The sequence below is a fragment of the Benincasa hispida genome, chromosome 9, assembly GCF_027475165.1.
Source record: "Benincasa hispida cultivar pf3 chromosome 9, pf3_genome.v1.1, whole genome shotgun sequence".
Classification (NCBI taxonomy): Eukaryota; Viridiplantae; Streptophyta; class Magnoliopsida; order Cucurbitales; family Cucurbitaceae; genus Benincasa; species Benincasa hispida.
This window is the reverse complement of record NC_143486.1, coordinates 45,416,873-45,561,051: the sequence shown is the minus strand read 5'-3', so window position 1 is coordinate 45,561,051 and position 144,179 is coordinate 45,416,873. Positions and strand designations below refer to the sequence as shown.

Sequence of the window (144,179 nt, the reverse complement as noted above, 5' to 3'; positions counted from 1 at the left end):
TAACATAAAAACATTAGACACATATTAGAACATGCATATATACCAACTGATAAGAAAATGAGAATATGTGAAAATTAATAACACTTACACAAACTTGCCATGAAAATGAATACCAACTTGTTTAATAAAATAAAAAAGAAAACTTAAACAAAGCCAGTAACCCATTAAATTAACAATGTAAAAATGAAACTCTTCATTAGCTACCATAACTACAGGATAGCCATATAATAAGAATCAACAACGTGCCTAAAGAAAATTATGTGCTTAAAGACTTAACCACTTTTAAACTATTCAAAATTACCACCTTTGTGGGCCAAAGTAGTGTATACTAGATTAGGAGACAATTTGTAACCTAACACTTTGGATGTACATTGGAGACTTAAGCATTGAAATTTGAGAACCACTTCACTCTTTCAAAATTAAGATTCGTTCATTTACCAGCATCTTGATCTACGAAATACTACTTAAATCAAAAGGAAAAAGAGAAAGAATAAAAAAAATGTTCAAATAAAAAATCTAAATTCCACAACACAAACTAATAAACAAACTTATTAAAATTAAAGAGGAAGTGAATAAGGCACACAAAAGATTTAAAATACCAATACATAAGATAAGAGAACGTTGTGTCTATTTATATGAATAAACATACTTTTTCTTCTCTACAAGTGACTTTTACAAAAATGATGGGTAACTCTCTTGCTATGAATGGCTAACACAAAGTATTTTATAACTGTTATGTTCCATAAACTCATTATTACTACAATTAATTACCTCTTGAATTTATATGTTATCTTAGAACATTCTTACACGATAAATTCTTAATGCAAATTTTCTTGATAGGCATCAATAATAAGGTAGACATTACATTAACGTATATAAAAGATAATAAACCTTGTGAACTTATTTATATATACCTCCTTATTAGAGATGTTTACTTTCAAAAGCTCCTAAATTTCATCTATCTAAAACTAAAACTAAAACTTTCTTCTTTTTTTTTTCTTGTATGGGTGTCAGTGTAAAACATCTTGACATGTGTGAAGGACCCTCCAAGATAATTTTGTTGTTGTTTTATTATTATTATCATTATTAAAAATAATTGAGAAAGAGGGAGCTCAAAATAAAAAGAAAGCTACAAGGGGGAGAGTACATTGGTAGGATTATCTTAAAATCGGTTGAAGAACAAACTCATGATGTTCCTTGGACAACTAGGAAAACAAACTTTGGAAATAAATTAAGAAGTCGGTTATAGAAGAGGGAATTTGGAGCTTCTTTTTGGTATTTATATGTAGCATATCATTACACATCTCATATGTGTTATTCGACATTTAGTAGCATTAACCCACAAACCAATAAACAAACCTCTAAGGTTATCTTTTGTAGCTTAAACATGTATATAGAGAGTTGAGACATACAGGTGGATCATATTTAAGTGATAACTTAAAAGGTCTATAGTAGACGGATAAGGTTGGGTACCTTATCCTGGTGCCTGGTGACACTACGAATACAGTCCGTTTTGTAGATGTTACAATTGTTGTAAAGTGTTACAAATGATCTGATCTTGATCATTCATCTGGAGACATGTGAGTGGGGTATAAAAGGATTTGTATAAGATCGGACCACGAAATAACTAGTCTCATTATATAACATTGTTCATAATAGACTTACATTTTACCAAGATGATCATAGGTGACATGACCTGAATCCTAAGTGAATTGTGAACTTTTACCTATGAAGGTTGTCCTTTGATTTGTATGGTAAGAGTGGCCAGATCACTGACTCAATAAGCCTACCATTTTGGGGATTCTTCTGAGTGGAGAGCTGGGAACACAGTTACACAAAATGAAATTTACTCATTCCCTAACGTCTAGGTAAGTAGATAAATTGCTCCATTAAGAGCTGATTCTGGGGTTGAACAATATGGTGCTACACATTCTCTTAGCCCGAGAGGGGTTTGGTCATAATTGGACTATGACTTATTGTTCATTAGAGGTGTTCATTAGAGGGATCAGTGGTAATTAAGGAGTTAGATATAACTATAGGGGCAAAATGGTAATTTTGGCCTAGTTGTACTTACGAACAATTTGTGAAGAGTCATCGCACCGTTGACTGGTTATATCCAATGGACACAAAAGTAGTACGAAGAGTGCAGCTACCGGCTTTTAGTAGAGTGACCACAGCTAATGGTTGTTGAATAATTTAATTAAAGGAATTTAATTAATTGTTTAAGTATCATTGGAGTTTCAATGTACAAGTCCATAAGGTCCTCTGTAACTCAACTGGAATTATTGAGAATTAATTTTGGATTAATTTGAATTATTTAAATTAATCGAGGGAATTAATTATATGTGATATAATTAATTTAAATTAATTATAAGTGATATAAATAATATAATGTATTTGGTATATTATAATATATAAATTTATTTGAGAGGAAATAAATATTTGAATATGATTCAAATATTAATTATATGGATGAAATTCATATAATTAAATTTAGTACAAATGTGATTTATTTAAATATCACAAATGATTAAGAGAGTTAAAACTATAGATTATATTGTATTTGATACAATATAAAAACTATAAGTTATGTGTTATATATGATATAATATATAATTTAATATATATTGTATGATAAAATAGTTATTATATATATATATATATATATTAAATAATTCATTTTTATTTTTATATTATTATATTTTTTTTAAAAAAAATTAATATGGGAGGGAGTTGTAACTCATTCTCAACTCCCTCCCCCTCTTTTCTCTCTCAATATTACGTGGGTGGTTTTTTTTTCTTGAGTAAACCTATCATCTTCTGCACATAGAAGATTTTAGAAAAATCGATCGCATTAACCAAGATTCACACAAAAGAAAATTTTCCCTCTCAAATTCTCTCCCTCTCCCACAATATCAGAGCCACACACTCCTGATATTCTCACCCTACCCTAAGGAGAATAGAGAGGAAACTCTTGTGGTGGTGGCCTTTTTTATTTGTTGCATTTTTTTTGGAGATCATGTTTCCAAGAAGGTTCATGACTAGTTCGGGGGAATCCGTGAAGAAATTGTTCGTCAAGAGTAAGCACTTCCATTTCCCTAAATTCTTTTTTTAAATGTATGCAGTAATTTTTGTTTTGATACGTAATTTATGTACTTTAAGTTTTGATTTCTGTGAAAATAAAATTCGGGATCGATCTCGCTTCTGCTATGGAACTTAGGGTTCATTCACGTATGACTATGTTTCTCTGCTATTTACCTTGAGATTACTTGATAAGTAGTATGACTACATTTGCTCTATTATGCAACTGGAGCTTGCTCGATGTACAGTTTGACCATGTTTCTCTGCTATATACATTGAGTTCTTCCTTATATAGTATGGTCACGTTTGGGACAGGTTTAGTGAAGCTTTATACAAGTTCATATTCATGTTTGATAGAGAATGCTCATGATTTTAATAATGTGATAGTTTTCAAGTTTTTAAATTATTCATATTTTACATCGATTAATAGTTTAGGTTTACGCTTGCGAGAGTATGTTAATGATATTCTATATATGATAATTCTCTTAAGTTTTCAAACTACTTATGTTTTAAATAAATTTACAGAACTTCTATTTCTATTTAATATAATTATGATTTTCTCAAATTATTTTCTATAACCTCACCATTCATGGTGTATTTTCAGCTTAACATTTTCAAATTATTTTTTCCCCACCAGGTTGCTTTTGAGTTTCAACAGAAGTTAACAAAGTTGCCACCCAAATCATTAGTTTATTAGGACAGGGAGTCAAGCATAGAAATTGTGTAAGTAGTATTTAATCCAGTTTAAGTTTAATTTTAAGTTCAAGACAAGTTTGACGGTAGGGTTTCACCACACACTCGGGGTCTCCTGTCATCATAGTCTGCTATAAGTTCAGATAGGCTAATCTGGGATGGGGTGTGACAGGTAATAATAAATGTGAAAGATTCATAATTTTAAGTTGGACTTTCTACAATAATAGCCTAATTAAATAGGTCAAATTATAAAAATGTTTCATTCACCATTTTTTCCATAAACGACCTAATTGATTACAATATTACATAAAAAATCAAGCCTAAAAGTCCATAATACCCCATTAATTTCAGGTCATTTAAAAAAAAAAAATATATATATATATATACAAATATGGAAGTCATGTGCATTATATCGGTTTTTCTAAAAATTGTTTATTTTTCTCACTCCTTACTTCATTTTTTTTCTTTCCCTCAACCACCACCTACAACACCTTCCCCATCTTTTCTACATTTTTTTCAGTTTCAAATATTACATGAGTTAATTTCAAACCATAGTTTATGTTATAATTTATCATGTTACTATTATTATTATATAATATATATTTACAAAATAACTAAATATATATATATATGTTGAGAATATATATCTCAACAGAAACGAGATTAAAATTAAAATATGAATATATATTAGTACTTATTCTAAATACATTTAGAATAACCTCATATATATACATAAAAAACGAAACACAAATGAAAACAAAGATTTGTGACAATAATTCTGCATTAAATGTAGTCTACAAAAATTGGGAATTCTAAATTTTAAGTCAAAATCTGAAATTTGTAAAAGATGAAAAAATAAATATTTGCAAAAATAACTAAATATACATCTCAAGTTGAAATATATACGTGAATATACATGATAAAGTATGTGAAATATATATATTAATAGAAACAAGATTAAAATTAAAATATGTAATGTATAGTATATAATAATGTTAAATTTGTATTAGTTCTATAAAATATTTGGAATAAACTTCGTACATATATCTCAAATAAACATTGTATGTATACACTAGAAACAAAACATAGATGAAAATGAATATTTATAACAATAATTTTATCGTAAATATAATCATCGAAATTAGGGATTTTGAATATTTTATCAAAATTCAAAATATGTAAGAGAAAAATTTGTGACAAATTTATAACCAATTGGAAAAAATTATCCTTCAAAAGAAAAAACTCTTAAAATCTCAAATATTGTATTAATGTAATACAAACCAAATTTAACAAATATTAAATTCGGTTTGAATTTTTAAAATACTTTAATTATAAAATAATATAAAAATTTAATATGAGAGAGAATGTATTACAAAATGATACAAACATTTTCTTAAAACTAAGGGATATATACCATATTTGTTAATGACTATAATAAAAAAAAATCATTAAACGAAGATATACAATTAATGATGACATAATTAATTAATTTTTCTTAAAGAAGAAATCTCTAAATAATTATTACTAAAAAGGTTTTGAATTATTTTTAATATTTTAATTACAAAATAATACAAACATTTAATGGAAAAGAGAATGTACAACAAGGTTAATCCCAAAAAAATTAAAAATTTAGTTATGAAATATAATTAAAGTTTAGGACATTTGTAAAATATTGCTCGTGAAGTAGGTCAATTTTATAAGTCTTTCTTCTAAGTAAATGTGATACAAAACAATTTCATTACATTTATAATTGTGACCCATCACGATTAGACCAGAGTGGTAAATGTGACCTAAGTATATAACAACATTTTAAATAATTACAAATATAGCAAAACCTATCAGTGATAGACTCTATTGGTGATAGACTTGTATTAGCGATATGATCTATCACTGATCAACTTTTAAAGCTATATCTAAATTTTGCTACATTTGCAAATTATTTACATTGTGCTATATCTACTATCTTTCGCTATCTTTTCAGTTGCCCCTTTGATTTGTGAATTTTCATAATAGAATTAATTTAGACCCTTAACCTTTAAGATTCATCCAGTTTTACAAAATGGACGATTAGTTGCATTGATGATTCTCAAAAGAAATCATAACTAAGAGTCTAAATTAATACACTAATACAGTTATGAAAGTTTAGAGGTTTAATCGATACAATTATAACTCTCACACAATGTTTTCCCAAATAAAATGTAATGGAAAGTAAAAATTAATATTTTCTTTTATAAATATTCGTAGTTTAAATTGATATAATTATTAGTATATAGTTTTAATTGATACCACTCTCAAAATTTAAGTTTTAGGGATAAATTTTTATTTCCCATGATTTCTTTTTGTTCATTTTTTAATATATATTTTTATTTTATTTTGCTGAACTCAAATTATTGGCAAAACAAAAACACATATGAAACAATGGATAAAATGTGAATGTAAATTATTTCCGTATGGGACGCGTGAAAATTTGTAATTTTCTTTTAAGAACATAAAAAACTTTATAAAGTAGCCAACTTGATTACGTTGATGATTAAAATATCATTTTGGTCTTTATATTTTAAAATTTATTTAATTTAGGTCCTAACCATTTAGTTTTTAGTTTTTAGTTTTTATCATTAAGCTTATATCATCTACATTTCTTAAAATGATTTGCATTTTTCTTAAGTACAATGATTGAATTTGTAGCTAAATTTCAAAAACAAAATCAATTTTTTGAAAGCTAAACAAAAATCAAAATGGTTGTCGAGACTTTAGTGGTTGTACTTTCAATGTCCAATTTTGGTCGATGTATTTTTCAAGAAATCTTAAATTTAATCCTTATTTATTGTTGATTTTTTCAGAAACCTTGTATAATTGTTTTTAGCATTTCTCTAAATTTTGAGAATTTACTTGCATATTATATTTTCTTGTATGAAAAATACTATTATTGTTGTTATTTAGCAAATTTTGATATTCTCCGTTTTGTCTTAGTCTTCCCTTTATGTTCATGCTTATTGTCCCATTGATAAAAAAACGCTATCATGCATAATTAATTCGATAATTATAAGAATTGATTGCAATGCTTTGTTATAATCAATAGCTTTAGGGAATTAAACTTATCCCGACTTGTTTGAACAAGTGCTTGGATACATGCTTGATTGATTTGATTTTGTAAGCTTGAGATTAACATTACAATTGGATGACATTACCTTGACTTAAATACCTTTTTAAGATTTGATTTATTTCTTTATTTATCTTTAATTTATTTTTCTCTGTTTTTACAATCCAAACCCCCAATTTATTGGTGTTGTGAATTCAACTTTGAGAAATTGATTATGATGGTTCCTTGGGAGTTCGACTTATTCGATCTAATTGTACCACATAATCCTGAAATATATGTTGGTGAACAAGATTTGGCCAACAAATCCAAGTTGAAGGATATTTCCATTTACCAGAAAAACAAGTAACCTCATGAAGCAAAGAGTCTTGGAATGGCAAAGTCATAGCAATAACCTCAAATAATTCTAGTAAAAGAAATAACAAAGCATCTGCCTTTTTTGGGGAGAGATCTACTTAACCAAAAAACAAAACAATCAAGAGCAAAATCCCACCTTTCATCATGACTACACTTACACGTCTTATGCGGTGACTGCGGCTTGGCTTGCCAACCTCTTCCTGGCTTCTTCGATGATGGATAATTTAATACCCTTGCCCTTGGGTAAGGACACCCATGGCTTAGTTCCCTTGCCAATTGTGAACACATTGCCCAGCCGAGTTGCAAATTCGTGCCCGGTTGCATCCTGAATGTGGATTGTCTCAAAGCTTCCCTTATGCTTCTCCCTATTCTTTATCACTCCAACCCTGCCCCTGTTTCTTCCACCAGTCACCATCACAACATTTCCTACATCAAACTTGATGAAATCAGCGATCTTGTTGGACTCAAGATCCAGCTTGATGGTGTCATTCGCCTTTATCAGAGGGTCAGGATAACGGATTGTGCGTCCATCATAAGTGTTCAGATAAGGGATGCCCTTTTGCCCAAACTGCACTGACCGTACTTTGCACAGCTTATACTGCAAAAAATAATATGAAAGTCAACCTTCAACCGTCCAATTATATGATGGACAACAAACAAAAAAAGCAGCTAACTTGAAGTAATCGAACTGAAAAATGCAGAATCATTTTAGAATACAATATTTTTAAAACTCAAGGACATAGTTGTACCACCTATAGAACAGATCCTGTTCAAGTATGGCCAAATTTTAGAATTCGATATTCCTACCACACAAATGCTAAACCTCTCCCCTATGCTTTATGAACTGTTGATAACAGACTCTTTGTAATTAAATCTATTTTCCTTTGAAACTAGTACAATTTATAAAACAAGATTGTAACAAATAGAAGGTCAAGGGCAGTAGCTAACCTTAGCCTCTTCATCCCTGACTGAGTGTAAACGGAATCGGCCTTTTGTGTCATAAAGAAGCCGGAAATTCTCGTTTGTCTTGGGAATTGACACAACGTCTAAAGAGGGGGGGAGAGACAAAAATTAGTGTTGTGCTTAACATGTATATACAAAAGTAATAAACAGAATGAACATCTTCCACTGAGAACAATGGGAAGAAAATGCTAAAACAAAATAATGGTAGAACTAACACTCACGCCACCAGAAAGACATAATATACAATTTACAGTAAGGACCCCACCAGCCATTAGTAATAGCCTAAAGCGTAGGGGAAGCACTAGAACCAAAGGAAGACAATGTCGATATGCAAGGATTGAAATGATGAGCTGACACTCCATTACTTTCATAATTCAGTTCATAAAATCAACGGCCAATTCCAAAAAATAAAAAATTAATTTAGCAAGCTATTCTAATAACTCCTATGGTGGTAATTATGTGAAAGGGTGGTCAATTAAATATGGGAACTCAAACAGTAGTATAGTTACAAAGTTTAAGATGACCATACCCATGAAACCAGCAGGGAAAGTCTTGTCTGTTCTGACCTTCCCATCGACCAAAACATGTCTTTGCATTAAAATTGCAATTACCTCACGGTATGTGAGAGCATATTTCAGTCTGTTCCTCAATATAAGAATCAAAGGAAGGCATTCCCTGGACTTATGAGGTCCAGATGAAGGTTTGGGGGCCTACAAACAGATTTGAGAGGTAGAACTAAATGTCAGAAATAAGTGTGATGCATAAACTCTAGAGAAAACGTAAAATAAATGAAACTACAAATTTGACTCACAAATGCACCACCAAGTTTGTCAAGCATCCAATGCTTTGGAGCATTGAGTCTCTTCAAATGTTTCTTCAGTCCTCTTGCCTGTCATAGCCATAGGCATTAATTTCAATGAGAAAAGAATATCTACTCTACTTAGAATACCAAAACACAAGCATTTACACAGAAATCCAGAGATCAAAAGGAAAAAGAAAGGATAGCAGACAAAAATGTGCTGATGAATACAGTCCCATACAAGGGCACATACATCCAATAATCATTGTGCTCCTAGAAACAAATTCCTAGCCATTTTATCATCACAACCTCACTAGGGTTTTCTATAAATTAATAAGGTCGTAAGCAGAACGGTCTTTTTTTAATAGAAAACATAGCTTTCATATAGAGAAAATGAAGGAATACAAAGGCATAAAAAACCAAGCACACAGAAAAAAAACCCTAAAAAAAATGGAGTCCAACTAACTAAAACATTGCCTAAAGAATAGTTACAATAGGTCTTCGAAATTGAAACTGAAAGGGAGACATAAAACTTCACAGAAGACCAAACAACATTAGGATCCCTCTCCAATCCTCTAAACACTCTATCATTTCTCTCTCCCCATTACACACAAAATAGTGCACACCCCCACCTCCCAAGGAAAACAACCCTTCTCCCTGAAAGGCGGATGGAGGAACTCCTCAACTGAAACACTGACACACCAATCTTAAATAGCCAACTTAAATTACATGATGGTGCAAGCAGAACACAACTCAACCACGAGCATTAGGACACATAAACCAGGATAAGTAACTTGTGTAAGCCGTGGGTAGACATCTGTACCCAACAGAAACAATTTAATTCCTCTACAGAGAACAGATATCGTCCAAAAGAATTAAACAAGAACAACGCAACTCAGTTATTGTGTATTCAATACGTTTCCAAAGTGAAAATTGTCGTCGAAATAATTCCATGCTCTAAAACCCCAGAGAGAAAAGAAAGAAAAGACAATAACCCTTCGACTTCAAAGAGGAAACAGTAAACAATTTAACATTAAGAACGTAAAACTAGTGAAACCCAGTTGAATAGAAGAATCAATGTGCCACACAAAGGAATTAGCTAAATCCTTCGCTACTAAATTGTAATTAAAAAAGGGGGGGTCAGTTGAAAACGAAATCAAAGAAACCAATCAAACTTCTATAGAATGAATCCGTTGGTAAAAATTTAGACATTATTGTCCCGAACAAATTGTCTCAGAAGAATAACCAAATGAAGGCGTAATCACATCACAAAGTGATCCATCTGCAGACGAAGGAGTGACCCAAAACAGATAAAGAAGTCTAAAATTCCACGAGGATAGAAAGAAGAATAGAATGGAGAAATGAATCAAAGGAAGAAACGGGTTAAAAAAGAGATCACTGACCATATCTTCAGGGAGCTAAAATGGAATCGGCGCCGGCGTCTGTGGGGGAGAGCTAGGGTTTTCTGTAAGTGTGAGAACGAAATATAAACGGCTTGGAGGGAGAGAGGAATTTAATTTCTTATTTTTAAAATCCTTTTTTTTTTTTTTAATAAAACCTTTTAATTCTATAAACTACCAAGGTCAACGTAAATGTTGATGTTTAATGTTATAAAAATGTTGCTAGAAATATAGATAAAATTTTATAAATATTTTTTTAAAAAGTTATAAAAATAAAAAATGAAAAACAAATACTTAATTTAGTAGATAAATATTTTATGCTTTTTAGGTTGTGGTACTGTTATTTATCACATTTGGCAAGAGTGAAATCTTTGCGTTCATGGTGCTACTGTGTATCTTCCTAAATTGGTCAATTAGATTGTTCGGTCTGAAGTTTTTCTTTGTTGTTTGCAGTGGCATGATGTCTCATTCGTGACATTTTATTATTTATATTGTTAATAGGTTTATTATTTATATTGTATTTATCTTAGTGACATTTTATTGTTCATTTATTATGTTTGATCATTTTTTTTAACAATATAATGAAAAAGTTGATTCATTTCTCATGTCAATGTCAAACTCTTGAAAAATGCGAAACTATTGTTTAAAATGTCGACACATCAGAAATTTAATATCATGTTTATTCTTCAACTTTCATCATCAATTTAATTACTAAACATTGATATGTAACCATTTAATCTTTAATCTTAAAAAATGGAATAATTTAATTTTATAACAAGTTAGTTAATAAAACATTAGCATCTAACAAGTTAAGATTTATAACGATTTAATTAAAGAAAAATTGTAATGAGTAGGAAAAAAAAACAAATTTGTAAATATTGCAATAGTTCTCTAAATTTGTAAATATAACAAAAAAAAAAAAAAATTAATTTCTATATTTTTTATTATTCCAATTTCTACCTTGATTTGAGATATCAACGAGTATATATAATATAATTTACATTTGATATATCAATCAACTGATATAATTTGTATTCGATATATTAGTCAACCGATACTAAAAATAAAGTATATTCAAATGATATACCATGACTTTGATTGTGTTAGGGTGGATGTTATTTATTTGATTATGGTGAATATTCTTTTATTAATTTTTATTTTGTTATGTTATAAAAATGTTTTCATTCTATTAGTTCGTTTTCAAATATCAGATTTAGGTTTTGGCATAAGTTGTATTAGTTCATTTTCAAAGATCAGAATTAGTTTATTAATTTAATTTTTAATTGTGTAACATTAATTTAATCTATTAACTAAAAAAATCCAAGGTTATCATATGTAGTCTTCAACGATATGTAGTTGACATACAAGGTGGATCATGTTCAAGAGATAACTTAAAAAGTCTATAGTATATAGATAAGGTTAAGTGTCTTATCCCGGTGACACTACGGATACGACCCACTCTGTAATAGTTACAAATTATTTGATCCAAACCGTTCATGTGGAGACATGTGAGTGAAGACCGAACTGTGAAATATTTAATCTCTCTTTGTAAATCTATTCATTGATGAGATTAACACTTCATATGATGATCATGTGCGACTCGATCTTAATCTTGAGTGATTTATGAACTCCTGTTTGTGAGGTCAATCTTTTGATAAATAGTTCCCTTAAGCGCTGGTTCTAGGTCTTGAACAAGGGTCATACACTCTCATTGGCCCGAGATGGACTTAATTTATGGTTAGACCATAAACAAATTGTTTATTAGAGGAATCAATGGTATTTAAGGAAAAAAATGTAAATATAGGGGTAAAACAGACATTTAACCCAACAGTAATTATGAACAACTCGTGAAGGATCGATTTGCTTATATTGATTATATTAATGGACACAACTTGTTTTATAGTGCATAAGAGTTCAACTATGGGTCTATAGTGGTTTGCCCTATAGTTAATGAATGAAACTTAATTAAAAAGTTTAATTAATTAATTAATCTTGAATCATTGGAGCTCGTAATCTATAGGTCCAAAGGTCTATTTGCTAGCTCACTGTGGATCAACAAAGATCAAATATAAAAGAAATTTTGAAATGTTCAAATTTATAAGAGAAAACATTAGTTGAATTAGATGCAATTAAAACATGATTTATTAGAAAGCTTATTTCAATTGGATTCAAATTAAAACTTTATAATATGGAGAACTAATTGATTTGAATATGATTCAAATAATTCATTATTTATTTGGATAAGATCCATATAAATAAATAAATTATTTAATTTGAATAAGATTCAAAATAAACAGATAATGAGAAAATTAGTTTTATTTGAATATGATTCAAATAATTAATTAATTAATTTTGAGATTCGAACTAAAAGAAAATTTGCAGAAGATTAATATTTAAATATAATTTAAATATTTTAAACTTTGTAATATGAGATATTAAATAAAAAGATAATTTTATTAGATATTAGTGAAAATTTAATTTTAAATATATGTAGAAGGATTAGGAGTGACCCAGTAGAGATTTATAAATAGAGCCTTAGGGAGCCTTCATGAAATACACTTTCGATACTCTACAAAATAATATCTACGCAGAGATTTCTCTCCCAGGAAAATTCTCCCAATTTTTAGAGAATGGTTATCTAAAAATTATTTGTTGGATCCTTGCTAGAGTCATAGCAAGGAAGATCTCGTGGAAAATGAAGACTACAAGGAGAAGATTACCTGTTAAGGAGAAGATTTTGCTACATTTGTGAATCGATAAAAGTATGTTGCTTAATATTTTCTTGATTGTATGTATTTTTAATTCATTCAAGAAATAAAAAATGTGATCACACGTTTCCGCTAGGATTCAATTCCTTTCAACTTTTGAAACCAAACATGGTAATTCAAAATTAATTTTAAATATATGAAAAATACTTTTAGTGAGGTATATGTTCGAGAGTGATTTTGGTTTTTAACCTTAGTAAAAAATTTCAAAATCACTTCAAGTGATTCTCTAGTTAGGAGGTGATTTTCAAGTAATTTTTGTTAGGTAATTATGAATTCGTGGAGTGATTTTTTTTAAACCACTTTTACTGTATTTCTTTCTAATTTTTACTCTCCCCTAATTTTCTCTCTATAAAAGTTTTATAATGTTTATCTGTGATTTTATTCTTCTTCTTTTTTTTTTTTTGTTTTTTTTTTTTTTTTGTTTAAAAAACTAGTTTGAGACTATGTACGTGTAGCGCATGTGTTTTGTAAAGTTTAAAGTATAACTTAATTAAAAAAGTCTAAAAGTATATTTTATGTATAATAGTAGTTAAATTAAACTAATGGAAGATAATAACTTTAGATTAAATTTTAGGTTATAAGTAAATAATTAATTAATTATAATGGTAAATTAACTATTTAATAGTTAAAATGTATTATATGTTGTGAAATTGAGAAGCACAATGAAACACAATGGATATGGAGAAAACATAATATATAAATAAATATAATAATAATAAAATAATATAATATAATTAAACTTATAAATAACTAAATTAAAAATAACTAAAATTATAATTTTATGAAAATAGAAATAACAGAAATAGAAAATATGATTTTATGGAAATAGGAAATATATGAAAATTTCTTTTTATTCTCACAAATGTGAATAATTTTGAGATCTACAAAATGCCACTATTTATAGGTAAAGTGGCAAGTAAGATATGAACTTACATGGATACCAAGCATGAAATATTACAAGACATATAACAATATGAAAAATGACACATGGCTTTTAGGACACTAAAGCACTTGAGCATCTATTTTTATGATATTTATAATACTTCCCCTTAGATGCCTATATATATATATATATGAAATATGCTTTGTCTTACTAAGAAAAACCCAATGGAAAAAAAAAACCCTAGTGAAGGAAAAAAGTACATATTTCATATAATACATACTCCTAAAAGTATACAATATATTTACTCCCCTCACGAAAACATCACTTAAGATCTCTGCGTCGCCGCATTCTAATGTTTTGCACCAATTTTTCAAAAGTTGCGGTCGGTAATACCTTTGTAAATAAGTCTGTCAGGTTATCCTTCGAACAAATTTGTTGTATAGTGATGTCGCCATTTTTTTTAAGATCATGAGTATAGAAAAGCTTCAGTGAAATATGCTTTATTTTATCTCCTTTAATATATCCTTCTTTGATTTGGGTTATGCAAGCTGTTTCATCTTCGTATAATATTGTTGGGAGATTTTTATTATAAGGCAAGCTACATGTTTCATAAATATGTTGAGTCATTAACCTTAGCCATACACGTTCTTGACTAGCCTCGTGAATTGCAAGAATTTTAGCATGATTTGAGGAAGTGGCTGTTATGGTCTATTTCACCGATCATCATGATATAATAGTTCCTCCACATGTGAACAGATAACCTGTTTGAAATCTAGCTTTGTGTGGATCAGATAAATATCCAAAATCTGCATAACCAACTAGATCAAAATTTGATTTATTTGAATAAAACAAACCCATCTCGATTGTTCCTCGGAGATAACGGAGTATATGCTTAATTCTGTTCTAATGTCTTTTTGTAGGAGAGTGACTATATCTATCTAATAAATTTACTGAAAATGCAATATCTGGTTTTGTATTGTGAATAAGATACATAAGTGCACCAATTGTACTAAGATATGGTACTTCAATACTAAGAAGTTCTTCATTATCTTCTCAAGGTCGAAATATATCTTTCTTTATATCAAGTGAACGGACTTCCATTGGAATATTTAGTGGATTTGCTTTGTCCATATAAAATCTTTTAAAAAAATTTCCTGTATAAATTGACTAATGAATAAATATTCCATCTGCTAAGCTCAATTTGCAAACCAAGGCAAAATTTATTTTTTCGAGATCTTTCATCTCAAATTCTTTCTTAAGATATTCTATTGTCTTTGTAAGCTCTTTAGAAGTTCCAATTATATTCAAGTAATCAACATATACAGTTATAATAGCAAATCCTGATTGTGATTTCTTTATAAAAACATGTGGACATATTGGATTATTTTGATATCCTTCTTTAAATAAACATTCACTTAGGCAATTGTACCACATCCATCCTGATTGTTTCAATCCATATAGTTATCTTCATAACTTTATTGAATACCATTCTCGAAAATTTGATGTATATGTTTCAGGTATCTTAAATCATTCTAGGATTCTCATATAAATATCATTATCAAGAGATCCATATAAATATGTTGTGACTACATCCATAAGATACATATCCAGACTTTCGTACATAGTCAAGTCAATTAAATATCTTAGTGTAATTGCATCCACCACTGGAGAATATGTCTCCTCATAATCAATACCAAATCTTTGCGCCTTGTGCAACTAGTCATGCTTTGTATCTTGTGACCTCATTATTTTCATTTATTTTTCTCACAAATACCCATTTGTATCCCACAAGTTTGACACCTTTCAGTGTTCGAACTACTAGTCCAGAAACCTGCCATTTTGAAAGTGAGTTTAATTCTGTCTCGATTACTTCTTTCCACTAAAGCCAATCTTTTCTATGTCGACATTCTTCAACAGATTTTGGTTCAGGATCCTCATTTTCAGATATAATATCAAGAGCAACACTATACGCAATAATGTTGTCAATAATTACATTAGTTCGATTCCATCTTTTTCCTGTCATGATATAGTTTATTGAAATCTCATTATTATCTTTAGGTATATTACCTTCCTCACTAGTCATGTCGAGGATTTCTTCATGGGTATTTACATCATCAACCAAGTATTTTTCATTATTAATTATTTTTCGTTTTCGAGGATTTTTATCTTTGGAATTCACTGGTCCACCACGCTTCTGGCGTGTTCCAAACTCATTAATGACAACTTGTTGTGTTGGAAAATCAATTTTTGATGGAACATTTGCAGCTGGTATATGTAACTTAGTTACTTTATTTGCATCTATAAATGCATCTGGTAATTGATTTGTTATATTTTGCAAATAAATTATTTTCTGAACTTCAAGTTCACATTGATTTGTACGAGGATCTAAATGAGACAATAACAATGCATTCCATGTAATTTCTTTTTCCAATTTCTTAATCCATCCTCCTAATGTTGGAAAAATTGTCTCATTAAAATGAAAATCAGCAAATCGTGTAGTAAATACATCACTCGTCAAGGGTTTAAGATATTTAATAATTGATGGAGAATCATATCCAACAAATATTCCTAACCTCCTTTGAGGACCCATTTTAGTGCATTGGGTGGAGCAATTGGAACATATACTGCACACCCAAAAATTCTCAAATGAAAAATATTTGGCTCATGACCACAAGTTAATCGTAATGGTGAGTACTTATGATAAGCTACTAGCCCAATGCATACAACTGACACTGCATGCAAAATAGCATGTTCCCATACAAATGAAGGAAGTTTAGCTCTCATAAGTAATGATCTTGCAATTAATTGCAAACGTTTTGTAAAATGATTTTACTAAACCATTTTATGTATGAACATGAGCTATAGAAAGCTTAGCTCTCATAAGTAATGGTCTTACAATTAATTGCAAACGTTTTATAAATTGATTCTACTAAACCATTTTGTGTATGAACATGAGCTACAGGATATTCAACATTCATTCTAATTGACATACAATAATTATCAAAAGCTTGGATGTAAATTCCACAGTATTATCAAGACGAATGGTCTTAATTGTATAATAAGGAAATATTGATCTTAACTTAATTATTTGAGCAAGTAATCTTGCAAATGCAAGATTTCGACTTGATAATAAGCACACGTGTGACCATCTACTAGATGCATCTATTAACACCATAAAATATCTAAATGGTCCACTTGGTGGGTTAATAGGTCCACATATATCACCATGAATTCGTTTTAAAAATACAGGTGATTCAGTCCCCACTTTAGCTAGTGATGGTTTAATTATTAATTTGCCTTGAGAGAAAGTATCACATGATAATTCATTAGATTGAATAACCTTCTAGTTCTTCAATGGGTGTCCATTTGAGATCACAATAATTCTCATCATTATAGATCCTGGATGATCTAATCGGTCATGCCAAATTATAAATATATCTGTATTTATGAACTTCAGATTCATTGTTGCATATGTTTCAATTACTCGTATATAAGTATAATACAATCCAAAAGATAAAGCGGACAATTTTCCAATACATTTTTCATTTGAGACAGTAAAGATAATATATAGATATTCCACATTATTCTTACTATCATTCTCAATATGATAACCATTGTAACGTATATTTTTAAAACTTAGAAGATTTCTCTTTGATTGACTAGAGAACAATGCATTGTCAATTATAAATTTTGTTCCTCTAGGTAAAATAATATTTGCTTTTCCAAAACCTTCAATCAAGTTTGTAGAACCTGATATTGTATTTACTTTACTTTAAGCATTGTCAATTTGGAAAAATATTTTTTATTTGTAAGTATTATGTGTGTAGTTGTACTGTCTGCCAGACATAAATCTTCTTTGCTTATTTTTGAAACACGCAACATATTCGCTGCTAGTCATATCTGTATCTTCTCTCATAAAACAAGTTCCTGGAGACAATTAACAGAAGGCGAAGAAACCTTTAAAGTAGGGATTAGGGAGGTTGTTTCAGCTAAAATAGTGGGAAACGTGAAGTTATCTATAAGAGATAGATAATTTTACTATGTTTATTACATTCCTTCTATGAAAAGAAATTTAATATCTATCTCATATTTACGGGAACAAAATTACAAAATTTCTTTTGAAAATAATGAAGTGTTCATTACTTCAAAAAATATCAAAATTTGTTTCACAAAACTAGAAAATAACTTGTACATGTTAAAATTGACTGAGGTAAAAGCCGTTTTGAACATAGAGATGTTTAAAATAGTTGAGACCCAAAATAAGAAACGAAAAATTTCCCATTAATCTCAACAGGAGACTTGGTCTTTGACACTTGAGACTTGGTCACATCAATCTCAACAGGATTGAGAGATTGGTTAAGAACGGTCATCTAAAAAGTTAGAAGACAGTTCATTACTACCATGTGAATCTTGTCCTGAGGGTAGAATAACTGAAAGATCTTTTTCTCGAAAAGGTTTTAGAGCCAAAAAACCCTTGGAGCTAGTTCATTTAGATATTTGTGGTCCAATAAATGTTAAAAAAAAAGGAGGGTATGAATATTTCATCAGTTTTATCAATGATTATTCAAGATATGGCTACATTTACCTAATGCATCATAAGTCCGACACACTTGAAAAGTTCAAGGAATATAAAGCAGAGGTTGAGAACCAATTAGGTAAAAGGATTAAAAAACTTCGACCTGATCGAGGTGGTGAGTACACGGACTTAAAATTCCAAAACTATCTGAAAGAACACAAAATTTAGTCACAACTCATAGCACCTGGAATACCTCAACAAACTGGTGTTGCAGAAAGGAGAATTAGAACCCTGTTGGACATGGTTCTTTCTAGGATGAGTTATGCTCAGTTGCCAAGTTCTTTATGGGGTCACACAGTAGAGACTGTGGTGTATATATTGAATTTGGATCCCTCGAAAAGTGTTTCAGAAACACCTTACGAGTTATGGAGATGACGTAAATGTAGTTTACGTCACTTCAGAATTTAGGGATGTTCAGCTCAGATTTTGGTGCATCCAAAGAGGCTGGAACGTTGTTCAAAGGTATGTTTATTTGTAGGCTATCTCAAAGAGACAAAAGGTGGTTTCTTTTATGATCCTCAGGAAGATAAAGTATTTGTGTCGACAAATACAACTTTCCTAGAGGAAGATCACATTAAAAATCATCAACCTCGCAGTAGGTTAGTAATAGATGAAATGACCAGAGAAACGACAATTGCATCAACAAGGGTTGTTGATCGAGCGGGTCCATCAACAAGAGTTGTTGATGAAATTGGTACTTCACATCCTTCTCAAGAGTTAAGAGTGTCTCGATGTAGTGGGAGGGTTGTACAATAGCCTGACCGGTACATGGGTTTAACTGAAACTTAAGTCATCATACCAGATGATGGCTTAGAGGTCCATTAACTTTCAAATAAGCAATGGAAGATGTGGATAAGGACCAGTGGATTAAAGTCATGGACCTTGAAATGGAGTTAGTATACTTCAATTCACTCTGGAATCTTGTAGATCAAACAAAAGGGGTAAAACCCATCGGTTGCAAGTGGATCTACAAGAGAAAACGAGACCAAACTGGTAAGGTACAGACCTATAAGGCTAAAATTGTGGCAAAAGTGTTTACCCAAAGGGAAGGGATAAACTATGAAGAAACCTTCTCTCCGGTTGCCAAGATAAAGTCTTTTAGAATACTCTTGTCCATAACTGCATTTATGATTATGAAATCTGAAAAATGGATGTTAAGACAACCTTTCTAAATGGCTATCTTGAAGAGAGTATCTATATGTCTCAATCAGAAGGGTTTATAGAACAGGGTCAAGAGCGAAAAGTTTGCAAGTTTAATAGATTCATTTACGGGTTGAAACAAGCATCTCGATCCTGGAATATGAGATTTGATACTATGATCAAATCTTATGGTTTTGAACAAAATGTTGACGAACCTTGTGTTTACAAGAAAATCGTCAACAGTACTGTCGCTTTTCTAGTTCTGTATATTGATGATATTCTACTCATAGGAAATGAGGTAAAATTTCTGGCTGACGTCAAGAGATGGCTTGCTACATAATTCCAAATAAAATATTTGGGAGAAACGCAGTATGTTATTGGGATCCAAATAGTTCGGAACCGCAAAAATAAAACTTTAGCATTATCTCAGACATCTTATATAGACAAAATGTTGTCTAGATATAAAATACAAAATTATAATAAAGAAATGTTACCTTTCAAACATGGAATTCATTTGTCTAAAAAACAAAGTCCTAAGACACCTCAAGAGGTTGAGGTTATGAAACGAATTCCATATGCATCAGCAGTAGGGAGCTTGATGTATGCAATGTTATGTACTCGTCCTTACATATACTATGCAGTTGGAATTTTCAGCTGATTTCAGTCCAATCCAAGATATGATCATTGGACTGCCGTTAAGAACATCCTCAAGTATCTTTAGAGAATGAAGAATTATGTGCTCATCTATGAAGCTAAGGATCTGATCCTTACAAGATACATTGATTCTGACTTCTAGACCGTTATTGATTCAAGAAAATCAACTTCGAGGTCAGTATTCACTCTAAATGGAGGAGCAGTAGTATGGAGGATTATCAAGCAAAGTCGTATTGCTAACTCCACAATAGAAACTGAGTATGTAGCTACAAGTGAAGCAGCAAAAAAGGCAATATAGCTCAGAAAGTTCTTGATTGATTTGGAAGTAGTTCCAAATATGCATTTGTTGATCATCCTATATTGTGATATAGTGGAGCGGTTGTAAACTCAAAGGAACCTAGAAGCCATAAATGTGGAAAGTACATCGAGCGAAAGTACCATCTCATCAGGGAGATTGTACATAGAGGAGACGTGATTCAAATAGATAGCCTCATAAGACAACTTAGCTTATCCTTTTACAAAAGCTCTCTCTGCTAAAGTGTTCGAGGGTCACCTAGTAGGACTAGGACTACGAGATACTTAGAACTAGGGCAAGTTGGAGAATTAATGGGTATCTGATGCCCTAGTTTATTGTATTTATTCTCTCTTTGAACTCAACATTGTATATATTTATATATATATTTATCCACTAGAGTTTTAGTCCAAGTGGAAGTTTGTTGGGTGAATGTCCTAAAACTGGTAGTTTGTAAAGTTAAACATTCGATTTCCGTTCAATAAAGTTGTTATTGAATTTTGTAAATTGTATTTGTAAAGACTAAATCCAATAAACTAAAATCCATGACTATTATATGAATACTTGAACTTTATGTGGAGATATAAAGATGGATCAAGTCCAAGTAAATAGCCAAAAATGGTCTATTGTATATGAATAAGGTTGGGTGCCTTATTTTGGTAACACTATCGGATGTGGGCCACTCTGTAGTTATTACAAGAAGTTGTAAAGTGTTACAAACGAAGTGATCCTGGTTCATTCATGTGGTGACATGAAGAGTGGGGGTGTCCTATGCAATGAGCTTATATAATATCGGACCAAAAAATAAGTCACTCTTACTTTATAACGTTGTTTACTGTTTAAGACTAACTATTTAAAGTGATGACCTAGGTAACTTAACCTTTATCCTGAGCTAACTATGAACTCCTGTTTATTTAGGATTATCCTTAGATTTGCATAGGTGAGGGTTGGCTCAACAGCACCGGCTTAATAAACCTCCCATTTCAGGGGTAAGACTAGGCAGATAGCTGGGGAAATAGGGTGCAAGAAAGAATTCACTCCTACTCGCTTTCAAGAATAGTAGAAAGGTTGTTCCCTTAAGTGCTGACTCTCGATCTTGAACAATGGAACCTACCCTCTCGATGGTCCAAGAGGGACTCGATTTGATGATTGGATCATAAATCAATTGTTCATTGGAGGATCAGGGCGGCTTAAGGAACAAGAGGTAATCTCGAGGGTAAAACAACTATTTGACCCAACCGTTATTACGATCAACCTGTGAAGGGTTAACTTACTAATCATGGTTATATCGAGTGGACACAATATATTTACAATGAGAGGAGCGCAACTATTGGACTTTAGTGGAGTGACCCAGTTGTTAACGAATGAGGGTTAATTTGATGTAAAGAGTTTAGTCAATTAATCTCGGATCGTTGAAGCCTATGATCTATAAGTCCATTAGGTTTCCCTACTAGCTCACAAATGGAATAAGCCTTAAAACAACGTGATAAGTTTAATTGAAACTTTTAAATTAGAATTAAGGGAATTAGTAATTATATGTGATATAATTACACGTTTAATTTTAAAATTAAACAAAATTGAAGAATCGATTAATATTTAAATATTACTTTCATGAATGGGGAATCATGATGATGGAATTTGCAACAAATTAATTTAATATTTGATATTAAATTAATAGAATGAATTAAATTGTTTAATTAATTATTAATTATAAATTATAAATTTTATTAGAAAATTAATTATTGAAATAATCTTTGTAAAATTAATAAAATTTCAGTTTTAATTAAAAGAACTAAAATCGAAAAGTATTTTGATTTTGAAAAATAAATTCAAAATAAAAGGAAATTGGAAATTTGTAAAAACCATTGGATTTTTCCACTTAGTTTTTCAAGCACCTTACTCATACCTCACTACATTCCACTCAAAATTCTCAAGCTGGAGCTGGCCAATTTTGATGTAATGAGAATGCATGTTGTGGTTGGTTAGAAGAGAAAGGGATTGAGCTGAAAACATTCATACAACTTCTGATTTTTTTTTTTACTGAAATCAAAAGGTTGAAAAAGGTGTTTTTCAACAAGTGAAAACCAGAAAAACAGTCTCCCTCTCTTCTCAATTCCCAAAATTCAATCTAAGACTCCTAGAGGATAGTAGGGAAGCTCTAGTGGTGGTCCATGGCCTGAATTGGAAAAGATTGCAGTTGAATTTTGATTTTGAAGTAGATCTTCAAAAGGTATGTGTGAAACCCTCTTAACATCTCATGAACATGCTTAATTCAAAGCTAAAATTGATGAATTAGAATGCTTAATGATCCAGTTTTCTTCCATTGCATGTTTTTAGAAACTAACACAAAATTGGTAAATTGAACACACGTATTTAATTTCTAGACATTACTTATCCTGCATATCCAAATACAAACATTAATTATCCTAGACATTTAAAACCCAAACATTCAAATCTCAGATATTTAATATCTATACCCATGAAACAATGTCTGCAATCCAAATAGGCCCTTTAAATTATTACTTAAACATTTTCTACCTGGATGTCAACTGCATACTATTCAAGTCTCATGAAATAATCTTGGACTTTTACTATAATGGCTAATTCATTATTACATATTTAAAATAGTCAACTATCATGTCGAATAACTAATTAACTATGAGGGTTTAGGACATAAATCCTAACATTTTGACCGTCAACAAAGACCAAAATTATTTAGAGTCATAGGATGGGTATGTATGACATGAGCATTATGCATGATTTGGGTATTATCCTTGAATTATGTTTGATATTTACCATGCATATTGAGCATGTGTAGATTATGTACAATAAACATGAAGATGTGGTGTACTTTGTATGTTGTTTGGCGGCTTTTTAAGTGTGAGCTACTCACTAGCTACTAGTATATGTTGTGTATTGACTCGACCAGGTTTTGTACGTATGGATAAGTTATCATTGCAACCTTAGTGATTTTGATAAAAAAAAAACATGAGAAATGTGGAGATTTAATTAGTTGTACTCTTTTTAGTAGTTGCTCCCATTTATGCTTACTCTTGTTGATTTATTTTTTATAATTAGATTGAAAATTTAGTGTTGTAGTGTTGTTGTTGTTATGAATCTGAGTTGTTCTTGGTTTAATTAAATTGAATGTTTCATTTGAGTTAAGTTTTGTTCATATTGGTCATTTCAAGTAGTTTGTTTTTAATGTTGTAAGCCTTGAAACAAGGCTTTTTCAGTATTTTTGAGCTAAGTTTACAATAGATTCTTATTCATTTTATTTGTTTTGTTTTAGTTTCTCACCTACATGATGAGACTTTATCACAAATACAAAATAAAAGTTGGATTTATTTATGTCTTCAAAAGTTTAGTTGGACTAAATCAATGATCTATTAATAAACAATAGTAGTTTACTAGATCTACGATTTTACATTTCAATAAAAATGAAGTATTTTCTTTCGCTCCTTTTTAATTTTTATTAAATTTGTTTGTACTTATTTACTTGTTATATTAAACAATATTTGGATGAATCTTCTAAAATATTTATCACTTTACTTTTAAATTGTGATCAACAAAATATCAAGATTAATATATATATATATATTTATTTAGGAAGAAGAAGACTAAAACGTACATCCCACTCCTACACATTGTGGAGAGAATAAGGGGGAGTGAGTTACAACTCCCTCCCTAAATTTTTTTTAAATATAAAATTAATTTTAATAATAAATCTTAATGTATATGTGTATATATATATATGATAACTACTTTATCATAGAATATATATTAGTTATCATATATATATATATATATATATATATTAAATTCTATGTTATATCAAATATAACATATAACCTATAGTTCAATATTGTATCCAATACAACATAACCTATAGTATAATTCTCTCAATAAAAATATTTAATATAAATCTCATTTATATTAAATTTAATTATATGAATCCAATTCACATAATTAATATTTGAATCATATTCAAATATTTAATTTCTCCCAAATAAATACTAAATATTATAATGTATCAAATATATTATAGTTATTATATCATATATAATTAATTCCCTCAATTAATTTGAAAGTCCAAATTAATCCAAAAATTGATTCTCATAAAATCTTGTTGAACTACCGAGGGGACCTCATGGATCTGTAGCTTGAAGCTTCAACAGTATGTGAATAATTAATTAAATTATTCACCATCCGTTAACTATCGGACACTCCACTAAAGACCGACAACTGCACTGTATATATATTTCTGTGTCCATTGGATATATCCAATCAACGGTACAATGACTCTTCACAAGTTGCTCGTAAGTACAGCTGGGCTAAAATTACCGTTTTGTCCCTATAGTTACATCTAATTCCTTAAGTACCACTGATCCCTCTAATGAACAATAAATCATAGTCTAACTATGACCAAACCCTGGGTACATTGTTCAAGCCCTAGAATTAGCCCTTAATGGAACAATTTATCTACTTGCCCCGACATAGGAGAAGGAGTGAATTCTTTCTTGTGTAGCTATGTTCTCAGCTCCCTAATCAGACGAATCCTCAAAATGGTAGGCTTGTTGAGTCGGCAATCTAGTCACTCTCACCCATACAAATCAAAAGACCACGTTCAAAGGCAGAAGTTCACAACTCACTCAAGATCAGGTCATGTTACCTATGGTCATCCTGGTGAAATGTAAGTATCCATTATGAATGGCGTTATATAATGAGACTAAACATTTCGTGGTCTGATCTTATACAAACTCCTTTGCATATAATATTTTTGCTTACATGTCTCACATAAATGATCAGGATCAAATCATTTTTAGTATTTGACAACAATTGTAACGTCTACAAAGCGGGTCATACTCGTAGTGTTACCAGGATAAGATATCCATCCTTATCCATCTGCTATAGACCATTTAGGTTATCAATGATCCACCTGTATGTCCCTACATACATGTTTAAGTTACAAGATAACCTCAGATGTTAGTTTATTGGTTTGTGGTTAATGCAACTAATTTTGAAATAAAACATCATATATTTTATTACATAAATAAAATGTTTGTACAATACAATTACAAACTATAGGACCCTAAGAGATTTAGGGCATCAACACTTTCAATTATGTCATGTGTGATTATGAGACTATAGGTAGAAGATAATTTTCTAAACCATATTGATGAAGAAACTCATGCACGGACTGTGTGGAACAAGCTTGAGTTGCTATGTGCCTGTAAAACTAGTAATAATAAAATGTTTCTGATCAAATAAATGATGTATCAAGATGGAACACCTATGTTAGGTCACTTGAATACATGCCAAGGTATCATTAATCAGTTATCTAGGATGAATAATAAGTTTGAGGATGAGATACATGGGTTATGGATCTTTGATACATTTTCCAACTCGCGGGAAATATTTAGAACTTCCTTATCAAACTCAACCCCAAATGGTGTACTAAGTATGGATTTAGTAAAAAATAGTGTATTGAACGAGGAGATGATAAGAAAGTCATAGGGCTCTTCTTCACAATAAGATGTTCTTGTTATTAAAAGAAGGGGGAAGAGTAAGAGCAAAAGTCCGATGGATAAAGATGGAAACCAAAGTAAGAGTGACCAATTTGCAAATGTTGAGTGTCATTTTTGTCATGTGAAAGAGCATATAAAAAAGCATTGTCGGAAATTTAAAAGGGACAATAAAACTGATAAAGGCAAGGAAAAGAAGAATGATGATGATGGCGATGCAAACACAATTACTGTAGCCACCAAAGATTTTTACATCGTATTTGACGATGATGTTATAAATCTTGCTACATAACAAAGTAATTGGGTGATTGACAGTGGTGCCTTAGTTCATGCTACATCAAAGAGGGATTTCTTTGCATCCTATACACCTGATGATTTCGACGGTGTTAGGATGGGTAATGATGGATTAACAAAATCAGTTGGCATCAGAGATGTACACTTAGAGAACGAGAATGGTTCTAAGCTAATTTTGAAGAATGTGAAGCACATCCCTAATATTTGCATGAATTTGATTTCTACAGGTAAGCTTAATGATGAAGGTTACTGTAATACCTTTTATGATGGTGAATGGAAGCTTACTAAAGACTCTATAGTGGTAGCTAAAGAAGAGAAATATCCCTCATTGTATTATATGAAGGCTAAAATCACTGATTTTGATATAAATACAATGAATGATGAAGCGAGTGTTAAGCTTTGGCATAAAAGACTCAATCACTTGAATGAAATGGGTTTGAAGATATTAGCCAAGAAAAATCATCTTCCTAATATAAAGAGTGCACCCTTAAAAAGGTATCCTCTTAGTTTGGCAGGAAAGTAGGCTAGAGTTACTTTTAAGTCATCTCAGCATTCAAGGAAATCAAATGTACTAGATTTAGTACATTCTGATGTTTGTGGTCCTATAAAAATAAAAACACTTGGAGGTGCGTCATATTTTGTGATGTTTATTGATGATCATTCAAGGAAAATGCGGGTCTATACCTTAAAGACTAAAGATATGTTTCAAATGTTTAAATATTTTCATGTCCTCGTTGAGAGAGAAACTGATAGAGAGTTGAAACATATTAGGACTAATAATGGAGGTCAGTATTGTGGACCTTTTGATGAGTATTGCAGAAATCATGGTATTTAACATCAAAAGACACCTCCTGAGACTCCTCACTTAAATGGGATAGCTAAGAGAATGAACAGAATGAACATCTGTTAAGAGAATGAGATGCTTGCTTTTGTTCATATTCCTAAAGATGAGAGATCGAAACTTAATGCAAAGACTAGACCATGTGTTTTCTTGGCTATGGCCAAGATGAGTTCGGTTATAAATTATATGATCTAGTACAGAAGAAGCTCATAAGAAGTCGAGATGTTGTGTTTGTTTAAGACCAAACGATACTAAACATTAAAAAAACAGATAAAACAGAGTCTGAGCACAATGATGATCTGATTGATTTGAGTTTAGTTTTTTTTTTAACACAACCTTCTATACATATAGAAAATGAGGTTCAAAATGATCAATTTGTTGATACAAACGAGGATTCTGAATAGGTTGAGTCAGATAACAACGTTCAGGAACAGTTGTCAGAAATAGAAGCTCCTATAGATGTTTCACTCAAGAGATCTGTTAGAAATCGACATCCGTCAACAAGATATTCAGCTAATGAATATTTATTATTAACTGATGGGGGAGAGCCTGAGAGTTAGGAAGTGTCCATAGAAGATGAGCATAAAAGAGAGTGGATTGATGCCATGAAAAATGAGATGAAGTCTTTACATGAAAACTACACTTTTGAGCTTGTGAAATCGCCTAAAGGAAAAACTACACTAAAAAATAAGTGGGTTTATAGAGTGAAACAGGAAGAACATACCTCAAATCTGCGTTACGAAGAGAGATTGGTTGTCAAAGAGTTCAATTAGAAGAAAGGTATCGACTTTGATGAAATTTTTGCTCAAGTTGTCAAGATGTCTTCTATACGTGTAGTTCTGGGTTTGGCAACTAGTCTTGACTTAGAGGTTGAGCAGATGGATGTTAAGACTGCATTTCTTCATAGGGACTTAGATAAAGAAATCTACATGGAACAACCAGAGGGTTTGAGCAGAAAGACAAAGAGCATCTAGTGTGTAAATTGGGTGAAAAGTCTTTATGGGTTGAAACAGGCACTGAGGCAATGGTACAAGAAGTTTGAGCCAATTATGGGGGAGCAAGGCTACTAAAAGGATACTTTTGATCATTGTATTTTTGTCTAGAAATTTTTTGATGATGATTTTATTGTATTATTGCTTTATGTTGATGACATTTTGATTGTTGGCAAGTATGTTTTGAGAATTGACAAGTTAAAGAAATAATTGAGCAAATCCTTTGCCATGAAGGATTTGGGGCCAGCAAAGAAAATTCTTGGAATTAGAATAGTTTGAGACACCAAGAATTTATATATGTCACATGAGCAGTACATAGAGAAGTGAAGGGATCGAATCCTGCAGCGGAAGTGTTTTGTGAGCGTCTTGCATCCCACAATTTGATTTTTACATAAACAAATTCAGTATACTAAAGCAGAATATAAACATATAATATAGCATACTTTAAGGAAAAAGATTAGAACCATTCTTACATTTGTAGATTCTCATGCTTCATGAACAATCCTCTTTAAGTTCTAACGAACGGCTCCTCCAACGATCTTGATCATGAACGATTTCTTGAACAATCTCGAATACTACCACGAGAGTAACCTCGTTATTCTCTAGGATTCCAATTGAGGAATAGGTGGTATCCAACTATTGGGAGAGGGAGAGAAGAAAAGGTTTTGGAAAGTAGAGAGGATTCTCTTTGTGGCTTAGGAAAAATTTTGCACAATAACACATGTGTGTTGTATATTATCAGTCTCTATAACAGTGTCCCCCAAAGTGGTCATAGGGAGGTTTTTATATAGAGAAGGGTCAAGCCCTTTTCCAAATCCTTTTCCTATTTCCCTTTTCCACAATTAATTAATTAAATAACACTTATTTAATTAATTAGTCCAATTAAATAACACTATTTTAATTTAATTTTCACATTATAAATAACTATTTATACATTAATCTAATTTAATGTATATATATTTAATTATTATAAACATCGTATATATATGTGCAATACCTCTCTATTAATTAATTTTTTGTGAATCTAATTCACTTGAATTAATTATTTGAATCTTATTCAAATATTACTTTCCAATTTAATTTTAATTATAAATCATATCCATAATCAATTATATATTAATCACATTAATATATAGTTTCCTTAAATTTATTTGAACAATTCAAATCATCTCTCTTAAATATCATTTACTGAACTAACAAGGGGACCTAGTGAACCTGTAGATCAGAAGCTCCAACGATATAAGATTAATTGGTTAAACTCATTAACCAAGTTAATCAATATTCGTTAACTATGAGTACACTTCACTAAAGACCCACAACAACACTCTTCTCACTACATATATATTTCTATCTATGGATATAGAATAATAACAGCAAGTTAGTCCTTCGTGAGTGTCTGTAACTTCAACTGGATCAAATTACTATTTTACTCTTGGGTTACCTTTGATTCCTTAAGTACCAATGTTTCTCTAATGAACAATCTATTTATGGTCCAACCAATACAGAAACTACTCTTGGGTCAATGAGAGGGTAGTGTCCTTTGTTCCTTAAGGGAACACTCATCTACTTACCCCTAAGGCAGGAAGGATTGAATTTCATCTTGTATTATTATGTTCCCAACTCCCTATTCGGTCTTGTCCATAAAATAGTAAGCATATTGGGTCGACGAACTAGTCACCCTTACCCATACAAATCAAAGTACAATTCCTCATGAACAGGAGTTCATAATATACTTAGGATTAAGACTAAGTTGTCTAGATCATCCTATTGAAATACGAACCTAACTAGTTAACGGCATTACATCTAGTGGTTACTATTTTGCGGCCCAGTCCTATGTAAACTCATTGCATAGGATACCCCTACTCGCATATCAACTACAGAATGTGTTGGATCATTACATTTGTATCAAATACAAAGTGGATTGTATCCATAGTGTTACCAGAATAAGGTACCCAACCTTATCTCTATATTATAGACCCTTTAAGCTATATCTTGAACATTGAACCCTGTATGTCTCTACATACAGTTCAAGACTCATAAGGCAACCTTGAATGTTAGTTTATTTGATTTAGGGTTATTAAGAAAAAACAAATAAACAACACAAACAATAAAAATTATGAATTAACACCTATAACTCTTTATTGATGACGATCAAATAATAACATTTACTATTTACGATTTTTATGGCAAAAAACCCAACAAGAAAGTGTTTGAGCATTTCAACATGAGTAAAGTGAAACTGGTCAGTTCTCCTTTATCTAGTCACTTCAAACTAAGTAGTAAACAGAGTCCTTCTACAGATAAAGAGAAGGAAGATATGAGCAAGATCCCTTATGCTTTAGTAGTTGGAAGCTTGATGTATGCCATGGTATGTACTAGACTTGATATTGCTCACGTTATTGGTGTTGTTAGCCATTTTCTGTTCAATCCAGAAAATAGCATTGGTAGGAGTCAAGTGCGTCATGAGATATTTGGGAGGCACTTCTAGTTTGAAGCTCACAATTGGAGGTGGAAAGCCAGTACTCGCTGAATACACTAATTCAGATATGGCAGGAGATCTAGACAACAAAAAGTCTACTTCTGGTTGCTTGATGACATTTGTAGGTGGTGCAGCATCTTGGCAATCAACGTTGCAAAAGTGTGTTGCACTGTCTACAACTGAATCAGATTATATTGCAGCAACAGAGGCTTGCAAAGAGATGTGGATGAATCCACCCATGAAGGATTATCTTCAAGCCAAATTAACGAGGAACGACATCGTCGGACATGAGAGACAAGCTCATGAGCCACAACATTACAATGACGCTTAACAAAGGAGAATCCCTCAATGATACCTCAATGTGTAAATCTACACAAAGAATCCACGAAAAATTGAATCTCATTTGTATATCGAGTAGAGGTCGTCAGAAGGCTCCCATAAAATCAGCAAATCTATCTCGGCCTATAGAGCTTTAGATACCTTGGAGATAGCCTCATGGAGAACCAAAGCTTTGACAAACTCTACAGAACCACTGAAAGGATGAAACTTTTTCATGATAATTAGAGTCTCACCATCAAAATCACGAATAACAGCTCCAAAACCCACCTCACTACTTCTATCAGAATTCACCTTAAAAGACCCTGAAGGTGGGGTCGTCCAAGTAGCTTCCTCAATTGAAGGATGGTCCTCAGAAACCTGCCCTATAGTCAAGGATCTAGCCTAGCTATCAAATGACTCAACCATAGAAAACGCCCAAAAGCAACAAGATCCTGAGAGAATGAAGAATCACCATCAAAGAAACACCAGTGAATTGCGGCGATGCCAAATAGAGGACGAGGTAAGTGAGAAAATCCGTAGATCTTGAGAGTTGAGAGTCACAATAGCCCTACAAAAATAAAGAGGCATAATCCGTGTAGAAACCATCAATATTAATCTAATATACATAGTGGACCAAATCTATTTCTTTGCTTCATAATTCATGTTGATTCCAATGAATCTGAAATGAAATAATCGAAAGGCTACTAATCTTTTTAATTGATTGAGCAATTGACAGATGATCCAGGAGAGACAAACTAGAAAATCAAGAAGACCAAATATTCCACCTTGAACTTTAGGAGCAGTCATGTGCTTCCAACTAACAGAATGAATCTTGAAGTCACTATCTTCAATGGGTTCAATTTAACCTCTCTCATACATAAGTTGTTATTTAAAACTTTTGCAATTGAGTTATTATAAACTTTACGAAACATTGCATTTGATAACAAACTAGTATTATTTATAATATTTTAAACATGGTAAAGTATTTTAATTTAAAATTCTTAACCGTGACTTAGAAATTATGTTATTGTTTCTTTTCCTCTAATTTAATATCATAATCTGATTTTAGAAATCTAAAAAATGAATTTATTACTTGATGAATTAACTAATTATGGATATACATTGAATCTTTATTTATAAGTTTTTTTAAAGTGCTCAAGTAGTTCTAAATCTCAATAAATAAAAAAAAATAAGATTAAAAACTGTGAATAATTTTCCTAAAATTAGTAGGAGAAGTAATAAGTCAAAAACAAACAAAAGAATCGTAACAAATTTCCTAATCCTATTGGAAATCGGCGTTTATCCAAATTCCCTTCTTCTTTCTGTTTTGTAATTTCTCTATAAGTTGTTGAGTCTCAGAGTTTAGATTTCACAAATCACTTCCCAATCTTCTTCTTCATCATCACATCAATTCTCTAATTCCTTTTTGTTGCTATGGATGTTGATTTGACTCCTCAATTGCCGAAGAAGATCTATGGCGGTGATGGAGGTTCCTACTATGCTTGGTCTCCCAAGGAGCTTCCCATGCTCCGTGAAGGAAACATTGGTGCTTCCAAGCTTGCCCTCGAGAAGAATGGCTTCGCTCTCCCTCGCTACTCTGATTCCGCCAAGGTCGCTTATGTTCTTCAAGGTATTTTTATCAATCTTGTGATGATCTTCAACTAGATTTAGTTTTATGTGAAATTCAAATTCATTTAGATCTATTTTTAGTGTTTATTGAATTTTCATGTGGAAAATGTTTTAGGTAATGGAGTAGCTGGAATTATTCTGCCGGAAAAGGAGGAGAAGGTGATCGCAATCAAGAAAGGTGATGCGATCGCTCTTCCGTTTGGCGTCGTGACGTGGTGGTTCAACAAAGAAGCCATCGATTTGGTGGTTTTGTTCTTAGGTGACACATCGAAGGCTCACAAATCAGGTGAGTTTACCGACTTCTTCCTTACCGGTGCCAATGGAATCTTCACCGGCTTCTCCACGGAGTTCGTCGGGCGAGCCTGGGATATGGATGAGGCATCGGTGAAAACTTTGGTGAAAAACCAAACCGGAACCGGAATCGTGAAGTTGAAGGAAGGAACGAAGATGCCAGAGCCGAAGCAAGAGCACCGAAACGGAATGGCATTGAATTGCGAGGAGGCGCCGCTGGATGTGGATGTGAAGAACGGAGGACGAGTTGTGGTTCTGAACACGAAGAATCTGCCGCTGGTAGGGGAGGTTGGATTGGGAGCAGATCTGGTTCGATTGGATGGAAGTGCAATGTGCTCGCCTGGATTCTCATGTGATTCGGCATTCCAGGTGACATACATCGTGAAAGGAAGCGGAAGAGCGGAGGTTGTAGGAGTGGATGGGAAGAAGGTTCTTGAAACAAGAGTGAAAGCTGGAAATCTGTTCATTGTACCGAGGTTCTTCGTGGTATCGAAGATTGGAGATCCGGAAGGAATGGAGTGGTTCTCCATTATCAGCACTCCCAACCCTGTTTTCACTCACTTGGCTGGCAGCATCGGCGTCTGGAAATCTCTGTCGCCGGAAGTTATTCAGGCAGCCTTCAACGTCGATGCTGATTTGGTGAAGAACTTCTCTTCCAAGAGGGCTTCCGATGCCATCTTCTTCCCTCCTAATTAGATTCATCTTCATCTTCTTCAATAAAGTCTCTGTTTTTTTTCTGTAGATTTTCCTGTTCTGTTTCTCTTCTGCTTCTATAATCTTCAAAGTTTGAAGTACATTAATAATATGATTTCTTTCTTTCTTTCTTTCCTTTTTTATTCAAATTTGTTTGGATAATGGAGTTTATGTTTTTGAATGTTCAAAGTATCAACAACTCAGTGTCATCAACTTCAAAATTGCAATTTAATTGTACAAATTCTAATAATTATTTCATATCATACAGTTAAATGGATCTTTAAACCTCTAAAACTCAAGTTACTGAACACCCCTGAATGATTATCATTATACCATGATTAAAAGTAATTTTGAAAAATGATAAAAAGTAATTCTAACAATTTAAGAAATTAGACCTAACAATGGCCTAAGATTATCTGGGTTGGATGGTGAAAATCACTCTCAATCACACCTATAATTGCATTTTTCATATTATTAGAATTGATTTTGAAGGAATCAAAAGTTTTGTAATCATTTTGTTTTTTGTTTTTGTTTTTTAAAATTAAGCCTATGACACATTTCAATCAAGTGGCTTTCAAAAAGTTGTTTAGATGAAATAGTAATTGTCAAAAATAAAACTTGGTTACCAAACGGGTCTAGGTGATTATAATTAATGAAAATTTTAGTAGATGTTTTTTATCATTGAGAAAATTGGTGAAAATTAAATCCATGGTAAAAGTTGTGTGTTACATGGTAACTTAGGGATAAATTTGCTCCTTCTCTCCATTTTTAGTTATTTATATTATGAAAAGTTATATCGATAAATATCTTTAAAAAAAAAATTCCGATAATTTAATTGTTTTTAAAAGGTAGTTAAAGGGTTGAATTTGAAAAGAAAAAATGGGTGATAGATATGAGGGTGGAGGAATCATATGGAAAAAGAAAAACAAGTAAAAAGTTAGGTCCAAATGTCATATTATTTCTATGATGAAAGGAATATTTTTTTGTATAGGAAACAAAGTTTGGAAATGTAATACCTTTTTAGGTGTCCAATGAAGTTGAGAATTTGATTCTTTTCATTAATGATAATTTGAATCCAATTCCCAACGGTAGGTGAAAATAAAAACTGACCTAATTTTTTTTGCCTGTGCCTCCAACTTTTTTAGTTTTAAGTTGGGTCTAGAGTGTACAATTAAAATATTTAATTCTTAATAAAGAATTTGGTTGTGAGAAATATACTAGATAAATGATAAATTTAAATTCTAAGAGTTTAAAGGAGTGATATTTGATTCTACATGGTTGGAGGCGTATACGAGATTCTACTAGATTAGATTTTCCTTTCAAGTTGTTGACGTAGACGAGAAGCTTAAAATGACCAAAAAAAAAAAATGTTTTTTTTTTCAAGAACTACCACTTTCAAATGGTGTGCTTTTAGTGATTCTTTGTATGCCATTCCACTCCTCTAAAGAAAAACAAAATTTGGAATCTTTATCGGGTGACTACTTGCAAACATGCAAACAAGGGGGGGAAAAGTTGAAACACACAAAAATGGTAGAAATAAAATATAACTCTCTTTTTTTTTTTTTTTGATAAATTATTATATTTTAGATTCTTATTTTTTAAATCACCAACCAAACTCAACTCAACTCATATCCAAGAACCATACAAATCTCAATGCTCTAACCTCACATGTACTCAAGCAAAGAGACATCCCCCAAATCCTTTCCAAGGGTTAATAATTTGTAGCCTTACCACACTCATGTTCATAAGGACAGGGTCAGGACAGTTGAGCAAGAAGGTTTGGGGCGAAATGGGAAAAATACATTACAAAACTGATGTGAAGAAGTTATTTGATTGAGATAATAGCAATAACAATCAAATAAAGGCATACAAATACAAAAAAATTTAAATTTTAAGGGGGAAGGAAAATTTCCCAAGCTGCATTTTGAGAGAAGGGGAAGGGGCAAAAGTATTGAGTAATTGGTGAGGTTTATGGCAGGAGGGGAAAGCATTGTCAGAGCTACCTAATTTCGTGCATGCAAATAAGGTTATTTATGTTAAGAACCTCATTACTGCCCAAAATCAAAGGACAAAACTTCCTCCGACACATCCAAAATCTCTTCGACTTCAACCTCTTTGGCTTCGTATTCCTCTTCTTCGTCGCTGGCTTCGCCATCCCGCAGCTTCTGCCGCAACAACTTCTCTTCTTCGTGCAATCTCTTCCATTCATTCACCCACTTGTCCCACTCATCCTTCAACATTCTCCGTTTCTCACGCTCCTGCTCGCTAAGTAGCATAGATACATCCTGATCTTCAGCCTCGTACTTCTTGCTGTACTTCTTCAAATTCTTTGCTATCTCTTCCTCTTTTTCTGGACCCAAGAAGGATGGTGGCCTTGGCCGCCATGCAAACTGTCACAAGCCATTTGAAAACCAGGGCATTTAATGATAATTCCAAAGACTTTGTCATGATCAATAAACTAAATTGATCTAATTTTTGCAAACATACACGTTCGTGAACGACCAATAAAGTATACTATGGATGTATTTGGACTGCATTTTTAAATGTTTAATTTAAAAAATAAATCATTTTGGAAGAAAAAATTGGTATGTTTAGCAATTATTCAAAATAGCTTTCGAAGTGTATTTTCAATCATTTTGATCAAAAGTGTTTAAATAAAAATGAGTTTTTGAAAAACACTTTTTTCTCAAGTCAATCCAAACGGGCCCTATAAACCTTCCGTACAGCAAGATTACAATATACAACCCAAATAATTAGTAAGTCTTCCAACTGAGTTACATAGACCCAAATAATTAGTAAGTCTTCCAACTGAGTTACATAGACGGTGTCTTCTAACTTAATATCAGATTCTCAGTCATTTTTAATAATAAAAACATAAGATTTGCAGAATATAATGGATAAGTTACCTGAAAGAAATGATCCTTCAAGATTCGATAGAGTAGTTTTCCATTGAAGGACCATATGTTGAAACCATTTTCCATCTCATGGACTGAAGTTACAGCAGTTGCAACATACCTGTACAGATGCAAACAACAAGACCATCTCAGCTGCCAAGGCAAAACATTCGGATCCAATCTCATAACAACATGGAAATAAGGATGCCCTCAAAATTACCTTCCGGTAGGATCCCATTCAATATCAGTAGCCATGAAATGCTCTGCGGTCGCCATCGTCTCCAGCTCATCAACATTGTAGAATTCCAACTGTCCGTTGAAACCTTTCAAACCAGCAAGAATAATGAATCGTCCAGCAGGTGACCAGAAAAGAGCATTGGCCTGCTTGCCTTTGAGAGTTGTAAGTTTTGACACTCGGCCACTGTTGTGAGTGCTGCTTCGCATAGAGTAAAAGCTAATATCTGGCCTTGGGTTGTCACCATGAATAACTGCAAACCTGTGCCCCTTTGGCTCCCAGGCAAAGGCAATGATCTTGTCATTCTTATTCTCAAGCTCCAGCACTTCAATGGGAATATCCCGCTCTTTTATGCGGAAAAGCTCAAACCCTGTGTATGTGCTTTTCTTCGTCTTTGTATATCTATCAACCTTGACAGCAAGATAATCCCCATTGCTTTGCCAGTACATTTTACAATCGCTAACGCTGAAAAGATTTTTCTGCCTCAACTCCTCCTTGCTGGGGATTTGGACAAGACTCACCTAGGAAACAAAAGAAGACGATTGAAAATTTTTTAATTCAAAGATCAAAAGAATAGTGACATAAGCCGCAAGGGAGTACTCACCCTAGCCGGTTGGTTCCCACCACCTAGCTCAGGAACAAACAGTGCAATAATGGGATCTGTAGGGGACCAGCAGAAATCCATTACATTTTCAACCTTCAAAGACTTTTTGTCAATAAGGGAGAAAGTCTCTGTTTCATAGACTGAAATCACATTCTTCCCAATCCTGGCAAAGTATTTATCATCTTTTCCACCACCCCACCTGCATAAACAACAATTACATATATACCATCAGCAAGAAAAAAAAACATTCTGACCAATATGACAAGCCGGAAAGGAACTTAGATAGAAAGGCATATCCAAAGCAGACGTAAATACCTAAAAACAGGCCAAGATACCCCAGCAACACCACCAGTTCCTCCAATGGCAAAATCATCAGGACTTCCCTTAAAATCTCTCATTACTTTTCCAGTTCTTACATCAAAAATATTGATCACAATCCTCTAAAAGAACATGTAATCAGCAATGATAGAAAGTTAAGAACACCCTTCAATCGAAATAGAAACTACGATAGGAAAAAAAAAATGCTCACATTTGCATCACGGGGATTGCTGGGCTCATGACTGCTGTACGTCACCAAATATTTCTCACCAGGAGAAAAATCAATTAACTTAACCTACATTTTATATATTAAAAGCTTAAGGCCTTTGGGACGTTAGCAAGCACTGTCAGAAGGTCTGGAGCGAAAAACAATAACAAACCTGTTGATGGGCAAAGCGCATCAGACGGTTAAAGGTACCTGCTCCACCCCAAACTGCAGCACCCTGTCGGTGAATTGTTGCTAGGTAAGTCCCCAATGAGGACCACTGAACAAAACTCTCGGTCCAGAACTGTAAAAGAAAATTATTGAATTAAAATAGGGTTAACAGCCCAAGAGCAAAGATGTCTAAATTGTATTAATATTATATTGATATCCCAACATCAACCAAAACAATCTAACCAGGAGATAGTATCAACTTTAGATATAAAAATAAGTTCAATACTCAAGACAGGCTAAAGGATACTCACTTGACGCTTGTAAACAGGCTCAGGCTTCAAATGTCTAGCATCATTCCAGAAAACCTCAGTATCGGAACCAGATCGGATAACAAACTGATCCCGTGCTTTTTCATCAGTTAGCCACTGTTGAAGATTCTCCTGAAATGTTCAGAAGTAAATAGCAATTAGCATCATACTTCCATGACAGCACAATTTGATCCATAAAATCACATATTCTCCCATGGTTCTTTTTCCCCATAGAAAATATTCAGCTAAGCACAGCTCCCAGATAACCTTCACATGATCCATAAAACCCCCACCTTTCCTCAAGAAAACATACCACAAGAAGCAGTGAAGAAGGAAAATCAAGTAACGTTGCAGATAGTTTACCCCAGGAGTATATGGGCTAATTTCAGGAGGGGCCCACTCATCTGGGACTTTCATAAATCTGTCGAAGTCCTCAAACATGTTAACAGTGAAAATATGTGCTCTATCCAACTTGTACCCATCAGTTTTCTCTTTAGCAAGCTCAGCCTCCTACAATATGACTGAAATTAAATGAGATGCTCAATTCATGGATCAGAACTGCAGTATTACACCCAAGACAAATGAGATTACACACACACACAAAAAAAAAAAAGGACATACAACAAAAAGCCTGGAAGCACAGCCGAGTGCAAAAACAACTATAGTAACAAAACGTATAGGAACAGAATTCCATGAAGGTAAACATACTCTTGAATGAAACGCATGTCTAGTGGTAATTCAAAATATCAAATTATCATATAGTGCACACTTTCTGAATGCTAGAAAGTTTCCATTTCAAGACCATTCTAACAAGGAATATTTATGATTTACCACTAATGCTATGCCAATATATTACTGGTATGCAAAAACAATGAGAGATTAGGAAATAATCATAACAAGTTAAGTCAAACAAGTCATTAATTCATGAACATCAAACTACCTCTATAGTATTTATATTCCACCTCTAAATGGAAGATAGAGTGATGGTAAACGAGAGGTGTAAGGCACCATTACAATGGATGGACTGTGGAGGTTGAAAGTAGTCCCACCCAAAGGGACTAGAGTTAAGTACCAGCTAAGCTAAAAAGTAAGATGAGATTGCAAGTTTCTGTCACTCTATTGAACTTCATCAAATGCCAACAAGAACCAAAAGTGGCAAAGATAGGAAACTTTCATTTTATCTTAAACAAGATTTATACTATAGAACATTATTTCTTCATAATACTATTTAAAATACATTTTGATTTGATAAATATATGAAGTTTCAGAGAAAAGTTAGCAGAAACAACACAAGAGTGCGTGAGATGATGAGAAAGTACCTGTGGGGTGCCGTACTCAATAAAGCAGTAACCTAAAGTTTTCTGTGTAGTAGGGTCAACAGGCATCCACAAACCATCATCCTTAATTACTCCAATCTGTCCAAAAATTTTACGAACAACACCTTCGAGCTTCTCAAACTTCTCCGGAGGAACAACCGGAAGATTGTCAACAACTATAATGTTTCCAAACCCAGAATCAAACTCTAGACTCTCCTCTTGTAGAACCTCTTCATCATCACTATACATAATTGCAGAAAAATGAAGGAATATGAGCCACGAAATGGAAAAACGAAAATAAACGAATAAACCCATCATGTTTCAAAGGAGAGCTCAGAAAATGCAAATTAAGATACAAAATCAAACGATGAAAGTATAAAGCTTTGACCTAATGATTCCGAAATCCTCGCCAGGAGGGAGACGAATAGCGTCAAAATCAACTTGGGAGAGATCTATCCCAAGCCGACCAGCCGTTTCCTCAATCTCCTTCATCAGCATCACGTCCGCCATGACGAACTAACTAGCTCTGTCGGCGGCAAGATTTGAATGAGCAGTAGATCTTCCACTGCAAGGATTTATTTAACGTAACCTAAGATCATTTTCGTAAGAAAGAAACAAAATGTCTCAAAATATATTGAGGAAGGGAGGGAAAAGAACGGACGATTATGAGAAGAGTATAGAGATGCCAGCGTTAAATGGAGAAACCAATCGGCGACGGCCAGATGCAGGATGCTGCACCGAGAGGGTCGGCTGATATTTCGACAGCTGAGGGTGCAGCGTGCGGCGGCAGTCGATCAAATGGTGTCGAGCAGGAACGGCGAGCGGCGGGGCGAGGTGCAGTGGCTGGTAATGGGAGGGAGGAGGTGGCTGATGGGGAAAATAGGGTTTAGAAAAGGGATAGATAGGGAAGAATGGCTAAAAAAAAATTAGAAAACTAAAATAAATAACAAAAAAAAAAAGGTTTAGATACCATTTCGCTCGAGGTACTTTTTTTTTTCTAATATCCTTTTTAGTTCTTAGGTTTTATATCTATTTTTTTTTATTTGATAATTACGTTTCAAAATATTATATTTAATTATTAAATTTTGAGTTTAATTTCCATTTAATCTCTTAAGTTTCAAAATATTACAATTTTTATCTTTGAAATTTGAGTTTTGTTTCAACTTGATCATTGAATTTTAAGATTTTACATTTTTAACGTCAGCTTTTTATTAAATACTCACTTTCAATTATTGAAGCCTAAGCCTCTTAATTAAATTAAATAATTATGAAGTAAATTTTAAATTTAATTTTAAAAGTGATGAAAAATAGTGAAACTTAATTCATTATAATTATTTTAAATTTATTAACATACATTAATAATAAAGACCGAAAGTGAATATTTAGTGAAAAATCAATATAAAAAGTGTAAATCTTGAAATCTAATGACCAACTTGAAACAAAACTCAAATGTAAATGGTAAAGTTGTAACATGAAACCTAGGGACTAAATTGAAACTAAATTCAAAACTTGGATTAAATGTGTAACATTTTGAAATTTATGGCCTAAATAGAAACTAAACCCATAACCTAAGGATAAAAAAAAATAACTTTGATCTTTATGTTTTAAAGTGTTCATTTTGGTTTTTATATTTTTAATTTTGATTCATTTTACTCTTTATACTCTTGAATATTCATTTTGATATTTGTACTCTCAACTTTTGCATAGTTTGGTCCTTAAACTTAAAAAGAATACTATTTTGGTCACTTAAAAATGAAATTGAAGGACCAAAATCGTCACTCTTTAAAAGCACAGGAATCAAAATACACATTTTGATAGAATATGGATCAAAATGAACTAAAGATAATGGGTATATTACTTCTTTATGGTTGGACATTTGGCCCTATTTGGTAACATTTATGTTTGTTGTTTCATGTTTCCTACATATTGTTTTTATTTTATGTTTTTGTTTTTTTAAATAACTAGAAACATGAATACGTTATATCATTATTTATGTTTTTTTATTTCTTGAAATAAAGAAAGAAAAACATAAACTTGTTTAATAACGATTTCTTGTTATTTATTTATTTTTTAAAACTTTATATAGTTTAAATATAATTTAGAAATACATAATATGCATCAAAGCATATTAAAAAATTATCAAAAACTTACATTATTTAATACAAATAAGTTTTGATGTAAAATTAAGAATAATAATAAAAGATATCGGCTCAAATATCGCTCATACTTGATTTGCAATATTCTCTCTCACTTGAATCATTTACCTTAAACGATATCGACTCAATCGAACTTAATTATATTGTTCTAGAAATAACGTGGTAGACAATATTGAAGTAAACAAATTGCAGGTCTTAAATTCAAAATTAAAAGTCTAAACGATAATAACTTGACATAAAGTTTGGACGATAGACCAACAGATGAGATGTTTGATTCTTATTTTCCACATAATAATAAAAATATCAAAATTAAAATTATATATCAAATTTTCAATTTTAAATATTCTATAATTATTTGGGGCTCTTGCTCGACGTGTCCAATAAGTTGCTTTTCGAACTAGTTGGTTGAATGAGCGAATTGGTTGCAGGCATTGGATGATAAGTGTTCTTTGGTCGATTGGCAATCAAGTAAACTCATTCTATTAAGCTAGATTATTAATGTCATTATTCCTCATGGTCGGACTATATCTTTAATTTTCTTTCTTTTATCCTCCCCACTCTTTTCTTTCTCTTTATAACCCCCTCCCCCTATTATCGTCTTAACTCGAAAATTAACTTATGTGAAACTATCTTTAAGTTTTCCTACGATTTGATCTAGTCTCCTACTATTTAAGTGTTCTATAAATTTTATTTGATCATGAAATGCCTCAACGACCTTCTTCACTACAAATTTTTAAAAAATAATTTGGTTTAAATTATCCAACAATCATTTTTACAAAACAATAAAAACAATTAAAATTTCTACATAATCACATTTCGATTTTCCATAGAAGTAGGGAATGTATGTCACATTCCATGATTTTTCTTTTTTAGTTTTTAGGCATTTTTTAAAAAATTAGAGTGTGTTAGTACTTTCTTTTTTTTTTTTTTTCTCTGGCCAACAAGAGGAGCGGCTAAATTTAGATATTCCAACCCAAAAATGGCTAAATGCATTTGATTTTGAAAAGAAAAATACTTTTTATAAGAATCTTCAAATTGGGATGAGATGGAAATATTCTTAAGAAGATTTGTTTTTTTTTCACTTTTTAACTCAAACTAAAATAAAAGGCTCACAAAATGGAGCTTATTAGGGAAGATTGAAGTGAAACTAAAAATAATAATAATAATAACAAAATCACAATTTCTAAAATTAATTCAAACTAATTTTCTTCCCAACGATTATCAATGACTAAAAATGTGCATGAAAACTTATAAAATTGGTGGAATCAAGAGTGGTGGCTTTCAGATGAGCACACCGATATAGATGAGGCTCTATAATCTCTTATTCATCCATTATAATGTTTTCACCTTCATTCACTTCCATTTGTTCATTATCTTGCACATTTTGGAATCTGGACATATTAAATCTTAAAGATGTATTAGGAATAATTGAAGACATGATATACTTTGTTCACTGTCATTTCTTCTTCAAGTGTCTCTATTACAATGTCAGGTTGAAGAGTATAAGGTAGAACTCTTCCTTCCTTCTCATCATTCAATTATATGTATAAGTAACATTATATCAATATTTTGTATTGAACTAAAATAACAATATAATGAAATATACCTGTGAAGATTTATCATACGAGACTATTTGCGTCTCTAATGGTTCGGACTCGTCTTCTTCGACATATTGTGGCATCACAATACGTATAGGAACAAACTCTTTACAAATGTTCTTGAATAACATCTATAGAATGGATCTATAGTCTGCACCCCTAATTCTGAAGTTTTATTGATAGCTCTCAAAATGAGTTACTGGCCTAAATCAGGCTTGTTCTTGTGAATTTTAATGTTTTAATGTATTCTTATGCAGAAAATCGAGCAAATGAGACTCTCGGAACATTCGGGTGCAACACGAGTTAAAACAAAGCAGCTAGTATCAAAAGAGGGCAAAAGGATCAAGCTACCCTCTAGGAAGGCAATGCTTCATTGTCGCATGGTGTCAACGTGCTATTAGACAGAAGGTTGTCAAGGCCTTCAGTTGATTAAATAATATTCATATTATCGATCAAGAACTTCAACTAACAAGTAATATCAGTAGCAAGACCGGGTCGAACCACAGGAAGTCTAAAATCAAATCTCACAAAGCTAAATTAGTCTTTGAAAAGTAGTAAAAGTAGGGGGAGGGGAGTTGGTTTGGGTTTTGGTTTTGACAGAATAAGCAGTAAAAAATGTGATGCTTAAAAGAATGGTACCACAAATATATGTTAAAACATATTCGTATTAAGTGTAAAAAAATACCCCAGGAGAATAAATAATTCTAAACAAAAATGATATATTTAAAAAAAAAAAAAACAAAAAAGGAAGGAGAAGGAAGTACTAATTTGGTTGTCATAACTTATAGTGCAGAGAAATGTAGACTAGCACTTGCAAAATCTATTATTGTTGAAGAGATGTCATTTAGGATGGCTGAGTCCGAAGGATTTCACGAGTATTCTATTGTGTTACAACCTAAATTTGTTATGTCATCACAATGGACAGTTACAAGAGATTATCTACAACTTTACATGGATGGAAAAAAAAAACTAAAAGCATTTATGGGGAAGAAAGATTTGAAGGTTAGTTTAACAAAGGACACGCAAACCTCGCTTAGTTTAACGAAGGACACGCAGACCTCGATTCAAAACTTTAGTTATATGGTTTTCACAACACACTTTATTGATGATAATTGGAATTTGCAAAAAATAATTTAAATTTTTGCTTGATTCCAAATCATAAAAGCGAAACCATTGGAAAAATGAGAAATGTTTGTTGGATTGGAGGATAGATAATGTTTGAAGTGTGATGGTAGATAATGCTAGCTTCAATGATGTGGCCCTTAATTATTTGAGAAGAAAACTAAGAAATTGGAATGGGATCATTTTGGATGGTGAGTATTTGCATGTGAGATATTGTGCAATCTCATTGTTGGGGATGCTCTGAAAGAACTCAATGATTCAATTGTAAAATTTGACATGCAATTGGATACGTAAGATCTTCACCATCTAAACTAGCCACTTTTCAAAATTGCATGAGAAATGAGAAAATAGCTAGTGAGAATTCACTTTGTTTGGATGTTCCTACTAGATGGAATTCCATATATATTATGTTAGACATTGTTTAAAAGTTTCAAAAAGAATTTGAAAGATTAGAAGTGGAGGATTATCAATATGCTTTGGAGTTTTTGGAAAACGACAAGAAAAAAGGAAATGATTCTATTATAAGTGAAGATTGCGATAGTGCACGTGTTTTAATCAAGTTCTTGAAATTATTTCATGATGTTATTGTGTGAATTTCTGCTTCATTATATGTTTTCTCAGACCTATTCTTCCATGAAATTTGTTTAATTCAACAAAAAATTCAATATCATACAAAGTATGATAATCCTTTATTGCCTGTAATGGCAAGAAGAATGGAGGAAAATTTGACAAATATTGGAAGAACAATGATAAGGTAAACCTTCTTGTGTATGTTGTTGTTTTAGACCCTCGTTATAAGTTGGAATTTGTGCTATTTATGATTACAAATTTATATGATGGAAAGATTGCAAATGAAATTGGGAAGAAGCTTGAAAATCTGATTGGAAGAATGTATAGCAAGTATAAAAATGTTGATGATGAGGAGGATAGAGCAACGAATAAAAGACAGATATTGGGGGATCTGATGGAGAAGAACAATGATGATAAATCTTGAGCTGCTCTCAATTAGATTAAGTTTGCTCAACACTTAGTAAAAAAGATAGCCAGGGGAATAAGTTTGAGTTCGATAAGTATATCATTGAGCCATGTGAAAAATCTAGTGTAGGAAAAGTAACAGTATATCCCATCATAGATAGTCAATTTGACATTTTAGCATGGTAGAAGGGAAATTCCGGAAAGTACATGATTATAGCAAAAATGGCTAAGGATATATTTTTCAATCCTATATCAACAGTAGCTTTAGAGTCGGTTTTTAGCATAAAAGGTCGAGTTTTGGATTTATATCAAAGTATGTTATCTTAAAAAACGATTGAAGCTCTTGTTTGAACACAAAATTGGATGTGTTCTACACCAATTATACATAGAGATGAGACAACTGAGATAACAACATATCGTATTAAAAAGATTGAGTCAAGTAATTTTTCTTCAATCTAAGTATACTTTTTTTAATATCTTTATTTATATTTCATAAACTAATTTGTTTTTTTCCTTTGTGTAGAAATCATTAGTGGAAGAGACGAAACATCCACGGTAGTTAATTTAGGTGATTGAGGAATGGAGTTAGAGGAACTTTGTGCTTGCTTTCACTGTAATTCAATTTTATTGTGTTTGGACTTCAAACTTTGTAATTTGTATCCTTTAATTTCATTTTATGTTGTATATTGAACTTTGGATGGATTGTATTTTTATGTTTGAACTTGATTGGGACTTTGAAATTTAGATGAATTGCGTTAAATTTGGATGAACTTTGATTGAGACTTTAAATGAAATTGATTGAATATTAGATTTTTTTTAGAAGTTTGATTAAAGATTTTGGTGATTATTTATAGTTTTTGATACTTAGAAAGAGTAAAAATGAGCTGGACAGAAGACAAAAGGCACTAGTGGCAACGGTGAAGGGGCTTAGAAAAAATATATATTTTGAACCAAATCGAACCGACCTGAACCGAATCAGGTTGGTTCGGTTCAAAAACCAAAATCGAGGAAACTCAATTTTCGATGATTCTTTTTTTATGCAAACCGATGACGTGGGTTCGATCTTTGGTTTGGCCTAAAATCAGACCGAATCGACTGTGCACACCTTTTTCTAGTAAAGCACAAAGAAGCCTTGAAAAGCCTAGAGGGGGCTCAGACGGAGCCATAGAGAGAGCCTAGAAGGGCTTAGAGAGACCCATGGGGATAGTCTAGAAGGGCTCGGAGGAGAGCCTATGAGAGCTCAAATGGGCCTAAGAAAGCATGAGAGAGCTTAAAAAGCCTATAAAAGCCTAAGATAGCATAAATGAGCTTAGTTGGACTCATGGAAGAGCCTAAATAAGCTTAGGGTACCTGGAGAGAGCCTAAAAGAGCCTAGAGAAGCCTAAGATGATCCATGGGAGAGCTTAGAGGAGTTTAGAGGGCCCATATGGAGAGCTTAGAGGACCTATGGGAGAGCTTAAACAAATAAGCTCAAAGAACCCATGGAATGAGTCTAGTGGAGCTTAGAGAAACCATAGGATGAGCCTAGAGAGAGCTTAGAGTAACCATAGGGAGAGCTTATGAGAGTTTGGAGGACTCATGGGAAGAGTGAAACACACCTAAATTGTGCATTCTTTACCTTGGATTTAGAGTAGTTTTTATATGATTTTGTTAGATTCGATGTCATTTGTTAGTGATTTCCTAAGTTATGTTTGAGATCGAATTCAATGTCAAAAAAGACCTAAATATGCCCAAACAGTTCAAAACTAAGCCAAACATCAAAATGAGGGAAGAAAAAAAGAGAAAGACCAAAGCGGCACAGAACAGGGCAGCGTCGCAACATGAGGTCATTTCTAGAAGCATTAGTTGTGAAGTATAGATAGCATCGTGTGTAGCGAATGTAACAATGTCATGATGCTCTGCTGCATTTTAAGGGAAAATCCAATTTTGGAAAGTTTTCTTTTATATATTTCTTAAGGTTTTGGCTTGTCGGATTAAGGAATTAGACCACAAAATTCTAGAGCCTTAGAGAGTGTTTTAGCCTAAAATTAAAGAGAGAGATTGAGAGGTTCGTTTGGAGGCCATTTGAGATCCTAAGGTGTGAATCAAGGCGAGATTGACAGACTTCAACAGCAGGGATTGCTTTGGCAATAGTTTTCCTTATTCTCTTTACTTTTTTGTGGTTGTTATAATGTATGAGAATATGTTTGTCGCTATTGGGTTGTATGCTAAAAAACTCACAATTTGTAATATTAAACATATTCTATTTGCAATAAAGAGGTTATTGAAGTTTATTCAATAAATATATTATTGAATATGTAAATTGCACTTGTAAAACCTAAATCCAATAAACTAAGATCCATGGCTGTTACATGAGTACTTAGATTTTATGTGGAGACATAAGAGTGGATCAAGTTTGAGTTGATAGCCAAAATGGTTTATAGTATACGAATAAGATTAGGTACCTTATTCTGGTAACACTATCAAACGCGGTCCACTTTGTATTTAGTACAAACGACGTATCCTAAATTATTCATGTGAAGACATGCAAGTGGGGACGTCCTATACAATGAGTTTGTATAAGACCAGACCAGGAAACAAGTCACTCTTACTTTATAACGTTGTTTACTGTTTACGACTAATTATTTCAAAGCGATGACCTAGGTAACTAAACTTTAATCCTGAGCTAATTATGAACTCATGTTTATTCGAGATTATCATTAGATTTGCATAGGTGAGGGTTGGCTCAACAGCGCCAGCTCAATAAGCCTCCCATTTCAGGGGTAAGACCGGGTAGATAGCTGGGGACATAGGATACAACAAGGAATTCGCTCCTACCCGCTTTTAAGGATAGTAGAGAGGTTGTTCTTTTAAGTATTGATTCCAAGTCTTGAACAAGGGACCTAACCCTCTCATTGACCTGAGAGGGACTTAGTTTGATGATTGAATCACAAACCAATTGTTCATTAGAGGATCAGTAAGACTTTAGGAACAAGATGTAATGTTAGGGGTAAAATAACTTTTGACCTAGTCGTTATTACGAACAACCTATGAAGGGTCGACTTACTAATTATGGTTAAATCAAGTGGACAAAAGTATATCCACAGTGAGGGGAATACAACTAATGGGTTTTAGTGGAGTGACCCAGTAGTTAACGAATGTTGATTAATTCGATTAAAGAGTTTATCCAATTAATCTCGGATCGTTGGATTCCATGATTTGTAGGTTCTTAGGTCCCTTACTAGCTCACAAACAAATTAAAATCTTAGAATAGAGTGATGAGTTTAATTTGAAACATTCAAATTCTGGGAATTAGTAATTATATACGATATAATTACATGTTTAATTATCGAATTAAATGAAATTTAAGGATTGGATAATATTTAAATTTAATTTAAATATTAATTACATTAATACAAATTCATGATAATGGAATTGGTGGTTGAACAATTTGATACTTGATATCATTTTTTTAATTAATTGAAATAGTTTAAATAAAACTAGTTTTATTCAAAATTAATTATTAAAATTAATTTTGGTTAAAAATAAAATAAAATTGAATTACTTTAGAATTTGAAATTTAATTTCAAATTAAAATTGATTTTAAAATTAATTTTGATTAAAAATTAAATTAAATTGAATTACTTTAGAATTTGAAATTTAATTTCAAATTAAAATTGATTTTATATTCAATTTAAATCAAAATTGGAAGAAAACGGGGTTTCCCCACTTTTTCCAATTTGTCTTCCACCCCCTTCTTACTTCCAATTTATTCAATTTGAGGTGTCAAATTTAGATGCAAAAGAGTTGCATGCTGAAATTGATTAAAATCAATAATATTGAGCTGGAAAAAAAAAACCCATGCAATTTTGAATACGCTGAGATTTTTGTTGGTTTGAAGAAGAAGTGTTCTTCACCTAAAATACCAAAAACCAGTCCTCTCCTATAAAATTCCCTAAATCCCAGCTCATTTTGGATTCCACCACCCAATCTAAGGTCCTAGAGAATAGTAGGAAAGATTAAGTGGTGGTTTACAACACATTGGAGTGGAAATTCAAGCTCGATTTGAAGATAGAAGAATTCTACGAAGGTATGTTTCAGAAACTCTCTTTTTTTCTTATGGACTTGCTTACTTAGATGTTAAAATTGATGAATTAGAGTGCTTAATGATCCTGATTTCTTCCACTAATTGCATGTTAACTCCATCAATTGGTATTAAAGCATGATTTAAGCACTCAATTCGTGTTAATTTTAGCTTGGTGGGTGATTTTCATAGGTTGTTTAAAAATGGTAGCTGATATGGATAATTTCAGTTGTGACATTTAAATTCTCTTCAATTAAGTGTTAATTATTGTAACTGACTCTTTGTTTATGGGCCTTAATGTGTGATTAAGAGTCTGTAAATTTGTTAGAGTCAATAGAGTTGTAATTAGGCTGTAATTGAAGAAAGAAGTAAGAGAGGTCAGTTGAAGAAAACCTGCTGTGAAGCTACTGCTAGGCAGCGCAACGCTGCTCATTAGATTGCCCTGAATTGAAGAGTTCAACTCGTGGCATTGCAACACTGGGATGAAGCGTTGCGACGCTGTTCATCCCAATCCAGAAAGAATGCGCGCGACCTGACTGACGGTTCAAGTGAACTAGTTCGGCCGGTTCGGGTCTTGGAGGTCTGGTTCAACCCATTTTGAGGCCTTGGAGGTCCGATTCGAGCGGTTCGGGTCACATTTGGGTCGGTTCATGAAGAAGCTCTTTAAAGTCGGTTTTGATTATTATTGTAATAATTTAGGCTATTTATTTTCTTGGAATGCCAAAATTAGTCCATATCAGTGTGTGTGTTAATTATTTATGCATTATGAATGTATGTTATAATTAAATAAATCTTGTATGTACTTATAGTATGCCATGTAGATTTAAAATTCCACCATAGGAAGCACGTCGCATGCATTGAAAGTATGTTATAGAGAGTTGTAATATATAGCATGCACGTTTAGGGTTTCAAGTTTTTAATATAAGGTGTTATATTGAATTCTGAAATGTTTGATGTATGTTATGGATCAAAAGCATGTCTATAGTTTTATAAGTTGTTATAAAATTGGATTAGGCATTTAAAATCGATAACAAAGATAAGATGCATGCTCACCTAAGTTAACAAATAACAACTTGTTTTAATAGTTAAAATAGGTTGTTGTCTTGTAAAATTGTGGTTACAAACTCAACCAGTCTATAATTTTAAGGTTGGAGCTATTTAAGTTAACGGTTTACGAAACACCTCCTACCTGATGATTATAACCAAATAATTGAGCATTGTTAACCCGATTTTATGAGCATGCGTGAGTGGTATAAGGTTTTAAAACTGGTTTATAACCTAGGCATCATAGGTTAAAACCAAATAGAAAAGTTATATTTGGAAGATCACATAGACTTAGGTTGTTTTTAGCTGGAATAAACCTGAGTAAATATTTACCCAAGAAAAATAAAACAATTCAGTGGGAGATTAATAACATATATGATATGTTATTTTTAACTCTCACGTTCCTGAGAGTTTGAGATCCATACTCGTCTTCGTGTCAATTACACCTCGATTGCTCCATTAAGAAAGTATTTGCATGGGTCAATAACAAGGTGGATAGGGGAAGTAGTTCATAGTAAGTGGATGCAGGATGTGTCAACACATCCTGCGGTCTATTCCATTAGTTTGTACCGTGAGATTCCTATGTTGCACCTACTTGTCGTTTTTATGCGGTATAAGCTAGTCGTTTTAAGGTGGTTATCCCCTTGGAGGATTGTAACTTGGGATTCGGAATAATTCAAACTCCATAAATGGATAAGATTTCTTAGGTCCATTCCCAACTTTGGCTTTCCAATTCAGTAGCATTGTTCGGACCGACCTTTAAAATCTGAAAATGGAGGGTAACACTTACAAGAGTTTCTAAGTGTTAGTAAGTCTTGACCAAAAACAATAATTAAATAACTATAGGAATAAGAGTTATTCTAGATGTATTTGATTGCTTCAGTGAAGGAGTATTTGACTGCTCCTCGGTAGCATCTATTCTTATTCACTAAAGTATCGTTGCAAATAAATAATAAAATTTAGGTACATTATTACTTTTGCTAAAAGTTAAATTAGATTTAAAAGCAATTTATTAATTAGAATTTGTTTATATTTTTAGCATGTTGAATTCTTCAAAATCACTCGCTTCCAACAAGTTTAATGTTTTTAATTATTCAACATGGAAATCGAACACATACATAATACTAGCAGATGTTGATAAAAAATTTGTCTTTGTTGGGTTTTATGTCCTAAAACTCGCAGTTTGTAAAATGATAAATATTTTCTATTATCAATATACTTATTATTGATCTCATAAATTGTACGAAAGTCTAAATCCAATAAACTAAGACCCATGACTATTGTATGAGTACTTGAACTTTATGTGGAGACATAAGAGTGGATCGGGTTCGAGTAAATAGTCAAAATGATCTATGGTACATGAATGAGATTGGGTATCTTATTCTGGTAACACTATTGGATGCGGCCTACTCTGTAGTTGTTACAAAGAGTTGTAAAGTACTATATACGATGTGATCCTAATTCGTACATGTTATGACATGAGGAGTGGGGGCGTCCTATGTAATGAGTTTGCATAAGATCCAGACCAAGAAATAAGCCACTCTTACTTTATAACATTGTTTACTGTTTAAGACTAACTATTTCACTTTGATGACTGATGCGTTATTTTATGCGATGAAATAATGGAAAGGATTACGTTGGTGGAAAATGCATTGTGCAACAAGTTTTCTCAGCAGGACCCAAGTATAAATCCTACCGAGTTTTCTGGTAAGCCCCGAGTCGAACTCAGGGACTAAGAAAAACTATATGCGGTGTTAATTTTTAAGATCACCTTGCGGTAATAAATAAATTAATGGTTTGGTTGGTTTGTTGTATGAAGTATAAAAAGTATGCGACAGATTTGAGAAAAGATTGATTATGTGACAGATACACTGAGTATGCGGAGGAACGGGTTGAGAAGGTCTTTGGCTAGCGTTTCCCGAGAATGCGTTCAAACTATTCGATCATGCTACACTCATTCAACATCAAATCATTTTCCAATGCAAATGTGGTGGCTCCTAATTTTAGGATGCATGCGATGAATGCGATAGTCTCTATAGAGCTTATTTCTAAGTCTTTACTTTTTGCCTATGCGATGATGCAAGATGCACACAAGGACAAGGTGACCGTATACAATCATAACCTATCTCTAGGATGCATGTGATGCGTTAATAGCAAACATCGCTTATTCCTAAGCTCCTATCTCTTGATTATACGTTTCTAATCTGACTCTTCCGAGCCTAGATTCTAACCTGACTTTTCCAAGCTTAGATTCTATCCTTAGACTACCCTCATGAGTATCTCTAATGGACGAATGATGCATACATAATACTAGATAACCGCATAGAATGAAGATCCTAAGTTATGCTAGCTAAGTACTTCTCAATCCATTCGACAGATTTAGCTACTCATTCGTAATACAGAGAGTGCACATATATAAAGGTGAAGTTTCCATTTCTATAAATCAATTTAGAGTACAAAATGACAATGGAAGATAAGGATAGAGAGCCTGGTAGCAATTCCTTGCTTCCTAAGGCTTTTACATTGTTATCTCTATTATTCTTAAAAGATGTTCTTGCTTTCGCAAGAGTTGGCCCTCTCTCTGATCTTGACGCTTCTGGCACTCTCCAAGTTCACTGGAACGATCTCTCAGTAGAATCTCCTTTCACTCGCTTCCACCTTTTAAGTAAAAGAAAACTATGAACAAGGCTACTTCTATCTATAGGGAAAATTATCTAACTGAACGAACTCCTTCACTGAAGGTGGCCTTTGGTATTTATAGAGCTTCGGGATGAAAGGCTTCTTCTCTCTTATAATTGCATTGATGGGATGACATTAATTCTCTATCTGATGCGCCGAATATTTGTCACCGAAAAGTTGAATGTACTTGCTACAGTAGATCGTTAACGGCTTGTCAACTTAATTCAGAATCGACAGTCATCAGCTTTCTGTCCCATCGTGATTTATTACGCTTTTCACCCAGATGCGCCCACCATGATGCACCGGCTCTATGCGACAACCTTCTTGAGCAGATATTCGCGAGCGCAAATGATCGCATAGCCTTGCATCAACGCAATCTCTTAATGTGCTTGACCGTTGATTTCTCTGGATCGTATTTTCCGCCTTGCGTCAACGCATATTCTGCACAAAAATACAAAAGTTAACTGTTTTAATGCGATGGATGCATGCGATCGCAATATTGTGAACTTAATGCTTTTGGACGTAATATTGTATATTTTTATCATCGCAATCCTGCATTGTTTTATAACTTAGCACTGTAATAACGTGCATTTCCGCCCGTTATCACACCCCCAAATTTAAACAATGTTTGTCCTCAAGCATAAGCTAAAGATTCTCTTTAGAAAGTTAACCGCCTTCTTTTTCCTAGATTTCTCAAGGATGCCTTATTCGAATCCTATGCACCAAAATCTCCTCAATTTTTATCCAGGTCTCTTCTTAAAATATTTCTAAAATTTAGGGACCGCAAGTTTAACCTTCAAAAAGACCTTACCAGATTCCAGAGCATTTCATAATTTATTTCATAAAAACTTTTTCACTGGGTATTTTCAAATGATTTTATTTTAGACATATATATATATTTTTTTTTTCTATGACCTTGCGCTGATCCGAGTGCCTAGCCTTCGTTTTAGCTTGCCCCCACGTGTGTCATGCGGACATCCAACTACGAGCAAGACATTATTTCTCAGTCTAAACTCATGCTCGTTCGGCAACAAAGTTGCGATCATTTTATTTATGCGTTGATCACTATTCCTACCTTCAATATTCATAGGAGACAATCACGACTGTAAAGTGGTTGGAATAGGCTCAGTGATGCTTAAACTCCAAGACAATAGAGACATAGTCCTCAAAGAAGCAAGACATATTCCACAACTTAGACGGAATCTGATTTCCATGGGAATATTTGATGACCAAGGCTGTGTGCTCATTGGGAAGAATGGAAGCCTGGAGATTTCAAAGGATGAAAGACCTATCTTTAATAGAGTGAAGTCTAATGAGCTGTACTTTGTGAGAAATGTTTCATTACCGGCTCAAACAATTATAGCACAGAAGCTTAAAGAGGGTGAGATTGATTTGTGGCATAGAAGACTCTAACATATAAGTGAGAGGGGAATTCAAGTGCTACAAAAACAGGGGTTGATCAAGTCAAAAGGTACTAAGAGGCTAAATTTTTGTGAAAATGTATTTATAGGAAGTCTATGAGACAGAAGTTTGTGAAGAGGACTCACACAACCACTGAAATTCTAAGCTACATACATGCTGACCTGTGCGGACCTACAAAGATTCCTTTATGGAGTGGTTCAAAGTATTTTCTTTCTCTAATAAATGATTACTCAAGGAAAGTTTGGGTGTTTTTGCTAAAATCCAAAGACCAAACATTTTACAAATTTAAAAATTGGAAATCTATTTTTGAGAATCAATCTAGTAAGAAAATAAAATACTTAAGGACAGACAATGGTTTAGAATTCCTAGACAATGACATTAATAGTTTTGTGCTGAGAATGAAATTATAAGGCATAGAACAGTAGCCTACACTCCACAACAAAATGGAGTAGTTGAGAGGATGAATAGAACTATCTTAGAGAGAGTAAGATGCATGATTTCAGAACTAAAGTGGAAGAGTCTTTTTGGGCAAAGCCAGTGGCTGCAGCTTGTTTTACTACCCAATAGGAGTCCTTACATAACTATTGATTTTAAAACACCTAAGGAAGTTTGGTCAAGGCATCCTCCTAACTTCTCTTTCTTAAAACCTTTTGGTTGTGTGGGATATATTCATGTCAAAGAGGGGAAGATTCAACCTAGAGCTATGAAGTGTATGTTCATTGGCTATCTAAAATGAACTAAAGGGTTCAAGTTGTGGGATTTTAGATTTAATTGAAGCATAATTAGTAGAGATGTTGTATTCGGAGAAGAAGTACTCTATATGGACTCTAAAAATTCTAAACCAGTTGAAATTGGTAATCGAACAGTGACTCGAGACCCCTCCGAGATGGAATTATCTAATATTCCTCAAACTCCTTTCAATCCTATTCATACTAATCACCCTGATCAACCTAAAGAAGAACAGACAGGGATAGAGGTAGAAATCCAAGTAGAAACCCAAGAACCTCAACCTTAGAACTTAACAGACTACACTCTAACAAGAGACAAAACTATAAGGGAAAGAAGGCCATCACAAAGGTACAGAGAGGATGGTCATGTTGCTTTTGCTAACATTTTTTATGATCTAAATGATGATGAACCTAAAAGCTATGAAGAAGCAGTTAACAGCAAGGAAAGAAAACAGTGGGTGAAGACAATGAATAGTGAAATGAGCTCTTTGTATAAAAATGAGACATGGACTTTGACTACTCTGCCTCCTAAACAGAAAGTTATGTCCTAGAAGTGGTTATTTAAGAAAAAGTTGGGGAAGGCAGATGAAGGTGAAGTGAGATACAAGGCTAGACTAGTAGCTAGGGGGTACACTCAAAGAGAAGGACTAGATTACAATGACATCTTCTTCCCTTTGGTGAAGCATACTACTATAAGAATTCTCCTAGTTGTTGTAGCTTGCAAAAACTTAGAGCTAGAATAGCTAGATGTGACCACAACTTTCCTACATGAAAAGCTAGAAGAAACTATATATATATCTCTTAGCCTAAAGGTTACAAGAAAAATGGGTTAGAAGATCTAGTTTGTTTGCTGAATAAGTCCCCATATGGGCTTAAAAAGTCTCCAAGGTGTTGGTATAAGTGTTTTTATGAGTTTATATCGAGCCTACAGTTTAGTAGAAGCAACTATGATTTTGTTGTCTACATAAGGAAGTGTGAGAATAAGGAAGAAGTCTATCTTCTACTATATGTAGATGATATGTTATTGGCAGGAAGTAATATGGGTGAATTATATGAAATTAAAGCTCAAATGAGCAAAGAGTTTGATATGAAAGACTTAGGGGCTGGAAGGAAAATTCTAGGGATGGAGATATACAGAAACATAAATAAGGGAGATTGTTCCTATGTCAGTCAGACTATGCAACTAAAGTATTAAAGAGGTTCAACATGGCAAATGCCATGGTTGTTTGCACCTCTCTAGCTCAACACTTTAAACTATCTGTTAAGGACTCTCCATCCACTAACGAACAGAAGAAAGTAATGGAGATAATTCCCTATTCAAGTACCATAGGTAGCTAATGTACTTGATGGTGTGCACAAGACTTGATCTAGCTCACTGTTCCAGCTTATTAAGCAAGTATATGGGAAATCCAACTGAAGGGTGAAACTACAAAACAAAGTCAAGGTATGAGTAATTTTTAGCTCAAGGTAAAGAGTTGTAAAAGAAACTAAGCTAAACAATTACTTTTAAACTTCAAAGTTGAAGTTACAATTCATCTGTATTTATTACAAGAAAACAGAAAGTTGTTACTATTTGTTGAAATAACAAATAATCTGTAAAAAGTTGCTTTTTAGCTTACCTGTTTTGTAACCTCCTTACAATCTAGAAGGAAAAATATAGATGACATAAGAAATCTGTAAAGATCTAAAACACCTTAAAAAATCTCTTGAATAAAAGAAGAAACTCATACCTTTGACAGTGGATGTAGGTCTATTAGACCGAACCACTATAATCCTTGTGCAGATCTTCTTCTTCTCTCTTCATCTCATAAGTTGCATGCTCATTTTCTTCAAATTCTATTAAAGAAGGCCTATTTGATTTTACAAGAAAAATAGAGGCAACCACATGACTAGCTCTCCCTATTCTAAAAGTATGCAGACCAAAATGAAAATGAAAATGAAAATAATGAATATGATTTGGATTTGAGTGTCAACAAAAATTAGATTTACATAAAATAGGTCAAGTAGGTTGATATTAAGTGTTGATGATACCATCTTTGGTCTAAGCACGTTTTGTAACTATTTGACTTGGTTTTTAGTTTGTTTTTTTTTTTTTTTAAATAAGCCTAAACACACTTCTTTCACATTTAAATTTATGAAGTTGTTCACTACTTTTTTTCCCATGTTCTAAAAATCATGCCAACTTCTAAAAACTAAAACTAAAAACAAAAATAAAAATTGTAAAACGTAGTTTTTGTTTATTTAATTATTTTTTTGAATTGTGGCTAAGAACTCAACTTTTTATTAAAAAAATGTAAATGGTAAGAAATTGAAAAATAAGCTTAATTTAAAAAAAACCAAAAATGAAATATGTTTTGCAAGTTTTTCTAACAAAGAGAATTTGATAATCTGGTTGGCTCAAAATTTTTATTTAGGATTGAACTTTTTACTTTTGAAGGTTAACAAGTAAATGTAATAATTAGTTGGTCCAATATTTTTATTTAAGATTCAAATATATTAAGTAGTAAATATATACATATTTTAAAAAAAACAATAATTTACAATCAAATTTTGAACTTAGACATGATAATCCCACAGCCAATCTTATACACAAGTTTTGCACCTTTTTTCATGCTATAGAGAAATCCTTAAAAATAAAGAAATAATCCAAAACTTTTGCGCTTGCCATTTCACCCGAACTTATTGGTCGTTTTTTTAAATATAAGCAAATATTTTAGACTCCATGCTCTTAGCTTGAGTAATCACAAAATTTAAAGATTTTAAAATAAGGGAAATTCTCACCAATAGAAAAATTCCAAAAATATTTAGACTTTATAGCAAAAATTTCCAAAATTGATGGTACTTTTAAAACTTTTTGCTATAAAGTGTAAATATTTTAAAATAATTTTTGATATTAAAAAAATCCTTTAAATATTAAAAAGAAAAAGGGGAAAAAAAAGAGGATTTTCTATCATGCCTTGCCTTGAAATATCTTTCCTCTCAATTTGATCAAGAGCCAAATAGAGTAGAATTAAACAGTTATTTCATTAGCATTAGCCACATGCAAATTGGTCAAACATACATGCAAGAAACAAAATTTTAGAGAATACCACTATGCTTGAAATGATGCGACCAAAAGTTAAAAAATAAATAATAATAATAACAACAATAATGGATATAATATTAGAAGTTAGTTGAGAGGAAAAATCAAATATATGATAGTCCCTTCGTTCGGAACATTCAAGTAGGTGAGTTCTAAACTCGTTATGATACCAAATAATTTATTGCTTTGATAGATCCAACATACAATACACAATATACCATCTAGACATGATGGAAGGCTACATGTCAACAAACTATGAATGGCTATCATCCAAAGTGCCAACCACACTTCTTGAGGGAAAACTTAGCAGATATTTATCGACAAATGTTTAAGGATAATTTTTCGACCACAATTCAACAATAGTGACAAATCTTATTAGTCTGTAGAATTTGTTGACTTCCCATTTTAAATCATTGGTGGATGTTCTTGTAGCGCCATATGAGCCTGGATTCTGAGCTCTAACAAACTCAAGCTTTTGCTTCTCTTTGAGATGAGACTGTCTATTGAACTGACGATCACCTTTTGAAAAACTGAGCCTAGACTTATAACCAACTACCTTTCCTTTTGTCAATATTTTCTCCAATGTCTCAGTACCAGTGTTCAACATTCTAACATTTTTATAGACCGAATCTTTCTCAACTCTGACCAGAGTAAGTTCACACTTCAAATCAGCAATGGTAGACATGAGTTTGTGGTTGTTTGCTATCAACGACTCAATTCTTTCTTTCTGCACATTAAGGACTTTCAAATCATCTTGCCATTTGTTACAAAGAGAGCTTGATAAGAAGGATCAATAGACACACGTGGGACATCGCTGTTACCATTTCCTACAACCACATCATACTATGCAATCTCACATGATGAGGTGTCAGATGAAATATTACTAAGAAGTGTTTTAACATCTTATTTTGAGTTACTTTTATTTTTAGATTCATCGTCAGATAGTGTTAGAACATAGATTTTACTTTGTTTCTTCAGGAAATTAGGACATTCTGCTTGGAAGTGCCTATAGCCTTTACATTCCTAACACTTAAAAGACTTCTCCTTTTGAAGGCTAATAGAGCCTGACTTATCAATTTTCTTCTTGCCATAGTTGATCCTAAATATTTTAGAGATGAGAGAGACACTAGACTTATTGTTTTTAGAATTTAAGTTACCTGATATTTTTTCGAAGCGTTTAAGAACACGATTGAATTGCTTCGAAAGTAATGAAATAGACCCAGTTAGAGATTCTTCAGACTCTATGTCAGGATCATCATGCTCTTCTTCAACTAAGGATTGCAAAGCAATTTTCTTATTCTTCTTTTTAGGTTTTCCATCTAAAGACATCTTAAAAGTGAGCATAGAGTCGAATATTTCATCTACTTTCAAGGTTGTTATGTCTTGAGCTTCCTCAATAACTGTAACTTTTATATCAAATTTCTTAGGTAATGACCTAAGTACCTTTTTTACGAGTCTTTCTTCTGAAATTTTCTCTCTTAGAGCAAATGACTCATTTGCAATGTCTAGTAACCAAACATTGAATTCAGAAATTGATTCATCATTGTGCATTTTAAGATTCTCAAACTAAAGTTAACAACTGCAACCTTGACATTTTAACTTTTAAAGTTCCTTCACGAGTAATGGATAGGATATTCCATGCCTCCTTAGCAGAGACATAAGTATTAATCAATCAGAATATGTTACGATCGACACCATTAAATATAGCTTTCAATGCTCAAGAGTTTCCTAATGATGTTTCATCTCCAGCTTCGGACCACTGTAATTCAGGTTTCAATATGTCCTTTCCATCAGCATTTTTTATGGTTGGATGGGTCCAACCAGTTAAAACAACCTTCCATGTTTTACTATCAATGGACTTTAAAAAGGCAGTCATTTGAGCTTTTTAGTAAGAATAATTTGTTCCGTCTAGTACAGGAGGATGAGTGGTAGAGCAACCTTCTTTAATTCTGTTCATGATCGATGCACCCGAGATAAAGGTGACCTACTCTGATACCAATTGAAAAATAGATAAGATGACTCGTCACCCAGGCCACAAATGTTAAACAGAGAGTACAAACATGTATTGTAACAACAAGATAATAACAACTAGGAATCAAGTAAGAATAAACAAAAGTTGGTAACCCAATTTTGTGAAATTCACCTACGTCTGGAGGGCAGAGTACCCAAGAAAGACTAGTATTAAAAAGTCAAATAATTTCAATATAATATTTATCTACAAAACAACAACTACTATAGTGACCCATGAAAAGCCCAACTCACAGATCATCTAGCCTCCCTCTAGATGTGAGACTCCATCTCAAGAGAATTTAGGCTCCCCTTAAGTGTGTTAATATTAGTGTAGAATATTTCGACTTCCAACAGTGTGTGGGATTCCTTTCTAACAATATTATCTTCCCATTTTCTTAATCAAATCCCTTCACTGATGAATCTTAGATCCTCTTTGAGATGGAGAACTCCTTTTCAAAGTGAAGTCTTAGGCTGGAGGAATCAAATTCCTCGCAGAAGTTTGTGAACATTGTACAATTGGTTTCTAACTTTGAAAAACAAAAAATACAGAGAAAGAACATAAAAAATGTATATTGCAGGATAAACATTATAACTCTATACGCATGCTTTTCTACTGAGATGAAGGAAAAAAGAAGTGCTTACCTTTGTAGAATTACTCTTCTTCACGAAAATCCTCTCCAAGATCATGAACCCAACACTGCATGAACACAACAACTTATTTTCTACCAAATAGGACACTACCACTTGGTAACCTTGTTATTCTCTTGCAAGGAAGAGGAAGTGTGGTCTCTTTTAGAGTTATTGAAAGAGAAAGGTAAAATGGCTGAATGATTTTGAGAGAGTTATATCTTTCCAGAGAGACTTTTCACGTTCTATCAATTCACGATATGTGTAGAAGATTAATTGATATGTAGAGAGGAGAGGGAAGTTATTATAACTCCCCACTCACATGAAAACAATAATTCCCCTATAATGGGAAGTTAAATAATAATAATAATAATAATAATAATATTAACTTATAAATAATATAATATATAATCATATGATTAATTAAATCTAATTAATCAATAATATGATGTGTATTTTAATCACATTAAAATGTAAATCTCTCTCATAACCTATAATTTTTTAATATGAATCTCGTTAATATTAATTTTAATCTATAATATTTATATGAATCTCCTTCATGTAAATAATATTTGGATCTTATTCGAATATTTATATCTCATATATTATATAGTTTTAATTATAAATCATATTTATAATTAACAATATACTATAATGTATCCATATACATTATACTTTATATTAATCAAATTAATATAATTAATACCTTTAAATCATCTAAATAATCTGAACAATTCAAATTATTTCAAAAAAAATTATTCCTTGTTTTATCCTTAGTGAGCTAACGAGGGGATCTTATGGACCTACATATTATAAGCCCAATGATATTAGATTAATCAATTAACTCTTTAATTAAATTAATCAACATTCATTAATTGTCGGTCACTCCACTAAAGACCGACAGCTGCACTCTTCGTACCGTAGATATATTTCTGTGCTCACAGATATAACCAATCAACAATAAGTTGACCCTTCACAAATTGCTCGTAACTACAGCTGGGTCAAATTACCATTTTACCCCTATAGTTACATCTAACTTCTTAAGTATCACTGATACCTCTAATGAACAATTAACTATAGTTCAATTATAAATTAGTCCCTCTCTGGCCAGTGAGAGGATAAGACGCCTCATTATTCAAGATATGGAATCAGCCCTTAATGGAGCAATTCATCTACTTTCCCCCAAGATGGGAAGAAGTGAATTCCATTTTGTGTAGCTATGTTCCAGCTCCCTGCTCGGACAAATCCCTAAAATGGTAGGCTTATTGAGTTGGAAGATCTGGCCACTCTAACCCATATAGATCAAAGGATCACCCTCATTGATAGAAGTTCACAACTCACTCAGAATTAAGGTCAAGTCACCTATGGTCATCCTAGTGAAATGTTAGTCTCTTCAAGTAATGGCATTATAAAGAGAGAATAATCATTTTGCAGTTCGGTCTCATACAAACTTTTTGCATAGGATGCTCCCACTCACATGTCTCCACATGAATGATCAAGATCATGTCATTTTTAGCGCTTTACAACTATTATAACATTTTACAACTATTGTAACAATTAAAAAGTGGGTCATATCCATAGTGTCACAAGGATAAGGTACCCAACCTTATCCATATATTAAAGACCATTCATGTTATTATTTAAACACGATCCACTTGTTTGTCAACCACATACGTGTTTAGGTTACATTAAATAACCTTGAATCTTAGTTTATTGGATTGGGTTAATCACATTAAATATCAAATAAAATAACATCTTATTTTATTAAATAAATAATTCGTATACAAAATTTTACAAACTACGAAACTCACGAGATTTAAGGCATCAATCCCAACAATCTCCCACTTGTCCTAAAACTAGTGGGGTGTACAATATAAAGCGTAAACAAAGTACACAATATAATAAATTGAGGCATACACTATACTCAACAATATCTCCCACTTGCCTTAGACAAGATGATGTATGTCCTGTAGACCTAGACTCTTCAGGTAAACCCTAAAAAACTTTAGCCATGAGAGCATTTGTAAATGAATCAACAACATTGTGCTCGAAATGATCTTTGTGACAATCACGTCCCCTCAATGCACAATCTCCCATATAAGATGATATTTGCGCTCAATGTGCTTTCCTCTCTTGTGGCTTCTAGGCTCCCTAGAATTTGCCACAACACCACTATTATCACAATAAAGGGTGATGGGCTTCGACATGTCAGAACAATTTCTAGGTCTATAAAAAAATTTCTAAGCCATACAGCCTCCTTGACAGCTTCATAAGCAGCTATATACTCTGCCTCCAATGTGAAGTTAGCAATGCAGCCTTGCTTTATGCTTTGCTAGACTACAACCCATCCGTTAAGAGTGAATATTGATCCTGACATAGATTTTCTAGAATCCTTATCAATCTGAAAAATTAGAGTATGTGTATCCTTTAAGGACCAAATCCAGTCCCATACACAAACATGTAGTCCCTCGTTCTCTGAAGCATGTAGTCCCTCATTCTTTGAAGATATCTTCTGACAATCCCTACTGCATAGCAAATGTTAGGCCTAGTATACAACATTGCATACATAAGACTGCCAAAAGCCAAAACATAGAGAATTCGTCTCATTTCCTCAACTTCTTGAGGAGTCTTAGGACATTGTTTCTTGGACAAAAAAATTCATGCTTAAAATATAGTAAACCCCTCTTGAAATTATGCATCTGACGAGAATTTTATCTATATATGATGCTTGAGACAAGGCTGATGTTCTATTTTTACGATCCCTGATAATCCGGATCTTTAGGACAAACTGCACCTCACTCAAATTTTTATTTGGAATTGGATGGCTAGCCATTGTTTTACATCTGTCAGTAGACCTACATCATTCCCAATGAGTAGGATATCATCTACATACAACACTAAGAAAGCTACTGAATTGTTGATGATCTTCTTGTATATTCAAGATTCATCAACATTTTGGTCAAAGTCATAAGACTTAATCACAGTATCAAATCTTCTATTCCAAGATCGATATGCTTGTTTCAATCCAAATGGATCAATTAAGCTTGCAAACCATTTGCTCTTGACTTTGGGTAATAAAAATCCCTCTAGTTGTTGCATATAAATGGTATCTTCGAGATTACCATTCAGAAAGACAATCTTGACGTGCATTTTTCATATTTCATAGTCATAATATGTGTCAATGTACAAGAGAATCCGGATAGACTTAATCATGGCAACATGTGAGAAAGTTTCTTTGTAGTCCACTCCCTCAACCTGGGTATAATCCTTTGCCACTAATTTAGCCTTAAAAGTTTGCATCTTACCATCTATACCTCTTTTCCTTTTGTAGAATCATTTGTAACCTATAGGTTTTACCCCATCAGGTTGATCATAAAATTTCAGACAGAATTGAAGTACATAGACTCCATTTCGAGATCCATAGCTTTAACCCTTTCATTTTTATCCATATCATTCATTGCCTGTTTATAGGACAATAGATCCTCAATGTCGCCATCTGATATGACGGCTAGGGTTTCTGTTAAACTCATATAACAAGCAGGTTGGTTTGGAATCCTCCCACTACGTCGAGGCATTCTCAACTCTTGAGGTGGATGTGCTTAACTAGTTGAACCAATATCAACAACTCTTGTTGATGTACTAGCTTCTTTAACAACTCTTGTCGAAGTTTGAGTAGTTTCACTAGAAAGCTTATTTAACACAATCTTACTACGCGATTTATGCACCCTGATGTGGTTTTCTTAAAAAATTATAGCATTTGTCGATAAAAATACTTTATTTTCTTTAGAATCAAAGAAATAACTGTAAGGTTATACTTCACTTTGTTAAGAATCACATTGCTAACAAAGTGCAGGAAGCTCTTCGGCAAAGAATGCAGGATTATGCTAACCTGGCTGCCTTCATCGATGGTAGACCCATTTAACTCCCCCACATTGAAGTGGACCATCATGTTTAGCACATATTCACGAATAGAGGTGACTTCTTGCATTTTGGAGTTGAATATGTATTTAAGAGCCTCATGCATAAGCTGTTTAGACGGTTGTCCAAACATACCCCGCAGGGATTCCATGATCTCACGCGCTGAGACTATAGGCTCATGTTTCTTGGCCAAGACTTTAGAAAGACTTACCAAGATGTAGACTCGGGCCTTCTCATTTGCCCTTCTCCATCGCTCGTATGCCTCCCGAACATTTTGAGTGGCATTTGAAGTTGAAATAGGAGGACAAGCCTTCGTGAGAGCGAACATGAGATCCTCAATGATTAGGATCGTCATGATCATGTGTTTCCATGTTGAAAAATTATCGCCAGTTAGTTTTTCAACGCTTAATAATGATAAGGTGGTTGTTGCCAATTGAAAATGTTGTTGAAAATACGAACAAGACTTTATTAGATTTTTGCTAAACCACTTTTAAACCAATCAGTTTTGCAAAATAGTTTCAAGTACCCTAAATTATTGACTTTTATTTTGCAATGATGCCTCAGTGAGTCAGGACAAAAGCCACCGGTGTGGTGATCAGTTGCGTGGCTTAGCAAATTTGTGTGCCTTATAAGGAAGTCGTGTGGCTTAGAAAATTTCTGACTGATCACCCTTTATTTTGATATTAGTGGTATTGTGGCTAATTCCTGAGAGCCTCGGAGTCACAAATGCAGGAAACACATGGAGCAAAAATATCATCTCATCCGAGAGATTGTGCATCGAGGGGACGTGATCGTCACACAGACAACTTCGGAGCACAACGTTGCTAATCCATTTACAAAGGCCCTAATAGCTAAGGTGTTTGAGGGTCACCTACAGAGTATGGATCTATGGGACAAGTCACATATAGTCTAGGGAAAGTGGGAGATCTCGTATTGGGCACGTTTTATGTCCTAGTTTATTGATTTGTGTACATGTACATTAGTATGACTTGTATATTGTATACCCTACTAGCTTTAAAACAAGTGAGAGATTGTTGGGGTTGGTGCCCTAAATCTTGTAGGGTCTTGTAGTTTGTAATTTTATTGTACAAACATTTTATTTATTTAATAAAATATGAAATGTTTTATTTAACATTTAATAATATTAAACCCACAAACCAATAAACTAACATTTTGTAGCTTAAACATGCATGTAGAGGCATACAGGTGGATCATGTTTAAGTGATAACCTAAATGGTCTGTAATAGATGGATAAGGTTGGATACCTTATCTTGGTGACACTACGAGTACAACCCGCTTTGTAGATGTTATAATTATTATAAAGTGCTACAAATGATCTGATCCTGATCACTCATGTGGAGATATGTAAGTGAGGGTATTCTATACGAAGGAGTTTGTATAAGACCAAACCACGAAATGACTAATCTCATTATATAACAATGTTCATAATAGAGACTTACATTTCACTAGGATGACCATAGGTTACATGACCTGAGTCTCAAGTGAGTTATGAACTCCTGTCTATGAAGGCGGTCCTTTGATTTGTATGGGTGAGAGTGGCCAAATCACCGACTCAACAAGCATACCATTTTGAGGATTCGTCTGATTGGGGAGCTGGGAACACAACTACACAAGACAGAATTCACTCCTTCCCTAACGTCGGAAAAATTAGATAAATTGCTTCCTTAAGAACTGATTCTAGGGCTTGAACAATGTGGCGCCACACCCTCTCCTGGCTTGATAGGGGTTTAATCATAGTTGGACTATGACTTATTGTTCATTAGAGGGATTAGTGGTACTTAAGGAGTTAGATGTAACTATAGGGGAAAAACGGTAATTTTAGCCTAGTTGTACTTACGAGCAATTTGTGAATGGTCATCACACTATTGACTGGTTATATCCAATGGATACAGAAATATATCTGTAGTGTGAATAATGCAGTTGTCGGTCTTTGGTGCAATACTCGACAATTAATGAATTTTGAATAATATAATTAAATGAGTTTAATTAATTATTCAAGTACCATTGGAGCTTCAAACTATAGATCTATGAAGTCCCCTCTATAGCTCAACAGGGATTAAATGAGAATCAATTTTTGATTAATTTGAATTGTTCAAATGAATTGAGAGAATTAGTTATATGTGATATAATTAATTTAATTTAATTATATATGATATAATTACTATAATGTATTTTATACATTATAATATAAAGTTTATTTGAGAGGAAATAAATATTTTAATATGGTTCAAATATTAATTATGTAAATTGGATTTATATAATTAAATTTAGTATAAATGGGATTCATGTTCAATACCGTGCATTAACGAGAGAATTAAACTATAGGTTATATTATATTGGATACAATATTAAACTATAAGTTATATGTTATATTTGATATAACATATAATTTAGTATATATTTTTGATAAAGTGGTTACATATAAATATATATATATTAATGTTTTATTAAAATTAATTTGATTTTTAAAAAATTATTTTGGGAGGGAGTTGTAACTCCCTCCCCTTTTTTTTTCTCTATTACGTGAAATGGGAGACTGCAAAGGATACCATTTCATTTTCCCATTTTGAGTTTTATCGAGAATCCTCCCTAAAATAATTTCTCTGAGAAAAGTTCTCAGGTTCTTACTCTCCTTCCTTTCAAAATAAATCTATTTCCCTCTCCAAAATCACATAGCTCACAAACTCCTGTGATTTTCATCCCAATAGAAAATACAAGAGGCTCTGATTGGTGGTGACCAATTAAGATTTCGAGCACGTTGCAGTTTGTGACAATTTTGGAGAAAATGGTTCATAAGAAGATTTGATCTTCAAGAGTTAGTTTTCCATTCCTTATTTTTCTTTTCTTGATTTCATAAATGAATGTTGTAAATGTTGATTAATGCATATTTCTTCTGCATGTTTCTATAAAAGTTGTATGGGTCCGATTCCCGCTTTCGCTCAAGGACCTTCACCAGTTCTTTCATTAATAACACTATACTTTTATTGTTGTCACATCAACATTTGGGACAATGAAACAAAGAAATCGTGATAAACAAAAGATGAAAGTAGAATCCTACGGTAGAGGAAATACAAAGGACAACGATAAAATAGATAGCTTATATGAGGTATATTTTGTATAAACAGTAGATGGTTTATATGAGGTATATTTTGTATAAAAAGTAGATGATTTATATGAGGTATATTTTGTATGAACAATAGATGATTTGTAGGAGTTGACGTTCATGCGACAGGATGCACTGTTACTGCTACTTAGATATATGTGATCGAGTGTAAAAAAAAAGATTAAAAAAATAATGGAATGTGTTACATAAAATCAAATAAGACTCGAGACAAATAATGAAATATATCACATATCAAGAATCAAACATATTGCATAAAAACTATTAAACACAGTAGAAGAAACACAAAATACAAATTATTGTGCTTTAAACATACCCATCAACTTGAAAAATGTCGTCACAAGCCTATCGAAATTACTATGAAAATCTGAAAAATAAAAAGAAATTAACGAAAAGAGGAATATACGGAAAAAAAAAAACAGTACAACAAAACTAGAAATAAACAAAAAAGAAATGAATAGCTAACACAATAGCTTCAGTTCAAAATAGAAACGTTGCGAAGAAAATGAAATATGAAGAACGTAGAGATTCAGACGAACGAACAAACGACAAAAATACTTAGCTTCAAAAGTGAGCTTTAGACGCTGCAGTAAAAACAATGACCTTTCACGAAAAAAATGCATGATATGTGAAATGTAAAATAAAATATTATTAATTAAAAATGGAGAGAAAATCTAAATTAATTAATACTCTCTGATAAATGCATATTCTCTTTCCAACATTAAGGAAGTTTGTAAATATGGAAAAAGTATCCTAATAAATAAGCACAATGGTCCAAAAATGGCATCAAATCCCTTATATGAAAGTATTCATTAATTTAGACATTTACTAAGTTTTGAAAATGGATTGAATCTCTAATGTTTGATAGAGAATCCAGATTCTATTTTATGTTTTCGAATTCACTTTGTTCAACAAATATATGTTTAACAAATAGTATAGATTCTATTTTTAAAATTTGTTTTTAGATTTTGTGATTCAGACAGTAAAAATTTTGAAAATAACATTTTTATGTTTTTATTGTATTCAGATTTTGAATTTTAAATTTTAAAATGTAGAATTATATTAATAAAGATAAAATATTTAGAAATATAATATATCTTGTTATAAACTCAATTCATTTTTTTTAAAAAAAAATATATATAATATGTATTATGTAGTGTACTATAAATTATATAATATTACAGAATAATAATTATATAATTTTTAAATATAAATTATATTCATAAATAAATTAATAATAGTTTATTATCAACTAAATATTAATAGATAACTACAATCAGTATTATGATTTGTAAATGTCTAGTATCAAACACGTTTTAAACAATTATCTAAATTAGAATTCGATTTCCGAACCTTCTACAAAATACATACATGAATCATCAAATACAAACTTTATTTTCATTAAATCTTTTATTTAAAAATTTTTGTTTTCAAATTCTCAACCAAACTCGCCTTAATATTTTATTTTATTGTCTTAAGCCCATTTTTTTAGGGTTAAAAAGCCCAACCCAAGAGAGATGCATGAAACCAAATGAAATCACATTGATAATACAAACAAACAAAAAGAATAAACTTTTTTGAACAATTTCCAAAGCGGAAAACCGTGTGCATGCAAGAAATTCAGGTACAATGGAAAAAGGTTGGAGGATCGTCAAAATTCTTATATAAACACTCGCTTCTCATCTCTTCTCTCCTCTCCTCTACGCTTCTTTCATTTCCCGATTCTCCCTTTTCCAATCGCTTCTCAAAACCCTACACAATCCTCTTCCCAAAGGTAACCCAAATTTCTCTCTTTTATCCATGTTTTTCAACCCCTTTCAGCCTCTTCCCCTCCCTCTGCTTCATGGGTTTTGTTTCTTTTGCTTTGATTTTCATGTTTCTCTCTTCTTTTTCTGCTTTTGCTTCTAGGGTTTTTCCATCTTTCTTTCCTTTTCCCTCTGTTGCTCTCTTTTCTTCCTGATCCTCCACCAAATGCTTGCTTTTTTGTTTTATGGGTCTCTTTTAGGGTATCTTAATTCCTCCATCATCAATCAGTAACAGACCGGCGTTTTTTTGCTTGAAGATCACTCTTTAGATTATATTATTTCACTATTCTGAGATGTTTTTGCACTCCAATTTATGTTGTTATGTAATTGCTAGTAGTACTAATAACTAGGGTAGAGGCTTATCTTGATCATGCATGCTTGTCTATCTCTTCTGTTCTTTTGATTTCATCTATATTCTATATGTTGCTTCTTTCTGATCATTCTGTTATAAACATTTGTTTGGAAGAGCATATTGGTATATTATAAACAGAAAATTTCCACAGGTGGTGACAACCCAAGTTCTCTGATCATGATAATTTCCTTACTCTGATTGTGATTCTTAATTTATGCATTTTTCAAGTCTTGATTTTCTGATTCTCAAGGCAATCAAGAATGGTGCTGAAAATGGTTTATTGAATAGAGTACGAATGGCATGTTAATATTTACAACTACTGAGCATGTAGCCACTTAAGTGATCAACAGAGTTTCATTGACGTGTGCTATGCTACCCGATTTGTATTTAATCATTGTCCCATTTCATTGATGTTCGGGACGTTTCCTTTTTTGTTTTGACATTTTAAATTTTTTATCTTGTTTCCGTACTTGAATTTTTATCGTGGAGGCATAGAAGACATCTTGCTCCGTAGCTAGAGGCCTTTACCCTGCTCTACAAGGTGTGATGGCTTCCAAACGAATTGCCAAGGAGTTAAAAGACCTGCAAAAGGACCCTCCAGTTTCTTGCAGTGCTGGTTTGTACTGAACAACCAATCTTTTTCCTAATTTTGCATTCAAAACCATTTCATTTGGAGCCATGATGAGTTAATTTGAAACAATCTTTTTTGTTACTCTCGACAATGCTCTTATATATGCTTTGTAATGTTAAAATACAACCCTCTATTCCCAATTAGAAGCTTTCTTCATGATATTAACACAATGTAGTCTTGTATTGCTATGAGATATACCTAGATATTATAACCTTAGGCATTTTCTAAGCTTTCTTCTTAGTAGGCCATGATTGTTAATTGTAATGCCAATTTATATATGGACAAGGATTTTGCCTATGTTTGGCAAATAGTCTTGATCACCTTCGTGGACTGATGCAATGCCCTTGTTATTTTTGGATTTTTACACGGTTCTAATATGTGAAGGTGATGTGGGTTCATTGATATTGTAATATGGGATTGTATTTTATGGATGTGGTTTCTTGGGAAATTGATATTTGAGCATAACTGAGTTTTTTCTTGTGCATCATGCTGTTTGACAACGTTCTGAATCACTTCGTGAATCTCATAGTTCGGAGTTTTTTCTAACACCTGAACTTCTGAATCACTTTGTGCTCATCTTTCTCCGCTGAGTGTTTTCTTTTGACAACGTTGTTTGTAGGTCCTGTTGGTCAAAACATGTTTCACTGGCAAGCAACTATTATGGGTCCAGCAGACAGTCCTTATGCTGGGGGTTTATTTTCAGTGAACATTCACTTTCCACCAGATTATCCCTTTAAACCACCAAAGGTACCAAAACCTTCCATGCTCAGCTTATATTTTCTATCCCTCTTGATCAATATTCTAGCATTTATCAATTAAGTGTTTTGTCCATGGGAACATGTTCGTGATCTGTGCAACAGCACTTGGTTTATGACATCAAAGTAACAAGTTTTTAATGATTTTTTTATTGCATTAATACTGATACCCAAAAGAAAACACATGTACATGACACCAAGGTTGGAGAATAAGTTGAAGGATGAGCATCTATTCCAAAGGATAGAGACTGTTCTTTTCCTCAAGTACTTTGTTATCTATGAGTGTGTCGCTGGTTTATACTATTCTCGTAGCATAACTGATAGAATGTACATACTTCAATGTTACCTCGTCAATCGAGAGTTGTTATTTGTATCCAAATTAGGATAAGGGAAAAGGTTGGTTAGTCATTTTTTTGTGGTTTACTTCTGTTGCTTTCTTCTTTTTCCCCCATTTGTACTTTCACGTTCTTGGTTGAGTTTCTGTAGCATTCCTGGTTCTGGTTTAATTGTTGTTACCTACTGCTGCTGTTTTGAATTGTCTTTCTTTGTAACCATGCAAAAGGTGATCAAAATCAAATCTCACAAAGAAACGCCCATATGATAGTGATGACAGTTATATTATGTGTTGAGCAGGTTTCCTTTAAAACCAAAGTCTATCACCCTAACATTAACAACAATGGAAGTATCTGCCTTGACATTTTGAAAGAGCAATGGAGCCCTGCTCTTACTGTTTCCAAGGTACTACCATGTTTCTGTCATCTCATTAAATCTTTGGTTTATATTATTTTTAGTTTTCATATCTATTCTAATTTTGTCCCTCAATTTTCATATATTCTTTTTTGTTTTGTGAACTTTGCATGAATTTTTTAAGTTCTGATTTAATTTTTTTTTTATTAAACATTTACAAAAGTCCAAATTTGGTGAGCTAACATTTGTCCAACGATTAATAAGTTCTCGTAACTTAGAACCTTTTTTTTATAGGTCTTTGAAGTTTTCAGTTGTGTCTCTAAGGGCATGCTTGGCCTTAAGAGTAAGAGTTGAGTGTAACTCCACTCCTTGTTTGACCTTTTTCTATAGGTCTTTGAAGTTTTCAGTTGTGTCTCTAAGGGCATGCTTGGCCCTGAAACTAGAAAAACATTACTTCCATGGCTCTTATACTGTGGCCCCATGACTAAACAGCTCCACTCCTTGCCCCCAAACCTAATAAAAGAACTTCTTTATTGACGCCTTTTCTTTTCTTTTCGTTTTCCTTTATATATATATATATAAACCATCCTGGTTGGTCTAGTGATAAATAATGGAACATCCCCTAGTCAAAGGGCTAAGAGGTCATCAATCCATGATGGTCATCTACCTAGCATTTAATATCTTTCGAGTTTCCTTGACACCTAAATATCGAAGGGTCAGGCAGGTTGCCCGAAAGAGAAAAGAATGTGCGTGTATATATATATATTGACAAAAGGAACAAACCCCTTGTCCCAAAGGAGGGCTAATAGAGATTCATAGTCCTCGATTTATAATTTTTTGTCAAATAGGTCAAGTATAATAGGTCCTCATTTCTAAAAATTCATGGACTTGTCAGTTTAGAGACCTTTAAAAATCATCAACAAGGGCTGAATAGTTTTCTTATACTAGATTCAAGAATTAAATAGAATAATTCTATTTTTTAGCTATAAGGCTGTTACCCTTGGGACTTTTAATTGGATCAACCATCTCCTTAGCTTAAACAATGCACAATCATCCTTGAATTATAATTATTATTGATCATAAGGGCTATAGTTTTGAGTTTAAGGATCGAACGAGAGAGTAAAATAAGATATAAGATTATTTGAATGATATTGTGCAGGTGTTATTGTCAATATGCTCACTGCTAACAGACCCGAATCCAGACGATCCATTGGTGCCAGAGATAGCTCACATGTACAAAAATGACCGAGCCAAGTATGAAAGTAACGCCCGATCTTGGACTCAGAAATATGCCATGGGCTAAACAGAACAAAACCGATACTGCTTCCAGTTTCTGTTCATCCCTTCTGTTTTCTGGATTTTCCATGCAAAGGCTACAAGGCTATATTATGCTCAAACTTAGTAGTGAACTTCAACATTACAATACTTGCTTTCCCTCCAGCTAAATAATATTTTGTCATTACTATATTCTCAACTTCTCTCTCTTACATGAGGATTCTTCTGCTATGCTATGGAGGTTGAGTTGGGTTGAATATGATATTAATTGCAAGTCTACTAGGGTTGATATATGGTGGATCGTGGCTTTTCCTTAAATTCTATGTACGTTAAAATTGAATGAAATAGCTCTGTTTGAAGAGACAGTAGTCAAAACATGATTGTCTAAATGACACACCATTGTGTCATTCTTGTAATAAGAGAGAAAGGATGTGATGTCACATGGTGTTTCATATTTATGATTAGATTACACAATCATTTTACATTACGATCAATCACTTCCTTTAACTTTAAAAGTTGTAAGTCCTTTAACTTTAAAAGTTGTAAAAGTTGTAAGTGATTGATTGTGTTGTTTCATCTCCATGATCTATAGTAAAATGGGAATATAAAGATTCTATCCGGTTAGTTATATAGTATAGATTAGTTTACAACTTATACATGTAGTGTTTACTTTAATGGTTTGTATATTTAAATAGTTGGTCTCCACGGTTCTCTATGCATGAATGATAGTGGTAAGTATATAATATAAAGTTTTGGCTATGATGAAATCATAATTGAAAAAAAAAAAATGAGATAAGTAATTAACCCCAACTATTCATATTTTCAGAGTAAAAATTGCTGAATGAAATTGAGCAATAGGGTGATCAAAATGAACCTTTTGAAACAAACTCTTCCATAAAATGAGTTGTAACAAATTTCATTAAATGTTAATATTGTTTATAATAGGGATTAAATTATTACAATTAAAACTAAATTGTTTTAAAATTAAGTACCATTTCAAAAGTAGAGCATTAAAAGTAAACATTAACATAACTTTTTAACAAATTTTACAAATTATATATTACTTTATAAAATCAAAATTAATCTCTGTTTATTTAAGAGATCAATACCTCATTGTTCTTTTACCTTGAGATCTCAATAAATGATGTTAAATTCATTGTTCTTTTACCTTGAGATCTCAATAAATGATGTTAAATTTATTGAAATGTAGAGATGTCGATGAAAATAGTGATATTGAAAATATTTTAATATTTTATGAATTTTAACTTATACATCAAAGTTAAAAAGTGAGGTTTTTTCTATTATTAAAGAGTAAATACGTTATTTGCAAAAAGGTTAATAAAATCTTATTAATTATATTATTAATTCTCTAGATCTAAAATTTCAGTATAGATATTTATTTTACCATACTCTCAAAATCATTAAAAGAAAGAAAAAAAAACACACACAGCATACATGTTTCTTAAATTTTAAGATGCTTAGATAGACTAATACCATGAATTCTCTAATTCTTTTTATTCGATATGAGATCTAGTGAACTCTAAATGCCAAATGTATACCTAGTTCATTTTATTTTATTAAGTTAAGAGCGAGTTGTGTGACAGGGCTAACCTAAAGTACGAGTCCGTTCATTTTTGCATGTTCAATTACACATTATGTTAGAAAGAATTCATTGATTGTCAATAGCACCCGAATCTGTTAAGTTTCAGTATAAAGTCAATGATGGAAAAAATAAGATCCCACATAAGATTTTAAGGTTTTGTTTAGGATTGCGGTAACTTTTGAAATAATTGCTGGCAATTGTGCTATTAGAAAATTGAAAAGAAATCAAAGTGTTTGGTAGATTTCAGCTTAGACTTAAGAAAATAGGTTATAATGTTAAGTAAATAAATACAAAAATATTTTATTTTAGATATAATAACTAAAATAGATTTATAATCATATTTTTTTTAATTTTTTGTAATTTAAAATATTAAATAGTTGTTTAGTATGATAAATTTTGTTTGTTATAGATTAATTTTTAAATATTAAGGGAAATAATTTTTTAAAAAAACAAACAAATATGTATACTTTTTTCCTTTATATTTTCTTTGACAAACAAATATGTATACTTTTTTTAAAAATGATTGTGTGAGAAATAGGTAAATATATAAAATAAATTTTCTTTTTAAAGTATAAATCTGAAAACTAAATATTAATTAAAAATTCTATCGGATTTTGAGAGAATCTAAAAGCAAGTAGATAATGCTTTTAAAGTAAACATGAAATTAAGTGTTTTTAAAAGTGATTTTAACGGATTTAATTTAGATCAATTTTATCATACACAAAAACGGTTAAGATTTTTTTCCAAAAAACTTTTTGAGACAACTAACACAATGTCAAAATAACCTAAGTCATTTTTCATTAATACCAAGATTTTTTTTGAAGGGTGTATTATGACATCCAGCTGAATGACATAAAACAATAATTTACATTGGACACCAACAAAATGTTTGTTTCAAAAATATCAATACTTTGTAGAATATATGGCATCTGGTTGATAACTCTTACCTACAGGGGTTATTTAGCTCTAAATCTAAACAAATATCTTGATCCTACTGGTTTATAATTCTACGGGTATACATGGGTTAGGTCAGATCACGTTAAGATTTTTTAAACTAATCTGAAAATTATGATGGGTCATTTCTCAATCCTATCAATCTTGTTCAATAGGGTGACATAGTCCTAATATTATATTATTTGGTCCTCGGGATCATCGAGTAATTTTTCCTTTATATTTTCTTTGACAAATTGCCCAAAACTTATATACATTTGACCTTTTTTTTTTTTTTTTTTTTTTATATTTAAAAAAAAAATGTTTTTCTGACATTTGCTCGAAGTAAAATTTAATTTAGGTTTTCTACGTTTTCTATTCTTTTCCTCAAATTTATCTTGAGTAATAGCAAAAATCATAGTTTCGTCAATATTCATTTGCTAGTGGTGTGAATTTCATTGATTTTAGTTTAAAATGAGCGAAATTGAGAGTATGTATGCTCTAAATATGTGTGTTTATAGAACTAGGAAACAATTTTTTTGTTATTATTAGAGAAATCACATCGAAGTAAATCGTGTAATCTTTACTGTTTGGTTATCTTGAGGATGTATGTTCGTAACCTTAAGTTATGCAATCACATAGCTTGAGAATACGATTGCAGCGGTGAGTGCTATGAACAAACAAGCCACGATAACTAGATGGTAGAACTTACAATTTTGTATAGATATATAAATTATATACATCGTATTCTCTTTAACATCTATTATCAAAGTTCTACAAATTATTGCAACAATTACATTTATATGATCACATAAAAATACACAAATTTCAATAGAACACCACATAATTTTCTAATGATATAGATAATAAGAATAAGTATTGTCATTTCGAACATAGTTCGAAGATAAAACACTGATTATCATCTTAAAAGGTGATGATTTAATCTCTCACCCTTACAATTATTGAACTAAAAAAAATCTTAAAATTTATTTCTAAAATTAGAAGTCCAATGAAAGTCATGATTTAAGTATAAAACCAAACATTAAAATGATGTTAGAATGATTTAAGATATATTTGATAGTAGGTTCTAGCATGATAAAAATATTTTTTTTTACTAATTACAAGTCTCAATTTCTATCCAAAATTTAAAAAGTGACTTCAAAGTATTTTTTAAACATTTTTAAAATATGAAGGATAATATTGTAACCTTTAAAAAAAGTAAGAATATTTGTTTAAAAAAAGAATATTTGTAGTTTAACCTAAACAAGTTTTGGTAGCTATTGTTTTTTAAAAAAAATGGATTCAAAATGAACAATTATATTAACAAATATAAAGATTGTATGTTGTTGATTGAAAAATAACAATTAAACAAAAACATTTAAATGAAAAATAGGACTATTTTTCAAATATAAAAAAATGAACAAAAATATCAAAAGATCACGATAGACACAATCTGTGTCAATGTGATATTTCACTATTATTTATTAAAAAAATTTAATAGTTTTTTCATTTAAAATAATTTTTCTTTTAAATAATTATTTAAATTACCAAAACACACATCTAATAGTATAGAATACAATTCAAGTTGTCTCAAATTCAACGTAGTAAATGCTGGAAATCAAATAACAAAAATGTCTAAATTTTACTCAACTATAAAAACATCCTGAACTAGCCTTCAATTGCTGAATTTCACTCATAAAACAGTAATACCAAGTTCTATCCAACAACTATAACAAACAAAAATAGCAACTAAAAATTTTAATAACAAAAAAAAAACATTAAAAGATTTATTCTATCAACTATTTAAATTTGGTTTCAGATAAAACTCGAAGGTAAAAGTTAAATTGTTCCCTCAGACAATAAAAAATTCCCAAGTATACATTCAAGCATGTCTTCCAATGAGAATAAAGTGAGAAGAATCAGCAGACCAAGCCTCCTGTGTGAGCAAACGTTTGTGAGGTTTAGCAAAATCCCATGGACCAATGTCCTTTGCTCTGGTTTTCCTTCAACTAATTACAAAAAGATTCATCTTGTTCTCATTCCAAAAGGAAAACCAATATGAATGACATGTTTTAAGACAGCAGCTGTGACATAATTTAATCAAAGTGATATGAAAGGTGGACCCTAAATCCTTTGGATTCTATAGCTTCCCAATAAGTGGGACTTGTGTTATGATAGGCGTCGAAGGCAGTCCATCAAAGCATCTGTGTGTTCGGGCTTCCCGGCAGTCACACGAACATAGCCTTTTAACTCTTTCTTGTCGTAGTGACGAATCATTACCCCCATTTTTGCCAGGTCCTCCTGCATTGAGATTTTGCAATCAATTTCGGAATCACAACCAACAACAGGAAGTAGCAACCGCATTACAACGATCTCAGAGCATCAAAGCCAGAAGGAAGATGAATCTTATTGTTAAAAACTTTTTCTTGGAAGGGAAAAGCCTCACCAAGGAAACTGTGAATTTACAAGCTTCTTCAAAACAAACTGTGCAGCCTACCATCAACCAAATTTTGTTACCAAATGATAGAGAAATATGAAGTTCCCATGCCATAATGATATATGACGGAATGCTGTAGTACTTCGAACATTTTATTGAATTCTTCAAATGAGAACTCCAATACAAAGTTCCAGGGTTAGTTGAAAAGAGAGGGTTATCTGATTAAAAGTAGTTGATTGCAGATCCAAACTTTTATTAGATTCTGGTAAAGTTTCTGAAGGGGAAAGAGAGAGAGATTCTAGTGAAGATCTCCTATCAAGAGACACGAAAAGTACTGCTTGCCACTATTTTGAAAAATCATTTTATCTTTTGCTAGAGTTCGTTAGGAGGATAGTAAAAGAGATGGCTCTTCAAAATAGATGGCAGAAAAGCTTGCAATCTAACAACATATAGGATGGGAAGATTTGAACCTCTCACCTCTTGGTCAAGAGCATATATCTTAACTAGTTAACTAAGAAGCATAGATATGGATACGACACAACATAGACACTATGACATGCCCTTCTTTTAAAATCTAAGACATGGATATAGCAAGGACACATTTACTAAAATATACATTTTAAAAATATATATCATTTTTATACAAGAAAGAAATTCAAAGTCAATGAGTTTATGCATTATGAACTTGGGTGTATTTTGCTCCCAAAATTTTTTATTTGTCATGTGTCTATTTAGTATACTTAATAAGTGGATGCATGTCTAACAAATGTTGGACCTACTTTGACATTGTATAACTAGTTCCTAAAATATATGTTACACTAACAAGTGTTTGAGTGTCCAACATGAACACGCTAGCCAAATTAAAGTGTCCATGCTTCTTATGGGTTATCTTAGTAAGTTAATCCATGCTCAAGTTGGCACTTGGACACAAAGATGTTCCTCTCCCTCTTTCCTTTTCATTTTAGTGCCCAACTTGAACCTCTCTTTTCCAGAAAACATCTTACAAGGGCCTTATTTTCTCTACGGAGGTTTCCAAATTTCCATCAATCATCTTTGATTTGCTAATGATACCCTTATTTTCAGTGAAGATAATGAAGAGAGCCTAAATAATCTCTCAGCAATTCTCAATCTCTTTCAAAAAATTTGAGTCACAAAGATTAATCTTTACAAATTCTGTCACAATACAAACTGCAGCAACGAGGAAATCATTCGAGAAGGGCAACAGTTTCAACAGTAAAATCAGTCAATGGCCTATAGCCAGCCATTCCTTACATGTGGCTTCCTTTGGGAGGGCATCCATTGTTAAATAAATAGGCTTGGTGAGGTTTCTTTCAGCAAAAGACAAATGAATCCCTATCAAAGAGGAGAAACTAACCCTCATACAAACAAGGGTGTAAGAACCTGAGCCAAATTATTGAACATAACCAAATCAAAGCAAACCAAATAAGTCTGATTCAATTAACCATATTATGTTGTTTACAGGAAAAAAAGAGGATCAAAAACTGCTGCAGAACTCACTATCTTTCCCATCCCCCATCAACAAAGCACTACTCACTGCCTTCTGCCTTCTTTTCTTTCTTCACAAAGCCCTACTCACTGTCTTTCCCATCCCCCATCAACATTATGATCCTCTTCAACCACTGACCTCAAAAGATTTTCAGATCATTTGGATACAAAGATATAATTTTCAAATGATGGAAAGCATATTTATAAATAATATAACATCATGAACATATGCTAGAACTTTGGAATATTTCGTCCCCAAATACTTTTCTACTTTGATTAATAGCTAATGATCTTTATAAAAAGTGTTAGGGTTATGTTGCAAGTCTAGAGTGCAGTGGTAGTACATATGAAGAAAGTCATTTACCTTCAATTTCTTCGCATCCTTTCCTGAAGTCACCTCGCAAAGGATGAAATTAGAGTGACTAGGATATGGATTTAAAAATGGCACATCCTTTAGAAGATTGTACAACCTTTCACGTTCTTGTACCAGGGCATTTTTTACCTTCTGCGAAATAGAAAGCTCATATTAGAAATTAATCGAGCACCAAAATATTCTTTCCTTGTTACCAAGTATTTCGTCATTTTTTTATACTGAGTTTCTAAGTCCATTTACGCAAATCCCATCTAATCTAACAAGACAACTTCATGACACTATAATATCTAGTTGTCAAAAGATTTGTAGTATTTAATCTTGGATGGGTAGCCACTACAGGGATTGAATCCATTTCCATAGTCTCCTTATTCTCACATCTCCCAATGTCACTAAGTCAATCCAACGTGGCTACCAAGTAACATTGAAGCTAAAAGAATCGATCCAACAAACATTAACCGAGAAAGTTAACCTCCAAGTAGGTGGGGTTCTGCAAGGCTGCACATGCAGCAATTTCAGCAGCAACAGACACATTATAAGGTTGCTTTGCTCGCCAAAGATATTCAATGATACTCAAAGGAAATGCTCCATATCCCACACGAAGTCCAGCTAAACCTGCAATTTTACAAACAAAGATCTTGATGATCTCACATAAACAGGTAATAATAAAACTATGTCAATCAGTTGCCAAGAATGGAATTGTGGGGAACTATTTACATATTCAAGAAACAAAACACTTAAAATAGTAAAATAAATCTTCAGCAATAAGAAGACCATCGCCACAACCTTGCAACTAAAGTAATGGTTAAAATGTGTTCTAGGTTTAGCTTTTTGGCAGAAAAATCATACCAGACGGGCCAGCCTAGTAACAGGAATATATGTTTAACTTCCGCACGTCGACACCAGATATAACTATATAAGATAAAAGTTCTATCTCCATCAAGAAAAATACATTGGAACACAAGAAAACATGAGACTATTTCAATATGTAAGGCATGCCTCTGATGAGTTTTTCCAACTTACATGAACGATATAGCGTTTTTCGTACAAACTTTAAGGGACATAAGTTTAAATTAGTAGGAACGAGGACTTTTTGTTAGTTAAGAATCAAAAGCGCATGACAAACCTACTCTACTAGTGACACCAAATTCTGTCATTTAGATAACTCAAGGGTCATGAATAAAAAGGAAGTAGTACACAGTTAAACAAGTAAATTGTCCTTAAAAAAAGTGGTTAAAAAAAATGAAGAAGATCGTACACCTGCTCTTTTGCTGAAAGTTCGAAGTATAATCAAGTTTTCATATTTCTTCACCCACTGCATCTTTGATTCAATTGAAGAAAACTCTATATATGCTTCATCGAGAACAACTAGTATGGGGAGGTCAAGAATTTTCAAGAGATCTTCATCACTAATTACACTGTAAACAAGTAAAAGTCTTAGATGGAGGATGGGATAAAAATGACTGAATACAAAGTTTAACATGTTTAAGAATCACGCAAAATGGTCTATTTTTCACACAACATATAACAGATTTCAGTGTTAATAATTCGCCAAATTTATTTCAGAAGATCCCTTTTCCAGGAAGACTGCTGTGGCACAGAAAACAGCCCCTAAATCTGAATTATCTAGGGCACGTGCATGAAAATAGTACAGATGATTGTCATATCGTTCTTGAGCAGGTGTGATTTTCTCAATCTTGTAGAGCACAATTGAGTGAAAACTGAAAAGTGAGTTAGGTAGAAAAATGTGCAAGATCACAGATAATGATACAAACAGAGAATTACCTCCCATCTGGGTTATTAGGAGACGTGAGGAATATGCACTTTGGTTTTTCCTTATCAACAACATCTTTGATGAGATCCACATTCAAGGAAAAGTCTGGCTTCCTTGGAACTGCAGAATACCATAGGTAACATATATTGCAACAACTGTATGTGACGAAAGCAAGATATGTAGATATGTAGATTCAAATGACAGACCATTAAGAGATAAATATGGTGACTTTGATAAGCTTAAAGATTGCCCCTTAAAAGGAAGAAATTAAAAAATAAAGTGATAAATAAGTCGATAACTACCTTTAATGACAAGAGCACCATTAACAGCAGCATCAAATTCATACATCGTGAAGGTAGGAGGGCAGTCTATAATTTTATCACCAGGGTCCAACACACATCTACAACAATATTTTAAGAAATGAATGAAGTGTAAGGAAAAGTAAGAACTCAAATTCATAAACAAGGCAGAGATGATCCAGTTTTAACCGCATAATCAGATCAATGAGCTCATCTGCACCACATCCCACAAGAATATACTCAGATTCAAGACCAGAGTCTATGGCAAGTGCTGCTCGCAATTGACGACTTTCAGGATCAGGATAGACATATGGAAATTTCATTGTTCCCAAGGCTTCGAGAACCTACAAACAACTCAAAATTATAGTCCAACATAATACAAAACAAACAGAAATAATTAGTTGGCAGGTAAATGAATAACGATAACTTCCCCACCACAGAACTTCTAAGAAACAAAATTTGACAAATTTTCAGCAAACCAAGATTCTTCGTATATTGTACCAACAAGAAGGAAGGCATCAGTACTCACGTCAGGGGGAGGACCATAAGGATTTTCATTTGCATCTAATTTTATAATGTCCTCAGGCTTCCTTCCAAGATGCGTGGACAAAACCTACAGCCAAAGAAAATTAAGAACCACCTTGAAAGCTCATAACATGCGAATCAGTTCAGTTGTAAATCAATATAGCACAATTCATAATTTTGAAAGTAGATCCCCCAGGCTAAAGAACTTCCAGTTCTTATTAGTGTAATTGAGTTCAAAGCTGGTAACATACTTCCACTAAGTCATAAAATATAATAATAGGTTGCTAATTCACAATGTGATTAAAAACCATGAAGAGAAAACAAGAACCTCTAGAGAGACATCTATGTCCCATTAATTTACACACCTACCAATTACCAGATTGAACGCTTGAAGCAGGCAAGATAAGATTGGTTTCATTTTATTGGACTGACATCCATTTCCGTAGTTAGGGTTCGAGTCCCATTTTTTTAGATTGATCTTTTGTACACCCTTGTATATTCTAATGAAACTTATAGAGCTGGTAACATATACTTCTACTGAGTCATTAAATTTCACCAAGGAATAATTCATGTCACTTAGAAAACCATAAAAAGATAACAAAGAGCTTCTACTGAGATGTCTATACCTCATTAACTTACATTAGCCTTTGATTAGTATTCTGCAGCCGCAAGGCAAGGAAGACACCAGACATTCATTTGTCCTTGAGTGTCTAGGCTAGATTATATACACCTCAACTAAACTCAATTTTCTGACCCTAGTCAATAGACTTAAAGGATTTAAACCTAAGCATATGACCACCCTTGGGTTCGAATCAATGCCACTTTTGTCTATGTACTTTTATAACATGCCCCATTGCCACTTGGTTGGTCAACCCAAAGCGATTAGCACAAGAATGAAAATATTTGTCGATATGTCGATATATCCTTAAATAGAAGGATTCGACAAAGATATTAAATATCTCATGATATCTCAGTTTTCCTAGAAATGCTTGTAAAAACATAAAAAAATAAAAAAAAATAAATAATTATTAATCATATATATATATATACACTTACAGAGCATATAAATATTTTAAAATTGAAATTTTGTAATTAGCACCAACATAAGAATGAAAATAACTTAGCTAGCTAGAAATGGAGTACAACAGGGCAAAGATCAACATTGTTGTACCTCAAAAGGGAGAATAGGCTGATAAGGAGACAATTTTCTCAAATGGGGACGAATAAAAGAGTCACCAGTCAAGCTTTGTTGAGTCTCCTGGACGTGTTCTACTGGAATTTGAGATGTCATAGCAACAGCCCACTTCCTTCTACCTGCAACTGAGCAATTGGGTCGACGCGATGCCTCGGATGCAGGAAAGTTCGTCTTCAATTTAACCAGGCACTGGGTGGGGTTTGAAATATTGATCACACCCATCAATCTCTGCACAAGAAATGACGAAAAAACCAATGAAATTCGTGTATTTCAAAGCTGTAGCATTATGTTGGCAAATGATAGGATGAGCATTGAAGAGCCATTACCTGAATAGGAGATGGGTAGCAATGGATATGAAATGAGGATGAAGAAGACAAAGTTTAACCCAAAGCACAAAAGTTGAGTAGAAAAATTAACCCTAAACCACAGCTTGAGAGCAAGCAGAGGAGGAGAAGAATATTGGAATAAGATTTTTAGGTAGTGTTTGTTCTGAAGCTCCACCTTTGTTTGGGGCAAGTGTTTAGGAAGTCCACCTCAAAATTCTTTTCCATTCTATGCCTTGAATAGTAAATGTATTAATTTTTCTAACATATATATATATACATATATATTAATTATAATAATAATTTGGACAAAATTAACTCTTTTTCCTATATTTAAAAAGAGCTATAATATTTTTTTAAGGTGAAAATATTGTTCTTATCTTGTATATGGAAGTTGTGTTAATTCTAGGTCTACATTCTCAAATATCTCATTTTAGTATATCTAATTTTAATTCATATCCTTCTGATAAATCTTAAATTTAATCTATATTGTTGGTTTGTTGTTCATTTCTTAAAAACGTTTGGTTATTTATTATATTTTTACTATAAATTTTGAAAATACATTCAGTATATGAAAAATATTACTATTTTTAGTAATTTTTAATAAATAAAAAAATTAACTTCAAATCACTAGATTTAAGATGGATTGAAAATAAAGGAATTAATTTTGGATATACCAAAAATGATATTTTGATTTTTTTTTTTTTGGTAGTACTCTCTCTTCTACTTTTTTCCTCTTGGACCTTCTTCTTATTATTATTAAATTGTCTTTTAGAATACTCTATCTTTTCTTGTTTAAATTTTAAAATAAAGTATGGAGGTAACTCAACCAACAATAGTATTTTTGGTTAATTTAATTTAACAACATTTCCAAATTTTTTACTAGTCAATTAATTGAGGCCAAATAAAAATTAAAAACACAAATTTAGAATATTTTTTAGTTCCTCGAATTAGGGGAAATAATTATAATTTTAGTTAAATCTCGATCTCAAAATTGATGAAAATCAATATTTCTTTAAATTTTTTTGAGAAAGTAATTAAAATTGAGTTGATATGAAATACAAATAGACTATAATTAATAAAATAAATAATATTTAATTTTAGGTTAGTCATATTAAAAAAAAGTAATTAATTAACAAAATATACTTAAGGTTAAAAAAAAACAAGTCCGGTATTCAATTTAATCCAAGTCATATGCAATTAAATATATATCTCGTTTTTCATGTAGTCATTTTAAAAAATCTACCCAATATATTTTATTTTAAATTAATCATTTTTTAAATATTTAAGTTAGTCTATTTAAAATGAAAAAGATAAGAACCACAAGTATATATTTTTATTTAATTATGTTATAACAAATTAAAAATATTTTATTTTAAACTTGACTCCATTAAAAACATTAAAATAAATAATTAAGAAACATATTTAAACTAATCTAAAAGGTAAACATTCATTGAATGCAATAAAAACATTTAGATCATTTCTTAAATGTACACTCTAAATACAGACATCTTATAAACCTAAACCCTAAAACTTGCACTTTATATACAGTTTTCTTTAACTTATGTCACCTAAACACCAAATTTAATTCTCAAATTTAATATTTTCAAGCTTGAGATCTCAAACTTGCACGTCAGACACTTTTAAGAAATCGGCGAACTAAGATGAGGATTGTTTGTTGTTTACCTTTAAGACAACATGTAGGGCAGAATTTAGATACATAGTTAAGATTAAAAATCTTCAATGAAAAAAAAAATCTTCGTTCCATCTCCATTGAAAAACAAAATTGTTATAGGTGATTTTGGACATAAGAGTGTGGTTGCCATTTAGAGACAACAATGTCTCAAGAAGAAGCATGATACGAGCCAAAAGTGGAAACTGATGACCAAGATGGGCCAAGAAAAATAAGGCTGACTTGGCCCAAACATTACGCATGCCCCGACTTGAGAGAGCGCTTTGGGCTCGAGATATGATCCAAACAAGATGCTTGATCGAGGCTGACCAGAGTCGAACATAAATCAGGCCCACCTCTTGGCCCGATAGGTCATCGGATTGTCCTAAAACGATTCCAAAACCCTAGGGTACAACCTACATCAACTTTCCTTATGAGAATACACCCCTTATGTCTCCATATGAGATAACTTGAACCTCTGACTTCTTTTCGACTTCTTTTCTTATTCTATAATTCTCTTATTGACTTAGGTATTAGAGCCTTTGTTTATTTACTTTTTTTTTTTTTTTTTGCAGGTCCTCTCTTCTTCAAATCACAAATCCACAATTGTTGTCACATGGGGTCAAATACGTTTACCCTTAGCCAAAATTTGACATCAATGATAATAATCTCTTATGTAACAACCATGTAAGATCTCAAAATCAAATTGATCTTAAGCAACATATAAATAATGGTTCATAAAAAAAAAACTAAAACTCACTAAAGGAAATAAAAGTAAAGTTGAAAACTTAGATTGAAAAACAATCAAAATTAAGAAAATTAAAATCCTCAAGGCTCTAATTTCCAATATTGAGCCAAACAAATACTTTGAAATTAAAAAAAAAAAAAAAAAAAAAAACCTAAATTACAAATTTAGTTCATATAATTTAATCTCATGATTTCAGTCTATATAATTTGATCATGTATAAAATCCACGTAAATAATTCCTGCCTATACAAGTTATTGTTACTTATCTTTATCCATAAAATAGTGAATCTCTTATCTAGCATTTTCTTCATTTCTCACGTAAGAGAATATTCTATTAAAAGAATTTCTTTCATTTCTCTCGTGTAGTAAAATATATGAATTATTGTTGATTTTTTTAAATAATCATGTAATTTAAATAATTTAAATAAATAATGACACAAAATAGGATGAATGGAAACTATACGAAAAAAATTACTTTTTTAATCCTCGAGTTTAGAAGAATATATGTGTTTGGTCTTTAAATTTTTAAAATATACATTTTTAATCCTCAAGTTTTTTAGAATTTGTTCATTTGGTTCCTAAGTTTTTAAAATATACATTTCTAGTCACTGAGTTTTTAAAAATAGGTTTAAAAAGTCCCGACATTAATTTATTATTATTTTAAATTAAAAACTAATTTATTTAAGATTACCTCTTTTCTCTAAAATTATTTTTTAAACACATTGTTGTAATTTAAAATTTCATATAATTATATAAAGGGAATATATATATATATATAATATAGTTGAGGACCTTTTAACACATATTCTTAAAAACGTGAAGCTAAAAGTGTACATTTTGAAAACTTATCGACTAAATGCAAACTCTAAAGGTATATTTTAAAAATTCAGGAACCAAACACAATTATTCTTCAAAACTCATGGACTAAAAAGGGTAGGTAAATCATGGGCATGATACACAACACGATTTAAGTAAATCATGTACTATATCCACAAAATATCGTGAAAATTGTACACAATTTTGACGATGGGGATCTGATAGGGATGCACACAATCGTGTACATGATACACGATTTCCATTTTAACTTATGTAGTAGGTATACGAGTTTATTTTAATTTTTAAATATGAAAAATATTTGAAATTTTATATCCAAGAACTAGAACAAAATTTCCTAATTTTGGCTCGAAAATCATAATTTAATTCGCGAAAATTTCCAAAATCCATATGCAAAATTTAGAAAAACGGGAATTTGAATTTACTTTTTCACTTTCCTTCTTTGAAAAATTTCCATGTGCATTTTAATTTACATAAGAACTTCACAAATTCTTCCCACTTTTTTTTCTAGTCAATTAACTTTAATGGGAATTCAATTTACAAAAACTTCCCTAAATTCAAATCCTCGTGTCCATGATTTTCATGTGAAAGGTGTTCTGGAAGACCAAATTTGTGTACCATATAAACTAGTTTCTTGAAAATCCAAACAACCCTAAATCTGTCATTATTTCCATCTTTACTCCAAATCCGACATTTTTTTAATGGAACATATAACTTTGATGATATGAAAATTGTAAATTTTAATATTAAATTAATTTGAATGATTAAAGGCGTATTTTGAACTAGTTTCAGTATTTGTGAGGGCTTGTTTCTAATAATAGTAAGAGTTGGATGTTTTGTGTTGGTTTGCCTCTCGGTGAGACTGATCATCGGGTTTCCTTAACTTCTCGTCTTATACGTTATCTTGGTTTGTTTCTTATTTCAGACAGACACTCGTGTGCTATGATAGTATTTCTTGTTATCTTCTTTTTGTGGCTTTTCCATATGAAAAGATCATATTCATTTATCTCTCCCTCTTTTTTCCCTTCCTAAATTGACTTGTTTCAACTTTTCTTTCATTTCCATGTTTTCTCTTGAATCCTTTTATAGTTTCCTGGACAATTTTTCGACTGCAACTTCATTCAAGCTTGGCTGTGTGTGGTTTGTCTTTAATGGAATGGTAGGGTTCTGAATTCTAATTCTCATAATTTCATTCTTAATTCTCAGAAGTTGGTCATTAAAGGTGGTTACCATAAGTGACCGTGAAGTTGGTAGCCAAAGATAATCTTTTTCGCCCAACAAAGTGCTTTCGCCGTTGGTGTTCTTTCCGATCTCCCGCATTTCACCGCTCCACCGGAAATTCCCTCTGCCCCTATCATACTCCAACTTGGTAGTTTCCACCTCCTGTCCAGGGTTGAACCCTAAGATTTGATGGCAATGATTGTTGTCATAGCGAGATGATAGTAACCAACTATAATTGTTGTCAAAATTAGTCATGAGTGGAGTCATTGAACATTTGAAGGAGAGATTGCTATTTTTAAACATGGGTCCAAAGAATCGAAAGAAATTTTCAATTATCCAATAAATCTAACTTGTCGACGCCAACAACATTTTCAAAATATTAGAACTCCACAATATCACTCGACATTTAAACTTTTGATAAAAATGGCAATGTCAGATGAAATTTGAGAGTGAAAGTAATTTACACTTCAGCTAAATAGGGCTTTCCATGTTTTCCTTTTCTTGTCTGTATCTATGAACTCCCATTACTCCCACCCTACAAAATTTTTAGAAAAAACATTTGAATATAATTATTGGAAGAGAATTATACTCCATTAACCAAAAAAACAAGTACAATTATGACAATTTCCAAAAGATAAATCCATTAAAGCAGAGAGTTTTGGAATGACAAAATCATAGCAGTAGCTCACACAACAAAAAACAAAACTAACAACAGCAAAATCCCACCTTTCATCAATGACTACACTACACTAAATCTTAAGCGGTAACTGCGGCTTGGCTTGCCAGCCTCTTCCTAGCTTCTTCAATGATGGATAATTTAATACCCTTGCCCTTGGGTAGGGACACCCATGGCTTAGTCCCCTTACCAATTGTGAATACATTGCCCAGTCGAGTCGCAAATTCGTGTCCGGTTGCATCCTGAATGTGGATTGTTTCAAAGCTTCCCTTATGCTTCTCCCTGTTCTTTATCACTCCAACCCTGCCCCTGTTTCTTCCACCAGTCACCATCACAACATTTCCTACATCAAACTTAATGAAATCAGCAATCTTGTTGGAGTCAAGGTCCAGCTTGATGGTGTCATTCGCCTTTATCAGAGGGTCAGGATAACGGATAGTGCGTCCATCATAAGTGTTCAGATAAGGGATGCCCTTTTGCCCAAACTGCACTGAGCGAACTTTGCACAGCTTATACTGCAAAAAAAATAAGTAAGTCAACCTTGAATCGTCCAATTATATGATGGACAACAGTGTCCAGGGACTCCAGCCTGTTACTTCAGAGTGATATAGGATTTTGATTTATTTCCCTACATGAACGCCACGTGATAATAATCTTAAAAGAGCAGCTAACATGAAGAAAACACGCTGAAAAATGTAGAATGGTTTTAGAATACAATATTCCATCCGGATAAGAGCTAAACCTCTCCCATATGATTCATGAATTATTGATGCCAAACACTCTTTGTAATTGCATCTATATCCCTTTGCTTTATACAACAAGATTGTAACAAATAGAAGGCCAAAGTTCAATATCCAAAGGATAGTAGCTAACCTTAGCCTCTTCATCCCTAACCGAGTGTAGGCGGAATCGACCTTTTGTGTCATAAAGAAGCCGGAAATTCTCGTTTGTCTTGGGAATTGACACGACGTCTAAAGAGAAGGGAGAGACAAAATAAATTAGTGTTGGGCTTGGGCTTAAAATGTACATACAAAAGTAATAAACATATCAAAAATGAAGAAACAATACAACGAAGTTTCAAGCAGGGAATGTTTATGAGTTGACAGACAAATAACTGAAAAATATTATCAATTATATTATCTGGTTTGGAGATGGTAATCTGGCAGGTAAAGCAATAGTTGCATTCCCTATGATTTGCCCCATTCCCAGACAATATTTTTAGTAGGAAAAGAATAGATTTAAATGCCATCTTCAACTGAGAAGAATGGGAAGAAAATACTAAAACAAAATGATAGTAGAAGTACAACCAACACTCAAGCCACCAAAAATACATAATATACAACTTACAATAAGGACCCCACCAGCCATTAGTAATGATGTAACAACAACACTCCATTACTTCCCTAATTCAGTTCCATAAAATCAACAGCCAATTCCAAGAATAAAAAAACTAATTTAGCAAGCTATTCTAACAACTCCTATAGTGCCACTTGTGTAAAATGATCAGCAGTTCATAAAATCAACAGCCAATTCCAAGAATAAAAAAACTAATTTAGCTAGCTATTCTAACAACTCCTTTAGTGCCACTTGTGTAAAATGGTCAGTATATATTGGAACTCAAACAATAGTATAGTTACAACGCTTAAGATGAACATACCCATGAAACCAGCAGGGAAAGTCTTGTCTGTCCTGACCTTCCCATCGACCAAAACATGTCGTTGCATTAAAATTGCAATTACCTCACGGTATGTGAGAGCATATTTCAGTCGGTTCCTCAATATAAGGATCAATGGGAGGCATTCCCTTGACTTATGAGGTCCAGACGAAGGTTTGGGGGCCTACAAACAGATTTCAGAGGCAGAACCAACTGTCAGAAATAAGTGTGATGCATAAACTCGAGAGAAAAAGTAAAATAAATGAAACTACAAAATGACTCACAAATGCACCACCAAGCTTGTCAAGCATCCAATGCTTCGGAGCATTGAGCCTCTTCAAATGTTTCTTCAGTCCCCTTGCCTATCATAGCCATAGGCATTAATTTTAAAGAAAAATGTATCTATTTAGAACACCAAAACACAAGCATATACACAGAAATCCGGAGATCATAAGGCAAAAATAAATAACCGTGGACAAAAATCACAAAACTGTGCTGATGCCAATATGATCTTGCGTTTACCATAACGCCATACATATATTTGGACTGCAGAATGCCAATACTCATCTTGCGTTTAGAATACAGTCCCAAACAAGGACACATACATCAATTATATTTAAATAAAATGAACCCATTGGCGAAAATCTTCACATTGTTGTGCCCAACAAATTGTCTCAGAAAAATAACAAAACAAAGGCGTAATCACATCACAAAGTAATCCATCTGAAGACAAACGAGAGACCCAAAACAGATAACAGAAGTCTAACATTCAACGAGGATGGAAAGAAAGAAAGAATGGACAAATGAAACAAAGTAAGAAATAGTTAAAATGAGATCACCGACCATATTTCGGAGCTAAACTGGAGTCGGCAGCTGTGGGGAGGGAGCAGCGGCGTTTGTGGAAGAAGCTAGGGTTCTTTCGGAAAGGAAGAAGAGGCAAGATTTTTTTTTATTTAAGTAATTCTCAGACACGTGCCTTGCACGTGGTTCACTATTTTATTATGTCATATACTAAAATTATATAGGGAAAAATACATTTTTGGGTATATTTTATATTTTGTTTAAAATGTTACATATTTAGGGGTCATTTGGAGCATCAAGTTGATGGAGTGAGTTATTATAGACACTCTATGTTAGGAGTACCAAATATAATAGTGGTGTATACAACTATTTATAACTTACGATAAAGTATAGTAAATACTATTTTCAAACCTTTTTTGCTATAGTATTTACTATTTATCACCCATCATCTATTTTCTTATTTGCTACCGTGTTTATATTTTCTACCCAAACAAAAATAGTTTATACCTCAAATACAAACTATTATAACCCAATCTAAAATAGTTTGTGCCCCAAACACTAACTATTATAACCTATTGATTATTATAACTCACCAACTATAATAACCAGTGATTATAAAACCTAACTCAGAATCTCAAAACCTCATCTTAGTACTAAAGTTTTGAGTTTCGTTTCTATTTACTCTCTCGATTTCAAAATGATACAATATTACTTTTGAAATTTGAATTTCGTTTCATTTTGGGCCCTAAATTTCTATATTTACCTTTTTAATCTCGATTTTTCAATTGGGTTTGGTTGAACACTTTTTAGACCCAACCTTATTATAAGTTTTTTTTTTCTTTTTTTTAGCTTGAAATACTCTAATTAAATAATGAACCCAATCTAAACATGCAACACTTGGGTTTGGCTGGTTTAGATTACTCGGATAATTTATTTATTACTTTTTTTTGTTCTAAAAATAAGTAAAATGTTAACATGTAAAAATTTTATTTAATTATTTTCATATATTAAATTAAGATAACTATCCAATTTCAATTTCAATGTATATTATATTATAATTTTTTATTTTTAAAGTGCTAAAAAATCATTACATATTCTTTTTTAGGTTAAAATATCATTTTAGTATTGTGATAGTTGCAAGTGCACATGTCAAATTAGAGAAATGGTTAACAGATTGGATATCATCAGAAGATCAAATGCTCAAATTACTTGAGCCATCTTAGGATTGTATTTAATTTAAGGATTGGAAATATGATGGATTATGAATTTAAACTAATAAAAATGAAAAAAAAAAAAAAAGCAAAGACCAAATTTCAACAGTAAAAACTTTCCAGGATATTATTTCACTACTCAATTCATTAATTCATGCTTAGGTTTTATGGATTCTTGTGCTCAATGATGCGTTTAAATCTAGAAACTAAATTTCAGATTACTTTCTTTTGAAGAACAATCTTTTCTCATGCAATCCTATTTGATTCCTAATCTTTCGAAATCAAGTTAACAAATATGACATTAAGCAAATTCATAATCAATTTTCATTATAAATTGAACTATTTCCATGAGAGAGTAACAATGATCCAATATTATAGATCCAGTTAAATGCACATTCTATTAAATTGAACATTTAACCTAACATTCATTGATAACCAATAACAATAATAAAAAGAATAAAAAGAATGACAATAACAATGAAAAATAATCAAATTCACAATATCCATAAGAATTCTAAGAACTAACGTAAATCTATGAATAGATTCATCAACATCCTAGAACTAAAAAATATAGTCACTTATTACTATCAAAAACATATTTGAATCAATTTAACAACCATACAAAGAATAATAAGAGAAAAGAACAAGGGAAAACTATTATCAAAGTAAGTCCTCATCATTGGATATTGTCAGCAACTCCTTGATTTGCCCATTGGAATGGATGATCAGCTTTTAAGCACTTTATCCACTCTCTTTCCCTTATCTGCATCCAGAACGCTTTCTAGTGTATAAATTTTGATCCCCAAAATGGCCGCCAAACCCTATTTTTATAGCGGATTTCATGATAGCGCTGCGACGTTGTCGAATTTCTTGAGCCATAATACTTCGTAGTGTTGCAACACTGCTCACTAGTGTTGTAGTGCTACCCAAAAACATGCTCTTAGGTTGAAGCATCGTGCAAACGTTGAAGGAGCTTTGCACCGCTCATCCATCAACTAATCTGGCCTCTTTATCTCCCCTTATTTGTGGAAATAACCACTAAATGACTTTAGTGGGCACAAATAGACTATTTTTACTCAGTTAAACTTCAAATCTTGCTATTTCACTCAACTTTTGAAAATCACTAGTAAACAACATTAAATATAATAATATTAAGTAAAAACAACTCTAAATTAAAGGTGAATAAAACACTTTTCAAGTGCTTTTCATATTGGTACCTTGAGATTTATTCTATTTTAGTCTTTATATTTTCAAATGTTCAAATATTATCTTGTATTTTTAATAATCTTAAAATTAATTCATTTTGTTAGTCTATTGTTGATATAGAAAATTGAATCAATAGTAAATTTGTATTCTTAGAAGAAAGTATCTCAAGTTCTCTACAAAATAAAGGAAATTGAACATCAGTATGGTGTCAAGCCACACACATGAACCGACATTTAAGTGAGTGTTGGGTTTATGAGTAACTTGGTAATAGAAAATAGTAGAGCATTTTTAGCGTACCTTTAACAAAACATTCCTATCATTTATATAGATTTAGTATTGTGTAATGGTTGCATAGGCTCATAACTTTTTCCTCTTCACAATTCACGAAATCATTGAGTCGCTACTCTTCAAGTGGCTACAACACCACTACCCAAGGTGGCAACCATGACTCATACCCCCGACTCCCCACCAACTCATTCATGAATTGTCCGTTAGGAATTTAGACTACTACCTCTCGGCCTAACAAATGTCCAAATGTGCTTCATGGGTCTTAGAGGTCCTCCTATATGGTATTGCTAAAACCTCAATTATACTGTTAAATCCTTTGCAGAAGTTCTCCTGTTAGGATTTATGCCCCAAAGTCTTGTAATTTATTAGTTGATTAATTTAGATATTAATTATGCAATATTAATTTATCTATTAACCAACAAATCCAAGGTTATAGTATGAATTCTTGAACTTATATGTAGTTGATATACGACTTGCTCGATTAACAAAAGCGACAACCCTAAATGATCAGCATAATTCTCTTTAAATAATCGAATCTAAGAAAGGAAACAAATCTTCATTTGGAAAAGATAAATCGCGCCTCAATAAAGGAAAATATCGGACAAAATATTACACCCAGATATTTCCAGATAAGGAAAATATTCTGCATAAAGATACTTTAATATCACAGACAGATGTTAAGACTAATGGAACTCGATTTACAAGATCCATGAGTGGAAGCGGATCGTCCAAATCTCATTTAGATTGAAAACAAACATTTACAGTAAACATTCAGATTATGCATCTTAATAAAAATTACAACATGTTTTTTAACATAAAAAAGAGTCTAGAGATTATACCTTTGAAGAACTCTTTTTCATGTAAATCCCTCAAATTGTCGCAAACTACTCAAACAGTCACAAACTCCTCGAACTGTTGGGATTGGTGTCCTAATTCTCCCGGAGTCTCATTGTTTTGTAAAGATATACATTGTTTGATGAATAAAATAAATGTTATTTAATTCTGACATTTACTCATATCCAATAAACAAAGCTCCTTGGTTATCTTATGTGAACTTAAGCATGTATGATATACAAGTGGATCATGCCTTAAGTGTTAACCTAAATAGGTCTGTAGTATAAGGATTAATGTGGGATACCTGATCCTGGTGACACTACGGATACGACCCACTTTGTAGAGGTTTGCAAGTGTTGTGAACTACTACAGATTGTCGCACTTCTGATTGGTTAAGATGGACATATAATATATCTGTGGTAAGGATAGTTCAGTTGTTGATTTTTAGTGGAGTGCCTGATAGTTAACAGATGGTAGATCCTGTGACTAAAGAGTTTAGTCAGTTATTCACGTACCGTTGGAGCTTCGAGCTACAGATTCATAAGGTCCCCTTGGTAGCTCAATGGATTCAGTTGAGCATCAGTTCTTGGTGTTGATCTGAAATGTTCAAACTGACAAGAGGTATTTTGATTATATATGATACAATCGGTATGATGTATGAGATACATCTAGTGGAGGATTAATGTAAATGAGATTTACATTAAGTACCATGGAATAGAAAAATAACTATGGTTTATATGTTTCATGAGATGAAATATTTAAACTATAGGTTATAAATATAGTATGATAAGTTGGTTATCATATATATTTATAATAATATTAATTATTGGATAATTAAATCTTTTTCTATAACCAATTGAGTGGGAGGTTATTGGTGGTTCATGGTAACCGTGAGATAAAAGGAAAATAGTTTTCCTAATTTTAGTAAGTTTTGGCAAAAAAGATTTGAGATTTCTCTCGCAAAAAGAAAACTCATGGAGCTTGTCAAGTAAATACAGATTTACCAAGCAATAGCTTGTTTTAGTAAATGATCATGTAGTGTTTTGTAAGTGACAAACACTGAGCTAAACGATCGCTTAGCTTTTGCTAGACAATCGCTTAACTTTTGCTAAACAATTGGGCATCGACCTATACGATAGGTTTCAGCCATCTTCTACTTGCCCAATCTTGTACACGAATGTTGTTTCCTCCATTCGTCTGCCTCAAACCAAGTCCAAACAGAGCCCACCCTCTGGATTCTCACACTGAGAATACCAAGGTAGCCTTCTTGGTGGTGTCATACTCAACTCGACATCGTTGTGGTTTTGTGGAGGCCGTTCGTGTTCTTGTTGAGGAGTTTGTGACATAGGCGACTGCTGAGTTTGAGTGCGAAGTGTTCGTGTAGTGTTGCGGTCATGTTGTTCGAGCGTTCGAGGTTGTTATGTTCGAGCGTTCGTGAGCAAGGAGTGTGGAGACGAGTCAACAAATGTTTGTAGCTTTTCTCCTTGATTTCTTATTGTTCATGCTGTAATTTCTGTATTGATTGCAAACTATTTGTTTCTGTATACGACTGGAATTGTAATGTTCATACATGATTATAATTTGGAATGATCTATTCCGCTACTCATGGAAATCCTCGTATTCGATTTCCTTCACGAACAACAACAAGACTTGAACCAAAAGAGGAAGACACAACCACTTGGTGACCTCAGTATTCTTAGGGTGAGAACCCATGAGTGGTGGACTCTGACTATTTTGGTTAGGAGGGAGTTTGTGAGTTTGGAGGTGGAAGACGATCGAGGAAGAAGAAGACTCTCGTATAACAAGATCACTCAATCGTGTAGTCAGTGAGCCTATTGTATATGTTCTCTCAATCTATCGTATAGATTCTCCAAAATTCGTGTAGCTTAGATATAGAATAATAAAATCATATTTTATTTATTCCATTTTTCCATAAAAACCAACTAACCTCCCACTAAGGTAGTTAGAGAGAAAAAGGGATTAATTATCTAAATAATTAATAATATAAATAGATATGATAACCAACTTATCATATTATATTTATAACCTATAGTTTTAATGTTGCATCATATACAATATAAACTATAGTTCTTTTTCTCTATTTTATGGCATTTAACATAAATCATATTATATTAAATTTAACAACTATGAATCTCATTCATAGATAATATATTTGAATCACATTCAAATATTTATTCCTCCAAATAAACAATAATGTAATAAATACATTATGTTAATTATATCATATATAATTGAACCAGTTTAATTATATCATATATAATCAAATTCTCTTTTTATTAATTTGAACAATTCAAATTAACCCAAAAACTGATTCTCAACTGAATCCTTGAGCTACCAAGGGGACCTTATGGACTTGTAGCTTGAAGCTCCAACGATACTTGAAATAATTAATTAAACTCTTTAATTACATTATCCAGCATCCGTTAACTATCGAACATTCCACTAAAGACCTACAACTTCACTCTTCGCGCTGCAGATATAATTCTATGTCCATTGGATATAACCAATTAACAGTACGATGACCTTCACAAATCGCTCAAAAGTACAGCTAGGCCAAATTCCTGTTTTGCTCCTGTAGTTATATCTAACTCCTTAAATACCACTGATTCCTCTAATGAACAATAGATCATAGTCCCACTGTTTTGGGAAGGGGTGAATTTCATCTTGTGTAGCTGAGTTCCCAACTCCCTGATGCTTGTTTTTGTGAAGTGAATTATGGATGATATGCGATGGTGAAATTGCGTTGTGCACTCAAGTTTCCTCAGTGGAATCCAAGTGTAAATTCTACTGAGTTTCCTGGTAAGTCCAGGGTCGAACTCAGGGACTTGTGAAAACAGGTTGCATTGGTAATTTTTATGAAAGCTTTGCGGTAATCGGATAAATAAATAAATTGTTGGAATGGTTGTTTGTGTTAATGAAAAATAAACAAATGTGGCGGAGCTTGAAAAGAGTTGATTAAACGGGAATTGCGATGAGTATGCAGTGAACGGGTTGAGAAAAGTTTCGGCTAACACTTCCTAGGATGCGTTCATGCAACATGCATACAACAGTAAACCACCTCTCGGTGCGAATGCCACGACTTCTAAGGCTAGAACGTATGCGATATATGCGCTAAGTCTATAGGACCTACACATAAGTCTCTATTCTTATTTATGCAATGACAAAATGACACACACAAATAAGGCGACCATATAATATCATTCCCATCTCTAGGATGCATGCGATGCAAGTTGGCAAATAGAGCTTATCTCTAAGTCCCTATCTCTTGTTTATGCAATTCTAATCTTGCTCTTTCAAGTCTAGATTCTAACCTAGCTCTCTCGAGTCATTAGGTTCTTTCTTTAGACTCTCTCTCGAGTAGCTCTAAAGGGTATTTTGCACAGCATAAAACAAGACGATCACAAGCAATGAACTTCCTAGGTCATGTTAGTTTAGTTCTTCCCAACCCATTCGACTAGTTTAGCTACTCATGCGTACTAGGAGAGTGAACAAATGTAGACATAGAACTTCCATTGTATAAATATAAAGATGAAATACAAAATAACAATGCAAGTATAGAATAAAGAGCCTGGTAGCAATCTCTTGCTGCCCAGGCCTTTACACTGTTTTTCTACTCGTGTTCAAAAGATAGTCTCGCTCTCGTGAGAGTCGGCCTGCTCTCTGCTTCTACGCCTCAAGGTTCTCTCTTAAGTTGCCCTGAGCGATCTCCGGCGTCACCACTCTTCTTTTGCTCCGCCTTAAAACGAAAAGAAAACTATGAACAAAGACGAGCTGAGCTCTTGAATTCGTAAACTGGTGAACTGATTATCTGCTTAACCCCTTTTCTAAAGGTTGCCCTTGGTATTTATAGAACATCCAGGGTGAAAGGCGGCTTCTCTTTCATGATTGTACAGATGGGATGGCTTTAATTCCTGAATGATGCGCCGAATATTTATCACCGAAAATCTGAATGTACTTGTGATCGTTATCGGCTGTCAACTTAATTCGGATTCGACTGTCATCAGCTTTCTGTCCCATCGTGATTAATTAGCCTTTCACCCAGATGCGCCCACCATGTTGCGCTGACCAAGTTGCAGCAATCCTTCTTGAGCAAATGTTTGCGAGCATAATCATCGCAAAGCCTTGCGGTGAAGTTGCGCTCGACCAATGATTTCCTATGATCGCAATTTTTGCCTTGCGTTTACGCATAATCTGCATAAAAACACAAAAAATCAACTGTTTCTATGCGTTGAACGCATGCGACCGCAATATTATGAAATTGATGCTTAATGGACGCATTTTAACATGTTTTATCAATGAAGCCAACATTGTTTAAGAACTTAGCACTATGATAACGTGCATTTCTACCCGTTATCACTCCCCAATCAGATGAATCCCCAAAATGGTAGGTTTGTTGAGTCGGCGATCTGACTACTCTCACTCATGCAAATTAAAGGACTGCCCTCATAGGTAGAAGTTCACAACTCACTAAGGATTAAGGTCATGTTACCTATGATCATCCTAGTGAAATGAAAGTCTCAATCATGAACGAAATTATATAACAAGACTAAACATTTCGTGGTCTATTCTTATACAAACTCCTTTGTATAGAATATCCCCCTTCGTATGTCTAATACATGAATGATCAGGATCAGATCATTTGTAGCACTTTACAACATTTGTAACACCTACAAAGCGGGCCACACTCGTAGTGTCACCAGGATAAGGTATCCAGCCTTATCCATATACTACAGACCATTTAGGTTATCACTTAAAACACAATTCACTGGTATGTCTCTACATACATGTTTAAGTTACAACAATAACCATGATTTTAGTTTATTAGTTTGTGGTAAATGCAACTAAAATATCAAATATTTCATAGACAATGTGAATAAAATATCGTATATTATAAATCACAAAAAATATTTGTTTATACAAGTGTTTACAAACTACATGACCCTACGAGATTTAGGGCATAAACTCCAACAGAAGACTCATGTGTTGACATCTGCGTTTGATCACATCCATCGGTAGTATGTTGTTTTCCCATAGAAAGAGATTGATCATCAACTATTCTCTTTGTTTAAGAGTTTCCATGACCTTTTAAATCACCAACTTTCTTCTCTTGAAGCAAGACCTTATCAAGATCATTCGTACCTGAGTTCAACATCTTTATGCACTTACATATAGATTCTAACTTAGTCTTGGCTTGATTCAACTCAAGTTTAAGTTAGAAAAAATAGTGGTCATTGGTCTACTATTGTCTGAAAGAAGCGACTCAATTCATTCTTTCTGAATATCCACGACTTTTACATCCTTTAAGCATTGTTGGTGTAAAGTACAATAAGAAGTTTCAATGGATTCACGGGAATCTTCATTTTCTTCATTACTACTGTCCTTACACAACTTTTCTTGATTTCAGCCCCTATGAACGTCCTCGAAAATGTTACTAATAAGAGCTCTAACATCTTCTTCATATTCACTTTTATCCTCAGAGTCTTTATCAGACAAGGTTAACACATAAATATTATTTTGTTGTTTGAGGTAATTTGGACATTCATATTGATAATGACCATAACCTTCACATTCCTTACATTGGAAAGATTTTCTTTTATTCTGATCAATAGTGCTTCAATTATCCATATCCTTCTTCTGATTCTAAGATCTGTATGGATTTGAATATGTGCTTCTTCTTTCTTTAACATGTCTGAGGCACATGATTTCCAGATTTATTTTCAAATTGCTTTATAATCTTGTTAAACTGATCATATAGCAAAGATACCAAATCTACAAGAGATTCTTTTGATTATACAATTTTACCTTCAAACTGATCATTTATAGAGGATTAGAGGGGAATACCTTGGTTTCTCTTGGCACGTTTCATATCAAAATTCATCTCAAAAGTAAGTAGACCTCAAGTTTTATATTGGCAATGTCTTGAGCTTCTTCTATAGCAGTTATTTTCATATCAAATCTCTTAGGCAGAGATATGCGAACTTTTCTAGCCAGTTTATCTTATGAGATCTTTTCACCTAAGGCAAAAGATTCATTAGCAATGTCAAGTAAGCAAACATTAAATTCAACAATAGTTTCATCTTCAAGCATTTTCAAACTTTCAAAATTAGTGGTCAACAATTGAAGTCTAGACATCTTGACAATTGATGTTCCCTCATGAGCAACAACCAAAATATCTCGAGCTTCTTTAGCAGGACACATGTGTTAATCAGACGAAATATATTTCTGTCCACACCGTTAAAGAAAGCATTAAGGGCACAAGAATTCCTTATAGATGCTTTGTTCTCAGCATCAGTCCAATCGGCTTCCGGCTTAAGAGTCCTAACATTAGAAGCAATAATCTAAGGAGGAGTTCATCCAGTTACAACTGCTTTCCAAGTAGTATGATCAATAGACTTTAAGAAAGCTGTCATTCTAGCCTTCCAATATGAGTAGTTCGTTCCATCTAGAATAGGAGGCCGAGTGGTAGAGCCGCTTATTTGATTCCATTCACAACCGAAGCACCTAAGATAAAGGTGACCCACTATAATACCAATTGAAAAAGTGTTGAGGTGACTTGTCACAAAAACATATATGTTAAAAGGAAAGCACTAACAACAAATGTAACAACAAATGTAACAACAAAATATCAACAACAAGTAAGCAGTTAAAGAGACACAAAAGTTGATAACCCAGTTCGGTGAAATCCACCTATGTCTCGGGGGCAATATGTCCAGGAAACATAATCCACTAATATTAAAGAGTTAAGCAGTTTATAACGTAGTACTTATTGTCAATACACGATTACTACAACAACTCACATAAAGCTTAACTCATTGATCACTTAGGCTCCCCATAGATGTGAGAGTCTCTCTCAAATGTGTTGGGATTGGTGTCCTAATTCTCCGGAGTCTCATTGTTGTAATTCTACACAATGTTTATGAATAAAATAAGTGTTGTTTCATTCTGGCATTTACTCATATCCAATAAACAAAGTACCATAGTTATCTTATGTAAACTTAAGCATGTATATGAGATATACAAGTGGATCATGCCTTAAGTGATAACCTAAATGTTGGGATTGGTGTCCTAATTCTCCCCGAGTCTCGTTGTTTTGTAAAGATTCACATTGTTCAATGATTAAAATATGTGTTATTTAATTCTAGCATTTACCCATATCCAATAAACAAAACTCTTTGGTTATCTTAAGTGAACTTAAGCATGTATATGTGATATACAAGTGGATCATGCCTTGAGTGATAACCTAAATAGGTCTGTAGTATAAGGATTAAGGTGGGATACTTGATCCTTGTGACACTACGGATACGACCCGCTTTGTACAAGTTTGCAAGTGTTGTAAACCACTACAGATGGTAGATCCTAACCATTCATGTGGAGACGTGCGAGTGGGGGTGTCCTACACAAAGAGTTTGTATAAGACCTGAACCACGAGATGATTAAACTCCGTATATAACGCTGTTGATACTAGAGACTTACATCTCACCTAAACGACCATAGGTGACACGACCTCAATCCTGAGCGTTTTGGGAACTTCTGCCTTTGTGGGCAGTCCTTTAATTAGTATGGGTGAGAGTGGCCAGATTGCCAACTCAATATGCCTACCTTTTTGGGGACTTGTCTAATTTGGGAGCTGGGAACTCAATTACACAAGATGAAATTCACTCCTTCCTCGAAGTAGAGGTAAGTAGATAGCTTACTCCCTTAAGGGCTGATTTCGGGGCTTGAACATAGTGGCCACAACTTCTCTTTAGAAGAGAGGACTCGGTCATAGTAGAACTATGACTTATGTTCATTAGAGGGATCAGTGGTACTTAAAGAGTTAGATGTAACAATAGGGGCATAACGATTATTGGCCGAGTTGTACTTACGAGTGATCTGTGAAGGGTTGTCGTACTTCTGATTGGTTAAGATGAACATATAATATATCTATAGTAAGGAGAGTTCAGCTGCCGGTCTTTAGTAGAGTGCCTCGCAGTTAACGGATGGTGGATCCCGTGACTAAAGAGTTTAGTCAATTATTCACGTACCGTTGGAGCTTCAAGCTACAGGTTCATAAGGTCCTCTTGGTAGCTCAATGGATTCAAGTTGAGGATTAGTTCTTGGTGTTGATTTGAAATGTTCAAATCGACAAGAGGTAATTCAATTATATATGATATGATCGATATGGTGAATGAAATACATCAAGTGGAGGGTTAACGTAAATGAGATATACATTAAGTGCCATGGAATAGAAAAAAAAAGCTATGGTTTGTATGTTTCATGAGATGAAATATTAAAACTATAGGTTATAAATATAGTATGATAAGTTGGTTATCATTTATATTTATAATAATATTAATTAATAGATAATTATCTACTTTTCTCTAATAACCAATTGAGTGGGAGGTTATTGGTGGTTTCATGGTAATTGTGAGATAAAAAGAAAAATGTTTTCCTAAATTTAGAAAAATGTTAGTTTGAGATTTCCAATCTCGGAAAGTTCTCACGAATAAGTTGTCAAGTAAATTAGATTTACTAAATGATAGCTTTGAGAGACTAGGCGATTATGGAGAGTTTCTATACGACAGACTATCAGCTAGACGATGAGTTAAACGATTGCATAGCTTTTGCTAGACGATCACATAGCTTTTGATAAATGATTGGGCATCGACCTATATGATAGGCTTTATCTTCTCCCACTTGCTCAATCGTTTATACGATTGTCCTACTCCGATTTCTGGCCTCTAACCAAGTCCACACAGATCCCACACTCTAGATTCTCACAACGAGAATACCGAGGTAACCTTGTTGGTGGTGTCTTACTCAACTCGATACAATCGAGGTTCTGTGGAGGTTGTTCGTAGTGTTTAGGGTTTTTATGACCTTGGTGATCGGTTTGTTCGAGTTTGCTGTGATCGTGCAGTGTAGCGGTCGTGCTGTACGAGCATTCAAGTGTTATAGTGTTGCTGATTATTCGAGTATTCGTGATCAAGGGTCTTGAAGATGAGTCTTCAAAGGTATGTGAATTCTTCCCTTGATCATTTAGTAAAGCATGCTGTAATTTCGATTTATGCATAACCGTATGTTTCCTGTTGTGACTGTAATTGTTGTTATTCATGTACGATTGATATTTGGAAAGATCCTTCCGCTGCTCATGGAATTCCTCATGTTCTATTTCCTTCAAAATATATTTAAGCTCCCCCTAAGTTTGGTAATATTAGTGTTGAACACTTCGACTTTCGACAATATGTGAGACTCCTCTCAACGTTGTTATCTTCCTCTCAAGTCAACGAATTCCCTTCACTGATGAATCTTAGGATCCCTCTAAGACCAAGTTTTTCTCTGAAGCTGAGTCTTAGGCTACCCCTAAGACCGAGAATCCCTTCTCTTCAACTGTGCCTTAGGCTCCCCCTAAGACAAAATAATCTTTACATTCTTGAACGATTTACACAACGACGTTGCATACAACGGATGAAAAATTTTCATAGCGAAATGTAGTGAGCAAAGAGCAAGAACACCAAGATGAACAATTCAACTGCAAAAACAGAAAATGGCTTGCTCGATTAACAAAAGCGAAATTCCTAAATGATCGGCATAATTCTCTTTAAATAATCGAATCCAAGAAAGGAAACAAATCCCCTTTAGAAAAGATAAGTCGTGTCTTAATAAAGGAAAATATCAGACAAAATATTACACCCATATATTTTCAGATAAAGAAAATATATACTCTGATGTCACAAACAGATGTTAAGACTTTGTTTGAGACATCTATAGAAACCACTGCGTTAGAAAAATATAAAACCAACTAAACAAATCTTTAACACCAAACATTCAAAACAACATTTTAATTTACTAATTATAATAAAGAGGGAAAATGACCTACCTTTAGGATTACCTTCAGCTGAAGGAACGACAGGAGCTAGTGTTGATAATGTGTTGTAAATTTGAGAAGCATAATGAGCTACCACGAGAACAAAAATACCAAGAAATTGTAATATATAAAATAAATAAAATAAAATAACAAAATTATCTACACGAGGCACCACGGGAACAAAAATACCATAAAATTATGAGAATTTTCCTTATCTTTGATTTTTTTCTTTTAATTCTCACAAAAAATGTATATCTAAAATCCACCAAATGTCACTATTTATAGGTAATTTAGCAACTAGGATGTGACATTGCTACACACGGACAATATATAGGAAGACACATGGGGCAATGAAAGTCAAAACACTTGTTTTATAAGGACACTAAGCATGGACATGTAAATTTTCATATAATATTTATAATATTAAAAACTATTTATTTTTTAGTTTCAAATTTTAGTTTGAAAGTGTAACGACCCCACCCCCTAGGACTCAAGTTAGGCGGATACTAAACACATGCATGCATGGAACTTAAAACGACATCCTTTTAGCGAAATAAATGCTAAATAAATAAGTTGAACTCAAAAGACCTTCATTAAATTTAGATATTAAAAACAGACTTTAGGGTACCCATAAATCATAAATGATAATAAATAGGTCTGAAAACAAATCTTAATAGTAAGTTTCAAACATCAAATTGAAAGTTGAAAAACATGGAAAGAAATCTAAATATCATGAGCGGAAGCATAAAACTGGTCCCCTGTGGCTCGTTCAAGGATTCCTCTTATCATTTGCCAGTGCGTCCTTGCCCTTACCTGAAACATAAACATGAGAAAGGGTGAGTATAAAATATTCAGTAAGTAACCCCATTATTGGGGTCGGGCTAGGCATATATCTTTTAGATGCCTACCTCTGGTGGAACATAAAAATTGTTCTAGTCCTCATGGGACACATACATACATGCAAAACTGGTTTCTATCCTACTGTAGTTAAGTATGCCCACTACCTCTGGTGAATCCCGAAGGAAACACAATATCTGGTGAATCCCGAAGGAAACACAATATCTGATGAATTCTGAAGGAAACACAATCAGGTGAATCTCGAAGGAAACACAATATCTGGTGAATTCCGAAGGAAACACAATATCTGGTGAATCCCGAAGGAAACACAATATCTGGTGAATCCCGAAGGAAACACAATATCTGGTGAATCCCGAAGGAAACACAATCTGAGGAATCCCGAAGGAAACACAGTCTGGTGAATTCCAAAGGAAACACAATACCTAGTGGGCATCTAACTAATCAGTAAAGATACTATCACAGTCTCAACATCACAATTATTACAATATGGTTTTATAACATACATATACACCTCAATATCATGGCTATACAACATGCATATATGCCTCTATATCCTCATATTAAATACACCCTCATTGAATCAAGTATCACCTCTTACTAGCATGCAAGTCTTTACGTGCACAAATAAATCTTTCAGATTCTCATACAAGAACATATATTGGTCATACTATACTATCCATCTATCATGTTATCGTTCTGTCATAATATTCATCTATCATGCTGGCATATATCTAGTGTCTGGCCCGTGGGTAGCTCCAGTAGTAAGATTACTTACTTTGATATTAGGTTGAACCAAAAAGCAATTGAGTCTTTGTGAAATTCTTGAATCCTTAATCGAGCCAAATATTTGAGCAACTAACCTCTTCTAATCTCCACAATCTTTGAATTAAATCATAGTACATAAACCAAAATAAAATTTAACCTTTAGGTTCACACCTAAGCGTTTAATCACGCCAAAATCAACAATAAAACTTAATAACTTAATTCATATAAATTACATTCGAACTGAACAAGTCACAAAGCCCCAAATCTTACCAAAATTCTTGTCAAAATCACCTTAACTCTGCTTGACAGCATGCTAACGACCTTTTAAACCCCTTCAAATTTCAAATTCAACCTCCAAAATCACGATTGAAATGATAATAAAACACGTTATTTATTGGGTATTCAAGATCCTCAACAAAACCATGAAAATCATTTAGATCTTATCCCAAATCTACGAACCTCACGACGACGTTCGACAGAGGACAACGACTGGAAGAGAGGAGGACCAACGGCGAGCAGATCCGGTGAAGTAAAGGTTGGAGCGGCGTGGTTGCAACTTGACGGAGGAAAGGATGTGGACGTCAGCGGTGCAGCAGCCGAAGTTCGTCTAAACTAGAGAGAAAGTGAGAAAGTGGGGGTTTGAAAATTCCATATTTCTTTTCTTTTTAATTCTCCACCACACAAATACATAGTATGTGTGTATATATATATATATATATATATAAATAATATTATTTCCTTTTCTTTTCTTAAATTCCAAAACCCATATATATACTTTCCTTTTCTTTTCTTAAATTCCAAAACCCTTGTATATATATATATATATTTCCTTTCCTTAATAAATATGTCATATCAAACTCAAATCTTTCACCTCTTCTCCAATTAATTAAATAAACCTAAAAATAAATTCACCAACTTTAAATCACTTCTTTCCAAAAATTCTAAATCCCAAAATTAAATTCTAACTTTCCAAATTAACTTGAATCCAAATTTACAAATCTTTTTAAGTACTTGATTTAGTTACTTCCAAATAAACCAATTATCTTTTCTTAATTTTTTACTTAAATTTTGGATCTAAGTTCCAAAATTAAAGAGGGTAAAATCTTAAAACCATAATTTCCTCTTTTACATTTCAAATTTTACAAAAACTCAAAATTTTGTATAAAATTGATTCAATTATCCCTTCCAATTAATTTAAAACTCATAATCAAAGAATCCACATTAACCAATTAAACTTCTTCAACTGTAACAATTTGTTTTCAAATTCCAATGATTGGGAAACTAAAACTCAACAATTGGAGATAATTAACTTAAATTTTCCTAAAAAAATCGGGATATTACAGAAAGTATCAATAAGATGTAACTAGTGTTTGTTAACTTAATTTTCAACGACGATAAATTAGGTTTCATTTTTCAACTATTTCATTTTTTGTATTTGTTTTTTAAAAATGAAGTCTATTTTCTCTCAATTTCTTACCATGATTTGCATTTTTCTCAAGAATTTTTGGCCAAATTTTAAAACAAAAAGAAGTTTTCTAAAAATTATGGTTTCTAGTTTTAAAATTTTAACAGTAAAAAGCATATCGCGACACAAAGTGGTTTCACCAACATGCGAGCTTTAGAAGAAAGAAAAAATTGATAGAAGATTTGTTTAATGAGAAAAGCAAGTGGGTTGATAACGAGAATTCCATTATTGGTGGTGTGGCCTCAGACTATTTCAAAAAGTTGTTCTCTTTTTTGAACCCTGGCTTATCTGAGATTAGGAAAATTACCGATTGTAACCAATAGAAGGTGGCAAAAACTCAAAATGAAGCCTTACTCAAAGGCTTTTGTAGGTCTGATGTTGAGCATGCTTTCAAAGAGATGAATCTTACAAAAGCTCCAGGTTTAAACGGTTTCCAAGCTATTTTCTTTAAAAGCTACTAGGATATTGTGGTGACGAGGTTGTGGCGATATGCTTGGGATTTGTTAATGGGTCTAGTGATATTAGTGAAATCAATAATTCCTTTATCTTCTTTATTCTAAAATAAAGAATCCTAAACATATGTTGGTGTTTAAACCTATCAGTCTTTATAACATTATCTATAAGCTGGTTGCTAAGGTTTTAGCTTCAAGGTTCTAAGGGAGATCATCCATCATTCTCAATCCACTTTTGTTCTTGAAGGACTTATTACGAATAATGTCATGATCGGATTTGAGTATTTCCATGCTATCAACAATAGAAAGAAAGGCAAAAGGGGTAGGTGGCCCTCAAGACAAATATTAGTAAAGGCTACGATAGGTTCAAGTGAGTTTCCTTAAGGGAGGTTTCGCTGAAGTTGGGTTTTGACCAGAGATGGATTAAGTTGATCATGAGTTATATGGAGACAATCAACTTTGCTGTTATGGTTAATGGCTTCCCTAGGGAGAGATTCAGGCCATCCAGAGGTCTTTGTCAAGGGGATTTACTCTCCCCTTTCCTGTTTCTCTTATTTGCAGAATGCCTCTTAACTCGTCTTATGAAGAAAAATCTCTTGATAACCTACTTGGTTTTAAGATTGCTAAAAACTGTCCAGTTATAACTCATATTTTCTTTGGAGATAACAATCTTTTCTTCCTAAGGGATTCTAAAAAGAATCGTTGAACGCTTAAGAAGATTCTAAGAGATTACGAGAAGACATTAGGTTAGGCCATCAATAAAAGCAAGCCAATATTCCTGATCAGTTAGAATGTGAGTTGGGGAAAGCATAAGATTCTTGAGGAGTGGCTTGGAGTGAAGGCTGTTATTCCGTTAGGATTCTACCCTAGGCTTCCATATATTATATGCAAAGATAAAAGATAGGTTTTTAAGGATCTTAAAGAGGAAGTTTGGAAAACGGTCCAAGGTTGGAAAGAAAAGTTCTTCTCTTTGTGCGGGTGGGGGGAGGGAAGAGGTGCTTTTCAAGATTGTACTCCAGGCCATCCCAAATTATATGATGAGTTGCTTCAAGTTACCTGACGGTCTTTACAAGGTTCTCGAACACGTGTGTGCTAGTTTTTGGTAGGGATCTTGTAACACCCCACGCATTTTTTAGTAATAATGTAATTTTAGTAACTTTATTATTTGGAATTTCAGTAATTCTTATTAGTTAGAGGGCATTTTTGGAATTCAAGTGTAAGCGCGAGAATTTAATTGTTGACGTGAAATTATTCAAATTGGAAATTAATGGCAGGAATTAATTTTCTTTTGAAACGGAAAGGAATTTAATAGTATAAAACGGAAAGGAATTAAATGTAATTATATTTATTTCCTTTTTTGTTTTATTATTATTATTATTGTTGTTGTTGTTGTTTTTTTTTTTTTATAAAAAGTCAAACTCCACCCCCCTTTTCTTCCTCACGTTCGTGAGCCCGTCTGACACCGCTCAAAGCTGCCACGTCAGTTTCTTCTTCATGACCTCCGTCCACCACTACTCAAGCGTCCTTCGCTTTTGCCGTCACTGGATCTATCAATTTGGGTAAGATTTCTGCCGTTTGGGTTTGTTTTCGGTTGATTCTTGAATACTCATTTACTTTTAGCATCAATTGGTTGATACCCATTGTATTTCAACTTTGGATTCAAGTTTGTGAAGGTATTGAGGTGTTGTTCAGTGAAGTTGGAGTTTGTTTTAGCGAGTTTTGGTAAGTTCTATGCTTTGACTACCCTCTTGAGGATTAATTTTGGTTGTTGAGAAATTTTGGTAAAGTCATTTGGAAGTGATTTTTGACAAAGCTACATATGGATAATTTATTAGAGACATTGGTAATGAAGTATGTATTTGATTCAAGCTTAATCATGTAAGCCTAATTTCAAATTATGATTAGGGGGTTGGTTCAAGAATTTCATTCAAGATGAAGAAGAGTTTGGTTTGCTAATTATTTGAGCTTAAAATTGGAGGTTTGGAAGGTGAATTCAAATTGGACCACACCTTAGGTAAGGTTATCTGAAAATATGTTGTAATATTTGGGTGTTTGGAATTTGGCCTTAACTATTAATTTTAAAGCTTGGTTTATGTTTATGCTTGATTAAGGATTCAAGAATTTCACAAAGATTCAATTGCTTTTTGGTTCGACCTAATATCAAGGTAAGTAATCTTACTACTGGAACTGCCCACGGGCAAGGCATTAGATGTATGCTAACATGTTAAATGATGGTTATGGCAGAATGACAGCATGAAAGATTGATAGTATAACATGATTAAAGTATGTCCTGTTACAAGATCTGAATTATTTATTTATGCACATAGACACTTGAATGCTAGTATGAGATGGTATGTGCTTCTATGGTTGTATTTGATCTGATGATATTGAGGTATACATGTATGTTGTAGAACCATGATGTTGAGGTTTATATGTATGTCATAGATTCGTACAGTGATGATTATGATGTTGAGACTGTGCAAATGTCCTTACTTATTAGTTAGATGTCCATTAGATTTTTTGTTTCCTTCAGGATTCACCAATTTGTGTCTCCTTTGGAATTCACTAGTTTGTGTCTCCTTCAGGATTCACCAGTTTATGTCTCCTTTGGGATTCACCAGAGGTAGTGGGCATACTTAACTACAGTAGGATAGAACTCAGTCTTCTTCTTGTTTCATGTGCATATGTGCCCCATAAGGACTAGAGCAGTTTATATGTTTCACTAGAGGTGGGTATCTAGAGGACATAGATGCCAAGCCTGACCCCAGTAGTAGGGTTACTTACTGAGTATTTTATACTCATTCTTTCTCATGTTGTTATTTCAGGTAAGGGTAGAGATACACTGACGATGGACAAGCGGAATTCGTGATCGAGCCACTGGGACTAGTTTTTACGCTTCCGCATCATGAAATTTAGAGTTCTTTTCATGTTTCTCTTAACTTTTAGTTTTGATGTTTAAAACTTACTTTAAGAATCGTTTTTCAGACTCATTTACTATCCTTTATGATTTATGGGTACCCTACTATTGTTTTAGTATTTGAATTTAATGAAAGTCTTTTGAACTTACCTTATTTAATTAGCATTTATTTTGCCATAACTGAGTGTTGTTTTGAGTTCCATGCATGCATGTATTTAGTGACTGCCTAACTTAAGTCCTATGGGGTTGGGTCGTTACAGTTGGTATCAGAGCCCATGTTTTGGGTTCTTTAGACTGACTTACTATGTAAGTCTAGATTGTCCCTGTGGCCCATGAATGGATTCCTCGTCATCGCCAGGTACGTCTTATCAATTACAAGTTTTATGATAGTTGTACATTAAAATATTTGTTTAGCTTAAATGAACAAGTTATGTTCTAATGCTAGGTCAGTGACTCGTTAGAAGTTATTATAAGAGGATTATCAGGTACGAAACTACAAAAGGAGAAAAAATAAAATAGAGTAAATTATGAAGTCACTTGGTGCAAACCCTGAACTCTAAGTTTCCTAGATAAGCATGTCTAATCAAGGGAATGTTATATTAAATACTTAACAATTAGAAATCTATGTTTATTTATAGAAGTTGGGGAGAAAGGAAAAGAAAAACATATTAAATGAGGAAGCTCATTTATTGGCTTTGTCTGGAGGCACTAAATGTGGGGGTGACGTGGCAGTTTAATCCTTGAACTCGAGAGGTGGCAGGAAGATTAAAAGAAAGAGGAACTTCAAAAGCATGGTTTCGGCAATTGGCATGAGCAAATTTAGTGAAATTGGTGTCATTTGAAAGCTGGGAGAATCTAGTTTTCGAGGTTGTCTTGCAGGAGAAAGACTACAAGATGAAAAGAACAAAAAGAGAAGAATTTGCAAAAGAGGCAGAATCTCGGATTAATCGGGGCCCGAGGTGAAGATTGGAAGCTCCAGGCCAAACCATAAGGAATTTTCGGCTGAACTTTTAAGGTAAGTAACTCAATTCTAAACAAGTTTGTAGAAGAAAGTTTCTTGAAAAGAGTTCTGGATTTTGAGTTATGAATTTTTTAAGTTGAAATAGAGAATCTGTGCAGAAGCAGACAACTGCTTGAGAAGAACAAGCAAACAGCTCACTGTGGAGAGCGAGGGAGAGATGAAGAGGATGAGGATCTCGCTCAGGATGATAATCTCGCTGATTTTGTGATGAGGATCTCGCTCAAGGAGGAAATCTCGCTAGAAATGAGGGCTGAATCTCATTGGTGAGGAAGCCATGTTTGTTAGACGAGGTGAGTATCGCTAGGATGAAAATGTTGCTCAGAAAAGCTTGATCTCGCTCATGCTGAGGACTTCGCTCATGAGGATCTCGCTTATGAGGATTTCGCTCATGAAGATCTCGCTCATGAGGATGAATTCACTAATGATGATAATCTCGCTAGTAATACTGTTTTTGTTGATGAAAGTTTCATTAGTAAATGAACTATTTGAGGTATTTTGCTAAGAATTCTAAGTAGTTTAACCGGGAATTATGTTCTTTTAGGCCAAGAAGAGCTAGGAGAGGCGTATAAACTGTTAAGAGCCCTGACGAGCTGTGAGTGACTAAGTGAACTTAATGTTTTCAATACTTATGCATATAAGGCCAAGTAAGTTACAATGATGTTAATGGTGAATTTATACTCCCTCAAGCAACAAATGGTTAATGAATAGCTTAACGTATCTTCCCCGACTTGTATTTGTTTAACATAGGCCAAGGTATGTTGGGAAGTCATTACAAAAGTTAAGATTCTAATGTTGAAATATGCTTCCTAGAGGAAGGCTATGATAGAATGAGTTCTTGTGTAAATGATATACAATGAAACTTAATTTGATGCTACGAAATAACCCGATACTGAAAGACATGGAGAAGGTATCTGGATACTATTACCTAAGGTATTGACGGTACTTAGAAAACTCCATGTGCACGTAGGTAGTTCTGAATGAGAGGCCGAAGTATGGGTCTTCTAGGCCATACAACACCAAAAAGAGGTCGAAGTATGGGTCTCTTGGCCGGTAATAAACGTTGGGAGCTAGAGCATTGTAGGCTCGTTCTCAACTAAGGAATAATGATGTTTAATGATGTACAAGAATGGTTTTAAGCTATATTTAGAGAAATTTGCTTGAGATACTCATCAATATACTTACATATTTATAGTGATGAAAGGCATGACGTAATATGATTCTATAGTCACTCATTGGGCTACTAGCTCACAGATTTTATGTGTTTCCCTTTTTCAGGTAACGTTCAGATTCCTCAAGGTTGATCTGTTGCTGCTTGCCACTGAAAGGCCTGGCTTATTAAGAAGACTTAGGTTGATGATCTGTTTATGTACACATGTTTTGAGAGGGATTAGGGCTTTGTTAGAGTTGTTTGGGCCCATCTGTGGATATTTTTCCCTTAGATGTTATGTCATGGCCGTATGCATGTGTTTATATAATATTATGTAGAACCTTAAGAAGGCATACTGTATGCATACATTATTAATGTTTAACAGGTTGGCATTTAGATTGGAAGGCTAAGGTGGTAAGTGCTGGCAGTAGGGCTAGTAACTACCACAGTCATATCCTCTTTCAAATTAAGAGGGTAATCTGGGAGGTGGTGTGTCAAGTTGGTATCAGAGCATAAGGTTTTGGGAATAGAAGGGAAAGTTCATGCATAAGTCTAAGCCCCTAAAGTGTGAGTCCCTAACATGTGTACATTGTAATAGGTGAAATGTCGAGGCAAAGTGGCAGACAGAGTAAGCAGACAGGAGGCAGGAATACTGACCCTATCAATAGGGGCTCGGAGGCTAGAAAGAACCCACCGGGTGGGAAAAAGAAGGTGAATGATCTAGTGGGTCAGGAGACGACGTCTGAGAGAGAGTCTAGTACTCCCCAGGCAAGGGCATATTCTTAGCTAGAAGATGTGGTTTTTGACAGGATAGCGCAGAGGTTAGCAGCCAGTGTGGGCTCAGTACGAGTAGACCCAGAGAAGAAATATGGTATTGAGAGGTTTAAAGCCCTAGGGGCTGTGACATTTGAAAGTACAACAAACCCAACTAAATTTGAGTTATGGCTGGATGTAGTTGAAAAATGTTTCAATGTTATGAGTTGTCCAGAGGACAGGAAAGTAGGGCTAGCCACCTTTCTATTATAGAAAAGAGTAGAGAAATGGTGGAAAGTGATATCCACCAGACGAGCCAGTACCGATGCGATGTTATGGCCTGAGTTCAGAAAGGCCTTTGAAGACAAGTATTACCCCAGTTCGTTCCGAGATGCGAAAAGGGATGAGTTCCTCAGACTGACGCAGGGAATGATGTCAGTGGCAGAATATGAGCAGAAATTTATAGAGTTATCACAGTATGCTCTGCCGATTATTTCCGAGGAAAGAGATAGATGCAGGAAATTTGAACAAGGTTTGAAGAAAGAAATCAGAACTCCGGTGACATCCACGACTAATTGGCTAGATTTTAGCCAGTTAGTAGAAATGGCGACACAAGTCGAACGGAGTTTGGCAGATGATGAGAAGTTGCCAAGGGGTAGTGAGGCAGTAGTAGGGCCTAGAGACAGGGGATCCCGACCTTCAGCTGCAATTCAGACTAGTGGAAGCCAATTCAAGGGAATAAATTGGCAGGGATCCAGGAAAAGGAAATCGAGACCCTTAGCCAGTGCAGTTAGCCGACTAGAGATGCCACAAGCTGGTAAGTCGGTAACCAGCACAAACATTAAACCAACGTGCCCTAGTTGTGGCAAGAGGCATCTTGGAGTATGCTATAGTGGAAGAGGTGTATGTTTCCAATGTGGACAAGCAAGGCATTTCAAGAGGGACTGTCCCTAGGTGAACAGGGACACCCTAACAGCACAATAGACAACCTCCCAGACAGTTAACAAACCAAAGGGCACTGGAAATCGAGGTGAAGGGTCAAGTGGTGCCAAGCAGAAGAATGTCGTAGGTCGACCCCAACAACAGGGGCGAGTGTATGTCGTGACACACCAGGAGGCAACAGAGTCTCCAGATGTTGTGACCAATAATGTCATATTATGTGGACAGCCTGCTTATGTTTTATTTGACCCTGGTGCCACACATTCATTTATATCTAGCATGTATGCATTTAGTATAGATAAGTTGGTTGAGCCTATGCCTGAAGAGTTATTTATCTCTACCCCTTTGGGAGATGTGATAATAGTAGATAAATGTTATAATCATTGTGAGATACTGATCAATGATCAGGACTTTTATGCTGATTTACTTCCTTTGGAGCTGCTGGAGTTTGATGCTATCCTGGGGATGGATTTTGTAAGTAAGTATCGTGCTTCAATGGACTGTTACAAGAAGGAGGTAGTGCTCAGAAAATCAAATGGCCAGGATGCAATACTAGTAGGAATTAGAAGATTAACTACGAGGAATCTGATATCAGCAGTAAAAGCTAGGAAATTGCTGAGCAAGGGATGTAAAGCCTATCTGGCTCACGTAGTGGTTGCTCAAGGGAAAGAGCTGAACCCAGAAGATGTCCCCGTGGTAAATGAGTTTCGGGATGTATTTTCTAAGGAATTATCGGGATTGCCACTCGACAGAGAAGTGGAGTTCACTATTGATTTAATTCCAAGAACAACTCCTATATCATAGGCACCGTATAGAATGTCGCCAACTGAGTTAAAAGAATTAAAGGTTCAGCTGCAGGAGTTAATTGACAAGGGATACATTTGACCAAGTGTATCACCTTGGGGAGCTCCGGTATTATTTGTAAGGAAGAAAGACGGTACACTTTGATTGTGTATCGACTATAGGCAGCTGAATAAGGTAACGATTAAGAATAAATATACCTTACCACACATTGATGATTTGTTTGATCAGCTAAGAGGAGCTACGGTGTTTTCAAAGATAGGCCTGAGATTGAGGTATCAACAACTGAAGGTGAAGGAAGCATTCCTAAAACTGCATTTAGAACAAGATATGGACACTATGAATTTCTAGTAATGCCATTCGGACTGACAAATGCCCCTGCGGTATTTATGGATCTTATGAACAGGACATTTCATCCCTACTTGGACCAGTTCGTGATAGTATTCATTGATGATATACTGGTATATTCTGGTAGTAGGGAGGATCATATAACCCACCTGAGGATAGTATTGAAGACGCTACGAGATAGGCAGTTGTATGCTAAGTTCAGTAAATGTGATTTTTTGTTAGATCGGGTTGTATTTCTTGGGCATATTGTTTCAACAGATGGTATCAGTGTAGATTCCAAGAAGACGAAAGCAATAGTGAATTGGGAATGACCCACGACTGTTTCAGAGATACGCAGTTTCCTAGGTTTGACAGGTTATTACCAGAGGTTTGTGGAGGGTTTCTCTAAGATAGCTCTTCCATTAACGAACTTGACCAAGAAATGTGTGCGGTTTGAGTGGTCGTTGGAATGTGAGCATAATTTTCAGGAGCTAAAACAGAGACTAGTATTAGCACCAGTGCTTACCTTACCTGTTCCAGACAAGGAATTTGAGATTTATTGTGACGCATCCCGACAAGGATTTGGATGTGTGTTGATGCAGGATGGGAAAGTGATTGCATATGCCTCTCGTCAACTTAAGAAGCACGAGAGCATTTATCCTACGCATGATTTAGAATTGGCAGCAGTTGTTTTGGCTCTAAAGTTGTGGAGACATTACCTATTTGGAGAGCGCTGTAGAATATTCACAGATCACAAAAGTTTAAAATATATCTTTGATAAAAAAGAGTTAAATCTAAGGCAAAGAAGATGGATTGAATTGATTAAAGATTATGACTGTTCCATCGAGTACCACCCTGGTAAGGCTAATATTGTAGTGGATGCACTAAGTAGGAAGTCCTCGGGACCCAAGGCCATTATTAGTACAATGAAAGGAATGCTATTGCAGGAGTTCAAGAATTCTAGAACTGCCTTATCAGTTAGACCGTCAAGAGGAATGATAGCTACATTCTAGGTAAGGCCTAGCTTAGTAGAAGACCTTAAGCAGGAACAGTTGAAAAACCCTGATATTTAGAAGATTCCTGATGATGTAAGTAAAGGCATCAAAGCTGACTTTCAACTGAGAGCAGATAATGTACTAGAAAAGGAGGGGAGGATATGTGTGTCTAATAAGCCACAACTTAAACAAGCCATTCTAGAGGAAGCACATAGTTCCGCTTACGCTATGCATCCAGGAAGCACCAAGATGTATAGAACTTTGAAGAGATCTTACTGGTGGACTGGGATGAAGAAAAACACAGTAGAATATGTGGATCAATGTATAGTCTGTCAACAAGTAAAACCTGAGAGACAAAGACCAGCAGGATTACTCAATCCACTTCCAGTGCCTGAGTGGAAGTGGAAGCATGTAACAATGGACTTTCTATTTGGATTTCCTAGGATGCCCTTAGGATACGATGGCATTTGGGTAATAGTCGATAGACTAACCAAGAAGGCCAAGTTTATACTAGTAAAAGTTACTTTTACACTATACCGTCTAGTTAAGATTTATGTGGATAGGATAATCAGTCAATATGGAGCCCCAGTGTCGATAGTGTCAGACCGAGACTCGAGGTTACTTCAAAATTCTGGCCTAGTTTACAAAAGGCTATGGGCACTAAATTGCATTTTAGTACGACTTTTCATCCACAAACAGATGGACAGTCGGAAAGAACTATACAGACACTGGAAGATATGTTGAGAGCTTGTGTATTAAAATTCAAAAGAAGTTGGGATACACACTTATCGTTGATTTAATTTGCATATAACAATAGCTACCATTCTAGTATCGGAATGGCTCCCTATGAAGCGTTGTACGGCCGACCTTGCAGAACCCTAGTATGCTGGAATGAAGTCGGAGAACGATAATTATTGGGTCTAGAATTAGTTCAACAAACAACAGAGAATGTGAAGCTTATCAGGGATAACCTTAAGGCGACTCGTGATAGACAGAAGAGCTATGCTTATAAGCGAAGAAGAGAATTAGAATTTAAAGTCGGGGATCAGGTATTTCTTCGGCTGTCCCCATGGAAAGAAATTCTCCGGTTCGGGAGAAAAGGAAAGTTAAGTCCACGGTACATTGAACCATATGAAATTGTAGAACGAGTCAGTCCAGCAGCATATAGGTTACAGTTGCCGATGGAGCTAACTTGTATTCACGACGTATTTCATGTGTCAATGTTAAGGAAATACGTGCCTAATCGTATGCACATACTAGTAGCACAACCAATACAGCTCAAAGAAGATTTATCTTACAAGGAAGAGGCCATCAAGATTTTAGACAGGAAAGATCAAGTACTCAGAAATAAGACGATTCCTTTGGTGAAGGTGCTATGGCGTAATCATGGAATCGAGGAAGCTACTTGGGAACTTGAAGAACAAATGAGGAAGAAATATCCTTAACTTTTTAAATGACATATCAGGTAAATTTCGAGGACGAAATTTCTTTTAAGAGGGAGGTGAATGTAAACCCCGAACTCTAAGTTTCCTAGATAAGCATGTCTAGTTAAGGGAATGTTATATTAAATACTTAACAATTAGAAATCTATGGTTATTTATAGAAGTTGTGGAGAAAGGAAAAGAAAAATATATTAAATGAGGAAGCTCATTTATTGGCTTTGGCTGGAGGCACTAAATGTGGGGTTGACGTGGCGGTTTAATCCTTGAACTCGGGAGGCGGCATGAAGATTAAAAGGAAGGAGAACTTCAAAAGCATGGTTTCGGCAATTGGCATGAGCAAATTTAGTGAAATCGGTGCCATTTGAAAGCTGAGAGAATCTAGCTTTCGAGGTTGTCTTGCCGGAGAAAGATTGCAAGAGGAGAAGAACAAAAAGTGAAGAATTTTCAGAAGAGGCAGAATCTCGAATTAATCGGAGCTCGAGGTGAAGATTGGAAGCTCCAGGCCAAACCATAAGGAATTTTCGGCTAAACTTTTAAGGTAAGTAACTCAATTCTAAACAAGTTTGTAGAAGAAAGTTTCTTGAAAAGAGTTCTGGATTTTGAGTTATGAATTTTTGAAGTTGAAATAGAGAATCTGTGCAAAAGCAGACAACTGCTTGGGAAGAACAAGCAAACAGCTCACCGTGGAGAGCAAGAGCGAGATAAGGGGGATGAGGATCTCGCTCAGGATGATAATCTCGCTGATTTTGTGATGAGGATCTCGCTCAAGGAGGAAATCTCACTAGAAATGAGGGCTGAATCTCGCTGGTGAGGAAGCTAAGTTTGTTAAAGGAGGTGATTATCGCTAGGATGAAAATGTTGCTCAGAAAAGCTTGATCTCGCTCATGATGAGGATCTCGCTCATGAGGATGAATTCACTAATGATGATAATCTCGCTAGTAATGTTGTCTTTGTTGATGAAAGTTCCATTAGTTAATGAACTATTTGAGGTATTTTGCTAAGAATTCTAAGCGGTTTAATTGGGAATTATATTCTTTCAAGCCAAAAAGAGCTAGGAGAGGCGTATAAACCGTTAAGAGCCCTGACAAGTTGTGAGTAACTAAGCGAACTTAATGTTTTCAATACTTATGCATATAAGGCCAAGTAAGTTACAGTGATGTTAATGGTGAATTTATACTCCTCAAACAACAAATGGTTAATGAATAGCTTAACGTATCTTCCCCGACTTGTATATGTTTAACACAGGTCAAGGTATTTTGGGAAGTCATTACAAAAGTTAAGATTCTAATGTTGAAATATGCTTCCTAGAGGAAGGCTATGATAGAATGAGTTCTTGTGTAAATGATATGCAATGAAACTTAATTTGATGCTAGGAAATAACCTGATACTGAAGGACATAGAGAAGGTATCTGGGTAATAGTACCTAAGGTATTGACAGTACTTAGAAAACTCCATGTGCACGTAGGTAGTTCTGAATGAGAGACCGAAGTATGGGTCTCCTAGGCCATACGCCACCAAAGGGAGGCCGAAGTATGGGTCTCTTGGCCGGTAATAGACGTTGAGAGCTAGAGCGTTGTAAGCTCGTTCTCAACTAAGGAATAATGATGTTTAATGATGTACAAGAATGGTTTTAAGCTATATTTAGAGAAAGTTGCTTGAGATACTCATCAATATACTTACATGTTTATAGTGATGTAATGCATGACGTAATATGATTCTATAGTCACTCACTGGGCTACTAGCTCACAGATTTTCTGTGTTTTCCTTTTTCAGGTAGTGGTCAGATTCCTTAAGGTTGATCCTATTGCTGCTTGCCATTGAAAGGCCTGGCTTATTAAGAAGACTTAGGTTGATGATCTATTTATGCACACATGTTTTGAGAGGGACTAGGGCTTTGTTAGAGTTGTTTGGGCCCATCTGTGGATATTTTTCCCTTAGATGTTATGTCATGGCCGTATGAACGTGTTTATATAATATTATGTAGAACCTTAAGGAGGCATACTGTATGCATACATTATTAATGTTTAACAGGTTGGCATTTAGATTGGAAGTCTAAGGTGGTAAGTGCTGGCAGTAGGGCTAGTAACTACCATGGTCATATCCTCTTTCAAATTAAGAAGGTAATCTGGGAGGGGGTGTGACACTTGGCACTAGTTAATCTCATGGAAATTATGTTAGAAACGAACAAATATATACCTTAGTTTAGCAATGTTAAAGGTTGATGAAACTATGTAGAGTTATGACAATTTAGGAATGAAGGTATTTAAATGTTTAAGCCAAAGAATAAAATTGTCGAGACAAGAATTGATCAAGGACTAGTGTTATGTTTTGTGTTGGATAGTGCAATCGGTGGTAGTATAAATACACAGGTCAGTGCTCAAGTATAAGGTTAAAAGTTGTTTTATGAATAAGGAGGGAAAGAAGAAGAGTCTATAGATTTATTAAAGGTTTTGAGATATTAAAAATCCAACATTTCGAGAAGAATTTTAGAGAGGATTCATAAGTCATAATCATTTGGATAACTACAACTTGATGAACTAGGTAAAGTATGTGTAATGATATAAAGAATTCTTTTGGAATAACTAGCTAGGTAGATGTCATTAAAGGAAGCTAAAATAGTTAGACATGACCTTGGACTTAAAGGGGTTAAAGCAAGGTGTTATTTGTTTAGGTTGAAGGATTATATTAGTATATCTAGACTAAACCAAAGCCTTATTGTGTTAAGGAGATCCAAGTTAGACTGATTTGAAGAAACAAAAGTCTTTTGGAGTTTAAACGTATGCAAATTGGCAAAGAGGAATTCTACAAGATGGAAATTCTTAGTGAGAGAGATAAGATTTATGGAGGAGTTAAGTAAAATATAATTTAGTAAAGAGATTATGTTCCACATGGAAAGTGGAAAAAAAGGGATGTGTCTTGAATTTAGTGGTTTTATCAGAGATAAGAGTGAATGAGAGAAAAGTATCCAAGAAAGTTTACTCTTTTGGAAAGAGAAAGAAATTTAATATGTTCGAAACTCCTAGTTAAGTATGGTTTGAAGGCTTGATAAGAAGGGTTACAAGGTATTTGTTTTGGTGTAAAAGAAGAATACCTCATTATCATGTGAAACTTCAGGACAATATATGTTAGATGGAAAGATAGCTTATGTAGGTGATGGGTATGGAACTTTGTTTTAACATAAGAATCTGTTACCGAAATAGAAGGTTGAGAAGGGATAAGTTAAAATGGAGTTACTAGTAATAGTAGATGTTCGAGAATTATTGATATGGTATGTTGAGGCTTCATTAGTTAAGACGTAAAACATTTAGGCATTAGTAAGATTTAAGGGATTTTGACTTTGTGTGCAAGTGTTGGAAACATGAACTAGTAAGACTATCGATTTGATTGAGAAAAGAAAATAATCCAATTTGAGGTAGACAATAATGGTATATGCACAAAAGTAAGTAAGTTGGATCTTCCAATATAACCATTGGTATAAGGGATAGACTTGGCAATAAAGTTGAGTTGATAGTAAGAAGTTACTAAAAGTGGGCTTAGAACATTACAAGATAGTATGTATTCTCTTGCATGGGCAATGAGTTAACTAGCTTTAGGGAGTACGAGTAATCCAAGCTAGAACTTATGAATCAAGAAGGTTTTATTGTTAAAAAAAATGACTTCAAGGATTAATTACGGTTATTACGAGGTTATAAAAATGTGTTATCAATTAACTTATGCTTTAGCATCCATGGACTTCAAAACCTCATTTTCGGGGGGAATTCTGGACTTGTTCGCAGCGGGGTCTAAGTAATGATATGTGATTATTTCAAGCCCAAAGAATAATATGAGGATGGCTCAAACAAGTTTTATAGCTCATGACAGCATAGAGCCTCATATGAGTTTCTCATGAATGTGAGACTTAATTAGACAGAGTATTTTCAAACATGTAGACCCAAAGAAAGACATCACGGTCAGCGCTTCTAGAGTAGAGGCAGTTTTCAGTTGACTAGATTTGTTCTGGTACATTTCTTCAGATGATGCATTATATAGCGTGACCAGTTCTTCACTGCTCATGTGAAGTTTTCCCTATGGCAGAATGGTAAGCTCAGATATATGTTTTTAGTATATAAGCCTTTCTTAATTTCATGACCATTTTCACAGTTTTCAGCTTGGATGTGTAAAAGTGTTGTCGATTTTCAACATCTTATGTTTCATAGTTATTTATGGAAGGGGTTGTTACACCTCTTTTGGTACTAGTTTCAACTATGTCAAACGATGACCCTCGTTTTGCATCTATTTTTTTTTAAGAGTCTCCAGTTAGCATTGGGTACTCGATTGGATTTTGGTACAATTTTTCACCCATAGACTGATGGTCAAATAGAACGTCTGAACCATATATTGGAAGATATGTTGTGCGCTTGTGCACTAAAGTTTTCAGGGAGTTGGGACTCTCACCTGCATTTAATGGAATTCGGACTGCCATTGGCACATTGCCATTTGAGGCCCTATATGGAAAGAGTTGCAAGTCTCCAGTATGCCGGGTGAGGTTGGTGAAAGGAAGTTGCTAGGTCCTGAGCTAGTGCAGACCACGAATGAGGCAATACAGAAGATCAGAGCTCGTATGCAACCAGCTCAGAGCAGACAGAAAAGCTATGCTGATGTGAGACGTAAAGACCGGGAATTTAAGATTGGTGATAAAGTGTTCTTAAAGGTGGCACGTATTATGAGGTTTAACAGGAAAGAGAAGCTGAGTTCGAGGTTCATTGGGCCTTTCGAGGTCTTAGAGCGAATTGGCCCTGTAGCTTACTGATTGGCATTACCTCCAGCATTGACTTCAGTTCATAATGTCTTCCACATTTCTATTTTGAGGAAGGTATGTGACAGATCCGTCCCATGTAGTTGACTTTAAGCCATTGCAGTTGAATGACAACTTGAGCTACGAGGAGAAGCCGGTAGAATTTCTCGGCAGAGAGGTAAAGACGTTGCGCCACAGGGGGATGGCACTTGTGAAAGTCCTGTGGAAGAATCATTAGTTCAAGGAGGTCATTTAAGAGTGAGAGAATGAGATGAGGGCTCAGTACCCAGAGATTTTTCAGGAACGAACTTTCGAGGACGAAATTTCTTTGAGGAGGGAAGAATGTAACACCTCCGGAGTTTTTTTTTTCAAGAATGAATTTTCGAGGACGAAATTTCTTTGAGGAGGGAAGAATGTAACAACCCGCACATTTTTTTACTAATAATGTAATTTCAGTAACTTTATTATTTGGAATTTCAGTAATTATTATTAGTTGGAGGGCATTTTTGAAATTCAAGTGTAAGTGCGGGAATTTAATTGTTGACGTGAAATTATTCAAATTGGAAATTAATGGCTGGAATTAATTTTCTTTTGAAATGAAAAGGAATTTAATAGTATAAAACGGAAAGGAATTAAATATATATTATTGTTTTTTTTATAAAAAGTCAAACCCCACCCCCCTTTTCTTCCTCACGTTCGTGAGTCCGTCCGACGCCGCCCAAAGCCGTCGTGTCAGTTTCTTCTTCATGACCTCCGTCCACCACTACTCAAGCGTCGTTCGCTTTTGCCGTCACTGAATCTATCGATTTGGGTAAGATTTTTTCCGTTTGGGCTTGTTTTCGGTTGATTCTTGAATACTCATTTACTTTTGGCATCAATTGGTTGATACCTATTGTGTTTCAACTTTGGATTCAAGTTTGTGAAGGTATTGAGGTGTTGTTCAGTGAAGTTGGAGTTTGTTTTAGCGAGTTTTGGTAAGTTCTATGCTTTGACTACCCACTTGCGGATTAATTTTGGTTGTTGAGAAATTTTGGTAAAGTCATTTGGAAGTGATTTTTGACGAAGCTACATATGGATAATTTATTTGAGACATTGGTAGTGAAGTATGTATTTGATTCAAGCTTTAATCATGTAAACCTAATTTCAAATTATGATTAGGGGGTTGATTCAAGAATTTCATTCAAGATGAAGAAGAGTTTGGTTTGCTAATTATTTGGGCTTAAAATTGGAGGTTTGGAAGGTGAATTCGAATTGGACCATACCTTAGGTAAGGTTATCTGAAAATATGTTGTAATATTTGGGTGTTTGGAATTTGGCCTTAACTATTAATTTTAAAGCTTGGTTTATGTTTAGGCTTGATTAAGGATTCAAGAATTTCACAAAGATTCAATTGCTTTTTGGTTCGACCTAATATCAAGGTAAGTAATCTTACTACTGGAACTGCCCACGGGTCAAGCATTAGATGTATGCTAGCATGTTAAATGAAGGTATGGCAGATGACAACATGAAAGATTGATAGTATAACATGATTAAAGTATGTTCTATTACGAGATCTGAATTATTTATTTATGCACATAGACACTTGAATGCTAGTATGAGATGGTATGTGCTTCCATGGTTGTATTTGATTTGATGATATTGAGGTATACATGTATGTTGTAGAACCATGATGTTGAGGTATATGTGTATGTTGTAGAACCATGATGTTGAGGTTTATATGTATGTCATAGATTCGTACAGTGATGATTATGATGTTGAGACTGTGTAAATTTCCTTACTGATTAGTTAGATGCCCATTAGATTTTGTGTTTCCTTCGGGATTTACCAGTTTGTATTTCCTTCGGAATTCACCAGTTTGTGTTTCCTTCAGGATTCACCAGTTTGTGTCTCCTTTGGGATTCACCAGTTTGTGTCTCCTTCGGGATTCACCAGTTTGTGTCTCCTTCGGGATTCACCAGAGGTAGTGGGCATACTTAACTACAGTAGGATAGAACTCAGTCTTCTTCTTGTTTCATGTGCATATGTGTCCCATCAGGACTAGAGTAGTTTATATGTTTCACCAGAGGTGGGTATCTAGAGGACATAGATGCCCAGCCTGACCCTTGTAGTGGGGTTACTTACTGAGTATTTTATACTCATTCTTTCTCATGTTATTGTTTTAGGTAAGGGTACAGATGCACTGGTGATGGACAAGCGGAATTCGTGATCGAGCCACTGGGACTAGTTTTTACGCTTCCGCATCATGAACTTTAGAGTTCTTTTCATGTTTCTCTTAACTTTTAGTTTTGATGTTTAAAACTTACTTTAAGAATCGTTTTTCATACTCATTTACTATCCTTTATGATTTATGGATACCATACTATTGTTTTAGTATTTGAATTTAATGAAAGTCTTTTGAACTTACCTTATTTAATTAGCATTTATTTCACCATAATTGAGTGTCGTTTGGAGTTCCATGCATGCATGTATTTAGTAACGGCCTAACTTAAGTCCTAGGGGGTCGTGTCGTTACAGATCTAACAAGGAAAAAAAGAAAATTCACTGGAGAATTTGGAAAAAGCCTTGCTTCAATAAAAAAAAAAAAAAAAAAGCTGGGTATTTGGGGTTCATGGATTTTAGAATCTTCAATCAAGCTTTGCTGGGTAAGCACGGTTAACGAATCTTGAAAAATCCCAATTATCTCTTAGCCAAACTTCTAAAGGGAAGATATTTCTGGAATGTAGATTTTATGAAGGCTAATTTAAGGCATATTTTGTCTTATTCCTGGAGGAGTATATTATAGGGGAGAGATCGGTTTAGCCATGACATCCACTAAAGGATTGGAAATGACAATGAGGTTTCCATTATGGAGGATCCTAGGATCCTTAATGAGGGGAATTTCAAACCAAGTTGGGCGATGAGAGTGTAAATGAAAAAAATGTGCTCTTCTTAATTAATGTTGAGAGATCGTGGAATGAAGGTCTTCTTAGAGATCTGTTTCTTTCTCATGATGTTACTGATATTAGAAAATTTCTATTAATATGAGACCATGCGATGATGAGGTTTTTGGCAATTTGATAAAAGAAGTCTTTTTTCTCTTAAAAGTCCTTATCACTTAGGGCTTATGTTGTGGTTTGTCTGTCCCGTCTTCGTCGAACTTTGTGGTGCCTTCTAAATCTTAGAAGGCATTATGGGCTGCCAGGGTCAAACCAAAAGTTAAACATTGCTATTGGAGAATATTTAATGATTTGATCCCTACCATGGTCGACTTACACTTTAGAGGGATTTTTTCTAACTCTCTGTCCTTTTTATAGGGCCTAAACAGAATCTACTAGATATATCATGTAAGAGTGTAAGCTTTCACGTTCTATATGAGATCTATTCATGTCATCTTAAATTGGTCTGTTTGGTGTTGGTAAGGGTTGGATGTCGCCTTTGGACTACTGGGATCTATGGAGAGGCTAAAGTTCTAGGGAGGAGATCGATTGTATACTGATCTTCATGTGGTTCTTGTGGAGTTTTCATAATGAGATATGCTTCAGCAATGGGGCCCCGATGTCGTCTTACTAAGTAGGTTGATCAAGAGTCATTTGGCTGATTTGGATGGATCTTTGGGCGTGTTCGCTTCTCATGATCCTCCTTCCCCCTCCAATTCCTCCTCTCATCTCTGTTGGTGTCCCCTGGTTGTCTATGGATGTGGTGTGGTCTCCCTTGAAGGTCAGAGGTGGTTTTGAGATCATTATGTTCAAGTGCTCTTTAATAGTTGCAAATTTACCCATAGGAGGGGTGACATTAATCTTCTGGAAGCCAAGGCCATCTTGGAGGGTCTGAGAGCTATCAATTAGGAATGGGATGGGTCCAACCCTCTAGACGAAGTTGAGTTTCATTCATTGGAGGTTATCAACCTTTATCAACGGGGATATCATGGTTTTTATAAAGGATATTATTTTTGTAAGCAAGTTTGTTAGTGCCTTGAGTTTTTGTCATTTTCCTCGAGAGGTGAACAGAGCTACTCATGCTAGTTTTTTCTAGCTAATATTTTCCCCATCATTCTTGATGAGGAGGTTGTGATGTAATTTCTCTTGTTGTTAATGTTAGCCTAAAAAAAAAAGCAACAATAAACTTAGGAGTGAAATAAATGCTTATAGACTTAACTTTCAAAATCTAAAAACAAAAAATCAAATGGTTATAAACGAAACTATAAAAGTCAAATGGTGATCAAACAAGGCTTAAACGGTTATTCGAAATTACTTATTCCTTTTTACATCATTAGAAATTATGGTATATTTGTAACAAAACCCAAAGTACCAAAAGGTTACTTTAACAACTATGAAATTATTATACCTTTTCTAAATCTAGCCCCAGCAAAAACATAAATTCTAGAACCGCCCAAATTCATACAAAAGATCACAAATGTCAACATTTCTCTGAACATTTACCCCTTTTACAAGAAATGAAGAACAATAATTTGGATTGAAAATTTTGAAATATTTCCAATGTTAAAAGGGAAAAAAAATAAACCATGTAATCAATTGTAATTTCTTATTAATTTATACATTTTCTTTGCCCCCCAAAAACGAGATCCTCCGTATTTTATTTATCACCGTGATGGAGTTTGCAGATTCCGGCGGGAATTGTTATGGATCAAGAAAAGCTTCTTCAAAACCTTAACAAACGCCGTCTTCCCGGTCGCTTTCCTCGTCGTCGTCACCGTGCCGGAAGTCTCCGATAAGTTTAATTCCGTCATCCGACGCCGCGTCTTCACAATCTCAATCTCCTCCATTTCCGCCGTTTTCATCAACCTGGATCTCCGACTCCTGGACAATTCCTCGTTGAAATTCTCCCAAAGCACGTCCATCTTCTCCGCCGCTGCCGCTGCCGTCTCCTCCTCCTCCTCTGCATCGCTCGAAAATCTCCTCCTTCTCTGCAACGACGCCGTAAATCTCCCCGACGGGAACCGATCGCTGTTCCCACCGTCCGCCGCCGTGTCTCTGAAATTCCAATCGCAGGATGTTTGTTGGCGGTAGGAAATCGGAGATGTGGCCGGAGAGAGACGCCATAGCGGCGGCGAATCGATGCCGCAGCGGCTTAAAGGCTCTAAGGCGGTGGGGAAACTGAAATCATCTTCAACCGCCATGGAATTTTGAGATTATGATTGTGAAAATTGAAATTAATTTGAGAGAAGGAGAGAGGAAATTTGGATTTGGTGGTGGTGAATTTGTGTGTTTTTTGGGTTTGGGGAATTTGCAGTTCAACTGCTTCAACAAGTTGCTATAATTTCTCTTTAATTTTCTTATTTATTCATACCATTATGGGATGGATTTTTCCCTTTTCTTTGCCCTCTAAACTGAAATTTTCAAATTTTTCTTTCTTTATTTTTAGTATATCATGCCATCATTGCAATATTATTCTTTTTAATTTATCTGTCCTTTTATCTCAAAAAAAACGAAACGAAACAAAACAAAACAAAATTATGTTTCCTTTATTTGTTTTAAAAAAAACCTTCATATTATCCCTTTTTTTGTGGGTTAAAAAAAATCTCTAAATTTTTAAAATTTTTAACAATTTAATCTTTAAACTTTGATTTGTAACGATTTACTCTTTATACTTCAATTTTGTAACAATTTATATAAAAAAAATCATCAAAATTAGATGTCAATTATTATTATTTTATGATTTTTTTATATCCGTGAGCATTTGAGTTAGCTTACGTGCATCTCGACCAATCTCAAGGACAACTCTCTTGACCCTACAATATTTAGGTTTCAAGAAAGCTTATAGGAAATTATTATTTTATGATATAGATTTTATATTTTGTAAAAATATTGATTCTCTAATTAATTTATTAGTAAGAAATCTCACTAAACCTTAATTCTAATTTCTACAATAAGGACTAAATCTTTATAAATTTCAAAGTACAAGAATTGAATTGTCATATAACAAAGTTAAGAGACTAAATTGTTACACAATTAAAAATACAGAGACTAAATCATTACAAATCAAAGTTCATGGACTAAATTGTTAGTTTTATGAAAATTTGAAGACTGAAAGTGAATTTTAACCATTTTCGTGTAATATTCTAAATTTCGATCACTTTAGACCAATTCAAACATTACGTGGTAGATACGACACACTTTATTTACGCCCTTTTAGGTTGATGAGAAGTTAAAAGAAAAAAAAAACTTTTATTTTTCTTCTTGATGTTATTTTGATTCTACATGCAACCATCGTGTTTTTGTTTATTACAATTTTTTATTTTTAGATTTAGGATTCCATCTATCAACTTTTTTTTCTTGTCACACATTCCACATGTTCTCTATTTTGGGTATATATTTCATATAGAGCAATGATTAGGTGTAACTTATACTGCATTTAACTCTTATGCTCCGCACATCTCTACCATACAAAAAAAAAGTTAGAAAAAAAACTATTTTTTAAAAAATAAAAATGTCAGTGACAACATTTTATTGGACTATATGGATACATCTTTTATTGGACTATATGGATACATCAAGATAGGTACATCCAAAAGATCACTCAAAATTTCTCTTATTCTCTTTCATATATCACTTAATGTTTGTTATTTTAACTAATTAATTTGTATTAACGTTTCTCTTTTCTTCAATAATTTTCTTTTTTAGATTAAGAGTGGAAAATACACCTAACTTCCTAAAAAAAAAAAACAGAAAGAAAAATACACCTCGACGTAATGTTGTCCAATAACAATTTAAATAATCGGTTAAAAACAACTTTTTACTTCTTTTTTTTTCTCCATAAACTATTTTTCGAGTTTTTTTTATTTAATTTCAATCTTTTATCTTTTTTTGGACTCTTCAATTATCCGATCCAAATTTACCTATAACACAATTAGTATATATTACGCTAATAATTTTCCAATTAATTCGATAATCCAAATATTTTGGAGTTGGAGAGAATGAAGAATGATTATTAACTAGTACAAAAGAAATATAAATATGAGATTGTTTCGATTCTAGTCAAGTAGATGAAAGGGATCCATTAATATGATCTATTTGATTAAATGATTTTGTTTAAAAAACAATGGAAAATTTAAATAAAATTTTTAAAATATATATTTTTAGTTTTCCTTTATTTTCGTATTTCTCCTTTCACCTTTTCGTTTATTTTTGGAAACATTTGTTTTGCTCTCTATTACTACTTTAAAAGTGACTGTTTCTGTCAAATTACTTTTTTTTTTTTAATCTTGTTTTCATTCACAATTTCAACATAATATACACTCAACAAGTTTCTCGAAATATTACGTAAAACTTTCATTAAATCGTTTTCAATAGAGAAAACAATCCTCTACGTCATCATCAAATGAATTTTGTTTATAGATTTAAACCATATTTTGATATATATTTTCAGCTTTTCTTCATTTTTATTTTTATTCTTTCATAATTTTGATTCAAATACTTTTAAAATGTTTGTTTTTTTTAATCTCTATTACTACTTATAAGTGAATATTTTTGTGTTAAATTTACTTTTTTTTTTTAATTTTGTTTTTATTCACAATGTCAACCCAACATTATACTTAACAAGTTTAGTGAAAATATTACCAAAAAATTATATTAAAATGTTTTCATTTACACGTGTTAATATTCTGTAAACAAGGAGATCAAAACAATCTCTTTTTAAAAAGTATAATGACAAAATAAAGATTTTGAAAATGTATAAAATATTGTGAGTTTTAATGAGATGTTTTTTCCTTTAAATTTCCTTAGAAGATATATAGATTAAAATATTATTTTAATCCATGGAATACAAATTTTATTTAATTTTAATTAATGTACTATCAGATGTCCAAAATTTAACATTTATATTTCTAATAAATCATAAATATAGTAATCTAAAATTCATTTTTATTAAATTTAGTAAAATAATAATAAGATTTTGTTGTAAATAGAAAAAGTGAATACACATTAATTTTTTAATAGAAGGACTAAATTTAGAATTAAAACGAAATTTTAGTCAAGTAATTATAAATTAAAAAATATGGTTATAAATAAAGTAGAGTAGGTGGAGATGCAATGAGAGAAAAATAAATAAATAAATAAATAAATAAAAAATAAAAGGAAGAAAGAAAAATGCGGAGGGTGGTTTCGTTTGAGTTTGAAGAGACTGATGTGGCGCCGGATTGGGTGCAATAATTTGGATGACGTGGCATTTAATTTGACGTTCTTTTAATTTGTTTAATTTAAAAGTCTTCACTTGGTTTTATTCATAAATAAATAAATAAAAGTCTTTCACTTGGAACGCGCTCTCTATATAATCCACCGTTTACCAATAAGGAAATGGCACTTGTCAACTCCACTTTGCAACTCTCAAGTTTTCGCATTTATTTTTGGAACGGATCTCTTGTGTTTCACATCAACTTCTTATTTTCTTTTTCTTTTCTCTTTTTGGTGGAATATGGAGAATGGAGACGGTACGAGCATAGTTTAATTGATATTTAATATATGTTAAGGATAATAGATTTGTGATTCACATTAAATTTCTTATATCTGTTGTATTAAAAAAATGTGGAGCACGAAATAGAGTGTCACGTTTATGGGGAGAAATGATATATAAGAAGATTACACCTCAAATATATATATTATATACAATAATAGTGTTTAAACTCAAAAGTTATCCAAATTGTATAATAAGGCTTATAATTTGAAATAACCAAAAACTTATACATTAAAAAAACTCAAAAGCTTGTGAAGATTCTAAAGGGAATCGAGGCACGTTTCACTGAAGACCATTATTCACTATGCACTGGCTGCAATTAGAGATATAATGACTAATTCTAGTAGAACTGCAACCTTAATGACAAAATTGTATACTTGTTCTCAACTGAACTCAAGATCAAAAGAAGAAAAAAAAAAAAAGAAAGGAAAAAACTATTCAATTTGCAATGGGATGCTACAAATAAAGAAACAAGTTGCTATTTATAAATTAACAACTTAGTAACTTTCCAAAATAAAAAAAATCAAATCAAATAAATACAAAATTGAAGCATTTGTCAAATTTAACTCAATGGAGCTGTTAGTTGACCAAAATCAAACATAATTCATTTAAATAGAAGAAACTACAAATTTAACTTTCATATATGTATTGAATTTATTTGATGGTTTCAATCTAACTTGAAGTTTCTAATCATGAATTTAATCTACACAATTAAATCCATTTTTATCTATTTCAATATTTTAAGAATGTTTCATTTTTTTTTTTTTTTTTTTGCATTATAGGTATCTAACAACATTTTTTTTTTGACCTAGGACAAAGGATCACTACTTACAATGGAAAAAGCGATTTGGGAGATAAGAGAGTACTTTGTCTTACACATATACATGCATACATATGGAAGAATTTCGTGTGATGAATTACTTGTTGAATGAGAAATCTCTATAAAAATTATTCCTTTAATATGAGGTTCCTTAAAGGAAAAAATCTATAAAGAAAGAAGGAAAACAAGTCTCTACTATTTATATCTATCCTATATTAAAAGGAGCAAAAAGGGAAAAATATTTACATTCCTTTTTGTTGTTATGTTTTATGTAATACCTATTATATCCTTACAATTTTTCATACTCTTTAGGGAAAAAAAAAAGACTTATGTAGAGACACATAGTATACAAACGATTAGGTGGGTGGAAGAAAAAATCGACTTCTCACTACAACGGCAAATAGAAACAACACAACTTTTTTGCTGTATTATATGGGCTTGATCTACTATAAAAATAAAGAACTTGATAATCTCATTGTCATGTATCAATATTCACAATCTCAATGTGATGCCACAAAAAGTTTTTATATCAAAGAAACACCTTTCTAGAAATAGTAAGGATTTAGAAAACAAATTCTTCGAGAGCAAAATGTTGAACTTGATCAAGATTGAGATTCGGTTAATAGAGAGGTATTGTTATCTATTTTTATGACTAAATTAGTAGTGTGCTTTTGACAATTTTCTTGGAGTGAAAAGTTTTCCTGGAGTTTTTTTTTTTTTTTTAAAAAAAAAATTTTAGAAAACACAAAAGAAATAAAAGAATTAGGATGAGTTGAATGAGAAAAGAAAAATGAAGTAAAAGAATTAAGATGAAATTTAAGTTTGAATGAGAACTAAATTGGATGTACTGTTTTACTATCTCATGAATCACATGATTACCATTTTTCTATCCTCACTTCAACTAACATTTACAGGATAAATAAATAAGAACGACGGGAAGAAGAGTAACATATATGTAAATATTTAAAGAAAAGAGAGTGTTGAACCAACCTGTAATTGATGCAAAATTGATAATCGAGAGCAAATTTGATTTTGATCGATTAGCCACAACTTCATTACAATTAGTTTATTCTTTATTATTTGAAAAGAATTACATAATCTTATGTTTGTTCTGTTTGGCCATTTAGAAGAAGATATTCATATAACAAACTTTTCTAGAAGTTAGGGGATTATGGAGAGATGAATTGAAAAATTTATGAAATCTTCTATAGAAAATAGTTTAATCTTTTTTTTTTTAAGTTCATTCTCAATTTGAAAATTCCAACCAACTATTCTTTTTCCTTCATTTTTCATAATCTCATTATATGTATGTTTATTTTATTGTATTCTTTTGGTGAATGTTAATTTGTTTATTTTTTAATTGAATACTTATTTAATTCTTTAAGAAAATTTCAATATATGTAATTTTTATATAAAATACTTATTTAATCATTTATTTTCCTTCGTAAATCAGTCCATTAAAAAAAATTACGCAGCAATTATTCATGAGATAAATAGTATATTTTATTATGCCAAACAATGATAATTTAAGCTTCAGAAATGACTTCTTCGTCCCTACACACCAATTATCTCATCTCCTATACCACATAAAGTTCGAATTTAAATTTTATTGTAATCAAGATGGAAAATTCCTATGAGGAAAACTCACAGGTTCAGAGTCCTATAAGAATTAGTTTAAGAATACGTACAATGAACATGAAATTTCATAGTTTTAATTGAAAATTTTAAAATATATGAAACTTTTAACTTGTAATATAAACTATATAGCTTTTTTTTCTTAGTGTTTTCATGTTATCGTCTTATATATATATATAGTACAAAGTAAAAAGAAATTATGTTAGTCATTAAATTATCAAATAAATGTATATATATTATGAATTTTGGTATTGTAATATGGATAATATAACATTTTTTATTTTAATGTTTCTCATATATTTATCGTCAAAGTAGTCACTCTCATATCTGGAATGATGAATTTTATTGTAATTGTTTGAAGAGAAGAAAAAAAAATTCATAAAAAGTTAAGGGAAAATAGGAAGATAAATTTTCCTCCATAGCCTTGTTTTAGTCTTTAAAAGTTATGTACAAAAAAAAAAAAAAAAAAAAAAACTATACCTAAAATCTTGTTGGTTAAATTCAAATAACTAAAAAGTTTTTAGTTTTTGTATAAAATTTACTTATGTCATAAATAGATATTATTTAAATATTATTTTCATAAAGATTATTATGCATTATATTTAAAACTGTAACATAAATATTAATTTATAAATTATATAATAAAGAAATTCAGTAAACTTGTTTTTCTTCACATATTTTATGAAATTCTATTTTTATAATTTATAATTTTATTTTTTTAAATATTATCTTTATTCTTCTTCTTATTTTTTTTAATGAATATCATTTTTATTTTCATAAACCCATTTATAGTTGTATCTTAAAACTTTTCGAATAAATTTTCTTTTAAAACAAAGGAATATTATAATATAATTGAATCACGATCAGATTTTATAAATTAAAATTAAAAAGATTATATTCTCAACTTTTCTCTAAATCTATTTCATTCTCTATTATTCTAAATCTTCCTTTATATCTCTTCCTTTTCTCACCATTTCAACCAACTTTTTCTTTCTTATAATATCTCTACTTTCATTGATTAAGAAAAGAAAAAACTCTAATTAATATATACAAACAAATAACTATATGCATATTTTTTTTAGAAAGTTAGGATGTTTTTATTGGAGAAGGAGAAGGAGAAGAACAAAAAAAGAAAAAAGAAAAAAAAGAAAAAGAAAAATCTTACCTTAAAAATGCAAGTAAAATTGAAATAATAATAGAGTAAACAATGAGATTCAGGAAAATGATAAATGGTTTGCTATTAAAATTAAATATAATTAAAGTAGAAGATCTCCCCATTTGTTAACTCATCCCTCCATATTTCATTTTCCTTATTTTTTCAAATCTTCCATCTATATCCCCCTCTTGCCTCTTCATGCTTCCCTATTTTCTCTCCATTTTCTATTCAATATTCTATAATAATAATATACATAAACACATCAATCAAAATAAAGCCGAATTTACGGTGTTATTGAGAATGTAGAAGGAAGAATCGAAAAAAAGAGAAAGAAAACAAAATGCCAAAAAAAAGAAAAACACACACACATCAATGGTAGTTACCTGTGGAGGAGAGAAATTGTCATAAACACAAACATATAAATCAAAATAAAATTCCCTAAAAAAAAAAATATTGGAGATATTATTGGTGAATGCAATTAAAAGGGGAGAACTGAAAAAAAAAAAAATAAAAGGAAGAAAACACGCAACACGCATTAGTGAGGATTTCCTTTGTTTCGAAGGAGGAAAAAATGGAGAAAAAAAAAGTAAAACAAACAAAAGCACACATGCGTCAATGGTAAATTTCATTGTTTTCGATTAAAGCTCCTAATAAAGCACAAGCACTTACAGTATTTTATTAGAAAGTTTCTCTGGAGATGTTATCGATGAACGCATCAATGGTGCTTACCTTTGTTCTTGAGAAGAGATAGATTGGCTAAAAATCTATAATCTCTACTTTCACATTAATTAAATACATACAGAAGAAGTCTTTTGGTGAAAGGTTGTGTTTTACTGAAAAGATGTTTTACTATAAAGGTGTGAAGGTATGAAAGTGTTGAAAAGTTTTGATTGTACATCGAAATAAAATTTGTTAACAGCCAACCATTAAAAACAAAGGGAATAATAGTCATATGTTAAAAAATAAAGGGCAAAGTGGAAATGTAAAGATCCTCTCCACTTTGTCCCTTTTATATACTAGTTAAGAACACGTGATGCACGTCATCAAAAGTTTTTAAACATAAATTTTGAGGATGAAATTTAATAGAATATTTTTCATTTATTTTTAAATAGTAAACATTTAGCATGATTTTATAAAACAATGAAAGAAATAATGGATAAAATGATATATAATATATATTTTTTTCTTCCAGGTTAATTTACAACATATATGAAAAGTGACCAAAATGAGCATAGCACAAACGGTTATAAATGGGTACCATTTTAATATAAATGGTTACAACATATATGCTCATGTCTATTCAGCGTAAAGGTAAAAAAAAAAAAAATTAATATAAATGCAAAATAAGTTGTATTATTCGCCTCTGACAAGGATAACACGTTAGCATTCTTGGTAAAAGAAGAAGTCCAGTGTGGAGCCACCGTGGCCTCTCTCTCTCCCCAAACTACTTTTGGTATAACCAACAAATGCCCAATCACCTGCACACCAATAAAGGACAGAATTTGTTATTCATAATTCCTTCTCCTTTGTCGTTTTTCGTATACTAAATTGTTGTATATAATTCCCTCATTCATTCTATAAAAGGACACAAGAAGAATAGAAGAAAATATACATAATGATATACAAAGAAAAAGAAAGATGAGTTTACCTTCCCTATGAAAGCTTCTGTGCCTACTGCTTTGGTCAGTCCTTCTTCAACCCTTTCCTTCTTCTTTAATTAGCAAATTTGACTTGGTATTAGAGCCATCAGGCTACTTTAATCAACATTCTTGATAAGCAAATCGATCCAAGATGGCAAATCCACCAGCTACCCCTCAGCCTACTTTTCCAGGAATCGTTAACAATGGGAACATCACACATCCACCCCTAAACCAGCTACTAAACCAGGTGACATCCATTAAGATGGATAAGTCCAACTTTCTCCTTTGGAAAAATCTAGCATGGCCAATCCTCAGAAGCTACCGTCTGGAAGGCTTCTTAACCGGAGAAAACCCCTGCCCAAGTCTATTTATTGTCAGACAAGCAAATGAAAACTCAGGTGAAAGCTCCAGCACTGATCCAAGCCCTGCAACTTCAGCAGGAGCTGAGCTACAACCCAATCCAGCTTATGAAGCATGGATAGTAGTCGACCAACTACTCTTAGGTTGGCTTTACAACTCTATGAACCAAGAAATTGCTACTCAAGTAATGGGACATCAAACAGTAAGGGAGCTATGGGAAGACGTCAAAGAGTTGGTTGGAGTTCAATCGAGGGCTGAAACGGATTACCTGAAGAGATTGTTCCAACAAACTCGCAAAGCTGCCCTAAAGATGAGTGAGTACTTAACTTTGATGAAGAAGTATGCTGATAATCTTGCTCTTGCAGGTTCACCAGTCTCTTCTTCTGACCTTATATCTCAAGTGTTGGCTGGCTTGGATGAGGAGTACAATCCGAATGTTATAGCAGTGCAAACCAAGGGCACAACCAAGTGGTCTGATCTACTATCTTATGAGAAGAGACTTGAGTATCAGCTTGCCATCAAGTCTGGTGTCACTGGTATGACAAATATTTCTATCTCCCTAAACTCTCCATCAGTAAATGTAGTACAAAATAGCTCCAACACTCCATCAAACTCCCATTGAAACTCCTGTGGATACAATCAATCATCAAATAACAGAGGTGGAGGAGGAAGAAGAAATAGAGGGCGTGGTCGATGGAATAATGCTTCTACAATCAGGCCTACCTGCTAAACTTGTGGGAAACTAGGCCATACTGCTGATATCTGTTACTTTAGGTACAATAAAGAGTTCAACAATCTTAGACAGACACATACTCGAGCTGAGTCTACTTAGCTTCCATTCAATAGGAACCAAGAACAGCCTTCCTAAGCCCTAGTTGCTCACTCAACAGCTGCCTCCCCTGAAACAGTGGCTGACCCCAACTGGTATGTTGATAGTGGAGCCTTAACACATATAACCAGCAGCCCAAACTTCCTTCAATCCTCCTCCAGCTACACAGGTAATGACAGAGTTGTTGTTGGTAATGGTACTCCTCTTAGCATATCTCAGTCAGGACATTCAAATCTACATACTAAGAATGACATTTTGTCCCTATTAAACATACTTTATGTACCTGTAATCACCAAAAATTTAGTCAGTGTGTCCAAGTTAGCAAATGATAATAATGTTGTGGTTGAATTTCATGCTGATTTTTGTGTGTTTAAGGACAAGGACTCGGGGGTGGCACTTCTGACCGGACGACTTAAAGATGGACTCTACCTTTTGGACAATGTCAACCAGCTGATAAATAAAGCACCCTCCACATCAAGACTCTCAGGTGCTCGCTTGAAAAATTGGTCCAACCAGTTTTCCTCACACGCTGCTCTTGCAACCAGTACCACCATCTCCAAACTACTCCTCCATAGGCGATTAGGCCATCCATCCCCTAAAATTTTGTCTAAACTTATTAGTGGATGTAATCTGGAAAGTGTTGTTAACGAAAAGTTTTTTTTGCGAAGCATGCCAATTTGGAAAGTCACACAATCTTCCATTTAATGATTCTCTGTCTCGTGCTAAACAATTCTTTGAGTTAGTTCATACAGATCTCTGGGGGCCAGCCCCAATACTATCAGCAGATTGCTATAGATACTATGTTATATTTGTGGATGACTTCAGCAGGTTCACTTGGCTTTACCCCCTAAAATAAAAGAGTGATACATTAGTTGTCTTTTAGAACTTTGCAAATGGATGGAGGAGGAGAATACCAACCTGTTGCTCAAATGTGCACACAGCTAGGAATTCATACCAGATTGTCTTGTCCTTACACATCAGCTCAAAATGGTCGTGCTGAGCGCAAACATCGTCATATTATTGAGACTGATTTAACACTCCTTGCTCAAGCTAGGATGCCCTTGCATCTATGGTGGTATGCCTTTCAAACCGCCGTGCTCCTTATTAATGATTTTCCTTCTTCTATTCTTCAGGACATCAGCCCAATGGAAGCACTACTTGGGAAGAAACTGGATCTGCTATCCTTCAGAGTGTTTGGATGTGCCTGCTACCCATATTTGCGGCCCTATCAGTCTCACAAATTTGATTTCCACAGTAGAAAGTGTGTATATCTTGGTCCCTCACCTATGCACAAAGGGTACCATTGCCTAACTGATGATGGCAAACTAATTATCTCACGCCATGTGGTATTTAATGAAGAGGATTTCCCCTTTCAGATAGGCTTTGCCAATAACCAACCCTCAGCCTTCCCACTTCAGCCCCTCCAATCACTACTTGGTTTCCTCAACCGTCAATGAACTTACCCTCACCAGTTGTCTATCCTTCTCATCCATCTCATAACCAACATCACTATCCTGATCCCTTGCTGACTCCAACCACCACACACTCAAATCCTGATCTACCCTCTCTAAGCTCACCTCTCATATCTCTATCTCAGGCCCCATACAACCCACCAAGTTCTCCTACAGACTCACCTCTACCAAGTTCTTCTCCACAGTCCTCCCTACAACATCAACCAATCTCTGCCCAGCCTTTACTAGGCACTCATCCTATGATTACTAGGGGAAAAGCAGGTATTTTCAAGCCCAAAGTCTGGTCCGCAGAGCTTGTTACTGATCTCACTCAATCCGAACCAACCACCGTGTCTCAAGCCTTGTTTGTTCCACAATGAAAACAAGCCATGATTGAAGATCTTATAGCCCTGCAGCGCACAAATACTTGGACACTAGTCCCTCCTACCTCTGCTACTACTATAGTTGGCTGCAAATGAGTTTATAGGCTAAAACGTGATGCACAAGGATCAGTCCAACGGTATAAAGCACGTTTTGTTGCCAAAGGCTTCCATCAGCATCCTGACTTTGATTACTTTGACACCTTCAGTCCTGTTGTCAAGCCTTCCACTATTAGAATTATCTTCGCACTTGTAGTATCCCATCACTGGCCATTTCGTCAAATAGACTTCAACAATGCCTTCCTCAATGGCACAAATAAAGAGACTGTCTATATGTCTCAACCTCCTGGTTTTGAAAGCGCCACACACCCTCAACATGTCTGCAAGCTCAATAGAGCAATTTACGGCCTTAAACAAGCCCCTCGAGCTTGGAATGATGAGTTAAAAGGCTTCCTATGTCGCACTTGCTTCAAAGTAAGTTCCCTTGATACCTCCTTGTACTATATGCGAACTCCATCATCTATTACCATGCTTCTTGTCTATGTAGATGACCTAATCCTTACAGGCAGTGATCCAGCTCATATTGATCACCTTGTAACCATATTCCATAAACAATTCTCCCTTAAAGATCTTGGCACACTTAGAAAATTCCTTGGCATTCAAATCTGCTACACACCAACCGGTTTTCACCTTCACCAAGCTCAATACATCACTGATCTGTTAGCCAAGCTCAATCTTCAGCATGTCAAACCTTGTCCAACACCTGCTGCCCCTGACACCTTGTTATCAATTAATATGGGGAAACCTCTCCTTGATCCTTTTCTCTATCGAAGCACAATTGGTGCCCTTCAATATCTAACCAATACCCACCCAGACACAGCATTTATTGTTAACAAGTTAAGCCAATTCCTCAAAGCTCCAACTGATATACATTGGTCAGCTGTCAAAAGAGTGCTTCGCTACCTAGCTGGAACAACACACCTTGGCTTAACAATTCAATCTGATCCACACCTTACCATTTCAGCTTATTCTGATGCTGATTGGGCCTCGAGCCTTGATGATAGAAAGTCTACTGTTGCATACTGTCTTTACCTTGGTTCCGCTCTTATATCTTGGTCCTCTAAGAAACAAGCAATTTTGGCACGCTCTAGCAAAAAATCCGAATACAGAGCTCTAGCTCATGCTGCCACTGAAGTTATTTGGGTTCGCAACTTACTCAATGAAATAGGCTTCTCTCCAACCGGCATCCCCGTTCTCTGGTGTGACAATATGGGAGTAGGTGCGTTGGCTGCTAATCGGTTTTCCACGTTTGAACTGAACACATCGAAATTGATGTGCATTTAATTCGAGATCTCATCCTCACTGATTAACTCCACGTACCTACAAAAGAACAGCTTGCTGACTGCCTCACCAAAGCCCTTCCAATTCAAACATTCTTCTATTTGCGAAGCAAGCTCGACCTAACTCAGTTAAGCTCTCGCTTGAGGGGGGATGACAAGGATAACACGTCAGCATTCTTAGTAAAAAAAGAAGTCCAGCGTGGAGCCACCGTGGCCTCTCTCTTTCCCCAAACTGTTTTTGGTATAACCAACAAATGCCCAATCACCTGTACACCAACAAAGAACAGAATTTGTTATTCATGATTCCTTCTCCTTTGTCGTTTTTCATAGACTAAATTGTTGTATATAATTCCCTCATTCCTTCTGTAAAAGGACACAAGAAAAATAGAAGAAAATATACATAATGATTTACAAAGAAAAATGAAGATGAGTTTCCCTTCCCTGTGAAAGCTTCTGTGCCTACTACTTCGGTCAGTCCTTCTTCAACCCTTTCCTTCTTCTTTAATTAGCAAATTTGACTGCCTCAAGGTTGGGGATCAATTCTCCCACCCCAAAAATAGTTAAAAACACAAATATGAAATACGTTGACAAAGTTGAAAATCTAAACTTTTGAATTTTTGAAATTGCTTTTGAATTTTTTGAAATTCAAATAATTGGGGAGGGAGTTATTGTAACTCCCTCAACCTACTCTCTCTAATAATCAACGTGAAATTGGTTTCACGTGTAGAAAGAGATCTTCATCTTCTTCTTCTCCTTGCATTCTATAAGGTTGGTGAAAAGAAAAGGAAAAGAAAAAGAAAAAGTCTCTCGGTAAAATTTTGCTCTAAAAAATCAACATTCTCCCTCTCCCAAAATTAATCTGTACTGAAGACCACAACTCTCAAGCGATTCTCAACCTTGAGAATAACGAGCACTCGCTTGTGGTGGTATCTAATTCTTGGAGGTTTCTGCTATGTTCGTAAGTTCAAGGGAGAACCATTCGTGTTTAAGCAGTACGTTGGATAGGAAATGTGAAGAAATCGTTCTTCAAGGGTAAGTCATTCTTAATCCCTTCTTCTCCCTGAATTAACTCTTAAAAGCATACTTAACTAGATATGGTTTATCATGTTTCCATCCTCTATCCAATTAAAAGTTCTGTAAAATTAAAATTGGGATACTGATCCTTTCGTTATGAGTATTCATGTACTCTTTCTGTTTGGTCTTCTACGAACACAATATCTCGACTTCTTATGAGCTTTCTTTGAACTGAATCATATAGTCGATAACCGAACTCATCTTGGCCATAGCCAAGAAACACACATGGTCTGGTCTTTGCATCAGGCTTCAATCTCTCATCTTTAAAAACATGAACAAAAGCTTTACAACCATATGCACGTAGGTGATCATAAGATATATTCTTATTTGACCATATTTTGTTCGAAACTTTTGATCCCAAAGGAACACATGGTGTGAGATTTAAAACATGTACAATTGTAATCAATGCTTCAACCTAAAACAACTGCGATGACCGTGACTCTGAAAGCAAGTATCTCATTCTCTCAACTAGTGTTCTGTTCATTTTCTCGGCTATCCCACTTAACTAAGGAGTTCTAGAATGTGTCTT

At 33.3% G+C, this 144,179-nt stretch overlaps 9 protein-coding genes across 12 annotated transcripts; 4 read left to right on the top strand and 5 right to left on the bottom strand.

The window, feature by feature from the left end:
• Window positions 1–7,165: 7,165 nt before the first annotated feature.
• Window positions 7,166–10,553, bottom strand: LOC120087256 (small ribosomal subunit protein eS4x). Its single transcript, XM_039044193.2, has 5 exons — window positions 10,394–10,553; window positions 9,003–9,080; window positions 8,721–8,901; window positions 8,177–8,274; window positions 7,166–7,826 (listed from the first exon to the last, which is right to left on the bottom strand). The coding sequence occupies exons 1-5, from the start codon at window positions 10,394–10,396 to the stop codon at window positions 7,392–7,394; spliced, it is 795 nt and encodes a 264-aa protein (XP_038900121.1). The 5' UTR covers window positions 10,397–10,553; the 3' UTR covers window positions 7,166–7,391.
• A 21,490-nt stretch (window positions 10,554–32,043) lies between these two features.
• On the top strand, window positions 32,044–33,896 carry LOC120085531 (glutelin type-D 1-like). Its single transcript, XM_039041549.2, has 2 exons — window positions 32,044–32,782; window positions 32,897–33,896. Exons 1-2 carry the CDS (start codon window positions 32,587–32,589, stop codon window positions 33,766–33,768), a joined length of 1,068 nt encoding a protein of 355 aa, XP_038897477.1. The 5' UTR covers window positions 32,044–32,586; the 3' UTR covers window positions 33,769–33,896.
• A 1,647-nt stretch (window positions 33,897–35,543) lies between these two features.
• LOC120085530 (eukaryotic translation initiation factor 3 subunit B-like) lies at window positions 35,544–40,812 on the bottom strand. Of its 2 annotated transcripts, none has more exons than XM_039041547.2 (12): window positions 40,478–40,812; window positions 40,205–40,381; window positions 39,820–40,057; window positions 38,864–39,010; window positions 38,504–38,632; window positions 38,197–38,325; window positions 38,028–38,111; window positions 37,814–37,938; window positions 37,499–37,697; window positions 36,880–37,415; window positions 36,672–36,780; window positions 35,544–36,155 (listed from the first exon to the last, which is right to left on the bottom strand). In XM_039041547.2, the coding sequence occupies exons 2-12, from the start codon at window positions 40,324–40,326 to the stop codon at window positions 35,814–35,816; spliced, it is 2,160 nt and encodes a 719-aa protein (XP_038897475.1). In that variant the 5' UTR covers window positions 40,327–40,381; window positions 40,478–40,812; the 3' UTR covers window positions 35,544–35,813. The 2 variants fall into 2 exon arrangements, with proteins under 2 accessions (XP_038897475.1, XP_038897476.1); XM_039041548.2 differs by having other exon boundaries at window positions 38,864–39,021; window positions 40,478–40,796.
• A 29,093-nt stretch (window positions 40,813–69,905) lies between these two features.
• Window positions 69,906–74,086, top strand: LOC120086328 (ubiquitin-conjugating enzyme E2 5B-like). Of its 3 annotated transcripts, none has more exons than XM_039042918.2 (5): window positions 69,906–70,156; window positions 71,029–71,155; window positions 71,790–71,917; window positions 72,559–72,663; window positions 73,772–74,086. In XM_039042918.2, the coding sequence occupies exons 2-5, from the start codon at window positions 71,086–71,088 to the stop codon at window positions 73,913–73,915; spliced, it is 447 nt and encodes a 148-aa protein (XP_038898846.1). In that variant the 5' UTR covers window positions 69,906–70,156; window positions 71,029–71,085; the 3' UTR covers window positions 73,916–74,086. The 3 variants fall into 3 exon arrangements, with proteins under 3 accessions (XP_038898846.1, XP_038898847.2, XP_038898848.2); XM_039042919.2 differs by having other exon boundaries at window positions 69,940–70,156; window positions 71,035–71,155; XM_039042920.2 differs by having other exon boundaries at window positions 69,949–70,156; window positions 71,038–71,155.
• Window positions 74,087–78,206: 4,120 nt separating this feature from the next.
• On the bottom strand, window positions 78,207–85,103 carry LOC120086745 (histidinol-phosphate aminotransferase, chloroplastic). The gene is made up of 10 exons (XM_039043532.2): window positions 84,853–85,103; window positions 84,503–84,754; window positions 83,336–83,419; window positions 82,996–83,150; window positions 82,810–82,907; window positions 82,519–82,627; window positions 81,994–82,151; window positions 81,206–81,348; window positions 80,728–80,868; window positions 78,207–78,721 (listed from the first exon to the last, which is right to left on the bottom strand). Exons 2-10 carry the CDS (start codon window positions 84,746–84,748, stop codon window positions 78,590–78,592), a joined length of 1,266 nt encoding a protein of 421 aa, XP_038899460.1. The 5' UTR covers window positions 84,749–84,754; window positions 84,853–85,103; the 3' UTR covers window positions 78,207–78,589.
• A 4,844-nt stretch (window positions 85,104–89,947) lies between these two features.
• Window positions 89,948–92,643, bottom strand: LOC120086994 (small ribosomal subunit protein eS4x-like). Its single transcript, XM_039043837.2, has 5 exons — window positions 92,497–92,643; window positions 91,938–92,015; window positions 91,657–91,837; window positions 90,873–90,970; window positions 89,948–90,514 (listed from the first exon to the last, which is right to left on the bottom strand). The coding sequence occupies exons 1-5, from the start codon at window positions 92,497–92,499 to the stop codon at window positions 90,080–90,082; spliced, it is 795 nt and encodes a 264-aa protein (XP_038899765.1). The 5' UTR covers window positions 92,500–92,643; the 3' UTR covers window positions 89,948–90,079.
• Window positions 92,644–115,569: 22,926 nt separating this feature from the next.
• Window positions 115,570–119,746, top strand: LOC150033852 (uncharacterized). The gene is made up of 6 exons (XM_090317093.1): window positions 115,570–116,121; window positions 116,587–116,939; window positions 117,586–117,694; window positions 118,380–118,772; window positions 118,865–119,072; window positions 119,226–119,746. The coding sequence occupies exons 1-6, from the start codon at window positions 115,570–115,572 to the stop codon at window positions 119,744–119,746; spliced, it is 2,136 nt and encodes a 711-aa protein (XP_090173219.1).
• A 4,510-nt stretch (window positions 119,747–124,256) lies between these two features.
• On the top strand, window positions 124,257–124,755 carry LOC150033851 (uncharacterized). The gene is made up of 2 exons (XM_090317092.1): window positions 124,257–124,480; window positions 124,596–124,755. Exons 1-2 carry the CDS (start codon window positions 124,257–124,259, stop codon window positions 124,753–124,755), a joined length of 384 nt encoding a protein of 127 aa, XP_090173218.1.
• A 4,135-nt stretch (window positions 124,756–128,890) lies between these two features.
• On the bottom strand, window positions 128,891–129,896 carry LOC120086596 (uncharacterized). Its single transcript, XM_039043326.2, has one exon. It carries the CDS (start codon window positions 129,631–129,633, stop codon window positions 129,097–129,099), a length of 537 nt encoding a protein of 178 aa, XP_038899254.2. The 5' UTR covers window positions 129,634–129,896; the 3' UTR covers window positions 128,891–129,096.
• Between the last annotated feature and the right edge of the window lie 14,283 nt (window positions 129,897–144,179).

What these genes read in the sequence shown, in the direction of transcription:
- LOC120087256 (XM_039044193.2), bottom strand. An exon ending in ACAAACTTGGTGGTGCATTT is followed by an intron (nt 8,902 to 9,002) that starts GTGAGTCAAATT and finishes ATCTGTTTGTAG; the next exon opens with GCCCCCAAACCTTCATCTGG. An exon ending in TCAGGGATGAAGAGGCTAAG is followed by an intron (nt 7,827 to 8,176) that starts GTTAGCTACTGC and finishes TATTTTTTGCAG; the next exon opens with TATAAGCTGTGCAAAGTACG.
- LOC120085531 (XM_039041549.2), top strand. Translation starts at nt 32,587, where the DNA reads ATGGATGTTGATTTGACTCCTCAATTGCCGAAGAAGATCTATGGCGGT. An exon ending in GGTCGCTTATGTTCTTCAAG is followed by an intron (nt 32,783 to 32,896) that starts GTATTTTTATCA and finishes AAAATGTTTTAG; the next exon opens with GTAATGGAGTAGCTGGAATT.
- LOC120085530 (XM_039041547.2), bottom strand. Translation starts at nt 40,326, where the DNA reads ATGGCGGACGTGATGCTGATGAAGGAGATTGAGGAAACGGCTGGTCGG. An exon ending in GTGGGAACCAACCGGCTAGG is followed by an intron (nt 37,416 to 37,498) that starts GTGAGTACTCCC and finishes TTTGTTTCCTAG; the next exon opens with GTGAGTCTTGTCCAAATCCC. An exon ending in GAATGGGATCCTACCGGAAG is followed by an intron (nt 36,781 to 36,879) that starts GTAATTTTGAGG and finishes GCATCTGTACAG; the next exon opens with GTATGTTGCAACTGCTGTAA.
- LOC120086328 (XM_039042919.2), top strand. Translation starts at nt 69,992, where the DNA reads ATGCAAGAAATTCAGGTACAATGGAAAAAGGTTGGAGGATCGTCAAAA. An exon ending in TCCAGTTTCTTGCAGTGCTG is followed by an intron (nt 71,156 to 71,789) that starts GTTTGTACTGAA and finishes CGTTGTTTGTAG; the next exon opens with GTCCTGTTGGTCAAAACATG. An exon ending in ATCCCTTTAAACCACCAAAG is followed by an intron (nt 71,918 to 72,558) that starts GTACCAAAACCT and finishes TGTGTTGAGCAG; the next exon opens with GTTTCCTTTAAAACCAAAGT.
- LOC120086745 (XM_039043532.2), bottom strand. Translation starts at nt 84,748, where the DNA reads ATGGGTGTGATCAATATTTCAAACCCCACCCAGTGCCTGGTTAAATTG. An exon ending in AGCCTATTCTCCCTTTTGAG is followed by an intron (nt 83,420 to 84,502) that starts GTACAACAATGT and finishes CTTTGGCTGTAG; the next exon opens with GTTTTGTCCACGCATCTTGG. An exon ending in CCTAATAACCCAGATGGGAG is followed by an intron (nt 82,152 to 82,518) that starts GTAATTCTCTGT and finishes ACTTGTTTACAG; the next exon opens with TGTAATTAGTGATGAAGATC.
- LOC120086994 (XM_039043837.2), bottom strand. An exon ending in ACAAGCTTGGTGGTGCATTT is followed by an intron (nt 91,838 to 91,937) that starts GTGAGTCATTTT and finishes ATCTGTTTGTAG; the next exon opens with GCCCCCAAACCTTCGTCTGG. An exon ending in TTAGGGATGAAGAGGCTAAG is followed by an intron (nt 90,515 to 90,872) that starts GTTAGCTACTAT and finishes TTTTTTTTGCAG; the next exon opens with TATAAGCTGTGCAAAGTTCG.
- LOC150033852 (XM_090317093.1), top strand. Translation starts at nt 115,570, where the DNA reads ATGTTATGGCCTGAGTTCAGAAAGGCCTTTGAAGACAAGTATTACCCC. An exon ending in GTGGCAAGAGGCATCTTGGA is followed by an intron (nt 116,122 to 116,586) that starts GTATGCTATAGT and finishes ATCAATGATCAG; the next exon opens with GACTTTTATGCTGATTTACT. An exon ending in TAGGATACGATGGCATTTGG is followed by an intron (nt 118,773 to 118,864) that starts GTAATAGTCGAT and finishes TTATGTGGATAG; the next exon opens with GATAATCAGTCAATATGGAG.
- LOC150033851 (XM_090317092.1), top strand. Translation starts at nt 124,257, where the DNA reads ATGCCGGGTGAGGTTGGTGAAAGGAAGTTGCTAGGTCCTGAGCTAGTG. An exon ending in AAAGAGAAGCTGAGTTCGAG is followed by an intron (nt 124,481 to 124,595) that starts GTTCATTGGGCC and finishes ATTTTGAGGAAG; the next exon opens with GTATGTGACAGATCCGTCCC.
- LOC120086596 (XM_039043326.2), bottom strand. Translation starts at nt 129,633, where the DNA reads ATGGCGGTTGAAGATGATTTCAGTTTCCCCACCGCCTTAGAGCCTTTA.